Below are 119,320 nucleotides of genomic sequence, written 5' to 3'. Positions count from 1 at the left end.
CAGCTCCCTCTCAGGTGTTGGGATCACAGGGTTTGTTTGTGGTCTCAGCTCTGACTTGGTGCATCCCAGGTGATCAAATCCAGGATGGTTTTCTTTGGCTTTAAGGCAGAGCTGAGACCACAGAGTTTGTGTAGTAGTCTCCAAAAAATCACTTTCAGTGTCCTGGCATGCCTGTGGCATTATCTATCCAGGGATCAGGAGGAATTTCACAAATGCAGCCAGGGCAGGGTTGTGATCTCTGTGTCAACAGGAGAAACTGAGGCAGAGAGGGGACCAGTGACTTACCCAAGGTGCACAGCGAGGCCTTGGCCACCTGGGAAAGGTGTAAGAAGCACCTGAATCCTAAACCTGGTTAGTCCAAGACCTGTTTGCCACCTCTGTCAGCAGCCCCTGCGTTTCCCAGGGCTCCCCAGAGGATCTGATTTAAGGCATGTGGACAACAGCATTACCTAATTCTGCTCTTTTATGCCCAGGCCTCTGTGAGAGTAGGACTAGTCTGGCATGCTTGAGTTTTAATTAATTTTTTAAGCAGAGATTTTAAGATTTAGTATTTCTGGGGTTCAAAGGTGAACAGGCCTGCATGAATAATTTCTGATTCCATTTGCTGCTGCTAGTAGTAAGATTTGCCAAAAGCAGCTTTTAATGGCAAGTCAACCCCATTAGTCTTGAAGGGTCTGTGATATGTCTAGAGATATGAAAATTCCCAGGAAAGGGTATTTCAGGTGCTGTAGTAACCTTCTATAACTTTGACTGTGTTATTTTAATGGAACTTTGCTTGCCTATGCACCATTTCTCTAGGAATGTAAAAATCCAACAACCATCACAAAAGCCATTCACATTAGCAGACTCCTTGTGAATTTTAATTAACAGGAAATGCCACTCATTGAAATTCAACATCCAGAATATCTCTGCTTTACTCCTTTGATGTTCCCCACCAAGTCCCGGACTAACATCCATATGTTCTCCTGAGACACTCGGAAGAAAATAATTTTGGTTTATTTGTAGTAGGAAAGCATTTCATCGCTGTCTTTTATCCCAGAAGCATTTGAGTTGCTTTACAAACTGTTCACATGGAGGAGCTGCTCTGTGGGTCCTTACAGCAGGGAGTGATTCCAAAGCTGTGCTCCTCTGTTTGCACTCAGCAACGATGCTGGAATTTCAGGAGGGGCAGGGAAAGAGTGGTGAAACAAATGAAATTCCAGCATGATAGGGAATTCAGCTATTACAGGTCAGACAGCCTTGGTGCCCTTATCACATTTATCCCTTATAAATATAGGAAATATAGGATTTTCCTATATCTCTACAGTAGTAACCTAAGAAGACATGATCTGGCTCTGTGTTACTGTAAGTTGTTCATTTTCAAGTGATTTTAACAAACAAAGAACCACTCCTAATTAGTTAACCTTTCCCACACCCTCAATTTTTCAAATGGGCAGAATAATATGATCAACAGGTGCTGATGATACTGCCATGAAGAATTATCTTCAGACTTAAATTTCTATTTTAGCCCTTCATTCACCTTCTTCTGCAGCTGTATAGTTCATTTACCTCACCCCCTTCCTGGGGTACAGCATTGCACCCCCTCCCATCCCTGTCACCGTGACAAGGTGACACTGTCACCACAGGTTGAACCTGCAGGTATCTTGGCACAGGCCCACCTCAAACACTGCAGTCTGGACTCAGAACTGAATTTAAACCCCTGTCCTGGTGGGTACAACCTCAGTGCTCATCCTTTATCCAGGTAAAGCCAGGCTCTGGTTCCTGGAAATGATGCCAAAGGAATCCTCTGCTGTCTCACAGTTACAGCAAGCTGCTCACAGGCATGTGGGGCTCAGGTTCCTCCTGTAGTGCTAAAAAGTCAAAATTGGTGATGTTATAAAATTTTAGAGCTTGGCCTCTACAGAAACTGGAGCTCGTCAAGAAAGCAAATTCCTTTTATACCATCTGGAAATGACACAGGGTGGGAAAAGGCACCTTGGAGCATCCCAGGAGGACACATGCTCCTTATCTTAGAACTGTCCCAACCATGGAGTGTTTTTTTGCAGAACGAGAATGAGCCAGACCTCAGGGTCCTTGAGCAGAGTGTGACCACAAGATGTCACAGTTGCTTTGCTGCTATGTGTGGTCCTGCCTTTCCCGTGTCCCAGTCCTGTCCCTTTCCCACTCCCAGTCTTCACCTTCCAGGTATCCCTATGAACACACACACTGGTATTCTGGTATTTGGGGTTTTTTGCTGCTGTGTTTTGTTTGTTGCATTTTTTGGTGGGGTTTTTTTGTTGGTTTTTTTTTTTTGTTTGTTTTGTTTTTGTTTTTGGGGTTTTTTTTTGGTTTTTTTGGCAAAACAAGCTTCTTCATTGTATTCTGGGCAAGGTTAGGCATTTAGGTTTCTATCTCATATACAGGTCATTCATGGTATATAAAATCAAAGTTTCCCCAGATTTATGCCCTTGCTGTAGGTCCAGCTGGCCGACAACAATTTTGAGTGGAGCCAGAGGAAAAAAATCTAAGTATTTCCTTACTTAAAAAGAAACACTTCTTGGTGCTGCCAGTTACTGCTCAGTGTCCCCACAAACCTCAGGTGCCTTTGCCAGATGGTGTAGCAAACTCAGAAAACACCACGATGTTGTGGACTTGAGAGGTTTTTGTTCTTTATAGCCTATTGCTAAATTTATTTCCTTTTCTGCCCCAGAAAGCTGCCTGCATAGCCTGGATGGGGCCCCAGGGGCTGATGCTAATACCAGTTCACTCTGAAGCAGAGCGAGAAAGGAGTTGAGTTGTAGAAGAAGCTGATGAGCCTTGCAGGATCCAGCTATGGGTCTTTTGGGTTAGTCCCTTCTAGTGTGCACATTGAATTAAAGACCTAATTCATGGCCTGAGCAAGCAATTGCTATGGATGCTCCAAACAAACAGCACTTTCTTTCCTGCCCGCCTGGCTGGTGCCTCTGCCCGGCTGGAGCCAGGCAGAGTTTCTCATCTGGCCCCTGTGCTCCAGGGCACCAGGAGGAAAGCTTTGCTCCAGCAGCCACACAGGAAACATGAAACTATAAAGTGGAGCTGTTGAGTGGAGCAGCAAGGGCACAAGGGCAGAGGTTTGCTCTGCCTCCTGTGCTCCTCGTTCCTTGCCCTTCAATTCCTGCCACTGCCGTGGGATCCAGCCACGTCCCCTGGGGAAGGTGCTGCTCTCCCACCTTTCTCTGGAGGGCAGAGCCCCACGTGCTTTGTCCCCAGGGGTGGCTGGGGCAGGGCTGACCTTGAGCCCTTTGCCCTTTCCCACCCAGGGGAGCATGAGAACATCCCGGGGGCCCGGCGGTTCCCAGCTGGCGGGAGGGCTTGGCTTGGGACAGAGGGTCCCCATAGGGGATGGGCTCAGGGGCAGCTGGGTGAGCTCTGTCACCTTGGCCCACAAACGGTGGCTTAGCATGAGAGAGCCTGGCCAAGGGGCAGGGAAGGCTCCTGTAACCCCTGAGCTCATAACTGAGGAGCAAACACTGTGGTTGTTGCTCATCTCCAGGTGAGCAGGTTTGGTGGCTGGAGCTCTGCTGGGCACGTCCTGGGGGCCAGGCAAGTTGGTCCCTTGGGGACTGCACATCCTGGCCTGTACATCTGGGAGCTTCTCAACAGTTTGGGAATCCTGACTGTGGCTGGGTTTTCTCTGCAGTGGGTTTGCTGGCTATCAGGAATTCAGAAAGGTTCAAGATTAAAACTTCCTCTGCTAGGACTGTGAGATGAGCCTTGAAGCCGTTTGTGAACCCCACACACAGTTTCAGCAAGGAGCAGCAGTGTGTCAGAACAGATGAGCAGTTACCAACTGGGTTGCTGGATCCTGCTGTGCCTTTTGTGCCATGACTGATATCTGAAAGAGGAAAAGGTCCCTTCCACCCTGAGAGAGATGCCAGCCCTGCTTGCTGCTTGCTGGTGGGCAGTGTGAGAAGTAGTCATGTGATTTCCCCATATAGAATGATGACACCCCAGGTTCCAGGATCCTTGTTCCATCTTTGCCAGCCCATGTGTCATTGTCTCTTTCTTTTTTTTTTTTAATGTGTCATTAAAATAAGACTTCTCTGCAATAAGGGTAAGACGAGAAAAAGTGTGAAGCCCGAGCAGTGCTGTGCATCCTGGCACTGTTCTGTAGTGCTGTTATTCCCCAGGCTTCACTCACCAGGGTTTGCAGACTTCAGGGATTGCTGATCTGAATTGCCTTAAAACATCCTGGATTTTGACTCCTGGTTCCCTGGTGCTGCCTTGGTTTCCTACCCTGCCTCTCCCAACAGCCACATCAGGATCCTCTCTCAGAGCAGTAAGGCACTGGAACATGGAGAGTTTTCAGGCAAGTCTGGAGCACCTCACTGCCACTGGGTATGTAGAGACAGCTTTATTCCCTCTCTTTCTCTCTGTCTTGATATCTATTGTATGGCTTTTTCACAGAAAACCCCCTTTCCTAGCTAAAATTGTCCCTCAAGGGATAGCTGAGGCTGCTGTCCAGCAGTGGGAGACAGGGATTGCCTGGCTGGGTGTAACCTCAGGATGGGCTCTTCTCCCCTCCAGGTTTTCTGGTTTCTGGAGAGTCACTCCAGATGTGAGGCCTGAGAAATTAAATTCTTACCCAAATGTTTGTTTCCATTAGACTTTTGAATAGCTTTATGGGACATTTCATCCTGTCTGTAGTGGCCAAATTCTTGTCCTTGGAGACTTCCTCTGGCACTGCAGCTTCAGTGTGAAACTGTTTTCTCTGTTTGTCACCTTTAAACATGTAGACTTGTGTTTGGCCTCCTCTTCAGAGGCAGGGAGAGCACCACTCAACTACCTCTTGTCCCTGTCAAACCTTTGAAATACAGAGCTGGTCTAACAATTTCCACAGAAGCCAGAAGCCTCCTCTTTCTCCCTCCAACATCCTCTAAATAAGCATTAAAGCCTCAACCGCTGCAGAATGACCCCTCAGAATGAGTCTATTATGGTTTTTATAGAATAACACAATATTTTCCTGTGCTTGCACTAATAGAGGAACAGTTGCATTGTAATTAGTATTTATTTTTCAATAAACGCCTTGAACTTCCCTATTCTGCTGCTTCCAGGGGAGATCTCAGCCCCAGCTACTCTGGGAAGTTAGCAGGGAAGTAGAGAAGGGTAAGACCAGAGGCACCCAGAGGACGACAGTATAAAACCCCATAAATTACCATCTCAAGAAAGCCCCTTAATCAGTGTTTATGAACTTCCTCTGCTAACACACAGGTACTTGTTTTTCCAGGATGAGAGCCCGTGTTTACTGCGAAGACTTTCTGTTCCCAAAGGTGCACAGAACTATGGCAGAGCTGTGGTGGATTTACTCCAAACCTGTCCCAGCAGACAGCAGAGAGCTATGGACCTTGTTTCTGCAGTGCTCCTGCATTACAGCAGTGATAGGAGGCCTCTTTTACAACTGGATGTTTGCTTCCCTGGAGTACTCCTGGCACCTCTCCATTGCCATGGCCATCCCCTTCAGCCTGCTGCTTCTCCTGACTCTCTTTTTGGTGCATCCTGCCCGCTGTGTCTTCAGCATGATCATGCCCACCTTAGGCACCAAGCAGGGCCGGAAGCTTCTCTTCTCCACCTGCATCATGATTGCAGTGGTGAACATAACACCCAACATCATCAGCAACATTAAAACCATACTGCAGGTTATTCAGTGCATCTGCAAGAGCTCCTCTGACAGCCTTCTGAACTCAACTGCCCTGCTAGAGAAAGTTTCTTGGGAGTTTGGGGATGCAGTCCAAGAAGCCACTCATTCCATTTATAAGCCTATGAATGGACATTTTCGCTTTTCATTGTTGCAGAACAGCTCCTTGATTTACCAAAAAATGCACCTTGCTGGTGAGAAAATTAGCAGAGAGTTCCTGTCTGTTGAGGTACTGGTCAAAGACTCTGTACGAGTAGCCAACAGACTGGCTGCTGGATTCTTCATGCTCTATCTCTGCTTTGAGTCCAGCTGGTATTTGAAAAATTATCTCACCAACCTCAGCTTTGACAATTTTTACATCACCAAGAAGCTGGAATGTTTAGTCATGGACAGAAGAGCAGCTCATCTCCTGGTGGGCTCATCCAAAAAACTCATCAGACCAACAGGCTTGAAGCTGTCCAGGGAAGAAGTGGTGCTGTGCCTCGTGCAGGCCATGCTGGTCACCTGTGGCCCTGATGCTGATGCTGGTGCTGGTGGCCATGGACCACTTTGCCTTCAGCGTGGCAGACACGGCGGTGAGGAAGGCAGCTCAGTTCTCTGCAGTGCCTGTCACTCTCAGCATCAAATACAAGGTGAGCCCTGGGGTGTCCTGCCCTGTGTGGGGACCCCGTGTCCCTCCAGGGAGGTGGTGGTGGGGATTGCAGTCTTTGTACTCTTGTTTACACAATCCTGACTTCCCTCCCCAGCAGCCAGCGGGATGAGGAACAGGCTTTGGGGAAGGAGGCAGTGGCACAACCTCAGCTGCTCCTCCCATTGTGTCAAATAGCAGCAGGCACTCTCTCTCCAAGTTACAGCTCCTTGGGAGCTTGGAGGGGAGCAAATAGTGCCTCATGCTGCAAAGGCACTGCTGGACCAGGCAGTCAGATGTCCCTGTGTCTCCAGACTCCTTCCCTAAGCTGGGTGGAGGAATGGGAGTCCCTTGGGCACTGTTCCCCCACTGCAGAGTGGGTGCCAGTCCAAAAGGAAGGGGGCAGCTGATGAACACTGAGAATGTCTCCTCATCCTATTGCACGGGCTGTTTCTTCAGTAGAAATCCCTGCTTGCTGGCTTTGCCCTTGCCCTCTGCAATCCTTTCCACAAACCTCCCCAGTTTCTAATTCAATATTCTTTGGCTTGGTGTTTTAACTTCCCTCTTCTGCCACACAGCCTGCCTCCTTCCGCAGCCCAGGATCTTTACTGCAGATACCTGCTTGTGATGGATTTACAGGAAAAACAGTCAGGGCTTAGAAAAAGCCTCTAATATTCAGATATTCAGCCACTAATACCATGGTCTGGATGGTGTCTTTCACCATAAATCTCACACATGTTATGATGTCTGTTCCAGTGGATGAAGATGACAGATAGGACTGGCTCTCACCCTGCCCAGTGCTCAGTGCCTGCACATTGCACTGTTACTCAGCCTGAAGTGATCACATGTCACTATAGGGCATGAAACAACATCTCACACACACACACACTGCTGTTCTTAAGGTGAAAAAAGGGAAGTTCATTTTTTGACTCTAACATTTATAGATTTCTAAAAGTGACAGAGGATTGGAAGATGAAAGTGCCACCTCTCCAATGACACTGGACAAACTAACAGTCCATCAAATTTATTTTCTTCTATAAAAGAATGTAAACCAATAAGTTGTTCACAGAAAGTGTGTGAGAAAGTTTGTTCAAGAATGTAAACATCAGAAGGCTTGGAAAAACGTAAAAAATCAGGGCGACAATCGCACCCTTCAGTGTCCTTCTCTAAGTGCTGTAACACTGATTCCACCCCCCCAGATGTTTTTGTAGTAACCAGTTGATTTTGGTTCCTTTGTACCCCAAATGGTTTCTTCATACCAAAATGGATTTACATTTTAACTCTCCCTTTTTCAGGCTGAAATAGGAATCATGCCCTTTCTATACAAACTTTTCTGGCGTCCTTCTGAGGCGCTGCCGCTCAGGGACTTCAACAGGACCTACCACCACCACCTGATCTTCAGCTCTGCCCGCTGCAGGATCAGCCCCCCCAGGCCCCCCAACCCCTCTGTGCTGCTGGTTGTGGGGCTGCTCTTCTGCATCCTCTACGGCTCCGTGTTCCTGGAGCCCTTCGCGCGCCGCCTGTGCCGCGGCATCGCCGCCTCCTTCTTCCAGGGCTGCGAGGAGAAGAGAGTGCTCCACCTGTACAGGAGACTGGCCAGGAGGCACAGCAGGGAGCAAAGCTCTGGCGAGGCTGCCTTGGGAAGTCAGGGGGATGGCTGTGTGGCTGACATCACAGCACAGGCTTCTGCCACGGCATCGCGCCTTTCGTTTCCCAGAGTTTGAGAAGTGTTGGGAGCTTGGGAAAAAATATTAAAAAAACCCCCCAACAAACTCTCAAAAAAATCGCAACCCTAGAAAAGAAAAAAAAAAAGTTGAAATGTCACATTTTTGCATTAAATTGAGAAAAATGGGCTACATTTCCATTTTAATATCTATAAGAAGGTGTGAAGCGAGCTGTTGCATATCTGCAGCACTAGGCAAGGCTAACTGAGAAATAGATGGGAGTTGGGGTCAGGGAGGAGCTCATTTACCTTCTCCACCACATCTGTGCTGGAAGAAGTACATGCTTCCTTTCTTTCTTAAGTTATACCTTCAGGCAACAAAAAGGGAAAGTCATTTGACTTGATACATTTAATTTTCAATGAGTTTTTCTTTAGGTTTTGTGCACAGAAGCCTGGGTAGACCAGATAAATTTTGTAGTTTATTCACCTAAAAAGTGTAATTTCAACCTACTGAAGTAAATTCAAGATCAATATGACCATGAGAGGCTCATCCTGGGCATGGGTGGTGGAAATCAGCACATGAGGGCTTTACAAAAAATCTGTTAAAAATAAAATATAAATAAAATAGCTGCAGAACCTCAGAAGGGAATGAGTACAGTCAATAAAGGTCAATTTGGCTGCCGATCTCTTTTTCCAAGTAAGAAGAGGTAGGATGAGAGGAAACAGCCTCAAGTTGTGCCAGGAGAGGTTTATATTTGATATTGGGAAAAGTTTTTCAAGGTTTACCAAGCACTGGCACAGGCTGCCCAGGGCAGTGGTAGGGTCACCATCCCTGGAGGGATTTAAATGACACAAAGATGTGAAACTGGGGACATGTTTTAATGGTCCCTTGGCAGTGCCATTAAAACTGGTTGGATTTCATTGTTTTAAATGTTGGGTTGTTTCAAGCTCAGAAACTATGTTATTGTATCAAAATTAATAAATGCATCACTTGGGCACAATCTGAAATGTGTTATTTTTGCTAGAGAGGCAGATTGGACACCTCTGTAGGAGCCAGAAGAGAGGGAGATAAATCCCTGCCAGGTTAAAAACTGAGCAACTTCACAGCTTCATTTCTTCGAAGGACATCTATTATTCTCCTCCCTTCTTCCATTAAAGTCTTCATTAAGGTAATTATTTGACATAATGCACCTCACTGAGATTAAATGACAGAAATGAAGTGGTAGCTGCTGCCAGATGCACTGAATTTTCTCATCTTCTGAGGTACTTGAAACAAGTGTGTTTGGATTATATTTTTAAGCATCTATCTTACAAAACCCTGGTGAATTCTTCTCCCCAGGTTTTTTAATGCCCTGTTGTTCTGATGATTAATCCAAGCATCTTTGTGCCTCTACAGCAGCTGGGGGGCTTTGTCATAGTGTTTCTGTAGAAAATGCCCTGTGCTCTATGGTTTGGGTGAAAGCAAAGAGATTTCCACTGAATAGCTTAAATTATCTGGAGCTGGGGTTCAAACAGCTGGGAGGAGAGAAGCCTTCAGACAGCAAACCATCCCAGCAGCATGTTGTCTTCCAACAAGTACAACTTGAAAAGGAGTTTTTCCTCAGGAAGACTTATCTTTGTGACATCAGCCATATTGTCCCTGGTGCTGAATTGGGCTGTATTTAATGTTTTCCCCAGACAGGGGAACTGGCAGGAGGCAGAGCTGCTGGAAATTGCTCTGCTCTCCTGAGAGGCATTGTTCCTCAGCCAGATAAAGGTGTGACAAAACAGAAAACATTGCCATTATAAAGCTGCATTGCCCACTGGAGGGGTGAGCTGCCTTGCTAAGGTTTGCTTGATGATGCAAGAGAGAAATGCTGAGCAGATTAACCAGCAGGAAACGTTAATTTATTCACATATTTTTTTATTAAGTAGAACCAATGTACAAGTCTCATTATTTGCTGGGGGATTTTCATCCCTCAGAGCCCCTCCACTCTCACACCCTCACTCCTGCTCATCAGGGCTCTCATTGCCTTTGTTTTCAAATCCTTGAAGCCCCTGATTCCCTTGGAATTTTGTTGTGTATTTAGTGAAGGAATGGAGGTGAACAGACTCAATTTCCTCAGGTATATTTGGTAAAATATATGTTAAGTTCTTTTTATGGCTGGCTGTAAGGTAAGAATGAATGGCCTTAAAATAATGAGGTGCAAGTGTAAATAATCCAGCTCAGCAGACTCTAGGAAACATCTCATTCATAGCCACAAATCTGTATCTACCACAGCAGAGAGGCAAGCAAACAAAAACCTTTCTCCAGAAGTGTTTTCTGATTTTTAACCAAATTCCATTTTTATTTTGTTTATCCTATCTATGTTATTTGCACTGTAATAGCAATGGAGAAGAGACACTTCTGTGCACCAAATTTTAGAAAAGGAAATATTCCTGGACATTAATAAAAGCAAAAAAGGATTTCATCAGGTGTGCAGAGTGTGCTGTACCAAGTGCTTGTTGTTACAGAATTATGGTGTTGACATTCAGATGTCACAGAATATGAAATAACCCATAATTACAGTCTAATTGTTCTGCCAGAGTTTTTATTCTTTCATAATATCACATGAAGAGCTTTTATTGTGGCTGTTATCCCCCCAGGATGCCCCTCCAGCATTCATCCACCCAGATGAGAGTTCTGGGAGCTGCCAATCTCTGTCCTGACTGCAGGCACATCCTCCCCTGCACGCTGGGATGGGAGATTGGGGTGGGATGTGTCACAGACATGCCCTAAAGCACATCAGAGGATGTGTCATTTTCACAGCACACCTCCAAGCCTTGCTGGTTCTGGCAAAGGCTCAGCTTTGGCTGCCCAAACCACAGTTTCCTCTTACAGACATCAAGACTCCAGAAAGAGTGGAGCTCCCAGTGCTTTGTGCTGCCCTGAAAGCCAACACTTTCACCTGCTTCTCTCTTTTTGCTTATCCAGGCAGATTTCCTGGAGGATTGAGCACACTGGAGCAGGTGGCAGAGTTTATTGGTGACAGCAAGAGTTGTGAGCCCTGACCTGATGCTGTGAGCCCTGACCTGATGCTGTGAGCCCTGACCTGATGCTGTGGCTGATGCCCAGGTCCTGCAGGGCCATGGGGTGTGCAGGTGATGCCATCCCTGGATGTTGGGCTCAGTGGGAGGGGAAGGGACCCTTTGGGCCCATTCTCCTGGGCACTTCCAGGCTCCCACAGCCAGCCCAAGGCAGCACTGCTGGTGACACAGGGTGGGGAATCCCCTGGGATGACAATGTTTGTTTTCACAGGCTTTGTAAAAATACACTGTGTCCCATGCACACTTGTGGTTTGGTTCACTGACTTATCAAATTTTTTTAAATTTTTTAAATTTTTTTACTATTCAGGCTGCTCAGCCCTTCCAGGAGCCACCTGGAGCAGAGTTTGAAGGATGCACTTATTAAAATGCTAGTAGGGACAGCTCACAAATGAACTATACTCAGAAATGGAAGGCTTGTGAATGGCTGGCCTTGGCCAAGCCCCTCATTTACAATATCTGTTTTCATCTGTTTGATAACTCTGGAGCAGTGAGAGGCTTTTTCCTTGAGGTCTCAGGCTGCAAACACAGCAAGGGAGCAGGGGAAGGGTGAAGGGATAATTTTCCTGTTTGTGAAATGGCCTCACTTGACTTTCTTTAAAATCTCAAATTACAGTTATTAGCTGAAGAAAAATCACCAGTTCCTTTGTGTCCTGAAGGCAATTTTAAGACACAGTGCATCACAGATTGAATAGCAACAGATCTTTAAAAGAGATTATCCAAACTAGAGAGGAAGGTACCCAGAAGCCAGGAGGAAACTCTGCCAGTGAGACAGGGAAGAGAGGATCCTGGGACAACCCACAGGGCTGCCTGTGCAGCCTGTGGTAATGAACCCCTGGCCTCATGTGAGCATGGGGAACCATCCTTTCCCTGGGACAGCTCTTCCCCAGGCTCCATGCTACAATGAGAGGTTGGAGCTCCTGGCACCACCAGGTCCATCAGGCACCCACTGCCCCCAGGAAATGCTGCCTGTGCTGGGACCTGAGAGCAGAGCCTGAAGATATTCTCATCTTCAAACCTGGAATGGTTTCACCCACAGAAATCCACACCACTGCCTCCCTCTCGATTGTTTTCCATTCCTTCAGTCTTCAGCATTTTCCATAAAGCTGTTCAATTCCACATTGCTGTGATGCCACCAGGTCTGTGAGCTGCTCCCTCTAGGGCTGTTCACAGAAACCAGTAGAAAACCACCAGGGTTTTGATTTTATTTTATTTTTTTTCACATTTTTGTGTTAATGAATTACAAACCCAGATCAATTTTGCATCTGTTTAATTCCTTGACAGCTGCCTTTTTTGCTTGATCTCTGAGGGCAATAACCCAGAAAACCCCAAGGCAATTTACTTATTGCCTGTGACTTTGAAACAGTGAAGGTGATTTTGACAGAACTTCTCTCTCCTTTGTCTTTCTGATCGAACAATCCCTGCTGCTTTTGTCATTCCCCATCTCCATTGGCACTTGTCAGCCCTCGGGCTGCTCAGCAGAGCCACCAGCACCTTCCTGCCTGGTCCAGCACTTCCCAACCATCACTCACAACTCAAAATTTGGCCACTGCCTAGGGCCCTAAACCCTGTCACCAGTGTCTCAAAACCACTTGTGGTTTCTGTAATTGCACTTCTCCACATTCACTGGCACCACATGGACACTGCCACCTTTGTGCCCCAGCTCCAGCAGCAAAAGTTTTATGGGTTTAATATTTGTAGCAATGAAGCCCAAGGGAACAGAAAGAAGTTTTTCACAGATTTAAGTAGGAGGATCACTTTCTTTTAGCTTTGTTTATTTAATATATCAAGCCTGAGAGTTCTTTTCTGTTCATAGGACTAAGGCAGCTGCCAGTGAGGCTGTGTGAGAGGGATGAGCTGCAAGAAGACTTCATGGACATCCTGAAGGCAGTGCTGAACTGCCTGAGCACCCAGCAGGGGCATGGTGCTGCTCACCTGACCATGGAGATGCACAGACACCCCTTTCCAAAAACAGCCCCAGTGACATGGCCATTCCCATTTGGGGACCTCAGGAAAATGAAGATTTCTCTTTGCTGATGTTTCAGAGAATGGGTGGTGGCAGGTATTCATAAAGGATGCTGGTGCCAGGTGATGCCAGCAGAGAAGGAAATGCTGATGTGTGCTAAAAGAACAAAACATGGAATTTTAGTCAAAAAAAAAAAAAATCAATGTCTTTGGCCATCAAAACGTTTACATTTAAGTCAAGCTGGAAGAAAATATTTTTGTTAGTGTCAAGCTGGGTAGCCTCTTAAATACAAGCCTCAGTTACATCCTGAACATCACAGTTACTGAAGGAATCTGTAAAGGGAATATTAACCAGTCATCACAGCAAGCCTCACAATTTGGACAACAGAACCCCCCAGTGAGTGCAGACACACATTCCCCCAGCCCAGCCCCAGCCTGGGGATGGACACAGAGCAGCTCAGGGACAGGCAGGAGGAGCTGCTGCAGTGGGGGGCTTTTTGTAAATGCTGTTGTTTTCTGCACTAATAACTGCTGGATTGTCTGTGCCACAGAGCAAAGCAGCCAGGGAAATAATTACCTGCAATTATCCTGCACAGTGTTCCAGGTCTGAACCAAAACAAAGCTTTTCCCAGTACTTGTAGGAGTCTGTCTTGATTTTGTTTCCTGATCCCACAAAGCCAATTCCTGGAACGGGTTTGAGGAAGAAAATGAACCCCAACCCCCCTCTCAGGACATTTGAGCCAGATTTGTCCCTTCTCCTCCTCCTCCACACGCAGTTCTATGACACAGTCCACATCCTGAGGATGTGCAACAATACCGTGAGACAGCAGCAGTGGGATGAAATGCTGCAATTGTGTCTGGTTTTGAGTCACTCCAGAGCACCAAAATAGACAAGCCCTTGGCTTGTGTGAGCAAACACTCGTGCCCACACTGCCAGTCCTTCCCACAGAAGGGCAGTGAGGGACAGGGCCTGCCATCCCCCAAACCTGGGGCCATGGAGGGTGTCAGGGGTGTGAGGCTGCTGGGACACAGAGAACCTGGTGCAGGCTGCCAGTGGAGCCCTAAGGAAACCAATTTGAGAGGAAGAGAATAATTGTCCTTTAAAACTGACCTAAATGTGAATGAAATATCGTGGGAAGTAGTGAAAACCTACATGGATTGTTGTCTGCCAAAGAACAGCATAAAGTTTCCCAAAGCAAAGGGGAAAATGCTATTTGCCACAGCAAGTGAAAGTCTGGGGGCAGAGTGCTGCTCCTTGGGCTGAGACAAAAGGCATTTTATCCACCCAGGTTTAGAAATTTGCCTGTGAAATGCTGGACTTGAATCCCTCAGCATCAGAATGATCCTTCACACTTGGGATATGCACCTCAGTGTCTGGGATTAACAGCACACTTCTGCCTTTAATTGAAATTATTTCATAAAAAAGGGAGTTGTCCCCTTGTCCTTTCCTCCACTCCACCGGTTAGGGGCCCCTTAGCACAACTGCTCTTTCAATTTGAAAATGCATTTTCTGACAGATTGCGGAGATGTCAGGAGCAAGCACACAGCTGGCAGCAAATTGTGTCTCCTGCTGACCATGAGGGAGACACTGGATCTCCTAGCCTGACCAGCAGGGAGATACCAGATATCCCAGCCTCATTGCTGGAAAGATTTGGAATCTCCCAGTCCAGGACTGGTTAAGCCTTCTCCCTCAGAGGTGACATTGTGCTTGTTTGGGACTGTGGTGGTGTTTGCAGGGGTCCCAGGACGAGGGAAGAGATGAGAATCTTGACTCCATGATTCAGAAGACTGATTTATTATTTTATGATATTTTTTATATTAAAAGAAAATTATCTATTATAACTATACTAAAAGAATAGAAGAAAGGATTTCATCAGAAGGCTAGCAAGGAGTAGAATGGAATGATAATAAAATCTTGTGACTGACTAGACAGTCCAAGACAGCTGGACTGTGATTGGCCATTAATTAGAAACAACCACATGAGCCCAATCACAGATGCACCTGTTGCATTCCACAGCAGCAGATAATCATTGTTTACATTTCATTTCTGAGGCCTCTCAGCTTCTCAGGAGAAAAATCCCAGTAAAGGGATTTTTCAGAAAATATCATGGCAACATGGGAGAGGGATGGCTACAGGAAAGACAGCACAAGGAGGTCACTACCCCATGTTCAGGGGTGCCATTCCTCTGCCCCAGCTCCAGGCAAACGGGAAAGGCCGTGGATATCACTGGCATCTCTGCCCCATCCTCCTGAGGATGAGAAATAAAGGATTCCTCACCCTCAGCTCCACTTGCCCTGGGGTGTCACAGACACATTTTCTGAAAAATCCTTTCCTTAGGGTTTTTTTGTCCTGAGAAGCTGAGACGCTTCAAGAACAAAATGTAAACAATGGTTATCTGCTGCTGTGGAATGCAGCAGGTGCATCTGTGATTGGTCTCATGGGGTTGTTTCTAATTAATGGCCAATCACAGTCCAGCTAGCTCGGACTCTCTGTCCGAGACACCGAGACACAGGCTTTTGTTATGTTTCTTTCTTTTTCTATTCTTAGCCAGCCTTCTGATGAAATCCTTTCTTCTATTCTTTTAGTATAGTTTTAATATACTATATATCATAAAATAATAAATCAAGCCTTCTGAAACATGGAGTCAACATTCTTGTCTCTTCCCTCGTCCTGGGACCCTTGCGAACACTGGGGGACAGCAAAGCCTCGGCGGGGGACAAAGGCACTCGCAGTCCGGGACCCAATCACTGCTGGGCTGCTTTCAGCCTCTGCTCCTCCCCATCCTGGGCTCTCTCACCTGCGCTCCCATCCCCTGCCCGGGCTCCTTTCCTCCTCCTCCTCCTCCTCCTCCTCCTCCTCCCGCTCCGGGTGCGCTGGGACCCGGCGGGCGCGGGATGCGGGCGGGAGGCGATGCGGGGTCCCGGGCACCGAGGGAGCCCTGGGGGGCTGCGGGCTGTCCTGGGGGAGGGCGGGTTCTTCCCGGGGGTCCCGGCGGCTGAGGGGAGCGCTGGGGAGCCCCGGGGGCCTGGCGGGTCCGGACAGTCCCGGCTGGAGGGTGCCAGGGAGCCGCTCCCTGCCCCTCCGGGAGGGCATTTTGCAGGAGAGGGGGATGCGAGGAGGCTGCAAGACCTGGGGTGAATCGTGGGAAAAAAAAGGGGAGGGAGGAGCCGGGGTGGGCGGGAAGGCGGGGAGGGGGCTCGGGGCAGCCCCGGCTCCCCGCTGCCGCCGCAGGGTGCGCGGGGCTCCGCCGTAGCTGCAGGCGCGATGGAGAACGGCTCGGCCAGCGGCAACCAGAGCCTGGGCAGGATGCCCCGGCAGCCCCTGGAGCTGCAGGTGGTCACCATCCTGCTGGTGCTGCTCATCTGCGGCGTGGGCATCGCGGGCAACGCCATGGTGGTGCTGGTGGTGCTGCGCACCAAGCACATGGTGACCCCCACCAATTGCTACCTGGTGAGCCTGGCCGTGGCCGACCTCATCGTGCTGCTGGCGGCCGGGCTGCCCAACATCTCCGAAGTGGTGGCTTCTTGGGTGTACGGCTACGCCGGCTGCCTCTGCATCACCTACTTGCAGTACCTGGGCATCAACATCTCCGCCTGGTCCATCGCCGCCTTCACGGTGGAGCGGTACATCGCCATCTGCCACGCCATCAAGGCGCAGCTCCTGTGCACCGTGTCCCGCGCCCGCCGCATCATCGCCTCGCTGTGGCTCTTCACCTCCCTCTATTGCCTCATGTGGTTCTTCCTGGTGGACACCACCCAGGTCACCTTCTCGGACGGGGCGCAGGTCATCTGCGGCTACCGGGTCTCCAGAAGCCTTTACATGCCCATTTACTTCTTGGATTTCGCCGTCTTCTATGTCATCCCGCTGGGGCTGGCCACTGTCCTCTACGGCCTCATTGCCCGCATCCTGTTCGTGAGCCCCCTGCCCGGCGCCCCGCAGCAGCAGCAGCAGCAGCAGCGTTCGTTCCTGGGCTCCGTGCCCCAGGGCAGCTCCCTCCGGCTCTCCTGCCGGGGCACCAGGGGCGCCCTGAGCTCCCGCAGGCAGGTAGGGGCTCCCGCTGGCTGGGTGTGCCGGGCTCAGGGCTTTGAGGGGCGTTCTGGCAGGGAGAGAGGTGCCACAGAGCTTTGTTTGCCTTGGGGGAGGGAATGGGGAGGGTTGGTTTGCTGCAAAGGAGCCCCTCAAGCCCAGCTGGGGTCTGGCAGCAGAGATGGGCTCGCCCTGGTTTGGTTGGGCTTGGTAGAGCAGGACAGGGCTTCAGCCGGAGGGGCAGGAGTGCAGGCACTTCTGCTGGCTAATTAATTATGATTGCCTGCCCGAGGAGGAGAGGGCTGGGTCACCTCTCACAGTGTCCTGTGCAGGTGAGCTCAGATTTAAAGGAGTAAAGAGAAGGGAGAACTGTCTTCCCTTGGAGTCCTGGCTGCAGCCCCCCAGCTAGGTGAGACACCTCGGTGTCACAATGGTGTGTTTGCATTTTAGTGATTCCTGTGTCTCTCAGCTGCCTGCTATCTCCCCACGTCCTCTCCTCCCACTTCCTTCTGTCCTCACTGCTCTGTTCACATGGACAATCTCAGCCTTGTGTCCCATCCTTTTGGACAGGTCAGACATGGGACAGTCCCATTCTGAATAGGCAGGGCCCATTCAGCTTTCCTTTTAAAGGAAAGGGTTAAATCTGGGAGTTTTGCTTGAGTCCTTGAAATCACTAGCTCTGTTGTGATTTCCAGATAGCCCAAAGTAGACTTCAACCTCTCCTGTTTCCAGCTCAGTAACTTGTTGCCTGCCTTGCCCAGGAGCCTCCATTCCCCAGGAGAGATGAATCAGGGTCACAGAGGGGAAGCAAACAGCTCAGAGAGCGTGTGTTCCTTCATGAACATCTAAGTCTTTCCAGTCCAGATTTTCTTTCCTTTTTTTTTTTCTGAAAGGTTTAAAGCAAGTGCTGACTTCTTCAAAAGCATTTGCCTGCTCTCCCATGACCACTGGCTGCTGCAGGAGCCTCGGGCAGGGTGTTTGGCAGCAAGGGCTCTCGACTGGTTGATGGATTTCTCCTAGAGCAGCGGCTGGAGGGGCTGTGCTGCTCCCCCTGCAGTGCTGTGCCATGGAGGGGGACAAGTGGCTGCTGAGGCATTCCAGCTCCTGGAAACCTCTTGTGCTCTCTTCAGTGTTACACCAGGAGTTTACTGGAGATTGTCATTACCTCCCAAAATATCCTAGCATGCAAAGACTTCCCCTGAATGGCCTGACATCACAGTGCTGCCATCATAAGGAATAAAGATGGCACTAAGTTTTTTAACTGTAAAGCAGTTTTCCAGGGCTTCCAGTTGGTGTGTGTGTGTAGCTCTGGAGGTGCCTCTGAACAGAGGACAGGCACTCACATCAGCATTTCTCCCCTGGCCTCTCTTTATAGGGGAACTGGCTCTTCCAGGCCCCATGCCCAGAGTTCCCTGGGAAGGGTCCTAAAGGGGCTCTCTCAGAGGTGCCCATTTTCTCCCCTGCCTGGATGGCTGAGGGAGATTTTTTGTGGCTGTGCCCCTACACAGTGCAGCCCTAAAACTGCACTGCTTTTGGGGTATGAAGATGCTGCTGTTCTCTCACTGGGGCTTCAAAAGCACCTAAGCAGGACAACACAAGGTGTGAGCTTTGCTGTATTTATCGCTTCAGCGAACACCTCCAAGTTCGTATTTTTCCTCCCGGAGAGGGACCACTAGAGGGAGTGGGATTCCTAAAAAAAGGATGTACAACTCAGAATGATGGAGCAGGAGCAAGGAGGGAGGATACTGGCTGGGGAGAAGCATCTGTGGCTTCCAGGACAGGGGCAGGTGCTGAACAGAGCTTTGTGAGACACCAGTTGTACTTTCTATCATATCTTTCCCAAAAGGCAACAAACTGTGGCAGCAAACAAGCCTCAGTCTTAGCAACAGCCTCAGCACTCACTGTATCACTCTGAGATCCTCATAGTTCCGTTAAACCACACACAGCAAACCCTTCTATTTCAGCCACAGCTTGGTAACAGTTCCTTTCTTCCAGGATAAGTTTTGTTGCCACAAGCAATAACTCCCAGGTCCTACTCACGGCATAACAGAAAGGCATAGTTTCTTTTGATGAAGTAAAAAAGCACTCCAAGAAAAGCTGAGAGACTCTAAATGTGATCCCAGTGCTTATGTCCATACTAAGAACTGGATTATTGCACAACTTCCCTTCTGACATTTGAAACACCACTGCCTAGATATGCATATGGCATCAGTGTTTAGTCATATTTTCTTCTTTGGGGAATGTGTGTATTTTGTAAGTAATTCATTTGAGGAAGATTGTCACTTAGCAGATTGTTGCAGAAACAGCTGTTGAAATTACTAGGATGACTGGTGTTTCTGTGCAAAACCCCAATTTCCTAAACAAGCTTATGCTGAGCTGAGGGCAGTTATTGCTCACTTCTGAGTTCTCAGTTTCTTTTTGTTCCCAATATGATTATGTAGTACTCCCCCAGTGTGCTGAAAATTAAAGTAACCCATGGTAAGTAGCTAACTAAGCCCTATACCAGCACAAGTAATGTAAGATTCCTAACAGTCTCCTCTGCTTTCAGGGTTGCTCTGTACTAGGAGCCTATTCCCTGGAGCAATATAGGTGGTGTAGGAAACCAGGAAACCCTAGGGATGGAGATGAAGTGTACCCATGGCACCCCTAAAACCAAGGTCCCCACCTTTAGACAAGTATTTTCCCCATTCATTTACTGTTATGTACAAATTTCAAATTTTCTTTCTGGTACAGATATTCCTATGGTTATCCCAGCCTGTTTCCAGGACAGTGAATAATTTTTCTGAAGAGATTTAGAGGCTCTTCAATGGTAGATGAAAACCTATCATTTCTGGGTTTTTTTATGCAAGATTATTCCCTGATTAAAATGGAGAGAAAAAAGTGAGAAATAGGCCGATGGCTTGTGTGTTTCTTTTAAATGCTTAGAGAGAAAAACTAGCTGTCTGCACCAGTGCTCCAGGTGGGAAAGTGCTGCTGGAGGGAAAGTTCCGCTGGAGATTTAGCCCCATCTGGCTGTTTCTCTTTTTGCATGTCCCCCACCAAGGTGACCAAGATGCTGGCTGTGGTGGTGGCCCTCTTTGCCGTGCTGTGGCTGCCCTACCGCACGCTGGTGGTGGTGAACTCCTTCGTGGACCCTCCGTACCTCAACACCTGGTTCCTCCTCTTCTGCCGCCTGTGCATCTACCTGAACAGCGCCATCAACCCCATCATCTACAACCTCATGTCACAGAAGTTCAGGGCTGCCTTTAGGAAGTTCTACAAGTGCCAGGAGAAGAGTGCTGAGCAGCCTGCCCCATGCTCCACCCCGGTGTACTACAGTGCTGTGAAGGATTGTTCTCATGACAGCTCTGAGCACAACCGCACCGAGCAGGAGGATCTGAGCAGGCTCCCTGCACCTGCAAAGAAGAATAAACAAATCCTGTGAGCCTGAAACAATGCAGGCAGTGGGAGCTGTGTGGCTGTATGCACTGTGCTGGGAGAGTGCCAAGAGGAATGGCTTTGGCATTGCAGCAAGCTTCATTCAAGACTTCTTCAGGGCATTTAACAAAACATATTGTTAAAAGCAAATTAATTTGCTTTTCCTTAGCGCTGATTTATTCTTGTTTGGTGAAGTGTTAGGCACGTGTCAATATTTAGCATCTCTAAAGCATCTGTTATTAAATTTAGCAGTGCCACCCCATTTTGTGTTACATGCAAGTGCTGAGCTGGGCCAAAGCATTGAAAGGAATCCCAGGAACAGAAGGGCATTCAAGGAAAAAATACACCTCTTTGTTAGAGTGAGTCTCTCCTGCCCAAACTGACACCCCATGGAAGCTGCTCCTCTGGAGTCCTTCTGAAGTTAATGGGAACAATTAGGCACTTTCATGTGTCTCCTCTCATCTCAAGCTCTCCTGTGAGGAATACACCTCCCTACAGAGGAGATAAATGCCTCCAAGGTATGAGGCCATTGGTTGTAAACGGACTCTCAGGGGGAGACTCCTGCAGTAGGAATAACCAAAGTTGGGTGTCATGAGACTTGTGTCATGTTTCTGGAAACACTGCAGTGCTGGTAGCACAGAAACCAAGGTCCAGACCAGATGGATTTGCTACAATGACCAAACTAATAATGACCAAACTAATAATGAGTGTTCCCTAATGTAACAGAAGTACTTCCAACGCTGTGGTCTGAGTTTCTTTTGGATAACTTTACCTTTCCTGTCCAAATTCCTCTGGTTGTTTCAGCTGGAAACTGTACTGTTGTCCTGTAAGCTCCAGTGTGGTGTAGTCATTACCACAGAGCAGTGCTGCTCTCTACCCCAGCTACAGGTGCATTTCAATGGCAGGTGAAGAAATTCTCTTATTTCCTGGGAAGAGCTTGTGAAGTCCATTAGGTGTTTTGTGATTAGTGACACAAATGTTTATTGCTGCTGTTGTCTTGTAAGCAAAGTAGATATTCATACCCTGCAGCACCCAGGAGACCAATCTAAGGACACTTGCCCCAGACTTGCAAGAGACTATCTGGACTATGAGTAAAATCAAAAAGATTGCACATGAGCCAAACCCTAGGGCTCTTGCCAAATAAAACAAGTGTCTGCCACCAGTAAACCTCAAGTAACTGTGAAGTACTACTTTAACAGCCAGTGCAGCCTCACTAGTCAACACTGGCTTTCACCAAACTATAGTGTTAAAAGAGCCTAAAATTTTGCATCCATTCAGGAAAATATGTGCATGGTATTTTCAAAGGCACAAGATGTTAATTAACCATTCTACATCTACAGGAAATTGCTTCACTGGGTGAGTCAGCACAAGACCTCAAGTCCCCTCAGTGTGTTGGAACTGTCCAGGACCAGGGTTTTTTTGTGTGTAGGGAGGTTTTGCATGTATGATTATTATATTGCATGTTATTAAACCATCTATGTTGCCCCTATTTATTTAGATATAGACTATAGATATTAGATTTAGAATGTAGATATTTATTTTGCCCCTTTCTATTTAGATATAGGATGAGGGAATGATAATTGTCTTTTTGCCATTTTTTAAACCTAGTGCATTTGGAATGTAAGGATTCATGCTATTTTGCACTGTTTTGTGTATATTGTATAATGTGAATTTAGGAACAGAGTTCCTATTTATTGTTGTTAAGAAAGTTTTGCACAGAGATTTGGGATTTACTTCTTGAAGAAAATGGAGTTTCTGCTAACATGAGGATTTGCTTGTGACAATCTTTTTTATAGTACAGACTATTCCCCCCCCTTAGAAGAGATTTTTCCTTAGCAGCTCAGAAGAAGCCATTGACAAAAGCATGTGCAGACAAGCCAGAGCAGTAAGGACCAGGGTAAGGTGGAGCAAGGGGAAGGGGATCCCTGAGTGGCTGCTGGTGCCTCCTTGGGACCTTGAGCACAGGCAGCATCTTCTTGGGGATGGACTGTCCTGTGTCCTTCAGCCCTCCTGTCCCTCCCTGAAGCTGTGAGTGCAGGGAGCTGGATGTGGGAAGAGGATTTACTGCCAGAGCTTGGAAACCCACCTGCATCCTGACCTAAGGCACTTCTCAGGCATGGGCTGTGCACTTTGACAGCCTTGGTCTCTGCAAGCACAAGGAGCAGCTGAATTCTGAAGTGTCTCCAGCAGGATGTTTTCCACCTCCTCATCACATTTCCTATCTTCACTCTCCCCCTTTCTGCATCTCCCCACAGATGGAGACACCCTAAAAGCATTATTTTCTTAATTCAATTTCAGCCTCAGGCCAACAGCTAATTGAAAGTTCTGAAATATTTGTTCAGCATACTTGAGATTCAATTAAAACCTGGTTCTCAGCTCCCTTTTCTGCTCTTAGCTGCCAAGTACTGCATGACCCTTCATTATTTTCTGAGATGTAATTGGCAGATAAATTCTCCTGGAACCACGAGATCTCCAACAAATGCAGCAGAGCATTAAACTCTTAGATGAGGAATGAATTCCTGGTCATTCCCCCTGCATGTATTCTGACACTTTAGGAGGAGCTGAGAGACTTTTGGGTGGAAGTGGAGGCAGAAGGTCACCACTCATCTTGCTAAAGAGATGCTGCTTGAGAGATGCATTCTGCTGGGAAATGAATCACTAGCAGAAAGGAATTAAAATAAATAACTCATCACAGTAACTTCCTTTGGATATTCAGGGTCTGAATAAAAACCTTAATTCCTTATAAGAAAACAGAGAGCTCCCTTGAAGCTTCAGCCTGCATTACCTTGTGCCTTGCAACCTCTGACACTGCTTGTAAAACCTCAAGCTGTATTTTACCCTCAGCATTTATTTGTCTCAACAGCATGAGTGTGGGCTGTGAGTTTATAAACATGCCAGCAAATAAAGAATCTATTGCTCCTAAGTAATTTATTGCATTGAAGTGCAACTCAACATGATCTAACCTGTTACTCTCCTAATTAAAGCTCATTATTTCTAACCCCTGCCCTTTCAGGGGTTGTTAACCTGGTAAAACACCATCTGGTTTCTTCAATTACAAACAAATAAGTCCCTGGCAGGAGAGGAGGGATCTGGCAGTGCTGCAGCACCCTGGGGTGAGGGGAAGAATTTGTGAGCAGTGCAGAGAGGGGGGTGGAGGTGACAGGGGCTTGGGGAAGAGCTGATGGCAGGGTGGTGAGTGAGGTTTCTGTGCCTGAGGAGCCATAGGTTGGCTGCAGCTCCTGGCATTTATTCAGTTTAGGAGACACCACATCCAGCACATTTGCCTGAATTTGGCTGGTGCCAGTGATGGAGGCCAGACAGTGATTGCCTGTATGCAGGGCATGGATGGGACCCCAGCAAGGGTTATTTACCCTGCCAAAACACACCAGCTTAAGTAATTTACCAAAATCTGTTGTTCAAGCTCCTGTCAGGTTGTCTTCCTACTTTGTCTCTAGATTTGGGTGGTGGGAAATTGGGGAAATAGGGCATCTATGCCAGCCTGTGCAGGTGGTTTTTTGGGAGAGCCTCTCACCTATGATGCTGCCCAGCATTCTGAAAGCCAGCCTGCTCTAGGGCCAAATAACAGGGCAACCAACAAAATACCAGCAGTCCCCTAAAAAAAGAGATGTAAAGACCATGGGCATCCAGCACCTCCCTGCAACCAGAACAGGCTTCCACTCTGTGGTACCCCACCATGTTTCTAAGATAAAATTGTGGCACCTTTAAATGAATAATATTCAGGTCACCAAAAAGGATGCTGAGCAATTGCTTACATTTTTAAGAGCCACAAGAAAAGGTGGACCACACATTAGGGAAAGATTTGGATGCAGCCCTTTTTCAATGTGGTCTGGCCCCAGCTGCTTCTTTGAACTAATTAGTTCAAGCAGATCACAACTAAAGAGCTGCTAATAAAACCTGGAGATAGTCCTCCAGCAATATTAATGTAATCACTCACAGTTACTTGTTTATTTTGCAATTCCTGTTTCCCAAGGCTTCTGGAGAGCTCTTGGGCCAGTGCTGCCTCCAGGCTTGCACTCACTTGGGGGTTGCTCCTCAGGACTCTTCAACTCAAGTTCTGAGTTCCAGAACTGCCCTGGGCCACATAGTGGATCAAAGCTGTCCTGTGGGACTGACTTTAATTTACTAAAACACCCTCAGTTTAGAAGTTAGCCAGCCCTACACATTTCTGTCCTGCCAGGGTCTCAATGAAGGCTTCAATGGAAGGGCATTGTCTGTGCCCCAAATCCGGGGTGCTTTCCCAGATACTGCCTGAGGGAGGGAACCTGATGGCAACACCACAGGTCCCTGTGCCATGGGTGACGGGCAGAAGTAATAAGGACAATTTGTGCATTATAACTGATGAATTTTCTTTAATAACAACCCTATGAATAGGGCTCTGAGTGTGCTGTTTCTATAGAGACAGGGGATGCTGTGAGTGCACCAGTGGCTGCTCTGCCAATAGGGAATTAATGCCTGAAAACACAAGCTGTGAAGCCTATACAAACTTTACCCTCTCAAGGAGAAGGCCCTGGGGTGGTCCTGGTACTAACATGGTTTTGAGGTCCTCAGCAAGGGCCCACTGGGCTCCCAAGCTGGCTGATCCTGTCCTTGTGGGCACAGTGTGAGTGGTTGCTCAGAGGAAGTAAATTTAAAGCAACTTTTTCCAGCTGTGCACTGCCAGCATTTCCAACAGGAGAGGAGAGGAGAGGAGAGGAGAGGAGAGAGTTCCACAGGCCCCTTGCTGCCAGCCCCAAGCTGGGCATGGGATGCCCTTGCTGGTGGTGTGTGTTCCCTGATGCATTAGTGCTCCTGGGGCTCAAGCTCCTTCCTCCAGAAGGGTCCTGAAGCAAAGGCAGTGGTGTGGAGCCAGACCCAGTCCTGGCTCCTGGGCCAGAGAGGACCACAGGAACCCTTCTGCACATTCCAGCACCTTCTCAGTGTCAGGGTCACCTTCACCCCAGCTCTGACCCTTCCCTTGTGCAAAGATGAAGACCAAAGGAGAGGGTGGCTCCTGAGAGCCCCCATGCCCCACAAGGATGGTGGAGTGCAGTGTGGCTGTCCCCAGGATGCCTGGGCAGGTCACTGTCAGAGGACACTGAGGCTCAGATTGCACCTTCCCTCCCACCAGTGCAGGGTAAGGCTCCTGCCCTTCGACACAGGATCAGGCCAGTGCCTTTAGCCTGGTTCTCACATATCAGACACCTCCCTGCCTGCCCTTGGGGACACTTGGCTGGGCTCTGTGGGGACATTATCCCTGAAACCAGGAGCTATTGAGGCAGAGAGCCCAGCACTGTCCCCCCTACCCTGGGGAAGCTGCAGACTTTTTGTTCTGCTTTTATTAACACTTTTAAAGCAATGCGTCATTGCTTTAGAAGCAGACCCACCTCCCTCCCTACTCCCTCTGCAACACATGAGCCAAGGACCTGCTCCATTCATCAGCCTGAGATTTATGAGGTGCACAAGGCTCCAGTTACCCTGCTGCCCCTGACTGATGAATGAGATGTAGCTGGTTCCTTCCATACCAGAAGCAAAGCAAGAGCAGAGGAGAGTAAAGCCATCATTTCATCAAACTCAGCTCCTTCAGTCTCTATTAGGGCATGAAATCTTCTGCCATGAGACCCCTCAGACCCACAGAAGCAGCACTCCAACCCATGAAGGCTGAGCCTGTGTCCCCCCAGCCTCTCCACACAGTCTGGCTTTGCTCATGTGAGACGCTCCAGAAATAGAAAAAGGATTGGAGGTTTTGGCTACTCTGGATTCCTCAGGCCCCAGGGCCCTGCTGCCCTGGGCTGGTGCTGGGCTCTGCTCATCCATCCTCCCCCATAAATCACCCAGCTGCCATTTCCCTCTGCCTCGTGCCTGGCTTTCCTCTCACCCGGGCTGTCTCCAGAGGCTGAGTGAGAGGCTGGGGCACAGGCAGTGGGGAATCACCCCTCCCCAAAGCCAGGGGGAGCAGCCAGTGTTGCACAGCTCAGAATGAGCCTGGCAGCAGCCCTGGGGTTGGGAGGCAGCAAAGGGACCGGTCAGCAGCCATCTGCATGGCCTGGGCAGGCTCTGGGCCAGCGAGCTGCCTTCCCTCCTGGCCCTGTGCAAGCCCTGCCAGAGGCCAGCACCATGGGAGCACATGGAGTGTGCTCAGAGAGTTGCAGGCTCCTTAAAGGCTGCCTAAAAGCATTCAGTGAAAACAATTCTCTTTGCTAAGTACCTCCATCAATTAAAAAATGTGAATTTTTGAAACAGATAATTAAGAAAAAGCTAAAAAGCATCCAGATGCCACCAGTGAAATTCTGCATTACTCTCTGCTTTAAAACTAGACTGAATATGTCACCATGGAAAGAAACTTGGAGATTCCCCTACAAAAATCCACATGGATAGAGTGAGCAGATAACTGTTTATTATTGCACATAATCCAGCAGAACAACCGACAGAAAACTCTGGACAGTAGTACACAGATTGTAGTAAACAGCTAGCAAAATCTGTGATGAAGGTATTTTTGTGTGAAGAGTGAAAGGTATCTGCATCTTTGTAAGACCTGAAAAGTATAACACAAAATCCTAGTCAGTTTTGAAAGCATGCAGTTTGAGGTAAATCTGGTATTTTGCATCTAAGAAAATGAAATCCCTAAGGGGCTCTCTCTCTATGTGTATATATCCATATCTCAGTGCAATATGGATACAGTTATACGTCACATAAAAGCAAATCTACCTACTTTTCTCAGAAGGTTACTAGGAGGGAAGCACATTACTGAGTGCATATCACATGCATAAAAAATAGGGGGGGACAAGGAATTACCTTAGCACTGTTGAAAAAGATCCATTTTTGTGCCTAGTGATAAATAAAAGCCCCTCAGGTCTCTCAATGGAAATTGTCTTGGTGGTGAATAAAAGCAGTTGGGATATTGAAACTGCAGAGTTGGCAAGTGAATGCCAGCAAATGGAGACAAAACATTAAAGGCAGCAGAGCCTGGGGTTTGCAATACACTTATATTTAAGGAAAGAAAAAAAAAAGAAAAGAAGCAAACTGCTACTAAACTATGCTCTGTGGAAGTGTAGATGATGCTGCACAGCTTTCTCAGGACTGGTACAGCCACATGGCTTTTAGGAAAGGATCACATTCACTTCTCCCACACTTAATACCACATATTTGCTACTGTGGCAATGTTCCTGAGCTCAATAAGGTTAAAAAATCGACTTGGTTCACAAAGAAAAGTACTGAATTATTCTCACTCTCTTATGCCATAACTAGAGTAGATAAATTAGGTAGGTTTTGCCCCATGTCTCCAATGAGTGCAAACCCCTGTGTGTCTGCCACTCTGTCTCTGAAATCCTTTCAGATTGACCTTTGAAGCAGACTGGGCATCTGTTTTTTTCCTTAACTATCATTTCCCCATTCTTTCCAGTCCAACAAAGTTTTCCCACCCAGTCCTGTGCTGTGGGACTTCAGGATACACAGAGGTGCACAACCAACTATAAATAACATCTCTGATTATCTTAAAAAGGGATAGAAAATACACATTGCTCTTAAAAGAAGGAAAAAACATGTCCAAGCACTCAGCCTCACACTAAACTGTAACTTCATCTGTGCCGACTTTCTAAGCTCGCACTGCTAAGGATCAGAGCAGATCATGGTGGAAAAATCTCCTTCCAAAGGTCATTCACTCCCTGTCACAGCTTTGGGAAAATGGGTGTAAATCGCCCAGGCCTCTCAGCCTTGCACACACGAGCAACAGCTACACTGCCCCACTGTACTCTGCCACTGCTGACAGCCTGGCTGCTGCATATTCCTGAGCCCAACACCCAATTACACTTCAGTCGCTCATATCTCTGCACCTCTTTTCTTTCAGGAATAAGGTAACCTCTTCCACGATAGCCACCCTGCATCCTCTGCTGGAAAGTCTGTTTGTTGGGTGCAATGAGAGGCCAGGACCCCCCCACAGCCTGGCACACCAAGGGGAGGAACCTGCAGGTGTACAGAGGCATTTTCAGCAAGACCCTCCTTTTCATTGTAACTCACAACATTTTCATAGAAAAAAAGGGGTAAAGGGACAAATTCAGCACACCTACTGCCTTTCCCATTACAGTGGGAAGCCACCCACTGCAAGCTGCTTCTGTGCAGAGCATTGGTGGAGGCATGAGAGTGCTTGGATGGTGCCTGGTCCCCGAAGAGGCCCCATCTCCACCCAGAGCACCCCCACAGGCACCAACAGCCTTGGATCCACCAGTCCCTCACCCCCCACCCTGCGGCCCCATCCATGGGCAGGACTCGGGTCACACTTCAACAAGCCCAATTTCAACTTGCTCCCCCTCTCAGTCCTCCATACATGGAAAATGATGCCAGGTGACAGGGGAAAGGAAAGACTTTTTGTTCATCCCTTTGGATGACTTCCAAGCACGGAGAGCAGCGCCGTCCGCCCCGAGCCACGGTGCGGCTCTCATGAGTCATTCTGCTTGCTGGATTGCTTCATCTCCATGCCATGGATGACAATCTTTGGAAAATCTCTGACACTGAGTCAACCAAGGGAGTTACAAAACACATCAGTGTGCACGTATGAGACCTTCTCACTCATTTTCCTACAGCTACAGATAAATCCCTCATCCCTGGCATGGCAGGACAGTTGATGGCTTTGGTGAGAATAATTTAAGGCAACTGCTATTTTATACAAAGAAGAGGAGACCACAGTGCAGAAACCCTGGCTTTTCCTTGGTAGATTGCAGAGGCCAGCCACAGCCTGGGAGCAGGAAACTGAATTGATCTTCAGACACTCTCATTTAAGGTTGATGTTTGCAGTGCAACCTTGGGATCTCAAGTCCTCCTCTTAGGTGTTTCCAGGTGGCTGAGCTTTAATCCCCGCCAAGGTCTGAGGTCTCCACCAGCAGCGACGCCTGTCCCGGACACAGATAAATGGGAAAGTCAGGGGAGAGCAAAACACATAACTAACACATGACTACAGCTGCCTGCAAGGCTTCCAGCTGTGCAGGCTGAGTGAGACCAAAAACATGACAGAAAGCAGTGCCCAGCAGAGCAGATTTGTCCCCCAGGAGGTCCAGGGAAAGCAGCCCAATATCCTCACAGGGGCTTAGAGCTGTCTCTTGTGTTACATTCAGTGAGGCTCAAGGGCCAGGTTCAGCCGTGATGGCAGATTTTGTTTGAAATATTTGAGCACAAGACAAGTCCTGTGCAAGCTCAGACACTTTCCTGTCTGTAGGAGTACCACAGGCATGAGAAACCTCACAAGGTTTTATTGCCACCAAATCCAAATGTAAACCCTTATCCCAATTCAAGTGCAAGACCTGAGCAAGCTCCAATCTTACAGACATCTTGATTCATATTTATCTTTAGTAAAACAATTAATTAACTGCTGCAGAACTAGTACTGGTGCAATTAGAGCTGCAGTTTTCACAGTTTCACATTTTTATGTGTTCTTGCATCTTGCTGGTCTGAGTGCCAATAAATACTGTAATGCACAAGTTACCTGGGAGCAGCCATGTTGAAACAGCAAATTTAAAGTGTTTCTTGAAGCATTTGCAGCATTCGCAGTCAACAAATTTCAAATTTAACATCACACACTCTTGCAATGGAATTCTCACTCCATGAAACATGCTCATGGTACTGGGAAGGCAAAACTCTATGATGGGACTGTATCCCACCCACACAGTATGAATGTATGAAATTATGAAATAATTTCATGCAGTAATTTTATGGCATTTCTGAAAAGTGAATTAACCTTAAAACATCCAGTGACACCTATAAATTGAGGATAAAGTCTCATTCTGCTTCTTACCTTGTTCAAGAGGCTCATCATGTCAAAAAATGTACAAATAGGATGGCCAGACCAATGTTCAGTAAGATGACCATGCAGATCACAATTGTATTAGGTCCCTGAAAGAAAAACCCAAAACAGAGTATTACACACCACAGGTCCAGAAAGACATAGCTTGATTCTGGCTGCTCAAAAATGCCACAATCACCCCCTCCCAATGCACTGAAATCTGGCACTTAACAACCAGCCTGAATTTCAAACTAGTGGAATGTTTATCCTCTCCTATTCCTACTTCTTCCCTGCAAATTCATTTGCAGGATGTTAAATCAGGCTTCTTCTGCAGCTAAATTAAAGGAGACCCTGACCACAGGAACATGAACTCCTGATCCCATGTCAGGCTGCTTCTCCCAACTTCCTTCTGCATCCACATTGCCTGTGTTTGTAAACTTGTCATTTTTAGTATCATAGAATCATAAAATGCTTTGGTTTGGAAGGGGACCTTGAAGATCATCTATTTCCAAACCCCAACAAATGAAACCATGTGAGATTGCTGTAATTTCAGACCAAAGTATTTCCAAGCTGTGCTTTTCTAAAGTCACATCGGAATCATTCATGTCCAAAGGACTGCAAGATGGGACTCAGAGGGCTAATAAAATGTCTGGGTTTCCAGCTGTATTTGCTAAGAGCAAAATTAAGTTTCAGTGCCTATATTTTAAACCTGGGAAATTGGCTGGTGATTCAACACCACAGTTCAGCTCATGAGGTGCCCCTATAGCAAAAAAGTAATGGGTAAAAGAGAAACAACACACTTGAGCTCTTCCTGTTTTTTTTTCCCCCAACTTTCACATCCAAGTTGGTTGGTAATGGGGTGGGAAAAGAAGGTGAGAAAAGTGGACAAAATTATTTGGAAGATGCCTGCTTTTGCACAAATTTTGAAATATGACTTGTCTGAAAGCATATCTGCCCAGGTAAAGAGAGGAGGTCAAAACAGGAAGGTTATGAATGTCAGGGCAAGCATCCAGGCAGGGCAGGCTGGGAAGGTGGCAGGAGATGGGGATGCCAACACTCCTCCAGTGGGCTCTAGGATCCTAAAAAGAGCCTCCAGGCACCACTTGGCACCACTGCAGCCCCAGGCCCTGAAGTGCCACGGGCTGGCTCATGCCCATGCTCGGGTACTCTGGTGTTTCCCCACTCATAGTCAGCTCTAACAGGCCTTGCTGGGTGCTGGGGAGGAAGAGGCAGGCCCGGGAGGGTCTGCATCCCTCTGGATCCTGCCAGACCTCATGGGGAACAGTAAAGGAAAGGCAAAATGGCTCCCAGGAGGCTCCCAGGGATGCCCCACATCACCTCTTCACACTCCTCCGCCTTCTGTGCTGCCACCACTGCCGCCGCCTGGGCCGGGCCGCGCTTGGCCCCTGCCTTGGGCTCCGTCCGGCCCGGTGTCCTCGCCTCAGTCTTCCTGTCGGCCGCGGGCTCGGCCCGGCCCAGGGCCCTGCGCTCAGGGCTGGGGCGCTGCTGCGGCTCCTTGGGCCGAGGCGGCTCCGGCTTGGCCTCCGTCGCAGCCGATGGCTTCTCCTCACGTCCCTGCGGCGGGCCAGGGGTGCCCCCCCGGCGCTGGGGCTCCCCCCGGGGCTCCGGGGAGGGCGGCTCATTCTCGGGGAACTGCTCCTCCTCATAGTCCGTGGCGGGGGTGACCGGCGAGGTCCGCACGGCGTAGCTGTGGTAGCCCTTGAAGAGCTCGACGTCGGGCTCGCGCGCCATGCGCTGCAGCGGCCCGATCTCCATCTGCTCGGCGCCACGGCCGCGGCCCCGCGAGGCCGGCCGGCCCTCGCCCTCGGAGGGTGCTGGGCTGCCATCGCCCACCCGCCCGCCCGCCTCGGCCCAGCTGCCCGGCCGCAGGGCCCCGTCCTGCCGGGGGGCCGCCTTGGCCCGCTTGGCCTCGGGAGGGGTGGCGGCAGGGCTGGGCGCCGGGCTGGTGCGGGGCCGTGGCTCCTCCTGCTCATGGAGCTGGGGGCTCTCAGGCGGCGTGGGGGGCGGTGGGGCGGCCTCGGGCCGTGGCGCCTCCTCCTCCATGTTGACCGCGTGCTCGGCGTTCTCGATGATCTCCTGCAGCAGCTTCCGCTTCTGGTACTCGGGGCCTGTGGAGAGAAGGGCTGGTGTGAGGAGTCACTATGGAACAGGGGCCCAGTGCCATGGCACCATCATGGCCTTGGCAGCTGTGCCCCCAGCAGCAATGGGTTTGGGGACCATGGTGCAAGGGTCTAGGTGGGAGTCTGGGAGAGGAGGAACTCCCAAACCAGATCCTGCTGCCAGAAGGAACTTCCTCTAGGAACTGCCGAAGGCTCCAAGCCTTATTGTGGGCTGTCCCGTTGGGAAGAGCTGAAAGAGCAGGCAGGTGCTGCAGATAAGGTTAAATAAAACAATGAAAATCTGCAGCCCAGCTTCATGTGGTCACACAGATGGCTGGGGCCATGCTGGGGCTAAGCTCTGGATACAGCTCCCATATATGTGCTGATACATCCCAGATGCATGCTGGGGATAAGCTAAACTCACAGCTCCCAATGAACTTTTTTTATTTTTTCATTTAATGGCTGGGAAACTCTTCCATGTGGCTTCCACGGTGTCAAATAGCATGGTAACTTCACAGGGTACACAGCATGATCAGTGTCATCGGGAAAGGCAGGGTCCCCAGATTATCTATGTGCCATCCATCATGATAGGAAAAATATGTTTTTTATATAAGGAACAGGGTTGGAAATTGTACAGCCCTCTTGTCTGCCCTGAGCTCCACAACAGCAGCAAAATTACCTGACACCATCATGAAAGGTGACTCAGGGCTTCAGATTTCATTTTGGCCTCATCTCACGCACTGACTTGTGAGTTCCTAGCAACATTGCCTCACTTCAATTTTTCACCTATCATTAAATCTTTACTTCTTATTAACCCTATTACAAATTGCAGCCCAGCCTGGGCCAGGGGAATTCACACAGAGCCTGACACTGAAGATATCCACCAAAATGCATCACTAAAGAACTGGGAATATCTTGTGGAATAACAACCCTCCACAGTGCTTCACGTGCTGTCATATGCTGGGAGAAGGGTCCCCATACATCACCCTGACACTCATAAGAAGTGAGAACAAGAGCATCATGCTCCTCCTGTGCAGTGTGAGGTTGCAGAGCAGCTTCTTTGAAAGCAAAGCACCTGCTCTGGCCTCATTCTACTGAATCCCAGAGATGTTGACAAGGGCTTGCTCTGTGCTCCTGAACGACACAGATGCTGGAGCCACACTGCCTCTGGATGCCTTAAGGTCCCTCCTCTCATCTCCTCCATCTCCAGGACTGATGCAGACCTGAGTCTGGTTGGGAAATTTGGCTTGGTGCTCCTTTTGCTCTCATAAGTCAGTGGTATGACTTGCACACTGCTACCTCCTGTCCATTCAGGCAATGCCTCCACTCAGAGGGGCAGTGAGGAAAAGGAGGGCACTGAATTCAGCTGCTCTGCTCTGCCTGCACACTCCTGTCAATCAGCAGATGACCCATTCAGGGCCATTTATTTCTGGCTGCAACTGAGTTATTTGGAAGCCATTTCAACAGTTGTTCAGACTCCTCAAAATAGGCTGCCTGCAGCTCCAGGCTCCTTGCTCTCTCCTGCTGCTTTCTTCTCTTCCTGAATAATTTACAACACAAAAACCCTCAACTGCCTGGAGGGCACACACTTAGCTCCCCATCTTCATCTCCAAGCACATTTCAGCAAGGGTTTTGGCCTACATCCTTCTCTAAGTTACGAGGGATGATACCCTGAAATTCAGGGCTCAACAGTTATTAGGGATATGGGGCTTGCTGAGCAGGATTGCCTGTGCCAGACACAGCATGGTCAATCTGCCAGGACAGCAGGGAGAAATACAGCTACCAAACACAGCTGGGCTCTCCAGGCTGTGTGAGCAGCAGCTCTCAGTCCTAGCAAAACCCAAGGCTGGACTACTGTCTGTTTGTTCCTGGATGGTGCAACCATGTGAGAAGAGATATATCCTTGTGCACTTTGGGAATTTAGGGGTTTAAAAGGATCATAGAAGAATAACATGCATCAGGAGCTTAGAAGGCCACTGAGAGAGGCCAGGACCCAAGGGAGGCACTACACAACAGCAGCAAGAGGATCCAGCACCTGAGGAGCCAGGAATGGAGGTCAGGCTGCCCCAAGTGTTTTACAGAGACTGTTTCAATTGTCTCATTCAATTGCCATGGGTGGAAAAAATAATCTAGCTAGATGTCCAAAACCTCCCCATAGGGATTCCAGTTTCCTTTGTTTCTGTTCTATAAATACCCCAGTGTGCAAAGGGTGAATGTAGAGCTGTGAGTGGCAGCTGGGGGGCTTATGTGAGGATCAAGTGACATTTAGCCATTGTTCAATGAAGTGCCATGGGCTGGCTCATGCCCATGCCCGGGTGCTCTGGTGATTCCCCACTCAAAGCCAGCTCCAACAGGCCTTGCTGGGTGCTGGGGAGGAAGAGGCAGCCCTCCAGCACAGCATTTCCCCAGCTCATGATGCAGGACAAGGCAAGAGAATGGCGAATTTAGGAAAATCTGTCAGCATGACTCTCCCCAGCCAGGCACCAGCTCTGAGCTGTTCCCATTTCCCACTGTGTGCCCTGTGCTGGGAGTGGTACAGGAGATGCAGAGACCCCAAAATCAGAGTAGGGGCAGGTGTCAGGTTTTGCTGAGCACGAGTCAACCTTTGGCTTCTACCCCCAGTTTTACCACTGTGATAGTCCCTTGTGATCATGCCTCAGTAACCATGGGACACTCACTCCAGGCAATAAATCCAGATAATAGGAAAGACAGGATGAAAATGTAGGCACTTGGAATTTCATTTTCTGCTCTGTTATTACCTTCCCTCTCTGTAAAGGAAAGTTTTCCAGGAAGAATTTATCTCTAGCTAACTCAGACCAGGGAAGAGTAATGGCATTCACAATGCTGATTCTAATATGACACTTCTCATCTACTAATCCTCAGTGCTTGATCTCACAGAAGGAACCTCCCAAGTGTTTACCCAGCCAAATAATGAGCAGTGATAATAACTAATTAATAGAGAATCAGGACAATAGTATTTTGTATTAGCTGCTTTCTTATAGGATATTACAGCCCCTAATTAGCAGAGTCTGATTGTTCTGAGGCCCCACAGGATGTGGGTTTGTGAGTCAATGTGCAACACTGTTCCAAGAAAAAGCCACAAGGGATGTATCTACAGGAGAGCTGCAGATATCCCTGAGCTTGCTGCCTGTCCTGCCTGATGTTCTGAGGGCTTCAGTGTATGGAAAAACATGAGAAGCTCAGAAACTGTGGGGTTTTCCTCCAGGCTATGGAACCACAGTGAGTAAAACAGTGGTGTCAGGAGAACAGCAAATCACCCAGGACAAGGGGCTGGCTGTAGAGCAAAAGGGTAGACAGGAGAGCATTTTGTGGAGTTATTAAGTGGGTGAAGCACTTGAACAGATTCCCTGTGGAAATTGCAAGGCCCCTCTTGAAAGATGCATCTGATCCTACCTGGCTGGTAGAAGTCTGGGGAGAGCTCCCTGGCCATCATTCTGGCTATGCCTGATTCATTGTTGGCTGCCTGAGCTGCCTGCTCAGACCCTTCAGCCTTGGCTTTGGCATGAGCCGTCCTGCAGAGAGAAGAGAGGAGAACAGTGAGCACCCTCTGAGCCAAGGTCATCCCATCACACAGCAAACCCTGGCTGCCACCACAACTGCATCAGCCCAGCTGGTATAACAGCACTCAGAATTTGCCCACATGACCCAAAATCCTACGCTCAGGGAGAGAAGAGCAGATTTTCAACATGGAAAGGGCCCAGCTGCTCAAGGGTAAGGTGGGAAGGCTGCAGACAGGGAACAGGGCAGGGGTATTTGTAAATGTGAGCATGTTCACATGTTGCAGTGAGGCAGCAGGCACTGCAGAATGGGCTCATTGCTGTGCTGCTCAGAGGAATGACCAAGGCATCACACAGGCATGGTTGGTGGCTGAACTCCTCTGTGCATCACCAGCCCTGAGCTGCTGCACCTCGCCAGAGGCAGTGTGCCCCTGCTCAGCACACAAGTTGGCTTTTCCCAGAAATTTCTCTCTTGTAGCGCTCCAGCAAACAACATGCCTTGTCCAGGGGCTCCTTTACTCACTGCAGCCTGACAGGCTGATCTCACTAGAGCTACTGTCTCCCTCTCAGCTTGGCTCTCTGAGTCCTTTCCACTCCTTCCCAGCACATCTCCTCCTTGCTCCACAGGGCTGCAGGCTCTGGGAGTTATTTTACTGGCCGGCTGTCATATTCCTCACATGCCTCGTGCTCAGGGCCCTGTGATCTTCCTGCTAAAAGCAGGGATGGCTTTACAGCCCAGCTGCTCACAGGCTGGGAAGGAGCTGACTTCAAACAGCAATGTTGCACCTTAAAAATAAGGGTGGGTGAAGAACAGTATATTCAGCTGCTTTGTTGCACTCAGGTCTCACTGAGAGCTGCATTCCCTGTGCTCTCACTGTCAGATTTTCTGAGGCTCCCCTTATTCTCCATTTCATGTGCAAATCCACATATTTTTGTGTGATAAGCAGTTAGCATTCCTCAAACTCCAATTCACCCTAAATTACAACCTTTAATGTGGTCTGGTGAGCCCTTTTCACATGCAGGTTGGTATCTGGTCATGTTTTAGGACAAAAAAGGAGGAAAGATGCAGTTCTCATTCCTGCTGTGAAAATGCTCCAGAGGAATTTTTGGACTGTTAGTCATGAAACGAGGATTGACTCCTTCCCATTAAACTGAGATGCAGTAAGCAGACAAGACAAGCTGAAGTTTGAATACTCAACAGGTGCAATGAAAAGATAATAGAGATGCTGTTCTGAGACCCTTACAAGGGAGAAGATACACACATATGTCATTCTGAATAGCTGGAGGGAAAGAACTGAAAGTAGGGCAGCAATCCCGACTGATACAGGCAACAGTGTGACTTGACAAGGGGCCAAAAACACTTCTCAGGGCCCTGGGATAGAGAAGAGGGTGCAGAGCTGCTGTGGCTCAGCCTGTCCCTCCCTGGGATGACATCCCACTCTGCTGGAGCCATGATTCACCTCCCTGCCCACAATCACATGTTATCTCCCTGCTTTCTCTGCAGGGTGAGCTGCCTGGGATTGCAGTCATTCTTGGTCTTTTTATCCAAAATTATTACAGCTCCTGGAAAACCCAGAGACATGATGAGGCAGAAAACAGCATTTTTAGGCTGCTGCTTGCAAGCAGGGGGTCTGAGCCAGTTCTGGACAGAGAAAGCACCTCCTTTTTTGGTAGCAATATAATCAGCATGATTAATTCCACTATAATCTGGCAGGGGCCAAGGGGAATGTGTGTGTGCTCTCCATGCCTGGGGGATCAGAGTGGGCTGGGTGTGCTGTGCCTGGGGCACACAGCCTGCCTGGCGCCAGCCCCAGGCAAGAGGCTTTCCAAGGGAGGATTCAGCTCTTCATCCTGGCAGGACGTGCTCCAGGCCCTGCCTTTGTCCTGCTGCTCCTGGAGGATGAGATTCGCCATCAAGAGATAAAATTCTCCCTTTCAGTTGCTCTCTGAGCCAGGCAGATGCTATCCTGACCAATTCCCAGCCAGACAATCACCCAGCTGGCCCCAGCAGGCAGCTCCTGGCAAGGGCTTTCCTCAAAGTAGCTCCCAAAGAAGTAATCTGGAAGTGCACTAGATGGGGGTCTGCTCTCACTAGTAAGGGCAGAGCTGGATGTGTCACCAAGTGGGTGCAGGTGGCTCCTGCATGCTCAGCTCTCTCCCAGCACCTGGGGACAGCACAAGAGAACAGGGCTCTCTTGTGGAGGGCTGCGAGCAGCACTGCATCCCCTGGTGCCTGGGGATGCTGGAGGCTGAGGTAGCTCCCAGTTATGCTTTTCTTCTGCTGGAATTTTGCTTTCCTCCAGAGAAGCTGCTGGATGCCATTTGACTGCAATTCCTGCAGAAGGAGAGATGGCAAGACCAAGAAGATCCAGCCTGGGCTGCAGAGGCTGCAGTGAGGATGCTGTGGGTGGTGGGGAGCTGAGCCATTGCCGTGAGACATCACAGCCCCAAGGGTAGCAGAGCTCTACAATGAGGGCTGTGAGGGCAGGGACAGTCTGGGGCAGCTCCTTGCCTGCACACATGCAGTGGTGACAAGAAGCTGAGCAGGACAGCTCTGGCATCCTGCACTGCCCCATGGCAGCTCTCACTCCGTGGGACACAGCTGACCTCTGCTCCTGTCCCCTGCTGGCAAAGTCATCCAGAGGTGTTTGATTTGGGGGGACTACAGTCAACACAGCTGCACTTTCAAATCTGGCAGCTCCAGCAGACCACACGTCAGCCCTGCTGGCATCCCAGGGGAGCACTGCTCTGCCAGCCAGCCTGGCCCCAGCAGGGACACTGATGCCCTGTGCTGGGTCCCTCTGCTGCTGACATCATTTATCTGGCAGTAGCCAGGTGAGGAATGTTTGGCTTTCAGAGACATGGCATGGTATCTGAAGTTCATCTTCCCTGGTTGAGCCACACATGCCCAGGGCACCAAGGGATGCAGTGCTGCTTGCAGGCCTCCAAAAAACCCACACTGAGGGTTTAGTGGCACTGTGACAAAGCCCAGCCTAGAGGAAAGGGTCCAGCCATAACAATTACATCTAGCTGGCCTGGAGTATCCCTGAATTTATTATTTATCTGCGTGGCTGGCAGAGCCTGGGAGCTCAGCACAGAGGAAAACTTGGCCCTGGCAGCAAAGCAGGAGACAAATGCCAGCCCCCCTGGGAGAGCCCAGTGCATGCAGCACAACAGCTTGTCCCATCCCACAGCCTGGGTCTGCCAGGAGCAGGAGCTAAGGAAAGAAAAAGCCCAGGGAAGTTTGAGGGTGTCAGGAAGGTGATTTCAAACCCCAGAAGTGAAATGTGCAAGAAGAAAAATTTCTTCTAAGGTTAAGATCTTCTCAAAGAGCAAAATAAGCTTTCACAAAAAGGAAATACCAGCCTTGATAAATTCGATGCTATTCAGGCACACTTTAATCAGGCCCACACTTTTTTACTTATTGCTGTTGTGTTGTCAGCTCCCAGAAACTCTGCAGTAAACAGCCCCTGCAAAATCCAGCAGAGGAGAAAGTCTGGAGATAGAGGAGCTCAGCGGGAACTGAAACAGAGACCCAGGGGCTTTAGAGCAGCCAGAAGCAGAATCCAAAAGCCCCTTTTCAAGGCAGCACTGGAAAATGAGCCACGAACAATAAACACATCCAGCTGGAGGAAATAAACACAAAGAGGGACCTTTACAAACCCACACCGGTGCTCCCTGTCCCAAAGGCAGCGCTGCCAGGATGAGCACTTCCCAACTGCACCCTGAGCCATCTCCTGGGCAGTGCTCTTAAAAATAGCTCCAGAGAATTCTTTGCAAGGAGGAGCAGCAGCTCGGAGCCGAGCTGAGGGGAGGCATGTGGGCAATGTCTGCAGCCCCTGACCCAGCCCTGCTGCCACTGCCTCCCGGCTGGATCACAGCAGCTGCCAGGCTTCACACCCCGGCAGGACGGGAGGGTTAAATGCATCTGCTGCTTTAGTTGCTCCTCTGGCATGGCTCTAATGCTCTAATCGTTTTTGTACTAGTGCAGGACAGAGCACCACTCCTGTCCTTCCTGGCCACCTCCCAGAAACACTGCCGGAATCATTCCTCCAACTGCTGCTAAAATCCCCCAGGGACACACGAGCCGCAGCTGAGCACCGCGCCAACAGGTGAGGCCCAGCCCCAGCAGCACCCCGGCTCTTTGGACAGTTTATGTGGTTTTGCACATCCACATTGGATTAGACTGCAAATGAAATTGGAATTAGCAGGGAATACTGCAAATACCAGACAGGGCTGGGGTGCCTGAAGATGCAGCAATGACCTTGCAGCTAGAAATAGGGGAAGAGTTCAGCTCTCTGCCCTCACATTTGCTTATTGGGGGAATGTCAGACCTGTCCAGTGCTGTCCTTCCTTCTCCAGGGTCCCCCTTCTCCCATTGATTCAGCAAACCTTGAGCAAGGACCAATTGAACACCCCTCCAGCCCAACTCATTCTATGATTCTATGATTCTTGCCATTCTTGATATTAGGAGCTGTCTATAAGACCATTAAGCAGAAGTAATTCATGAGTCAGTTCTAGGAAGAGAGTCTTCTGCTGAACTCCTTTCTCCTGGAAACTGGCTGTTCCACTCCCAGCCAAATCCCTGCTCCAGCATCCAGCAGGAATCATTTTGTCCTTCTGAAGAAATTTAAAACAATTGTTTGTCTTGGCAGGAATGTTTGCAGCACTCAGAAGGGAAAGCTGAAGAAGTGTTTTTGTTAATGGCAACATGGTCCCTTCTGTGCTCACATCATGAAGGGCAAGAGGACACAGACCTGAGCAGCACACACCTGGGCTGGGGCTGGGACTGGATGATATTTAAAGGTCCCTTCCAGAATTCTATGATTCTACATCCTGACTAGGAGAGAACTTCTTGGCTTCTCCATTTTACACACCATCTTCATATTTGCGTCACCTCTCTAGCTGGAGCATCCCCTTCTTCCTGCTCAGTCCCAACCCATCTCCTTTGTGTCTCTCCCTCTGCCTCCACATGCACACAGATACCAGCAAAACTCTGCTACCCTCAAGTGCCTGTAACCAACCCACAGGACTGAAATTCCCTCTTCAGTCCACCTCTCATGCCACTTTCCCTGCCCTCAGTCAAACCCATCCGTCCCGTCCACGGCTGTCCTGCCCTGACAGACAGCTGTACCATTCATGTTCCTTTTGCTCTTTCTGCTTCATCACTACATCACATGGAGTGCATGTATCCACTCCACTTCCACTCTGACACCCCTGGGGTGCCTGAGCCTTTGCTGCTTTATAATACAGGCTCTGCACCTGCAAGGTGTGATCTAAATTGTGAAATAAGCATAAATCAACACAATTTGCATCCTAAAGGAAACACCTCCATACTACTGAAGCAGAAAGCCAAAAATAGAAACCATCCTGACTTTGCAGAGCAGCTCATGAGGTCCCAGGCTTTTCTCTCTCAGTACCAGCACTTACACAGAAGTGGTAGCACTTTGTACATGCCCAGGCTACTTGGCTGAATAAATCAGACCTTTTCTCCTTTCTTGCACAGAAAAGGCATGACCAGGCCATTCAGCCCAGAGAAAAGCATCCTTTTCTGTGCAGTGCTTTAGGAGCACAGGCCTGGCAGAACTCCCTGCCACCTAATGAGCTCAGCCTTTATGATTACTTGGTGAATTTTTAAAATACCGAAATGTTATCCTCAGCTCTAAATAGCTCTGAGCCACTTGCATCTTTCACTGAGGGATACTTCCCTTTGCAACAGTTAAAGTGATATTAATCTTTCAGCAGACAGATCTGCAGCTGTCTTCAATGAGAGGACAACCTACTCACCCCAGCCCCATGGACAGGAGGATCTGCCCCATCAGTCCCTGCCAGCCTGAGTGTCCCCGGAGCTGAGTGGGACTGGGTGGGCAGCAGTCAACAGGACCTGGCTGTGCCACTCTGTGAGGAGCCCACGGGGCTGGCACAGCCCACAGCTGCTCTCTGTTTCCCCCACAGCCCCAGGATGCAGCCAGCAGCTGCCCAGAGCTGGCTACAAAGGGAGCAGAGCAAGCCAGAGCCTGCCAGCTCAAAGGGCTGCTGACACCAGGATGACACCCTGACCCAGGGACAGTGTACCACGGGCAGGACAGGCAGCTCCTGGCCCTGCTGGAGCCTGTCCTGACAGCACAGCCGGGCTGGGAGCAGCTTGTGAGAGCATCCACAGGAATACTTTTGGGAAAAGGGGGATTTGCAGCTGCCAGCTCGACCCTCTCCTTCTCCCCCTGGTTTTCAGGGCCACTCTGCTGCTCTGGGTGCAGATTGAGTGGGGCCCTGAGGAGCAGGAGCAGGTCCCTCAGAGCAGCACAGCCTTGGGGCTATGCCCAAATGCCAGTGATTTATTCCAGCTTCCAGAACACCATTACCAAAGGGGCTCAGCAAATGCCCTGGGGACCCTGATTGAATTAGGTACTACTGCAAGATGAAAGGAGCTGGGTTATCCCGGTGACTAGTGCATCAAAACATCTTTACAGCACATATGCAATCAGGGTCCTTCAGCCTTTCCATCCATAAGAGGAGTGTGCTTTATCAGATTGCTGGATCCACCAGCATTAAAATGGGTCAGAAAGTCTGTGTTTTCACTTTAAGATTGTTGTTTTTTTTCAACCAAAAGTCTTAGCAACTTCTAAATTAAATGTTTTTCAGATTTAAGTAATCCAAACCAAAAGAGTGAGAAACTTCTGTATCTGTTTTGTGGGGTTTTTTTTCCCAGCCAAAAAAGTGGATTTTTTTTTTAGGAAATAAGGGCGTATATCTTAAAATATTGCATTTGCCCAAAACCACAATTACTTATCAAAATTTAAAGTTCTCCAAGTCCTGTAGGTCTCTTGAGTTGATGTTCACAGATCTGAGGTACAGGAAAAAGAAGAGATGGAGCTGGGAGGGCACCAGCCCACGTCCCAGGCTTCAGTGCCTGCAGCTCCCATGCACCTGTACCCAAGGCTGCTGAGAGCACCCAGGTCCCTGCCAGCCCTCAGTGAAGAATCATCAGGCTTTGCAGGAGCAAAATTAAAAAACTTGGACTGAGAAAGCCAAAGGGCTCTGGCTCAGCACCAGGATAAGCTGAAAAAGATGCCCCTCCTCCAGGAGAAAGGAGGGTTTCTGCATCACAGGCTTTCTATTTAAATTGGACGTGTTACTTAAATATTATTTCTTTTTCAAGATAAGGCTATTTCACATTCCACTGAAATGAGGATAATCTCTGAGCAAAGCATGGCTGAATTCAATGATTTCAAAGCCCAGCTCCCTGCAAGCATTTGGATGGGAGTCAGAGCCCTCTTGTTCCACGCAGCAGCAGATCAATTGAACGAGATGCTATCATTTTCCACAGTCATTTTTGCAGATTAAAGTCACACTTCATTTTTCCCTTTCTGTGTTTGTAAGCTGTTGAGATAAGGATTTCCCACAAGGTCAGAATGAACAGCCCATTAATTCCACTTTCCCTGCCTGGCTGGCTATCTGAACTATACCCATCCCTAGGGCTGACATCCTGCCATCCCATCTCTGCTGCTCTTGAGGGGATCTCTGCAAGACAGAGCCTCCCTTGCCTCAATCCTGATAACCCAGGAAGCCCTGGAGAAAGCTGTGTGCTGTCCAGCAGATGCCTCCTCCTTGGAGCTACTGAAAATGCATGCTCCCTCTTACCCTAATAAGGCATGAAAGTGCCTGAGGAAATTCATGTGAGGTGGGTGCAAAGCAGATAAAGCCATGCTCCCTCCTCTGGAATCAGAGCACATCCCCTGTAAGGAGCACAGTGGGCCAAAAATGTGTCAGTGCTGGAGCTGCAGCCAGCCTGGATGAGGCTGTTCTGGGAGAGGGCTGGAAGAAGGGGGTGAAGGCATCACAGCATCACTCACCCAGTGACACTGAATCCCTCCAGCCCACAAAGCCTCACACACAGCCCCCCTTTGTGGGGGGACACACTGTGGGTGTCCTGCAGCTGGGGTGGGTGTCTGGTCCTGGCTCTGGACCCCAGAGTTCTGGTTTTCTCCACCTGTCCCTGAAGCAACTGGGTTTTGATTAAAAAAAAATCAATCGTGCTCCCTGCTAAAGTTTGGAGAAGAAATGGCCATGAGGAGAGTAAAGTGGGGGTTTCTCCAAGGAGTGGCAAAGGGTTTGGGAATAGGTGTCCTCCTTGCTTATTTCCCTCCTCTGGCTGATAATGAAATAACTGATAACTAAACAGGAATTAAAAGGAGTGAGACAGGACAGCCATGCTGTCCCTATGGCTGCAAGATCAGGAACAGAGAAGAGCTCACTCAAACCCTACAGCCTGCACTGCTCCAGTGGACAGCTGGAACGAGGATTAGGCAGAGGTTTGAAAACAGCAATATTTCTGCAGAGCTGGAGACTGCTGTGCCACACAGAAAGTAGGAGAGTCCCAGCCCTGGGCTTCAGCTAGTGCAGAAATAGATGCCAGCAACTGGGTTTCTATTAAGCAAGGGTGATGAAACAGGATTATCCTCTTTATAAACACACCAAGCTCTGTGAGAAACATCTTCACTGGGACAGCAGGACTGAGGAGAGTCCCCTCAATGCTGTGTCCTGGCACTCAGCTGTAGCAGGGAGCCACGTGGCTGCCCTTGCTTCTCCCTGTCCACTGACTCTCTGAACCCTGTCCATGGAAGTTCCAAGATGCAGATTCCCATTATGGGGGCTGTGAGGCAATCAGAATTCCTGGAGCAGCCAGAATACCCAGCATCAAGGAGATGTGCTCAGCTCAGGCCACTCCACTGCCTCCTGTGGTTGTACCTTGCTAGAAGTGACCCTTCCACTGCAGCCCATGGGGAAGTGAGGGGTGGTCCTTGGTCCCCCTGCAACCTCCATGCACTTGTCATTTAAGCCCCATGAGAGCTCAGGGTGACATTTGTGATCTTTGGTGTCTGCAGAAATGCTGCTCACAACTCATATGTCCCTCCCTGGCAAGCAGCAGCCAGTAACCCACATGGAATTGGGAAAAGCTCTGCCCATCTCCTGCCTGCTGCTGCTTCCTAATTACACAGCCATCCCTCACACGGAGCTGTGGATTCCTGGAGCAGAGATTGTGAGGCTGGGAGAGCACAGGAGGCTCAGCTGCTCCCTCCTGTCCTGGGAGGGCTGTCCTGAGCCATGGCTGCTGCTGCTGCCCACTCTCACAGGGTGGCCATGAGCATCCTGCCCTCCTCTGGCTTTGGACCTAAAGGTCTGGGAATGTGCTGAACTCCTGAGGTGTCTAATGCCTGTGCCTCTAGCTAAAAGCACATTTTTAAAAAATCCTTTTGCTTTTTTAGAGCAAACTGCAAGTCTGATTCAACACACCTAAAATCCCAGGTCTGAAATCTGACCTCAGGGGAAGCTGAGCTGTGCTGTCAGCCCCAGGAGCGCCAAGGCCACTGTGCCCACCAGCCCAGCACTGCACTGGACACACACCACTGCTCACCAAAGAGGTGTCTGGGGAAGATATCCCTTTGGTTGCCCACTTCCCCCACCAGCAGCCTAAACCCCTGAGAGCAGTGGGGACAAGAGCAGAGCTGTGCCAAATAAAGCACCTACAGAGTGGGAGCGCACAGCCCAGCCCCAGCGGCGTGGGCTGCCCCGGCCCCAGCTCTCAGCTGTCACACTCAGGCCACGCTGATAAAGCCCTGCTCTGCCTGCCCTTATTTAGTCAGGAGCCTGTGCTGACTGCAGCGATTTTGGGACGTCATTTGCACCACGTTCCCCAAGGAGACGCTCGCTCTGCCCGGCCACGCAGCCTGGAAATGCTGAGCGCAGGGAGACAGCCCTGCTGGGAGTGCAGCCAGGCACAAGAGCCTTGGAAAGTGATACAGGAGCTGCCAAGGGCTCTTGTTGTTTGAAGGGAGAGCTAAGATGTGCCCCAAAGTCATGGGCATGGATAGAAAACCAACTTAGGCGTCAAAACCAGGCAACAGCTCACACTGAGCAATGCCCATGTGCTGGCAGGGAAGCCACATCAATGTAAAGTTGTGCTTCCACACAGTCCAGGCCCACCCTAATGAGCAAACCCCACTGAATCAGGAATTGATGCCCCACACTTCAGAACAGAATACAGAAATTCCTACAGATATCTACTGATATTACATTAAAACAAAAATAAATCCAAAATGTATTCACTCGTAGTTGTACTCTCCAGGTATAAACCACACAGGGGCTACAGGGCCAGCACATGAGTACAAACTGGTGAAGCACAGCAGCCATTGCAGCCTCGAATATCTTGCTTTCCTACTATCCCATGACATCCAGCAGATGTATCTGAGGTGTTCCTGCCAGGACATGCACTCTTCAAAGGATCTCAGAGCTTGGCCAGACCTGTGCCTTGCAGGACACATGGCCAAGTCCCTCCATTGATTTTGGTCCAAGTCACTGGGAAGCACAAGCATGTGCAGAAGCAGACCATGTCAGATACTGCTGCAATGGGACAGAGGTGGGATTTGCAGTATTTACACTCATTTTGTCCTTAAAAAGCCCCAGAGAGAAGGAAAACCCCTGTAAAAGCTGCCCAGCTACTGAGCACAAAGGTTTCAAAAAATCAAAGGTTTCCCCTGCAGACAGTCCTGCCCTTCCTCTTACTTCATTTTATTTAATTTTATTTTAATCTGTTCTGAAGAGATGAAAGCCAACTATTTCCATTCTTCTTTTCCCTGTAATCTGTGGACCATCCTCCCCACTTGACAGGCAAACACACATTGCTCCCCAGGCACAAGGAGCATCAAGTACCCAGGGTGCAGAGCACCCTATTCTGTACCAGCCCATGTGCCCAGAAAGCTGCAGGGCAGCTGTTTCACACCTCAGCACAGCTTTGAACCAGCTCACTCATGGCCTGGTGGCAGCTGTCCCCTCCTCACAGTCCTCCAGCCAGTTTGTCTACTTCATCTCCTGGGATGTGAAGCCCCAGCTGTGATCCCAGGCTCTCCCTGTGCTTCCCATCCACCCCAAATTATTTTTAAAGGAGTTCCCAGTCAGGATGGAGTGGGGGAAAGGGAAGGGTGTGACACAGCAGGTGCCCTCACCTGGTACTGCAGGAACAGCCAGGCCCCAGCTCTGACAGGAGTCCCTTGGGATGACACAGGACAAATCCTGCAGCACCAGCAGTACAGGGCAGGGCTAATGAACCCTCATGGTGTGTGTTAGGTGTGTTAACCCCACATCCATCCCTGGCTACCCCTGGGCAGGAGTAAAGCCTTGCCTGCCAGCTGCCACAGAGGCTGCACTCCAAGATGACTTTTCTCCTGAGTGAGAATTCACACTCCAGCTTCCATCAACTCCATCCCTCCAGCTGATCCCCAGAGCTGCTGAGGAACATGCCCAGGGTTTATACCCAACATCTGAGCAGCACCAATGGGCTGTGCATGGGGTGAAGCTGGCTGACCTGGATGGGCTGCTCTCTGATGGAAATCATGCCAAATGATTTCCACTGAAATAATGAAAAACAGAGCTATTCTCTCAGCTGACAGTGAGATGATGTCCTCAGCTTCTTGCACAACTGGGAAAGCAGCTGGATTGCCAGCTCAGGAGGATTCAGGAGGCAGCTGAGGAGGCCAGGGGAGCACTGAGAGGGCAGCAGAGGCTGTAGGACAGGCAGTAGCTGGCACTGCCCATGGCCCTGGCTGGAACACTCCTGTTTCACTGGGACAGGAGCTGTGAAGCAGCCTGGTGCCTGCAGAGCACCCTTGGAGCAGGGGAGCTTTGTTGACTGCACTGACCATTGTCCCTGGCTGTCACTGCTCCCCTGCCCAAAGCTCCAGGCAGGGCACCCCTCAGTGCTGCTGCCAGCCCCCAGCCATGCACCCCAGGGCTCAGCACGTGCCTAGGATTCCTGCGGTGCAACTGGCCCGGGCAGCTTCCAGTGCTTGGGCTTGTTTTCCTCAGAATTTCTATCCCTAAAGAGCCTTTTATGGTGCAAAAGGGAGAAATCTGACCTTCCCCTGGCATTTCACCCCTAGACAGCAGGAGGCTGGATGCTACAGCAGTTTAGTTCTGCAAGGGGCTTCCCCGAGTGCTTTCCCACAAGCAAATGAAACTCAAACATCCATGTACAACAGCACAGGTGTGCAGAGGTAGCTGGGAATTCACACAGCCCACCTGCTGTGTCCTGATAATTAGTGTCTAGTAATAAATAAAATGTCATATCTTCCCCAGGAAAGGATGGGTGTAGCCTCAAAGGCATTTTTTTGGGTAAGGGACACACTGCCATCTGAGGAGAAATGCAAATGCTCCATCTAGAAAGCTCCACCTCACAGTTATGAGCCCAGGCAATGCTAATGATAGTGCAGACCTTCTATAAACTGTAATAATCCATTTTCACAATCTGTCTGCAATTATTCTGCCCTGGGTGTGGAAATTGAGGCAAGGTTCAAGGCCAAAGCAAAAGTCGTGGCAGAGCTGGGGTTTAAACTAAGGATTTTCTCCAGGAAAAATGATGTAGATTTACTCTCTACCCCAAATCTTCGGTGAAAGGAGAAGGGAGGAGAGCAGCAGTTGGATTTACAGGTAGAGAGAGCTGCTCTGCCCTGAGCAAGATACACCAGGAATAAACACGGATGGCAATGCTGAGTTACAGTTTACAGGACAGGCAGGCTGAACTCCCCTCTCCTCAGCTGGAAGCTGTGCTGCAGCAACAGGACTGGGGTTCCACACTGCCAGCCAGCACAACAATCCCTTCGCTGCCCAGCAGCCACACTACTGCAGGGTCTGCTGACTGAGGGCTCCCTGGAGGAAACCAGCTTCCTTCCATGTCTTATTTCCTCCAGCTCCAAGGTTTCCTTAATAGGAAATTATTCCCTGGCTGCACTGGGGAGGGATGCAGTCCCTGGCCAGGGCAGCGGGCGCATTCCAGCCCCTGATTGAAAACACTGCAGAGCCGCTTTTGATCCAAAGTGTAAATAGTGTATAATAAAAAGAGGTTTGTGTAAACCAGCCAAGCTCTTGGGGAGCAGTGTTTGCAGCTCCAGCCTCCTTATTCACACCACAGCCACACGCTTTTCCCAGGCACAGCAAAGCTGGTGTTGGGCTGAGCCTGCCCTGCCAGAAGGATCCAGGGCCTCACACCACCCCAGCCTGTTATTTTTATCCTGGCCTGCATGGAGCTTCACTTGCAATCCTGCTGGGTTTTCTCCACCAGTCCCTGAAGCAACTGGGTTTTGATTTAAAAAAATAATCAATTGTGCTCCCGCAAAAGTTTGGAGAAGAAATGTCTGCCAGGAGAGTAAAGTAGGGGTTTCTCCAAGGAGTGGAATGGGGTTTGGGAATAGGTGTCCACCTTGCTTATTTCCCTCCTCTGGTTGATAATGAAGTAACTGATAATTAAACAGGAATTAAAAGGAGTGAGACAGGACGGCCATGGAGTCACAGCCACTGCCCAGCAGCTGAGCAAAGCCTGTGCAGGCTGAGGTTTTCATGGTGAGGTCAGGTGAAACCTCAAGCACTGTTACAACCACATTTCCCAAGGAAGAGGAAAGGAGCAAAGGCTCCCAGATCTCTGTTCTCTGCCAGGTCAGCTCTGAGACTGGCAGGAATGCTGCAGAAGGAGTGTGCTGCCAACACAGCTCGGACACAGGCAGGGATGTGAGCTGGAGGAGGAGAATTTCCCGTGCCCTTTCCAGGCAGACCCTGAAGCCACTCTTATTTCCTCTCTCTTCCATGGAGCAATTACACTCAGCTGCTAAAACTGACAACCTTCATGCATCCCACAAACTTCCCCCAGAGCCACCACACTGGGGGCTCCAGGGCCAAGCTGTGTTCTGCTGCAGCCCCAGTTTGTCTGGCTGCTCATGAGCCTGTTGCATTTGTCACCATCAAACCCTCTGTTTCTCAGGCTGCCCCATCAATGCCCAGTGGTTCTGACAGCAGCATCAAAGAGCAGCCTGGATGCTCCCCACCCTGCTGAGTGCCAGTGCTGGTAACAATCCCTGCTGTCCAGCACCTCCCCTCTGCACCAGGGCTGGAGGGGGACAGGAGAGGGGATGAGAAAAAGAACAACTCCCGAACACATGGGATGGGACCATCCCCACAGGAACCTGCGTGCTGGAGCTCCAAGCACCCACCTGGATGCCGCAATCTCCGACTTCTGCCGGGCAATGGCTGCAGCTCTCTGAGCCCCCTCCACACTCCTGTCCACCTTCTGCCGGATCTTGGTGCTCTTGAGGGGTATCACCCGCTTCTTCATGCCCTTGACCAGGACATTGTGGCGGTACTTGCCCTCCTCCTTCTTGCCATCAGGCAGCGTGGTGCAGCCGTAGCCGTGCCGCAGGTTGTCCAGCCACTCGCCCTCGTACTTGAGCCCGCTGGAGCGCTCGCTGACGCCGAAGCCGGCGCGTTTGTCGTTCTTCCACTCGCCCATGTAGGTCTCCGTGGTGGTGGCGTCGATGTCGGACTCAAAGGGGGTGTACTCCTCGCCCTCGGCGCCCTCGCCCAGGCTGACGGTGGAGGTGGCATCGCTGGCGGCCGAGCTGATGCCGCTCTCGCTCTTGAGGAAGCTGACGCGGCTCTTCTGGCTGGCCAGGGATGACTTGGACTCGGACTTCTTCAGCTTGCCCAGCAAGGAGCCCCTGCGGAAGAGCCCGCCTTTCTTGGCCTTGGCGGCCTCGGCGTCCGCGTAGAGGCTGAGGGCGAAGCCGCCGCGGGTGATGGTGGGCGAGAGGGGCAGGCTCTCGGCGTTGGCGGCGGGCGAGTCCTGCTGGGGCAGGGTGCCGTTGCTGTGCTCGCTGCGCAGGGAGGACAGCGAGGTGCGCAGCGGCGAGCGCACCACGGAGGCCATGCCGTAGGGCACGCTCTGGCGCACGCCGTAGCCGTGCCGCATGCCGTTGGTGAACTGGCCCTGGTACGTGCCTGAGGGAGACAAGACAGCGTGAGAAAGCGCCTCGGGCCTGGCACAGCCAAGGGAGATGAGATGTGGGGCTGTGCTGAGCCCGGCTCCGCTGAAGCTCACTCGCATGCAAAGCATCAGTGCCCAGGGAGCAGAGGACAGCAGCGCAAGAGGCTCTGCTGGCAGGTGGCAGCTGGTTGTACAGGGACTTTGCAGATCCACTTACTGTATGGGATCTGGATTGTCATCCAGAGAAGGGAGCAGGAGGCAGCCCCCAGGGGTGGAGTTTGGGCTGTGCAGAGGGTGGCAGCAGCCCCAGTGGGCATGTGAGCTGCACTGGCACATCTGCCCTTGGCTTGGTGACAGTCCCTTTCAGCCTGTTCTGCAGGCTGTCCCTTGCAGGCTGCCAGGACCACCTCTAGACCCCTGAGTCAGGATCCCACATGTCCACTGACTGCCCTGGTGCCTGAAGCCACATCTCCTTGGTGCTGACTTATGGCTTCTCTGAGTTCCCAAGATCAAGGCTTGTGCCACACTGCACAAAGCAAGAGATGGGCAAAAAAGGGAGGAGAGAGGCAGCTCTGTGTAGGGTTCCTTCAGCTCTACCCCAGAAAGCACCACCCCACCCCATTCCTTCAGACCCAGCTCGAGTGGGCAGATGGTGTCATATGATGGGAGACACTGGAAGGATTGTGTTCACCATGGCCAGGGCTGCACCTTGGGTACAGGACCCAAGGTGGTCCTTGAAGGACTGGGACACTGCTCCTTTCCAGATGCCCTGATCCCAAAGGTGAGCACATTTGCAGGTTCCAGCAGAGTGGAGACCCCCACTCTGACTTTTCTCACTAGGATGTCAAGAGACTTAAATTAGCTGCATCAGAGGCCCCACAAAAAGAACTCCTGGGAAGGGCAGGGGGCTGGTGGGGCAGCCTTCACCCGCAGCACCCACCATGCCAGCACAGGGAAGGTCAGAGCACCCCTGAGCCCAGTGGATTGGGGTGGGATGGGATGGGATGGGATGGGATGGGATGAGCCATCTTCCCAAACTGGCTCTCATCAGTCTATAGATGCTGTTGCCTCAGAAACCAACAAACCACCCAAAACAAAGGCAACATTCCACTCTGCTCCTCGCATTACAGGACCTGGAATGGGCCACCCTAGAGCAGCACCCTGTGGAACAGAGGCTGCCAGCAGCTCCCTCAGCCTGGGGCACAGGCATGGGGTGATGGGGCAGCACAAACGCCTTTGGAAAGGCTACTCTACTCTCCCAGGTGCTGCTTCATGTCAGCGAAGGGTCAGCTGTGCTGGGGGTATTTTCACAGCCATCTATCCTAAACCTGGTTTGCAAAAAGCAGTGACTCACCAGAACACACATGATTTTGGGAGAGCAGGCACTCCCACAGTCCTGGGGAGGCTCAGGCAGGGCTGGGCTGAGATGGAAGGGGGTGACCCATCTTCCAGGCATTAATCTCCCCCCTCAGACACTATTACTGAGCCCAGGGATGACCCTGCTCCCCAAGGAGCAAATCCAGTTCCTTCTTTGGCGATCGTGGGAGTGCATATTTTACAGTCTCCCAGGCCACTTCTGCAGCATAATCTCTCCTCCCAAGCTTCAGGTTTCGTTGAAATCCTCTTTGGACCTGCCTGTGGAGTGTTAACTTACAGTGCTGAGGGCCAGGAAAGACAAGAAGTGCCCAAGTGAGCAGCAGCTGCTGCCCTGGGTGAGCTGCCCCCAGCCAGCCCCTGCCCACCCTGTGACACGGGGGATTATGGGGTTCCTGTAAACAGTTGGTCTCCCCTACAAAAATGTAGGGGTTCAGGTAGTACATGGCATTTGCAGGCTGCAACCAGCCACGGGGAGCCATCTGCCAGAGCAAGGGGCCATTTTCTATTTTCTTGGATGAGTTTGAAGCTCTTCTAGGGAAAAATAAGCGTGGGTTTGGGCATGAGTCAGGAGTCAAGGACCATCACTGAAGATCCCAGGCATCTGGGCATGTTCCTCACCATGCTCCCAAATCCCCCTCCATAAAATGGTGGTGAGTCTTCCTAGTGCAAGCTGAAGTTATAGAGACCCCACAGTGCCCCCATGTCCCTCCCTGGTGAGGTCAGTGCTCCACCCCAGCGGCCCAGCCAGCAAGCAGGGCTGACACACGATCAGGGTGACATTGGAGACCTTCTCCTAGGATGGGAACAACTTCACACGTATCAGGCTGCAGCTGGTAATGCCTCCATGTTAATTCCCTGGAAAAGGAACTCTGGAAAATCTTGCAGGTTAAGGGGGTTCACTCACTCCTCAGGGGTCAGGTCAGAGCAGCTGCTGCCCTCCAGCAAATCCCCCTCTGTCCCCCTCAACAGCACCAGAGCCAGCTGGGTGGGAAAGCCACACGGCACAATGGGTCTCCAGGGAGCAGGGATGGAGTGCCACCCTCAGTGCAGGGTTCAGCTCTGCAGGCTGCTCTCTGCTCCCTGATTTCAGCCTGTACAGCACCAACACTGCCCCTGTGACCAGAGCTGCCAACCCTGCCCGGATGAACGCAGGGCACTGACACAGCGCTGCCCAGCCAAGGCAGGGGCGAGCAGGCACTGCCATGTCCCTGTCATGCTGCCATTCCCTGCCCAGCTGAGGCTCTGTGCCAGGGCAGGGCCATAAAGCAGCCCTGGAGAGGAGCCAGAGGCCGTAGGGAGCGGCTGGAGCGCCGGGCCGTGCGTCAGGGCACGCAGGGTGTGAGCACAGCCAAGCCCTGCCGCGCCAACACGGCCCAGTGCAGGCACCTCGCTGAACACGGGGCTCTGCAAAATGCCCCTGCAGCAGGGCTGCACCTCCCCAGGCCACCACCACACCCCAAATCCAACACTGCCCAGGCAAGGGGGCAGCACACAGAGCTGTCAGCCAGCCTGCCATGGGCTCATGCACGTCTGAGGTTCTGTAAAAATAATTAAAAAGCAATGGATGTGGAACAAATAAATCTCTGTTTAGGATAAAGGAGCTCACTTCCCTGCCTCCCAGCCCTAGTGATTCATCAGGGCAGTGGGACAGACACCTCATCTAATCAGGGTAGGATTAGTGGGGGACAGAGCCCCAAACATGCTTTGTTGGCTGCATTTTTATTTGTCCTGATACAAAAACCACTGGCTCCTCTGCAACCCCCAGGAATACAATTCATCACCTCTGCACAGCCCCAGCCAAAAGCAGGTGATGCTGCCTGGGTAACTTCATAGGTTGGGAAGGATTAAATTCTGGGATCAATAGAAATTACATCCCCGCAGCCTTCACCCCCAAACACTGCCAAGGGGTGGGAGCAGCCCCTGCTTCACCCCAGCAGCAGGATGGGACAGTGCACAGGGACAGTGCACACTGCATCCAATGCAAAAGCTTCAGCTCCCAGTGCCCTCCAGCCCAGCAGCAACATCCCATCACCAGCAGTGACACACTTCCCCTTCCCAGCCTGTCTCAAGGCTCCCATATAATTAGTGATGAATGTAAATAATACAAACAACCATGTAAATAATGCAAACAGCTCAAATCGCTTCCCTGCCCTACAGTCCCCTGCTGTCACCCAGATACTGCGATGACAGGCAGGGTGGAACTCAGTGTCAGTGGCCAGGGACATTTAAATGATGCACAGCACCATGTGCAGGACAGGCCAGCAAAAACAGAGTGCTGCCTTTTGGTGCCAGCAGTTGTGTCTGATGGGTTGTGCTGGAAAAGAAAAGCAAAGAAAACCACATAGAGGGGTAAAAAATTCATATATATATACATATATATAAATTGATTAATAACAATAAATATTATATAATTAATATATAATTCCTATATTAATTAATTAATATGATTATATTAATTCACGGGTCACACTCAGCCAGGCAGGAGCTTTGCTACAGAGGCAGCAGACAAAAGCCAGCACCATGGTGGCTCTCCCAGGCCCCTTTCCTCCTTTCCCAGCCACAATCCCATGGATGCTCCTTCTGTCCTGGTCCAGGCCCCTTTCCACTGCACTTGCCCTGCCACAGGGAAGAGTTGTGCTGCTGCCTATCACTCATTTCATCTCCCCAGTAATGCACTGCTGCATTTCTTTTCTCCTCTTCTGTGGTCTTGCAATCACTGACTGGTCTAATTGTTCCCTCATGGTTAATTGACACCACTGTTTTCCTTAGCACCCTAGAGAACCAATTGCAGTATCAGAAATAAGTTGGTTTTAGGCTGCACTGATTGCAAGTGATGTTTTTTCCTCTCCAAACATATAAGCAGTTATTTGTACAGCAAAGACAGGCTTTGGGTTGGACCATGGGTATGCAGCATGATTCAGTGAGCAGTTTTTCTGCAGTAAGACTTGACTCAGGGTTTTGACTCACAGTCAAATGCACAAAAGCATCCAAAAAATGAGGTCTTCCTCACAGCATGGACAAAACTCACTGGGCAAAGCCAAATAACTACATGTTTACTCATAGCTTATGTTGCAGAACAATGAGTTCCTTTATGCTGTGCCTTCCACAGCCCCACTCACTGCTTCAGCCAGAGCATTCTGCCCCTCTAAAGGGCTCTGAGCTCTGCCCTGGTGACAGCAGCACACAGAGTATATCCAGCTTGGATACACAAAGAGATGTATCAGAATGTCACTGCATCTGCACAGCCACACCAGGAGCTCTGAACCCCTGGCTGATTTCAATCTCTTTAAAGCTATCAGTCTCCCATAGCTCCCACAAAAATGGGCTTTTGGTAGTGGGGAGAAAAGCAAATAACTCACACAGTGCCTGGGCTAAACTGTGCCATGACCCTGGTTCTTATTAGACATCAAAAATCTACATGGGATTTCAGAAAGTTTCACTCCAGATTTGGGCTTTTTTTTTTAATCTTGGCCAGACACAAGATTCAGACACAGACAGCCCTATATCTTAAGTGTTTTTGAAATGTAAATTTTTATGTATGTCTATATATGTATGTATATATAAAAAGTTAAGGTTCTATTTTAAAACATCAGAATCAGCTACATTTCCCTGAAATCTGCAGACAGTCCAACCATGACCCAAAGTTTCTGATGACCTGGCAAGGGCTGCACATTCCCAGAGCCCTTTTCCTTATGTGGCTGGCTTCCAAGGGGCTTGGGAATCGTGTCCCCTACTCCAGGGACAGCAGATATCCAAAGCCTTTCCAGATGTTTATCTTGGCAACCTCAAATTCAAACATTAACAGGTCCCATTAGCAGTCTGGCCACATCTGGATCTTGCAGGTGGTTGCTGTGTGCAGGTGAGGAGACAAATCAGGAAAAGGTCTTGCAGGTCAGTGGGACCATTCCACTCCTGTCCTTCAGATGTGATGCTGGATGGTGATCCCTGGCTTTGACTGCAGATTTCTCCATGTTGCTGTGCCATCAGAGAAGCTCTTGTTGAATGAACAGCTCAGATCAGCCAGGGTGTGATGACCCAGCACATGGAGCAGCCACTGGGCACCCCAGCACACCCCTCATGGGGCTGAGCTCAGTGCCTTGGCAGGGCACATCTCCACGGATCAGGGCTGAACTGCCAGCCTCCAGTGGCACCAGGGATCAAGCAGCTGGCACGTTCTTGGGTGAGGGACAACACCCCGGGGAGCACTGTGCTGACAGAAGCAGGATATCCTATATCCCTGCAGGAGACAGCACTGGCTCATCTCTCCCACTCTTCTGTCCCATATCTAATCAAACCCCTATGTCAAGTCTTACCACTCAAAATTCTCCCCCAGAACATTAACTGGAATTCCAGTAGCCCTTCACCCTTACAAGGATTTGCATTTTAGGAAGCAACTGTGCAAATTCACAGGAGACCTTGACATCTCCAGAATGAAATTCCCAATGGCAGCTGCTGCTGACAGTTACCTGATTGCTGCTCTTTACTCATCAGAGCACACCTCCCATGTCACCTACTCCTCTTATGGCCTCATGTGAAGGTTCTGTGCACACAACCTGCACCCATTAAACCATTCCATGGCCACAATACAGATGGGGGAAAAAATTTAAGGAGCTTGAGGGATGTGTCAGTTCGTGTCTGTACCTACAACATCCAAGGGCACAAGGAAAATGGGTCAATTTCAAGACTGTATTCTCAATCTTAAAGTTAGCCACAAACCCACACAACTCATGGAGAAATATTTATGAAAAACATAGCTCTGAAAGCCAGTCTTGAATTAGTCCATTTTTCTAATATCTATAAATGTGAAGCTTCTCATTCTGAGGATTTATATTAATTTTGCTTTATAAACAAACTCCAATGCCTGTCCTAGATAAATATAGATGCAATTTTGATCCATATTTTGAAGGGTATTTCTTTCAAATCACCCTCTCTATTTAGCTATCCTAAATGTGGCAGCCCGGAACATTACAGTGCTGAAGAGCTACTAAATTACTTGCACAGAAATTCTTGCAATGTTTCTAACCCCAGAATTGCCACTAATGCAAGAACACAATTAGACTGAGCATTTAACAGAGCACAACAAATATCTGACTACATAGTGTAGCTGTATAGTAGCGGAGGTTGAAACCTCCCAAATAACCAAAGGGATTTTGGGGAATATGTGTGGCTACATATTCTAAACAGCTTAGACAGACTCAATCAAAACTCTTTGGCAAAGCAGATGTGCAGGCAGCCCGTCAGAGGCATGCAGGCAGTGTTGATGCATAGGGAAGGCGTGCTGGGATGCTGTGGGTGGCTCATATCCGACAGGAGAACATTCACAACTCGCTGCCATGCTGCACCAGCTGGGGATTTCTGGGTTGGTTCAGCCAGAAGCTGCAATAACCAGTCCCTGTGGAACCAGGAGTCAAAGACTACACACAATCAAGTTGGTAGGTGCTAACTGCCTAAACAGACACTTAAGGGCAGCTTGGGGCAGTGCTCCTGCTGCTCCTCTCTCATGTCCACTGAGAGTGAGCTGCGCATTCTGTGCCCAACTGGGAAAATTGGGGCACGCACACATGGATGAGATGGCTGCAGCCCAAGCTCCCCTTCTTGACTGAAGCGCCCCAATGGCTCATTGTAGGACACTGTGTCTGTCTAGTGGGAACAGGACCAGGTGAGCCCTTCATCAGCCAAGATGCAACCTCTGTTGTCACGGGCTGGGTGTGACACTGTTCATCCCCCTCCCATTCCTCTGGAGCCACCCTTACCTCCGTCAGCGTAGGTCTCGGTGCCGTAGCCATCCTGCAGGCCATTGTTCCATGTACCCTCGTACTTGGCTCCGCTGCTCATGCTCTGCCTGGCGCCGTACCGTCCCTTAAAGCCATGGGTCCACTCTCCTCTGTAAACCCACCGTCCTTTGGTCTCGATTCCCAGCCCGTGCCTCTTGCCTTGGGACCAGTAGCCTTCGTAGGTGTTGCCGCTGGGCCACGTGTATATGCCCACCACCTCGAAGCCGTAGTTCCAGGAGCCCGAGTACTCGCCCTGGCCCTTGGGGCCGGTGCAGATGCCGTGCCCGTGGGCTTTGCCCCCCTCCCAGCCCCCGCAATAGGCGCCTCCATCATCGAAATCAAACCTGCCGCCGCTCATGGTGCCCTCCGGTGCCCCTCAGCCGGGCAGCGTTCCCAGGGGCAGCGCTCCGGGGCTCCTGCATCCCCGGAGGGAACGGGCTGGGCGCCGAGAGCGGCCGCTCCTGCCTCGCCTGGCCCGGCCGAGGGGCTGGGGCACGGGAGGAGAGAGAAATTGGACGAGAGGGAGGGGAGAAGGGCGGGCCGAGCTCCAGCCCCCCCGTAGGGGCAGCCGCTCCGCGCCGCTACCTGCCCCGCGGGCACGGGCATGGGCCGCCCGGGGAGCCGCCCCGCGGCAGGGGCAGGGATGGGGGTCCCGAGCCCCGCGGCAGGGGCAGGGATGGGGGTCCCGAGCCCCGCGGCAGGGGCAGGGATGGGGGTCCCGAGCTCGCCGCTCTCCCCCGCCCGGCCGCCGCCGCCCGCCCCGTCCCGTCCCGCTCTCCTCCCCCGCCGGGAGAAAGGTCAGCGCTGCCCTAACAAGGCCATCGGATCCCAGGAGCTGCTCCCAAAAATAACCCCCCTGGAGCCCGGCCCCCGCCTCGGGGCCCTTTTATGAAGGAGGGGAGAGACACATCCCACCCCCCCCGCCGTCCCCCGCCCCGGGCAGGGATCCAGGCGGAGAAGAGGCTGGGAAAGTAAATGTCTGCTTAAAATAGAGCCTGGGAAGGGGCCGCCGCTCCCCCGGGCCGGCAGCCGCTGTCCCGCTCCGCCGCAGCCCCGCGGGATGCGGGGCCGGAGCACCCGGGGCCGGGTCACTCGCACCGTGTGTAACTGGGCAGAGGTGGGACAGGCAGTGAGAGCACAGCCGTCACCGAGTGCAGCCAACACTCACTCAGCCCCTCTGCTACTCCCAAAGAGACCTTCCAGAGCTGCTTTAGGGGCAGTGAAAGAAGTTCAGCAGTAGTCATTTACCCCTCTGTCCCAAACAACAAAATCCCCAAATTTCCTTAGGTTTAACAGCCAGCAGCATAATTCAGTCTGTGTGTGGAAAAGATGGTAGACAGCTGCAGACACAGGGAGTAGTGACAGGACACCTGGTGTGTAATAATGTCATCAAGTAGATGGCAGAGGACAGGGACTGAAAGACCAGCTAACAGGCTAATCCAAGCCCTCTCTTCTTCCAGCACACCCATCCCACTCCTAAAAACACACTCCCAGAAAGACCTTGCAGAAATCACCATCCCTTACTGACCACCACGCTGAGAAGCTGCAGGGGCTGTGGGGAGTTACCAGCCCTTCCAGGGGACATCCCAAAATCCCACCAAACTGGGGCAAAGCTGCCACAGACAGTGGTGGGTTCAGACTCAGTTTTTCAACTTTCAATCTCCACATTGGCATTTCTAGGAAGAAAAGGTACAGAGGAAGCACACAATATATAACTGTGAGAGAAGCTCTGTGTATGGACAGCACATAAACACAGAACACCTGCAGGCACAGGTGAGAAGGACCAAGTTAGAAAGTTAATTACAAAGGGCTTCACTTTTATTCAGCCACAGGAAGGAATGAGCTCTTTGGTAACGGACTCCAACATGACTCAAAAGTGCCACTTGGCAGAACCAGCCCTCTAAAGCCTTCTTTAAAAATAAGTCAGATTTTGAAATTGGCTCGAGTTAATTTTTTTTGTTGTTTTAAACTAAGTTTTTAGACTGCTTAGGCAAGTTTTCAAGGTTCTGGCTGCATGATTAAAGGCCATAAATTCACATTTTCTCAAAGCAAAACCAGAAGGTTTTGCTTTATGGTTTCTGTGAAGACCAAAACATCTGAAAACAACTTGTGGTAACAGAAGAGAAAGCGTTAAGGCAGCGGTTGCTGCAACTCACGGGCTTCTATTCCACGGTGTTCCAGCACTTACAAACCCAAAGATGTCGTAACTGTCCCAAGAGGATGCCAAGTTCAGGACTATGTAATTATTTACTTAGCAACTTTTCCTAATTGCACAGCACAGTTGTGAACTGATGGCACACTTTGTTTAAACATTAATAACTTATGCAGATTTTGGCATTTAAAGAGCTTTTGTTGACCACCAACAAACCCACACAAACTTCAGAAAGCACTGACAGTCTGTGTGCACAAAGGCACCACACAGAAATAAGAGGCACCAAAGAAATAAGAGCTGCTCTTATTTCTTCATTTTGGCAGAAAAATTCCCATTTTCCCTGAAGACTGAGCCTGCTGCAGCAGCCAGCCCCAGCCTGGGGCTGACCTCTAGTGGCACTGCTCATCCCTTCTCAGTCAGCACCAGCTCACATTTTTCTACTATTTTTACATCTCTGGATTTCAATCCACTTTAACACAGTACTGAGCAGTGGACAGTGCAATCCTAAACCCTGCAGTACAGGTCTGTGGTCACTAATGAATGAAGTGCTAAAAGCAGCGCACTCTTGAAAGGCACTTTCAGCCCCACGACACTGCTGTGGTTGGAATTTGCATTTGAGAGCAGTTAAGAATAATTATTTGAGAAATAAAGTCATTCTGCACTTTGTAGCCCAGTTTTGTAGACAATATTCACCAAAAAATTGCCTTGACTTCAGAACACAGGTGGCAGAAGTGCAGCTATTGCAGAGCACAGGAGGAGATGTGGGACACAGATATGTTTTGCATGGTGCAGGTGACATTTCAGAACTGGCAAAACAGGTAAACTTACATGGCCACTTGTTCTGAGACACCAGGTGCTGCCACAGAAATTGCAAAAAATCCCCAAGAGAAATACTAAATTATTTTGCAGGAAAATGTTTGTCTCCATTCCATCTCCACATCTTACACCTCAGAAAATTGAGGTACCACAAATAGTAAAGACAAACCAAACACAATTCTTCTTACCCTCAACAAATTATAATATTTGATGGGATGCTCCTTTGCTGGACACTCATAAAAGAGACACTGTGCTGATGCACACCATCATGTATAGAGAGCTGCTTGCTTCTGAAGCAGTCAATTCCAGGAGAATGCAAAGCTGGATAGGGCAGCTAAAATGATGATGGTTTAGCAGGACTGGAGTGGAGAGAGTGCTTAAGATTCCCCTAAAACTGACAACTGTTCACTCCAGTCTATGGGTTTTAATGCCTGAAGGAAGGGTAATACTTGGTCCTATAGAGCAGGCTAAAAAAGAAGCTAAAAAAACCCAGAAGTGACAGACAGTGTATGAATTAAGACCACTGAAGTGAGCAAATTCTGGTTTGCTCACCATAACAAATACAGTGAGCAGAGCCCATGCCCTCCCTTTTCCTTTGGTTAACCACAGCAGCAACTTCCCTGAAGAATGCAGGGTGTTTCTCTTGCACACAAGTCTCTAAGGCCTGTTAGAAATTCAGTGAAAGGTTTGCTTTCCACTTTTCCAGTAAAAGTACCTAGGGGAGAGTAGGAGATGGTCACACTCCTTTATGAAATAAAATCAGAGGCACAAGCATCCAAAACCACAAGCCTGAGTCTTACAACCTGAGGTCAAAGTGATTTCAAAGGAGTTGAATGACACCAGGTGTCTCACAAGAAGAGCTCTAATCACTGAGCAATCTAGTGACTCCTCTCCAACAAAGCAAAAAGAGGATTTTGGAACCAAAGTAGAATTAGAGTGTTGGGTCTCTTAAGTATGGGTAGGTACACTCTAACTTCATTTACCACATTATCTATTCCAAGCTTAAATTATAATGCTGAAACTAAACTGTCCAGCTTAAATAATCAACATAAACAATCAACATAAATAATCAACAAAGAAGTGTTTTTATTGCAAGCACAGTGAGCAGGGAGTGGGTTGCATATTCACATGATGTGCCTGAGGGCAGACTTCAACCAGCCACCCTTCTGGTTTTAGTGCTCCTTGCTGTCAGGTGTACATCATCTCTGCCATGTGAGACATTTTCTTTGGAATATACAAGTAATACTCCATGTACCCCGAAAGATCTTCAATTGTCACATCATCCACAAAGGCCCTGGCTTGCTCAGAGCAAGAGCGTGGGGAACTTGAGGGAGTTCTTGATGGCAAGGGCTGGGAGTGATCCTCACAAACCGTTCTATCAGGTGCCAGAGGGAGGGTGTTCTGCAAGCCAGAGAATTTGTACACTTCCATATCTTGCCACAGTTTGCACTGGCAGGCTTTACCTGCACATGCGCACGGCTCACTCGTGGTCAGCTTGGACACAGACTGGAAGTCAGAAAGCTCTGTAGTCTTTAGGCTTGTTTTGGATGCTGGAGAAGCTGCAGCTGGAGAGGTCTCCTGTGTGTTCTCTGATGTCAGCCGTGCAACAGAAACTCCCAAAGGTTCGTCAGCTCCCTTGTGGCCAACGTCCGGAGTGACACTGCAGTGTTCGTGTGCACAAGCTTCCTTTGGGACTGGCACCCCAAACCCACTGCTGTCCTCCTGGGCATCAGCCTGGCTCTTCTGCACCAGCTGGCTGCATGTGGAATGTGATTTTGTGCTGCAGTGGATAAACTTTGGAGGGTGAAGAATTGGAGACTTGGAACGCCTGCGACGCTGGGTTCTCACAACTCCTCTCGAGGGCTTCTTTACAGACCTGCCAGGAAAAGGCACAAAGGGAATGAAGATTCACCAAAATAATTATTGTTGGGTTATAAGTAACACTGGGCAAAATCTCTCCTGTATTTATATTGCATGCAGAAGCTTTAGGTTTGGAGTATTTGCTCAATGTAATCTGCTGTCTTGGAATTTGACTCAGTTCTAGACAAGCAGTTGTATAAAATATAAAAGGAAGATCATGGAAGTGCATCTCAGAGAGTGGGCTTTAAAGGTCAAAAAATGAGTAAAGCTTGTGAGACATGACAAAAGAATCACTAAAAGAAGGACAAAGCACAAGACAAGAGCACAAAACTAATGAATCAAGGGCAAAGGATGGTTTTGCTTCAGATGAGCATGAAGTTCTGTAGAGATACTCTAGAAACCAATTATTTTTTTAATCTAGTTCCCAAGGCACAATGACAGCTTCTGCATTGTCAAACAATGATTGAAAGAGATGCATTCATGATTGTCTGATTCAAAACCAGCAGCTCACATTTGCATTGAGAAATATCTACAACGTTTAGCCACCTACAGGTGACCAGCATTTCCTTTCACTTCACGTAACTGTAAAGAACAGCAGTCATATATGAAGACAAAAAGCTGCCGTATTTTATAAAGTTCTCTGGTAAAGACAATTCAGGTCTCTTGTTTAGAGGGACACCAACTAGAAACTGTCTACTTAGTATTCCTTTTCAATGCAGTATCATTTGAAATAGTCTGATAATCCCAAGCTTCTCTTACCCATGCCAGGTTTCCTTAGAAGCACACACATTCTTAGGTTTGGTTTCATCTGCCACTGTTCTAACTATTGCTCTGGGACTTGTCCCATCACCCACAGAGAGAGAAGTGGTACATCTGTGAGAGACAGAATGAAGAGTTAACAGCCTGCTCTGGTTAGCGTTACGAATATGAAAATAAACCCTTGTCCATCTTTTCTGCCAGAAAATAGTGCTCCAAACCATTTAGAATACATCTTCAAAGACCTGCCCACAAAGACCCACATCAGAAGGATGAGTGCTGAAGGATGAGTGTTGGCACACTCCCATCCCCAAGGTTTGTGTAACAGACCCTTTGACCGAGGGACGCCGTTCAGCACCGCAGAGCCAGCCCCACGTGTCAGTGACAAACACACACAATGGCCAAATCTCAGCTTCCCAGGACAGGGGAAGGCAGGAACACCACCACTGAAGAAACACGGCTCTTTTTCCAGAGACAAATAAGCCATTCTTTCCTAAAAATAAATGTTCTTTGGACATAAATAGACTTTGTTTAGCTGAAGAACACTTAAGCCTCTGTCTAACATAGCCTGTCAACATAAGCTAAAACTCTTCATACTCCTGCAAGTTGAATCATTTGAGCCACAGAGTTGTGTCAGTCCTTCAGTTTCTATTCAAGGCAGGGGCCCTAGCACATTTAGTAAATTTTCTGGTGCTATGAATTCATTCCACATCCCCATTTTGAAGGACTCACAATAATCCCAGAACAATTCTTTCAAGCTGTGACATCACATATTACACTGGAAGTCCCAAGAAAATTATTTTCCAAATCCTATGCTAAATCAGTTTGTAAACAGGACAAATTCCCTGAAAAGGGAAATTAGGTCCCCACACACTGATCTAGGATGGGGTTAAGAGAATCCAAACTATTAATCAAACTAATTTCCATTTGAAGGACAATGAATACAGAACATAAGATCAAAAGGCATCAGTAAAAACTCAAAGTAATCAAATATGCCCAGCTGGACGATGGTATTAGAGATACTGAAGAAATTAGAGGTAATTCATTACTAATGAGTTTAATTACTTAAACAAAAGATAACTTTAGAAGCCCATCTACTCACAATCTCAGTTCTGTGCTAATTCTAGTTACCATGTTGATGCTGCCTTACCTGCCCTTTCATTTCAGTGACAGTGTAATTGCATCACTGACAACAGCTTATGGGATCCCAGATTCTACAGGTAATATACAATGGTGCACATTTGTCAGCAGAAAAAAACATTATATGGAAGCCTTCCTTTAATTAATTTCAGGTAAAAATTATCATTACCAACAGAAGACATGTGGTGCTTGTGTTCTGCCACCTGGGACAGTGAAGGTAAGTGCCACGTGACAGATCTCCACAAACCAAGGCAACACAAAAAGCATTCTTTCCCATTTAGTCATTCTGGTTATTAATAGAAATTTTGTGACAGCAATGAAAATAGTTTGTGTGGGAATCGTGCACTGAATCTAACTATCTCTCCCTTACTGACATGGAAAGAAAGTCTCTCTCCTGGGAAAAGATGTGACTTTACCATGGTTCTGAAGGCCTGTCATGAGAATAATATGCTAACTTCAACAGCAGAGTTCTAGTCCTATGGACTCTAGCACTGGTAACCTCTGGCAGCCAGACTCATGCCAAAATTCACTTCAAGCCCTTTGTGAGCTGATCATGATTGTGAGGTTTCTTTCAAACCTGCTGCAAGCTTACAGCAATCAATTTACAATTCCTTAAGAAGTGCAGTCTGCAGGTAGTGAATTTATTTCAGTCTGTTTAACTACAATGAAAGCTTTCTTTGCCTAACCTTCTGCAATTACCTCATTCCCTCAAATTTCACAGCAAGGGTGTTCCCTTGGAGTCCATTTGTAAGATGTTATGTCTGTCCCTTCCTGTGCTGTTACTCACCCAGCTGTGTCAACCCTCAGCTTTTTGAATGCTGTCTGCAGGCTTTCCTCTTCTCCATCCTTAGCTTCTGATTTCATCATTGGGATGGCCAGGAGGTGATGGAATTACGATGTACTGCTACAATCAGAAAAAAGATACATGAAAATAAGGGCCAAATCCTTGTTAAAAACATTAGTTGCCCAGCAGCACCATAATACGTGAAAATAAACTCAAAATAGCACACTGAGCACACAAAGCTGAGGTCATTCTAGTAGCACATTTTTGAGAGCTGACTCAGAACAAGCTTTATGGTACCCAAGAATGAAATGAACAGTCTCTTGTACAACTGCAGGTGAATTAACAATTCAAAATCAAATTTAGTGTCAACAGCATCTTGCACATACATTACAGCCCAACCAGACTCTTCTTTTGTCTTACAGTGATATCAGAATAATTGCAGAAGAGGTGAAAGTGAGAAGGAACAACACTATTAGAAATAGTCAACCTTCTACAACTCTTCTTTCCAAATTTGGGATTCAGTGTTACTCATACACTTGAAAAAAAACCCAAACCAAGAGATTTTTTTTTTAAAAACAAGATAAGTTTTAAGCCAAACAAAACTTTTTGACCTTATGTCTAGGTCCCAGCAACAGCTACACAGTCCTATCAGAACATGGTATTATGGTTACAAATAGTTGTTAAAATTTACCAGTATCAGCTTGTGAACAAGTACAAATGCAAACAAATGCAAAAAGCAAATTGAAAGCCTTGCTTTAAATTAAAAAAAAAAGGCTGGTTTTTTTTTTAATCTACCCTGGCCATCATTTAGTCTAGCTACAAAGGACCTCAAATCTTTCTAAATTTGATGCTCTTTGGGTTTGCTGGAGGTCAGGCCCAGTGGTGTACCCCAGGGGCAGGACTGTCCAGTCCTTCATTAATGACCTGGGTGCTGTGGCAGGAGAACCTCACCACATCTGCTGATGCCACCAAACTGGGATGAACGGCTGAAACACCAGTGGGACCTCAACAGGAACCTCATGAGCTTCAGCAAAAGGAAGTACAAAGCCCTGCACAAGGGTTTTTTTTTGTAGCAAGGAAAAGAACTCTCTCTTCACTGAGATCTTTTTTGTCAGAAGCTCTGCAGCTCAGTTACTCATGCAGAGGGATGGGGGAAATCTCTGCTCCCTCTCATTGCAGTTGGAGGTGGCAGCTCTCCCTCCCCACTGCTGCTCTGGCTGCTCTCAGTGCTGTGATTCTGCCTGGATTGCACACAGCTATTATGACACACACACACAAGGATAATGCAGCATAACAATTTCAAGGCACATGGTGTCCCATGAGTCAGACAGGGAGTAAACAGGAGAGGAAGAAGCTTAAACACTAACAACATGATGCTCATCTGAACAAGTTACTATTGCATATTTTCTCTTGGCCAAATATTACTGCCCTAGTGAAACAGATAGTCTCTACTTCACTTTTATTCCTTAGCCCCCAAGTCATCCTCAGATGATTCTTTGAAATTAAAAACAATCAGGCTATATAAGTTTGGGTGTTTTTAACAGCAAACTCCTGTATTATAGCCTTAGCAGAAGGATGAAAGTTTTAAAATCACTGTACATTACTCACAATAGAGTACCAGTTTTTAGACTAAATAGTTTATCGTGTTGCCCTTCATCACCAACACGGCAAACCCTCAAAACAATGCAGAATTTATTTAAATAGAAGTCTCACTGAACGATAACAAAGTATGAGCTTAAGTATTTTAAATCCACCAGCAAACGAGCACACACATTAAAAAAAAAATCAATTACTGTGAAAACCAGTCAAACTTTACCGTGTCAAAAAACACACTGAAAACTTACTGTTTTTTACCTCCCAGGAAAACACGCACCTTTCCTTTTCCATTCGATTTTCGGCTGTTTCCCAGTACCACCGCACTACCAGCCCACCGAGCGCAGGGACAAGGCTCGGGCACCTCCATCCCCCGCGAGTAACCACGGGCACGGACGGACACACCCCGGGCCAAGGCCCAGGGGGAGCACACGGGCCGCGGGACAGCAACTTGTGTATGTTTCATTTCTATTTTCTATTTTTTCATTCTGTGTTTTGAACCGCCCGGAGCTCCATCCCCAGCCCTTCCCGCCCGCACTCCGGGGAGCCCCAGCAGCCCCCGCCGCTACCCCCGGGCCGTGACTCAGCACCGGCCCGCGCCCGGCGGGGCTCCCCCGGCGCCCTCCGCCCTCACGAGGGACCGGCGGCGGCGGGAACCGCGCGGGAAGGTCTCGCCGCGGGGACCGGACGGCGCTCACCGGCGCTCAGGGGGAGCAAGGGGGACCCGCGCAGGGGAGTGGGATGAGGACGCGGAGGGGATGAGGATGAAGATGGACACAAGGACGGGAGCGGCACTCACCGCGCTCCGCAGGGCCGGACCCGCCGCCTCCCGCCGCCCCCCGGAACCGCCGCCGCTCGCGCACGCGCTCCCGGCGGGGCGGGCGGGGCCGGGCGCGCCCCCGCGGGCGGTGACGTCACGTCCTGTTGTGCTGCGCGCCCCGGGCAGGCGGCGGTGGGTGAGGGTGAGTGGCGGCCCCGGCCCGGCCGCCCCGCGAGCGGAGCCGAGCCGAGCGGAACGGAGCGGACGGACGGAACGGGGGGGCTGCCGCGGGTCTTCCTGGCGGGGCGGCGAGGGGAGGCCCCGGGGCACGGGGCGGAGCGGGGCCGGCGCTGGGCGGCTGTGGAGGCTCCGGCGGGCACGGGCAGCGCGGGCCTGGCTCGGGCCTGGCGCCGGTCCCGGCCCCTTGCCCGTGCCAGCGGGGCTGTCACGCCGGGCAGTGCCCAGCCGGCCCCGCGCTGCTGGCGGTGAGAAAGGGCTCGGGAGGGATCTCAGCAGAGTGGGAGATGCCTGAAGGGTGGGCACAGAGGGTACAGCCAGGCTTTGCTCGGTGCTGCCTGCGGACCGGACCGGGCACCATGGGCACACGCTGAAACGCTGTCTGAACGTAAGGAAAAGCTTTTCTCTGAGGGTGGCTGAGCACACGCTGTCCAGGGAGCCTCTGGAGTCTTTCTCCTTGGGGTTATTCAAAGGCTACCTGGACATGGTCCTGGGAAACCAGCGTGGGGTGGCCCTGCCTGAGCAAGAGAGCGGGACCTGCAGGGATCCCTGACATCCTAAACCATTCTGTGACTCCTGAAACCTTTCTGAAGCTTTGCTGCAAGTGCCATGCTCACAGCTCAGTTACACAGGTTGCCAGCATCTGTATTCAACCATTGATAAGAAGACTCTTTGATATTTTTAACACAGGCTGTGCTTATTCTGAAAAACTCAGACTTTGGAGTTCCCAGTGTAAAGCCCAGAGTGGGTCTGGTCAGTGACATTGCCCACAGAAGAATGAGCACCCATCACAGTGTCAGTCAGTTTTGTACAGAGCCTCTGTGTTCAGACTTCAGTATCAAATCCCAATATCTGTGTTTCAGTTTATTCTATATGGCACGGTTGGTTACCCACTGAGAGCACATCAATGGACTTGGAAGCTAAAGATGAAGAGGAGGAGAGTCTACAAACAGCATTCAAAAAGCTGAGAGTGGATGCAGCAGGGTAAGTGAGCAACAAAAAAGGCAATGTAATTTGTCAGGTTTTTATTACCTATTTGTATTTTTTTCTATTATTTTACATTTCAAAAAGAAAAAGTCATTTGGTGAAAGGTTCTTTGCTCTCTCTGAACTGCATCCCTTCAGATGAAATACAGTCATTATAACTGTCTAATATGCAAAGCAATAGTTTATTACAGAGTAATTTTGACTAATATCCAACTGAAATCACACAGTGACTGCATGGAAACATGAAAAAACTCACCTAAAGCAGTGAACCCACTTTTAACTGTCGTCACTGTGGTCACCTGGTGTGACACAGAATTTGTTTGTCTGTCCCTGTAAACACTGGTGTCTGCAGCCACATTATAAGCCTTTATTTAGTGCAGAGAATTTTGCTTGGAAAGTGTCTGGACAGCAGCACCAACACCTCAGAGTGTGCTGGGGAGCCCAGTGTCACTGGGAAGGGCCAGGCTAAATATGAACTCTAAGCATTTCTGATTTCAGGGGATTTTGTGGAATCTGCAAACATTCTTACTATAAAAACTTACTCAGTAAGATACTGGGTGTGCTGATAATATGTAGTGTAAGAGCTGATAAAATTATGCTGTCTAACACTCTAAGACAGTTCATTTGAAGTCTTTTAGGAATTTACAAACACAAGAGGAAGTTATGTGTTGACAGTGTTGCCTTGTGAATTCATCCCCACAGCCATCAACACTGTGAATTCAGGACTTCCTCTGCATGGGGAAATATATTTTGCTTTGCTCCTCGTTCCCTCTACTTCAGGGTGTCTTCTGAGCAATGTGGAAAAAAATAGCTGTTCTCTATCAAGGAACTATGGTTATTAATCATAACACTTCTGATGTAGTACCACTGGCAGACTGTGTGGGCTTCTGGTTGATTCCTGATGACATCTTAGGCATAAAAAGATCTTGTTTTGCAGGCATGTGTTGTGAACAGCTCAAATCTTGTGACTAATCCGTTAAGATCAACTTTGGGCAGAGTATTTGGGCTCTTTGCTGAATTTCAGCCTCATTTCTTAAAATTTCCTGTGTTCCAAATCACACCTGCAGCCATCATAATTATAAATAGAGATTCATGTGCTGAGGCATTTATGTTTGTCATCTAGACCTCTAGGGTCAGATGCTTTTTTCATTCCATGCTTATCTCAAAAATTTAATGAGAACTAAATAAATCGGTAATCTGTCCTTGCCTGTTGTACCTCCTCCACTTCTCCAGCAACTCCCCCTCAGCCTGCTGCTCCAGGTGCCTGGCTTTGCATTTCAGAGGAGTAGGAGACTGTCTTTAATGACTATTGTCTGACAAGAATGTTTGGAACCCGAGTTTACATTCCTTTAATGTGTCATTTTGGTACAAATAGGGCATGACATCAACCTCTGGGCATTTTGGCTGCCTTTTATTTCATCTCACCTATCTTTAGGCACTTGACCAGGCCAGTATAGTAAGAGGGCTTGTATAAATCTCTCTAAGGCTCTGTTTCTACGCACTGACTACAGAGGTAGCAAATTTGATGGGCTTAGCTGAGCATCCAAAGCACAGAGGCTGGATGTGGGCCTCTGGAGCCGTGTGTTCAGGCATTTCTGTGATGTGGCATTTCCCTTTTTACCCAGATGTATTGCAGCTCTGTCCGTGGGCGACGGGACCATTCTCAGAACAGTGACAAGAGCAGCCATGGATGGAGCCAAGCAGCAGCCTGTCAGCTCCAAGGAAGCATGGCATGGGTAAAACATGACACATTGAACAGTTACAGGCTGCTTTCACTGCCACTTGTTGTTAATTAGTTGCTTCAAGATATCTTTCCTTTCTATCACAAAATGTTTCCATAACTGATATGTTGTTCTTTGATTTCATCAAAGTCTTTAAAAACAATATTGCATCTTCTCTGAGAGAGGGTTCCTAAAACTTTCTTTCCTGTTGATATCATCAATAATACTTTTCTGCAAGTCTTAAACCTTTGCAACCCCCTCTCACCTCACTCTTGGATTCTTTTATTGCTTTTGAAGTACCTGGAGATTCAGTGTGACTCTGCCAGCAGCTCCAACAAGGTTCTGCACTACAGTTCAATTTGGGATGACAGGGTATCATTTGCTTAAGGCAGAAGACTTGGGGGGAAGCACCTTGAGTAAGGGTTCCTTGTATGTATCTTTCCTTTGGGGGAACCCGAATTTCTTCAGAGTCCTCCACGGTTTGTGTCCGAGATTGTAAGTGTCCAGTCATCTGGTACTTCTAAACGAAAAATAACCTTGTAAAATGTTTTTAATCACATTTTAGAGCTTCCTGAGCTGTAGTGTAGATTCTGGAGTTACCCACTTGCTCACCTGTTGAACCCTGCAGGTGTGTGAGAAAGCCCTCCCGAGGATCAGCGAGGGTCCCGCGGCGCCGGCGCTCCAAGTCTCCGGTCCTGCACCCTCCCAAGTTCACCTATTGCAACATGAAAGCCAACAGCCAGCTGAAACACAAACCCCAGGCAGACACTTCCAAGGGTGTCATCAGCTCAGATGTTTTTGTCCCAGCAGAACATGGTACAAAGGACGGGCAGGATTCTCACCTTGAGGCCAGTAACGACAGAACTGAACCGTTGGAAGCTTTCACCGCCGAAGAGCCTTTGCAACAGCTGGGGGAGAATTGCCCTGCTCTCTCCTCATCCTTTGAGAACAGCTTGCAAACCTCAGATTTCCAGTCCTTATCCATGCTCAGCAAGGGCAGGCAGTGCCCCTGCAGGGACAGGAAGTGCCAGTGCCAGCAGTGGCGCAGCATGCAGGTGTACTCCTTCTCCGGCCTGCGCAGCGTCCTGTCCGAGTGCGAGAGGGCTGTCCTGGGAGTCCATGCCCACTCCCTCCACAACAGATCTCCCTCTGGCACAGCCTCAGCAAGCTCTCCCAGGTCTTGTTCTGAGCAAGCTCGAGCCTTTGTGGATGATGTGACTATTGAAGATCTTTCGGGGTACATGGAGTACTACTTATATATTCCCAAGAAAATGTCTCACATGGCAGAGATGATGTATACTTGACTGTAAGCAATAGAGAATCCTGAAGCAGAGTTTGATACAATGGTTGGGCTAACTGCCTTCTCAGTGCCATGTTTTCACTGTTGTGTGTTTGATTAAATGTTTCTTTGCCTCATACAGTTTAGTTTTCTAATAAAATGAAAAATTAAATATAGTTTCTGAGCTTAGTTCTAAAAAGAATGCACTAAAGTCTCTGAATACCTTAACAAAAGCACTCTAGATCAAATGAGCTCTGGTTTTTGGTTTGTGCTGTGGATATTGAAGCTCTGTATGCTATTTTCACTATGTTTTGGAAAAAAACCAAACAAAACCAAAAAAACTTCTATTTTTTTCTGATATTTTGATGTGTTTGGAATGTTCATTCTTAATGTACCTCCATACTTAGAGAAAAGTTTCACAGCTACAGCTCCATCTTCTTTATCCTGCTCTAGAGAGAAGGATGAGAAGACATTCAGCATTTTGGATAGGATGAATCTCCTTTCCTTGAACACTGGCTGGCTCCTTTTTTAGTTGGATCAAGTTGTGAATGCTTCTTCCTTACAATTTTTTTGGGAGGTCCAGAGCGTGTGTACTTGGACCCTTCCTTAATCTAAATCGCTCACTCTTAAGCAGTTCTATTTTTCTGCAGATAAGTGAAGCTCTTAGAAGTAAAAATATATTTTGTTATTTGTGCTTTACAGATGGAATAATTTAGGGGGGAGTGGAGCAGGCTACCAGGTTTTTTGGGCTGTGCAGTCTCAGAAGTGGAGAGGGTGGAACCGTCTATACAGGATATTTCTGAGCACATCTGATACACAAAGTGGTGTGGAAAGGGGGTGAACAAGATGTGTGTCATCCTGGCTTTGTGCTGTAGAGCTATGACATTCCTGCTGGTTGAAAATAACTGCAATAAAAAATTCTGTTGCCGAGACTCGCATTAATAAATGTTTGTCAAAACCCAGCAACCTAAAGTCTGGATAATTTGGCACATATTCCTCTTCCTTCAAGACCTTTTTAGTTAAAAAAAAAAAACTAACAAAACTCTGGTTTCAGTGTCAGCTGTACATGCTCAACAACCATGTCTGAGTAAAGTACTGTAATTTTTACTTACATGCTGAAAAATAAGTGGTCAGCAAGCCAAGAGACACAAGCAGTTGTGTAAAAATAGATGAAGAGCAGATGTGGACAGTTGGCTTTGTATTCTGTGCTGGAGAAGGCTCAGACATTCTAGATGATAATCACTGTAGATTTTCTTCTCACCATCCCAAAAATTTACAAGTCCAGGAAGCTGAGATTTAAAATCCAAATAAATCAAAAACCATAAGAATACAACTAAAACTCATTTTGCTCTTAGTTTTCATGCATATATTTAGCATGAAGTATTTGCTCTTACTCAAATTAAATGTAACTGATTTCTACATTTCCTCCTGTCACCTCCCTCTTCCAGCTCTATCCTGCAATACCCACACACACTCTGGGTTTTCTCCACTTTCCCTTCTTTCTCCCTACAGAAAATCTGGTATCATATGTACTTTGCTTGTAAACATAAATATTTAGTACCAGCTATCTTTGCTGCTGCTATTTTTTGGAGGGTGTTTCTGCTTCAGCAGTGGGTATCTGCTCCTATTTTTATTCATGTTTTGGTTCTGTGCCCTCTTTAACACCATGGGAATTGTTGCTAGACAGAGGGTTGTTTCACCTGATCCAGAGTCTATGTGTGTGAAGCTGAGGCACAGCTCTTCCACGTGCACAAAAATTCTTATTTAAGCCTGGTATTGGTTGTCCCCACTCCTTTCTGCATCTGGAGCCTAATGAAGGGGCATAGCAAGGCCCTTCTGTAGAAATGTGGAGTGGCAGCCTGCTCAAGGTCACCTTGGGGCAGTTTTGAATAAAGTGTGCAGAACCCTGGGAAGTGTCTGGGCTGGTGTTACATAAACCCAGTATGGATGAGCAGCGTTGGAGGGCACGTTTTCAGCTGTGGAGCAGAACAATGTGCCACACACCTGCTGTGTCCAGGGAGAGAGGAGGAATTGGGGAAATCGTGGAGGTTAAACTAGTCCAAGATATAACCTGAAATTGAGGGATGAGAAATGAATTTCAGTTGCCAGAACACCAGGTGGGAGGGAACAGCCTGAGAGCAGGTTCTGAGGGCACAGTGTCCTGTGGAGGACTGGAAGAACTGCTAGTGAAGGAGGAAGGAAAAGGGAAAAAAGACAGTAACTCAGTCATTTTGTTTTCTTCCTGAACCCCTGTTTTTGCCAGTGTTTAAGCACATCTAGTGCTGCCTGTGGCAGAGCAAGGGCAGATATTTTGGTTCTTGACTGCAATTGTAAGGTTTGCAGCAAATGTACTGGAACATTGCTGGTGACATTTGCACAGCACAGACCAACCCCTGGGGGTGAATGATGGGCCCTAAGAGGGGCCCAAACTTACTGTTTCCATCAAAACCTTCTCAGTTCAGCTCATCCATGTCACTCTGATAACGCAGTGACTTATTTTTGCTGCCTGCCTGAAACCTCAGGATTTATTGGAAAACTGCATCTTCTCTGGGAATGCCTGCACAGCACCTTTAGTTTGATTGATGGGTAGAGATGCTCTGGTACAGACAGTGCTGAATGCAGCCCTATTGCTCCCAGCTGCTGCTCTACCTGCCCCAACAAGCCTGGGGGATTTTTTCTGTGTGTGGATGCTCTAGATCTGTTCCCAGTCAATCTACAGAATATGTCTGAAATATTCTGAGAAAGCACCAGTGGACTTGCAGTGCTCCCAGGACTTTCCTGTTGCCAGATCCCAGCTGTCTGCTTCCTATCTCAGCAGAGCCAGCCTGGGTGTTTTCCAGCAGCACAAGTCCCTGTCCCTCTGCTTTCAGGACCAGTTAAACCAAAGCAGGAAGCAGAAGGGTACCCTGCATCAATGACATTTCTTTCTTGCCTTACAGAAGCCAAATCGAATCCAAACTGAGCTTTACATTGGCAGACACTTAATCAGGCCACTGGGGGGAAAAAAAAATCAATGGAGCCTTTTCTGGAGCCTCTTTTCCACCCTCTCCTTCTAAAACAGGGAGGGTTCTTCTGTGCCTGCAAAGTCCCGTGACCGACTCCATCCTCCTGTTCTCTCATCTCTGTAATCTTTGCATCAGCTCTGAAATTCCTCCCCTGGATTCAGTATTCCCAAACTGCCAGCAGCACAACCCTGCTCCCGTGGCACCTTCTGCCAGGGCTGTGCACAGATCCCATGGGGCAGCCCCACACCAGCCCCTCTGGCAGTCAGGAAGGCTCTGTTGAATGCTGGGGATGATCTCAAGGTCACACAAGGTCAGGGGGGCTGGCACCCCTCGTGCCCTTCAAGCCTTGCTCAGTTTAGCAAGCCAAAACCCAGCTAAATACATAGTCCCCTACAGAGGCTCCGTGTACCGGCAGGACCCAGAGGGATGCAGTAAAACCTGCCGTGTTTTGCTCCCCACACTAACTCATCACAAGCTGTACCACTAGATGGGGCCTTCTGGACAGCGATCCAGGGAGAGCAGCTGCTGCCTGGCCAACCTGCTCCCTGCCTTTCCTGCACCCACCGTGTCCCCTTCCCGTGCAAGGAGCCCCCAAAAATGCCTGCAACGAGGGGAGGCTGTGGAGCAAAGGGCAGGATGGTGCTGCATGGGGTGCCAGTTCTTCAAAGCTCAGTTTTCCCTTGTTTTTGCAGCCCCAAAGCAGAGGCCAAGCAAGAGCCTGTTCCTGTGGGTGACCCTGAGGCCAGTTCAGGGACTTGGGAGAGAGGTTGTTATTGGGGGCTGTTGCTTATGGGGGGACAGGGAGGAGCCAGGGCAGTGCACAGCATTTCCCAACCTCACCCCTCTCATCACCTTCTGCACACCCTGAGGAGCACAACATCACAACAACCAAATAATTCATTTCATCCCCCAGTCTCTAGAAAACTGCTCCTTGCACTATATTCATGCAGCTGGGTACCAGTTTAGCCCTGCTCCCTGCTAGTGCTCCTGGGTGATGAAGCGTGCCTCAGTTTCCCCACTCAAACCAGCTCTTCCAAACTATCCTGTTTCTCTCCTCACCAGCCCCAGTGGTGCACAGTGAGAGCCCTCACACAGCCCTGAGACACAGGCTGGCTCCCTGTGCCTGCAGGGCCTGTCCCCATCCTCACCAGAACCTGCCCCTACAACACCCCTAACGAGACTGGCTTTATCCCCTGGCACTGGCAATAGCTCCAAGGATGGGAAAATATCTCCAGGCTCCCAGATTGCTGGAGATGGGGCACGACAAAGCCAGGTGTCCAAAGCACAGGTCCAGATGTCCAGGTCACTGTGTCCAGCTGCCTACACACCTGTGCCTGCAAACCCCTGTGTGATGCTCACAGGGCTTGGAGAGCAGCAGCAGCTGCAGAAGCCCCAGGTGCCCTCTGAGTCTCCTGGCCAGTTTGGAACTGTGACACACCTTGCTAATTCTGGAAGTGACCCCCAGCTGTGCCTACTTTGTCCAGTTTGGGATCTGGCACACAGCAAAGGCTCCTGGGCTCTGCCCCTCTATGGGCTACATAACACCCAATAGGCAGAAATTAATTTGTGGTCTCCAAAAATAATTGAATACCTTTAAAGAGCCATTGCTGCTTCATTCCATGAAGGCTGCAACGGCACCTTCTAGGCGTTTTGAAGCCAGTGTCCATCACTGTGGCTATTTATTACACATCCGCCATATCTAAAGCACTCAAAAAAAAAAAAATCATCTTAATCTCTGCTGAAAAATGTTCTTAGGAAGCCGCAGGCGTTGGAGCTGCCCCGGATTGCCGAGCTGGCAGGCGGGAGCCTCCTCTGCTGACTCCTCTCTTGAAGCGATGCCTGCACGTTTCCGTGGGAGCCCCGCCACGAGCGGGGACGGGCAGCGCCGGCGGCACCGGGAGCGGCGGCACCGGCACCGGCACCGGCCCGAGCCGTGACCCGCGCCCACCGCCCGCGGAGCCGGGGCTGCCCCGGGGATGGGCTGGCAGGAGCCCATGTGATGCTGGGCTGGCGCCGCTCTCCCCGTCCCTCTCCCGCTCGCTCGCTGCTGTCATGGCGACTCCCAATAATGTTACTCCCACCAACTGCAGCTGGTGGCCGATCTCGGCGCTGGAGAACAGCGCGGGGAAATCCACGGAAGGGGAGGAAAATCACGACCCGACAGACCCCGCTCTCAAATCCCAGGACAGATTGGTTTTGTACCACTGGACCCAGTCTTTCAGCTCACAAAAGGTAAAGAGAACGATCGCTCGGCCGGGCTCTCGGGCGAGAATCACCTCCAGGTGCCAGGGCATCGCTTTGCTCGGGAGGATGGATGGATGGACGGACGGACGGATGGATGGATGGATGGATGGATGCACTCGGGGGTGAGCGAGGGGCTCAGCCCCGTGGCTGGCCGGGGCAGCAACGTGCGGCCAGGCAGATCTTTGTACCTTTTACAGCATCTGCCTGGGGAGGGGATGGGGATGAGGATGGGGCGGGGGGGGGGGGGCTCAGCCAAATCTTGCCTTTGCTTTGGTCTCACGGCTTGCACCGGGAGCCGCCTCGGCTTTTGTGCTCGCTGCCAGCCCCACACTGGCGTGGCCGGGAGCGCAGACAAAGGCAGAGCCCGGCCGGGACCACCCTGCTGCTGCTGCTGTGCTGTGCTGCGGGAGGAGAGGCAGCCCGAGCCAGGCTGGTACCCGGGAGAGGATCCCGGAGCCCGGCACGCAGCGATGATTCACCCCTCACACTGCAGCAGTGCCCTGGAAATTCTATTCCCGGATTGCCCCGGCAAGAAATCCCTTTTTTCCAGACAATAGTAAATGCTCATTTCGCAGCACGGCAGCTGTGTAGCAAACCCAGCCTCGTCCCCCGGCCCCGAACCCCCCATCATTCCCAAGCCATGAGCACCATATGGAGAATGGGCTGTTCGGAGGGGTGGGTGTTGGAACACCAAGTTCCCGGTGCCAGGGCCTCCCCGAGCTGCACAGCCCGGCGGGAAGGCCGGGCAGAGGTGCCCGTTCCTGCCAGCAGACACAAAGGAGGGAGGATGCCCAATGCAGCAGGGTGGCTGCACATGGTCGGGGCTGCCGCGATCGGGATCCGCACTGCCGGGGATGCTCGTGCCCGGCTCCCCGCGCAATTCCCCGGGAATGTTTTGTCACCCCAGCCTGGGATCCCCTTTGGGGTGCTGGCAGGGACCCCGGGCTGCCTCCTGCCAGGCCTTCAGCTCCTGAAAGCAGCACAGGGAGCCTGGGGCTGGATAGCCCGGGTGGTACTGGCTGAGGTTTATTTATCAGCTGGGAGAAAAAGGCCAGGAGCGAGTTACAATTGAGGAACCCAGGCTTTCTCTTGTTTGACTTTAAAAGAAAAAATTAACTTGCCAGTCCTGTGAATAATTAGTGACTAATTCCCCAGGAACTCTGAAGTACTCACAGAAAGGCTTATATATGTTAAATTGTATTTTTAGCTGCTGCTAGCTGGATGAAAACAAGTACTTTTGCCTCATTCAGTGGTTCTGTAAATCATGGCTTTCTCACATCCCCCGTGGGCTTTTTTTTTTCCGTGTTTGACATACTTAGTTCATAATAGTCAGGTTTTATAACCCAGAAGCCCAAAATGCCATCCCTGAGTGCATATTCAGCACAGTCTCATGCACAGAGCAGAGCAGCAGGATCAGTCCTGAGAGCTGGTGATTGGGGTGGGGATGGTGATGGTGTCCACATCCAGCCCCACTCCTGCCTCCTCCTGCCCCTCTGCAAGGCTGGACTCACCTTTCCCACCCCTGAGATGTGTGGGTGCCATCCCTGCCGTGCTGGGCAGGCCCAGGGATGGAGGAAGGCAGGGGAAGGGGAAGGGAGAGGCAGCAGGTTTGACACAAGAGGTGTGAAGGTGCTGGGTGATGCCCTCAAGCTAATGTCAGCATGGAGGAAGAGGAGAAGGAAAGCTGTTGCAGGGTCACAGGGGCTGCCTGGAACTTCCCACAGAACAGAGCCTTCACCTGGTAAAGGCAGAGTCCACTCCTGAGAGTGGGACATACCTGAGTCAGCATCCAGGTCTCCTTCAGCCAGACAGCAGCACTCACTGGGTGCACGTGTAAGGCATAACATTGCTGCAGCCCTGCTTCCTCCTCTTCCTCCTCCTTTTCTTCCTCAGGTATGTGCTGGGCCATGCTGGGATCCACAGCAGCATCACTCCCCCAGCTGAGAGCTCCTGCCTCCCTCCACCCACTGCTGAGGGATTGGCTCTCCTCTGCCTGTCACACAGGCCACCAGGACCAGGGAGGACGGTCCATGATTCTGAGAAGACAGGATGGGTTTGGGTATCCCCTCTTTGCCAGGAAAATTAATTCTTTCCTGTCTGCCTGGATTTTGCAGCTGTCCCATGGGAACAGCTGCCTGGCTTCTTGCAGGTCAAGCCCGTGATCCTGGCATGTCAGGATTAAGTTTAAGTTAACTTAAACCTGTGTTTAAGTTTCAGGGAAGGGTCTGAGGGCGTAATGGGGTAGGGGGGACTGGAGACCAGCTCAGAGTGTTGGGCTGAGCCCTTTCTCCCCGCTTCCTGCCCCAGGTGAGGCTGGTGATCGCAGAGAAGGGGCTGCCCTGCGAGGAGAGGGACGTCAGCATGCCCCTGATGGAGCACAAGGAGCCCTGGTTCATGCGGCTCAACCTGGGCGAGGAGGTGCCCGTCATCATCCACAGGGACAACATCATCAGCGACTACAACCAGATCATCGACTACATGGAGAAGAACTTCACGGGAGGTAAGGCAAGGCTGGGCTCTGCCTCAGAGGAAATTCGTGTCTAGTTCACATTCTGTTTGCTAAACTAATCTACTTTTTTCCTTTAAAGTTTTATCTTCACCCCAGAAAATCAGCAAGCCACCAGCCCTCTCCAGAATTGTATGTTTTCCCATGAAAGTGAAGAATTTCCAGCAGAAATCCTCTGCTGGAGGGCTCTGAGGGGTGTGGTAGCTAACTTCTCCTTTTTCTGTCCTGGAAGTCACGCTTCCAAACCAGACAATTTCTCTCAGTCCCCATGCTGCATGGTGGCATTTCACCAGAGTCCCTGCTGGGGCACAGCCCATGGGAACACTTCTGACTTCAGCTGTATCTGTGCTTTGGCCCTGGCTAATTGTATAAAGGGGCAAAAGGGCCTCTGCTGACAGAAGGTGGGTGTAAGCTGTGTGCTGCTGCTCCTCTTCCCTCTTCCTCCAGGATTCCTGGGCCATTCCATGGGCAGAGGACCCTGCTGTCCCTGCCGCTGCTGTGCCTCAGAGAAAACAGCCTCTTTAAAGTCAAAACCAGCCAGCGGTGCTGAGGACCATGGGAGGATGATGTGACACAAACCCAGAGGAAGGAACAGCCAGGAGAGGGAAGCTCATATTCCCCTGGAGCAGGGCTGCAGGCCTGCTGAGCCTGGCACACCGGGGTGCTGAGACAGAGCTCAAAGCCACCTTTGCTCAGCAGCTGCACTGAGCAGCCTCTCCCTGGCATCTCACACCCCTTCACCCTCATCCCCCCAGTCCTGGGACACCCACCAGGCAGGCTTCAAAGCCGAGCAGGGATCTCAGGCTTTGCCATCATGATGTTCAGCCCAGCATCCATCCCCTTGCAACAGAGACATCAAAAACATCCCAAAATAGCTCCCGGAGCCAGGGCTCCTTGCCAGCTCAGCTGCTGTCCTCTCCTGGCCCCTCCACTGCGCCGCTGCTCCACAGAGGCACAGAGCTCCCTCCCAGTGGGGCAGCAGGGATGGCTCCATCAGGAGAATCCCACACCAGCAGCGTGTCCTAGGGAATGGCAGCTGCTTTCCTGCCTGGCAGCAGCCCCAGCACCAGGGGACGTCAGGGGGTGTCAGTCCCTGCACCACTTCAGTTGGTCTCTGCGAAGGGCAGGTGGTCTGACATATGTGACAACAGGCTGTCCCCAGCAGGAGGGGCACACAGAGCTGTCCGAGTGCTGGGAAACTCCTGTTGTTGAGATTTCCCAGCCAGGTGCAGTTTCTTACCTTTTTGCTGGGAAATGGAGAGGGGAAGCTCCAGGAAAGAGGACCCAGAGCATCACTCCGTGCTCCATCCCATCACCCAGCAGTGCAGCTGCCAAAAGCATTACCAGGATGTGGCAATGCTGATCTGAGGGGGAATCAGCCACCTTGCAGAAATGTGTACAGTTTGAAAAGGCTTTTACAAGGTATTTTTACTGAGCTGTGTTTTCCCCTGGGCTAAGGGCATGGCCTTTATCAGCTGCTTACACACACTGGGGTCCAGCTATCAGTAAAGTGTAGTGTGTGGAGAAATGTTTTCATTTTCCCCAAAATAGTAGTGACTAGTGCCAATAAGCCACGTTTGAGGATGCTTCTCACTAGGACACTGCCCAGCAGTGCCCAGAAACCCAGAAAATGATCAGGGCAATATTTCTTCTTCTGGGCAAGAGTGTCCTCCAAGGTCTGCACCCCCTTGCACAGCCACAGAGTGCAACAGCAGCCTCTATGTGCAGGTTGCTGTGGCATGTAAAGGCAAGTCAGGCCATCCCAATGAAAAACCTCCCTGGAACGTGCTGAAGGGCGTGGGCTGGTGGCCAGCACGCTGCTATTTCATTGTGGTTGCTCCATCTTCCTGCGGGATGGAGCAGTCCCTCTGCATGTGCTGTTCCCAGCCTCAGCCCCAGCCCTTTGGCTGCTGGCCAGGAGCCCTGTGGAAGGAGCACACAAGCTATAGGTCAGTTGTTGTTTCACTCATCTGGTCACTTTTCTCGGGTGGAAAATCCCCACTTGGAGGGCTGGAGCCCAGGCAGTGCAGGCAGCAAGCAGCCCATGGCAGGGAGGAGCCACCAAAACCTCCCTTGGCTCAGGGGACAGTGACACTGATGCCTATCAGTGGAACAACTCTGTGGAGCCTTCCAGCAGGGACAGTCTGGGTCAGAGCCATGAGATTTCAGGAGGTACCAAAATTTCCTGGTTCTTGTCCAGCCGTGGGCACCAGCAGGCATCATAAAGGCAAGGCCAGCTCCTGCCACCAGCTCCTGTCACTTCAGGCCCTGAAACAAGGGGCTGCCCTGCTCACATCTGCTAAAATCCTGCCAAAATGACCTAACTCAGGTGGGGACACTGGCATGTGGAGAGCCCAGTGCTGCAGACAGGATGTGGGCAAGAGTCAGAGTCCTGGTGGTGGATTTACTCACTACCTCTAAACACTATAAACATTTATGATCCCTTAAAAAACTGGGAGAGTTAAAATCTTGGGGGAGACAAGAGCAATGTTTTGCTTCTTCTGGTGTCACCTGCCATGTATTTTGAGCTGACAGTGTCATAAAAGGCACAATGCAAACCACTATCCATGGAAAGTGAATAAAACCCAACAAGGCAGGGAGGAGCAGAGCCAGCCAGGGCAAGGGATGTTCCTGCAGCTGAGACACTGGCTGAGCATGGAGGGAAGATGCACTGGGCTTCTTTGGTCACCTACTCTGATTGCCATTTTAGGGGTTTTCAAGGAAGCCCAAGAGAATGAGGTACCTCACTGCCACTGGAGTAAAGAACATGTAACTCAGGAGATCCTAAACTCAAATCCCCATCTTTTAGCTCTTTTCTGCAGACCAGGAAAGTTTTTCTCCCATTCTAAGAGACGTGAAATTAGCGTGTGGAGACTCAGGGCTGGCTGCACTGACCCCAGGGAACACAAGGGCTGTGGGGCTGGCTAATGCCATCCCTACACTCCCTGTGATCCTGTGGGTTTGCCCATCTCGGGGCACGGGCTGGCTGCACTCTGGCCGGGATGGGCAGCAGGGAGGGCAGGGCAGAGCTGACAGATTTGAGTGAAAGCTCTGCCCCAGGCAGCCCCGCTGTCTCAGCAGGATTGCTCCCTGCTGTCCCAGCAGGCTGAGGAGCCCCTAAGGAGCGCTTGAGCCCTCCCAGGTGCCGCTGATTTGTGGAAGCAAAACAAACTCCACAACTTTTGTGAAAGTTGTGAAGCCGGTATGTTTATTACAGAGCTGTGTTTATTACAGAGCTGGATGCATGTGGGGACTGCTCCCTTCGAAATATATGTGTACCTCTGGGAACTCTAGATCCCTTTTTATCTCTCCCTCAAATACATATGCATGCAATTTCACAATAGGTTCATACATATTCATTCTACTGTTTTCGTGTGACATTTGCCACTAATTCTTCTTTATCAGAAAGAATTCCTGGGCCAGGCTGCCCCCTCTCTAACAGTCTCTCTGTCTGCCCCCCTTATCTCTGTCCTTTGGCTGAAGCAATTTCTCCGAGCCTAGGCTTTCTACAAGAACAGGCAGTCACACTAAACAGCTGTGTTTTCAAGCTAAGACTCAAAGATATGTGGGAACCCATAAATCAGAAAGTTTTGGGAAAGCTGCAAGAGGCAGGCCTCAGAGACAGCAGAACTGTGATTAGAGCTAAGCAGTAGCCATGAGATAGATCAGCAGAAAAATTATGTAAAAAGTAGAAAAGCAAGGATAAATAGAACAGTGGTCTGTGTATTAACGCTTGTCTAGAATAACTCCCTAAGCTACAGAAAACTTTATCTAGCAAGATATTAGGAAGTTTTAAGCTTAATAATGGAGCTCTGTGCATTGTGTTTTAAGACTCCTGCCTGGATGAAATATTGCCTGAATATTATTGTATTCAAAATAAGCAAGCATTGTTTTAACCAAAGGTATGTGTGCTTAGAGTGGTTGGATGGAACTACTGTCAGTATGCTTTTGTTTTGTGTGATTGGTCAAAGAACTTATAATAAGTTGTAACATTAAGTTCTTGGTCTGCTGCCTGGGATGTGAACTGATGGCATCTTCCCATTGTCATAACCATGTAATGAGAGTGATGCTGGAAAATCAAACAGCTCAAGGCACGTTCCCAGCAGTCCCATCCCGTTTGTGATTTGTACAGCGATACATGTGCATTTCACCTAAATCCAAACTGATTTCTGCTCTGGAGAATTTCCACTGTGTCTCGCTGCTAACACCCTTTCCTTGGCCCTGCAGAGAACGTGCCCCAGCTGATCCCCGAGCCGGGCAGCCCGCTGCACTCGCGGGTGCTGCAGTACCGGGAGCTGCTGGACTCGCTGCCCATGGACGCCTACACCCACGGCTGCATCCTGCACCCCGAGCTCACCACCGACTCCATGATCCCAAAGTACGCCACCACTGAGATCCGCAGTAAGTCAGTCGCCTTCCCAGGGGGCCTCCCCAGCTCCTCTAGGCTCCACAGCCCACCGTGCTCCTGCTCATCTCCCCTTCCTGCCAAAGGACGGCTGGGAAATGGCAAAGCACACAGAAGCACCCACAAGGTCCCACCACACCCAAGAAGCTCTGCCTGCAGCACTCGCACAAGTGCAATTCCCTGATCTGGGAATTGCAGGCATCCTAGAGAGACTTCCTAACTCAGGGCGTGTCCGGGCTCCCATGCTTCTCCTCAGCTCTTTCTGGGGCACAGGAATTTGCCCCTCTCCCTCCAATAACTCTAAGGGCAAAGGCAGGAGGGAGCAGCCAGAGTGAGTTGCAGGCGGTGGATGAATCGGCATAAGTCTGTGTACCTGACCTTCAAGTGCTCATGAAACATTGACGATGCTTAATATAACTCAATGGCAGGGATTGCTCCTGGAGAGAATTCCTGGCCAGAAAAGTGACCTTGTCAGGAGGGTGTTGGCATGTCCCAGGTCTCTCCCTTCCTTTAGGCTCCAGCCCCAAGCTGAGCCCATAGAAAGCACTGTTCCCACCCCCATCCCTTCGGTTGCCTGGGTCCCAGATGGCCCTGCTGAGGTGGGATGCACTTGAGCACAGAGAGAAACAGGCAGCTCCTGAGGTGTAGCCTGTGGTCTGCCCTGCCTCTGCTGACACCCGTCACAGACAGCTTTCCCAGTGTCACCAAGTGTCACCTCCACCCCCAGACCTCAGGCCGACATAGGCCAGAGCCCCTCCCTTCCCCAAAAGGTGTGGCTGTGATGGCTTCAGCCCCCATCTGCCTCACATCACCTCCCCAGCACTCTGCCGAGGTCTCTGAACACAACTCCTTATCCAAACCTGGACAAGGTGGCATTTTTCCCAAGCCACAGAAGGGGTACAAGCAGGTCCATGGGCAGATGGTGTCCTCCTCCCCAGCTCATCTCCTGCCCTCAGGCAATGGCTCAGCTCCCCTGTTGCAGTGGGTGCTGAGGGGAATTGATGTCGAGGTGTCCCAAGGAGCCTGAACCCAGGTTCCAGGCTCTCCCAAGGGCAATGAAATCAGGATGATGTCCAGGTTTCCATCTGAGCTGCAGCCCCAGGAGAGCTGGTTGGCAGCCTTAGCAAGCACAAGCTCGTGGCAGAAATGGGAATTTCAGCATCTTATAGCGGTGCACAGCCTGCTGCTGGCTCCCACCCCAGCTGGCCCTGGCACCTCCTGCACCAGCACACTGGCAGAGCCAAGGTCTCCCTTGTTGGAGGGAGCAAGGAGGGAAAGACAGATGGTCCCTGGCTGGAAGACATTAGCCCAACTCTGGTAATTTATGCTGTCCCTTAGGGCATTACTCTTCCTCTAGGATTCCTTTCTTCATTTCACTCTGCCCCTTTCCCTCCTTTAGCTCCCTTGCCCAAAGCCCTTCCCATCCTCCCTGTGCCCAGAGAGGCAGAAGGGTGAGCATCTCTCCATGCTCATGATGGGCTCCACACCATGGAATTGAGGGACAGCTTCACCCAGGAGGGAGCACTCCCTCCCTGCCCCACTGCTCTGAATGTACACCTGAGTGTGGGCAGCCAGCTCAGGCATCCCAAAGGCTCAGCCTGCTGGGGATGGAGCTGCAGGAGCCTGGTCATGGGCAAGCCCAGGGCTGTGCTTAACCAGCAAGAAACAGACAGAACTTCCAGCAGCTCTACCATGAGCCCAGCAGGGGAAATTAAGAGCAGAAACTTCCCCTGAAACTCCCAGGCTGGGACTCACCACAGGGAGGGGGATTGGCCATACCTTGGGGCCAGCCCTGCCCTGTGAGATCCCTGTGTGCAGGGACAGCTGATGGAGCCACAGGCCCTGAGATGTGGGAGCACAGCAGCAGCAAGCCATGAATTTGGCCCATTTTAGCTCTCTGGGATGTTTTCCCTTGGTGCTACAGCCATATTTTGGCTGCAGGATGAGGTGATTTGCTATCACACACACTGGTCATCCCAGCCTCTCTGTCTGTGCCCCCCCAGGACATTTAGCTAATGCCACCACGGATCTGATGAAGCTGGACCATGAAGAGGAGCCACAGCTCTCTGAGCCTTACCTCTCCAAGCAGAAGAAGCTCATGGTGAGTGGGTCAAAGCCACACACATCCCTGGTGCTGGGGGAACACAGACCTGCCATGGGCACCTGATGCTTTGTGTCCCTGCAACCACTTATTCCACATTCTAACCCTGCTCTCCACCCAGGCCAAGATCCTGGAGCACGATAATGTGAACTACTTGAAGAAGATCCTTGGAGAACTTGGGATGGTGCTAGACCAGATTGAGGCTGAGCTGGAGAAAAGGAAATTGGAGTACCAAGGTAGGCACTGGGCTGTGCTTATGGGGTGTTTTTCCACAGGAGGCTGAGGTGGAACACCAGAAACAGCCAAAAGCTTTGCACCTGATGAACAATTCTCATGGAGCAACCACTGCTGGGTCTGGGGCTGCCTCTGGGCTCTCCTGGTTTTGGGTGCACTGATGTTACTGCAGCCAAACCAGCCCTGCACCCCTTGCCACAGGGAATAGCAGGAGCCCTGTCCTCATGGGTGCTCTTTGGGAGCCCCAAAGGGATCTCAGGGTGATGGCAGGTGCCCTCTACCCCAGCAAGGGACTGACACTGATGCTCTGCTGGTTTAGGAAGCAGCAGGCTGGCCCCAGCACCACCAGGAGCACTGGCTGCTGAAAGTGCAGAGATGGGGACATGTGCCACAGCCACACCCTCACATCACCAGGCTGTGGCACATCCCAGAGGAGCACAGGCAGGGAAACCCAGGAATCTGAGGGGCCCTGGAGGGGAGAGCCTTTACAGAGCCTGCATCCCATGCCAGCAGGTGGGAGAGAGGGACACCAGCCATCCCTGACAGGCAGCAATGGTGCTGGGAGCCTGCCCAGAGCAGCCCTGGCAGTCAGGGGTGCCTGGGCACAGCTGGGCAGCACTTGTCCTGCCATCACCCCTGGGTGATGCCAGCCTTCCTCCTCTCTGCCTCACTGCTGGCAGGGCTCAGGGCCCTGGCAGGGCTGCCAGCACCGGGTGCCAGCTGCAGAGCAGAGCCCAGGCACAGGTAATGAGGGGATGAACAATTCTGGTCCCACAGCTGGCCCTGCCCTGGGGAGCCCTGCGTCACTCAGGGCCACCCTGGAGAGCCCTCGGAGGTGCCAAGGTCGGGCCCTGCAGGGCATGGGGCTGGGGATTTACCAGGAGCCCTGATGGGCTCACTGTGGCGTCCTGCCTTGCCCTAATTTCCTCAAACACCCTCATTAACCGGTGTGAGGGCTGGGACAGCAGAGTTCAGCCTAATGAGGTGCCCTGGGAGGACATCCCAGGTGCCTGGAGCAGAGGCATCGCTGCTGCTGCTGCTGCTGCTGCCAGCACCCAGGTGCTCCAATGCCTTCAGTCCTTGGGTGCTGCTCCCGCCCTCAGCTCCAGACCCCCAAACTCCCACCCCGTGGCCATGGTCAGGATCTCAGCAGTGGGCAGGATCACCACTTTGGCAAGCTCCCAGGAGCTGCAGTGCAGCAGCTCTGCTCCCACGCAGCCCAGGCTGCAGCAGGAGCAGGGTGGGAAGTGCTGCAGCAGCACCAGGAGACCCCGGCCACGGGCACCCCCTTCAGCTGGGACAGGCTGAGCCCAGCTGGGGCTGCTGGGCATGCAGAGGGAAGAGGAGTCTGTGCTTCCACCCCCTGGGCGCTGGGCAGGGCTGCAGGGGGCTCCAGACCCCAGCAGAGGTGCAAGCCCAGAGGCAGGAGGGACAGAGGGACAGGGCTGGATCACAGCTCTCTCCCAAAGCCACCATCCCCACATGTGCTTCCTCCTTCACCTGCAGCAGCTCCTGGAGTGAGGCAGCTGCCTCAGCCCTGCTCCCCTCACGCTGAGCAGCAGCACCCACAAGGTCCCCAGCACACCCGGGAAGCTCTGGCTGCAGCACCCGCACAAGTCATTAGTCACTGAAAATATTTATTGATTAATTAGGCACAGGCAATCTGTCCACTTGGGCAGTGCCTCCAGCAGGATCTGGCAGGCTGCCGAGCAGCTACAAATGAGGGTTGCTAATTACCCATAATTGCCCCAGGCTGGTCCTGCAGGCAGCCCTGCAGCAGCTGCAGTGCCTGCCCTGGGGGGCTCTACTGGGGCCTCTCCTCTCTTTCCTGGTACAATAGCCACAGCACAATGAAGGGCCCCAGAATCAGGAATCTGGAGCAAAGCTGACTGAGGGTGGATTTTTGTGTCCCTTCTGAGGTTCTTTACCTGCACCTTCTTTCATCTCCCTCAGCTCCATCCCAGCCCAGCTCCTCGGTATTGAAAGGGCACTGAGGGAGTGCCTAACAATATCCTGGCCTGAAACTGCTTTTTCCAGCCTAACAGCAGCTTGGTTTATTTTTGGATGTCTCTCTGGTGGGGTTATTTCTGGGATCACCCATTATCAGGGGTTCTCAACCCTTCAGTGTCTTTCTTCATGTCCTGCACTCACCCTGAGCTCTGTCTCCCCAAAATCCTGGCTCTTGGCACAGAGGTGCTGCCAGTTTTGGTGTCCTGGAGCAGGGTCCCTGGTACAGGAGAGAGAACAAAGGCAGAACCTCCCCAGCAGCACACATGGGAGAGCAGCCAGGCCATCCAGCAAATGGTTTTGATTCCTGAGGATTTCTCACATCCCTAAAATAGGCCATGTTGACGTGACACTCCTGAAACAGCTCCTGGTGCTGCCAAGGGCTGACACTGCTGCTCTCCCTGAGCACTGACACAGCTGAAGGGGTCACTGCACAGCATCTTCCTTCAACGGGGGCAAAGGGCTCTTCTCCAGGCACCTCCTGGGTACAGGAGGATGCCATCTCCTGCTGCTCTTGACTTGAGGGAGAGGCAGCAGAGCTGCTTTGCAGCCAGTAATTTGTATATTCACACAGGCTATAAATCATCATCTCCTATTCCCAGCTTTTGGCACCCCCGTACTCTCCATCACAGTAGATGGGCTCTGAGCTCCTGGCCCATCAAAGAGCTGGGAAAAAACACCCCAGATCTACGAATGCTCCTGCCTATGTGGACCTTTTGAGCAATATTTTAGGTACCCCCCCAAGGGACTCTTACCTCTGCTCTGTCTCTTCTCTCTCCAGGGCAGAAGTGTGAACTTTGGCTCTGCGGATGCGTCTTTACTTTGGCCGATGTCTTGTTAGGAGCCACCTTGCACCGCCTCAAGTTTCTGGGACTCTCTAAGAAATACTGGGAAGATGGCAGCAGACCTAACCTACAGTCCTTCTTTGACAGGATACAGAAACGCTTCGCCTTCAGGAAAGTTTTGGGAGACATCCACACCACGCTCCTCTCTGCAGTGGTACCCAACGCCTTCAGGCTGGTCAAGCGGAAACCTCCCTCCTTCCTTGGAGCCTCCTTCCTGATGGGATCTCTGGGGGGAATGGGATATTTTGCTTATTGGTACTTAAAGAAAAAATACATCTAGTGCTGACTGCTTGGTGTTTAGTTTGGTGTCTCTGTGCTGTGTGAAATTATGATGAAGCCTCAGTAACTGTAATGAAATTTGAAGCAAGGTAATGAATAATTATATTGTTTAATGTAACATTCCATAGTCTAGAAGTAGAAACCTATACTGCAAGGAAATAAGACAACAACAACAACAACAACAACAGCGTCAACTTGTAAATGCCTTTTTTAGGTTTAGGTATTCAACTCCAGCCAGAGGCTCAAGGGTTCATGGGCTCAGCCCTGCCCACCGGGAAGTGGCACTGCCTCCAGCACCACCAGCTCCAGGGGGACAGACAGAATCCCAGGAGGCTTCCCAACACTCAAGTTGACTACTGGGACTTGGATACTTGGTCCTGTGCGTTTGTGTTTCCAAATTGTTCACTGGCCACATTTCACACATGCAGGTAGTGGGGACTTTCTTCTTCTAGAAGGCGTTGTGTTGTCGTGCTCGGAGCAGGGTGCAGTAGCTGGTCACAGTCAAGGTGGATTTCTGTTCTTCAAGTATTCCATTTTAAAAATTATTTTCATTAAAAGGAATATTTTTTATTGAGCTGCTCTTAGAATGTATCCACTTTCTACGTCTGGTTTTGGTGGGCTTTTTTTTAAAGAATTTAATGTCTGTCTTTAACTGCCGCACTTTTTTCTTGAGATAAATCATTTTGACTTTCATCCTGAATTCTGGCACATGAAGGAGATTATTGTTTTAAGCCTTTTGGCTCTGTCTCTTGAGTTTTCTTTCACGGATTTGCAAAGCATCTTTCACCAACTGAGCATATTTGGACTCTGAAAAAGTACAACCATTTTCAGAACTTTTCAGCACTTTCCTGAAGGCGCTTTGGCTTTCTTCCATCGGGGGCTCTTTTCTGTCATTTCCTCGCTGTGTGTTTTCTTAGGGACACTTTGCACAGAATCACATTGATGACTTTCTTGTGCCTTTTGCATGCTGGAAAGAATAACAGGCCTCACTGCTACTCATGCTTTGGAAACTGAGATCCTCAATAAACCATATGGGAGGAGTAATGGCTTTGCATCTCTAAATGTGTTCCACATCCTTCTGGTCCCAGTGCAAGGCATGCCCCAGGGCATGTGGTTTGTGCTTTGCCTCATGTACTGCACTGGTATAAAACTTGCATGGAAATTATATGTATTCCTCTTCTAACCATTAATTTCTATCAGCACTCAGCCTGCTGGCTTTCCAGGCACTCCAGTGATCCCTGGGAGCCATGCTGTATCTCAGGGCTTGGGAATGAATGCCAAGTGCGGCTGAAATAACAGGAATTGCATTTGCCTCTGATTCAAAGGTTATCTTTATGCATTTGAAAGCAGCAAGCTTTCCCAGGACCTTTTGATACAACCTGGCAGCCACAGAATTGGGAATATTTAGCAGGAATTACAGGGGATGAGCAGATATGGAGAGTGCAAAACACACATTTATATGGTGCTTGTCACAAGGCTGATCTGACAGGCTTCTGGAATACAACAGGCTGTGTAGCTGCAGAGGCTCTGTGTTATCCCTGTTACCACGCTGTGGTTGGGTAAGCACTTAAAATTGGTGTGTGAGAACCTAAATCCACCTGGCTCCTGCAGCTGAGGCTGCTGAGTGAAACCTTGCAGACACACCTTCTCCCAAATACATTCAGTATTTGCTTCATGGAGTCAGTGACTTCAGAAGAAATAGTTATTTTCCTTATTTTTGAAGAGGGAGGCAGGAGGGTGCCCTGAGCTCCTCCCTTTTGCTGAATCTGCAAGGTGTAAGATGATGAACTAGGGGTCATCTCTCTTTGGTCGATTAGCTGGTGATAAACCCCCTAGAAAGATTTATAAAGGTACACCAACATAAAACCCTTACCAGGATTTCACCCTTTTCCCTTTGTTTGTTGTTCTACATGCACATTCCCTGGTGATCTCCAAAAGCTGATGAAATGCACACACCAGGTGGAGAAAGGAATATTAATGAATTACAAGGCCAGGAAACACAGAGGGAAGGAGAACAAAAACTTCCTCCATTGCTAGGATTTCAGCCCAAGAATGAGGCAGAAGGAAGCTGCTTTGCAAGACTGCTGCTGGTTACTTTGCTCCTTAATTTCATTTATTTTTGTATTTTAAACCACAGAAATGTGAAGTCATGGAGCAAATCAGATCTCTAAACAGTGGAGAAAATAGGTGTGTGTTTTGTTTGGAGCACACTGTTAAAATGCAGCTGCTATGAGGAAGCCAGGCAGATCCAGCAGCTGGAACAAGGCTTGGACAGGAGCTGTCACCAGTGCTGCACTCTGGGCTGCTGGGAAGCCACTGATGCTGTAGTGGTGGATTTTGTACAGGTTCTCAGCTAGAAATAGTTAATAATAAGCCTATGTTCTGGACTAAATAAAAATCACATATATATATATATATAAAATTGGTGCCACTCCCTGTCACTAAGCCTTGTTTTCCTGTCCTGGTAATGAAAAAGTACCAGGACTTTGCTCCAGGGAAAAGCAATTGGTGAGAGTGATAAAAGACAATTACTGTGGCAGGCAGAGGTTGGATTGATGTGTGAGATCCCTGGATGAATGTCAGAGCCCTGATCAATCCCCTCAGCCTGTGTCCATGAGCAGCCCTGGGGTGATTACAGGCTGTCATCTTAGAAAGTTGCTCTTGCTCTGACTGATCTCAGCCTGATCAGACCTTTCTGCTCCAGTTCCACTGCAAAGGGGAGCCCACTGCATGACCTGCCCATGAGCCAGGCACTGGCCTGTTTGCTGCCCAGGGCATGTTCTGTACACAGAAACATGAAAATGATGGCAAAACTCTGGTTTCCCACTCCAGGACTCTGTGCTTTGCTCTCAGCAAGGTGTGGGGCAACAGCAGTGCCCAAGGGGAAAGGCTGGAAGGTGAGGCACCTCAGAGGTGCTATTTTCTATTTTAGACAAGAGGGAATGGCTCCTGCTGCATCCTGCACCCAACACTCCTGTGTGCCTGACCCAACCCCAGCCAGGGTCCTTCTTTACTCCAGATGAACTTATTTACCCAAGCAAATTTTTATCTATTAAAATCCCTGTGTTTTAGAGACAAATGTACTTTGAGGCACCTCAGTGCTTTAAAATCTGTGTCTGTGCTGAGGTGTGGAACTTCTAATTATCAGAGGGATGAAAATCAGGGGCTTTCTATCAAGTCCAAGCACCCCTGAGATGCAGCTTCATGACACAGAGCCTTTCCCTGCTGCCTCCCAAGCCTCTTGTTTAACAGGCTCCCAGTGTCACATTTGCAGAGCTGCAGCTTCTGAAATCTTTTTACTCTGACAGGACTTGCTCAAAAGACTCGATTATAAAAATTGAAAATGTACATGTCAGCCTTACTGCTGGCTGGCAGCATTCTTTGCTTGGCAAAGGATGGAGAGGACTTCTCTATGCAGAATAAAGGATTTCAACACCAAGCTGGCCAGAGGACAGGGAACACACCACAGAGCCTCTCACAACTTGCCAAATAAACCAAGAGCTGCCTAAGAATGTCTAGTGACCATTTAGTGGCCCTGTCAGAAATTATTTGCCAAGTGCTCCTCTGTTTTCAAATGAAAAAAACCATCCTTACCCTCCAACTGCAATTTCAGAATCCAGGCTACAGAGGCAAGAGGGATGGTGTAAGAGCTGCCCCTTCCTTCCTTTCTGCTGTGAAAGTAAATGAAGGATTTCCCCACATACCACCAAAACATTAAAGCTTGTGAAGATATTTAACATCAGGTTGTGTTTGGTGGCATTCACTGCCATCATTAGGATCAAAGCCAAAACCACCCAGACTGGATCCACAATGCAGGCAATGACAGCAACTAAATCCCTCAGGCTACTGAAAGCTATATGGGATCGAAATAATGGAGGATAATATGAATATAGTATTTTGAGATGGCTAGGGATAATATAAAATATGATGAAATGAGGTTAAAAACTAAAAACCTAAAGAAACAGGAAATAATGTACAACCTAAGAGCTAACTATTGTAATTCCAAATTTGCAATTACCTGAGGCATAGTTGAGGATAAAAGGGCAATTCCTACTCACAGCAAAGCTGCTCTTGCTACACAAGTCTGTAGAAAAGCTCCTTCTGCCATGGTGGGACAGAATAAAGCCCCCAGTTCAGCAGCAGTGCCCAGGGAAAAGTTCAACCCCACAGGTGTGAATTAAAATTGAAAACATCTCTGCATGTAGTGAACAGGAACAGATTTTATATGCCTGAAAGATTTCTCAAAGCATGGCCTCAGTAGCCAAACTGCAGATGTTTCAGACCCAGCCATTTCTACTGAATCTAAAGTTACAAGCAGTAATAAAAACACACAGGAACTTGGATTCTCTGATAAAGCACATTCATGACAAATACATTTCCTGGTTTTCCCCTGGTGCTGATCCTCAAATGTGCCCAAAGGACATTTCACTGTCATTTTCTTTCATTCTCCTTTTAACTGGCTTTCCTCTGGAGGATTAAACAGAGAGCAAACAGCCTGCACTGAGCAGCTCTCAGTGGAAGAAGGAATAGCAGCTCTGCCATAAATCATGAGGATGAGGAATTGCTGTGTCAGAACACAGGTGCCCATCACTGCAGCAGTACCTGTGTGTTCTGGCCAGGCTCTACCTGCAGAGGGGAGATCATTTCCATTTCCATGTCACTTTGGTGCTGGAAGGAGCTTCAATAAGCAAAATGTCAACCTCCACCCACTTCTCAGGAGCTCACAGGATTTTTTCTTCCTTTTTGTTCCCTCTGCACAATGATCTACTTTCAGCCCCTTTTTTTCTTCACCCCTCTCTGCTATCCTACCCCTTTGCTCTCTCCTGGGCTCTCTGGTGTCACACTCCTGTCACAGACAGCAGGCCATGTGTGACCATCCCCCAGAGACATTCCTGTTATCAGGAGTCCCTGGGCTCTCAGGTTCTGCATCACCTCCCCTTCCCCCTGTCTGAGGAAGAGCTGCTGAGAGAGGAAGGAGATGGAATCCTGCTAAAAACCTCTTAACAAACAGCACAGATCAATCATTTCTAAAACATTCCTTTAAAAATAACACCATCCATCCCCCTGCTTGCACTGCCTCCTTTCTCAGCCCTTTCCTACCAGCACCTCATCTCTCCTGCGACCTAAATCCTTTTTAGCTCCAGGAGAGTTATCCAAATAAAGCTACTTTGCAATGAGAACAGTGGAACCAGGTTTGAGGGTGCTGTGTAATGCTGCAGGCAGTTCTTGACACAGAACCAAGTATCCTGCATAGTTAAGTGCAGTTTTGCACACGCTCTTTACATCACAAGGTCATGGCACTCCACCACCAGCCTCCTGAACACTTCTATTTTTGCTTACCAGAAGCAATTTCTTTCCATTCTGTGCCCTTGGATTCAAGCACTACACAACAGCAAGAGGTTTTTCTTCCTTTGGTCACAAGAAAAAAACCCAAACAAAATCTCTGAAAACAACAAAGAAAAATCCCCAGCAAACAAAATAAACCAAAACCAATTTTTTTATCCTAACTTCCAAACTATGACAATCAAGACAAAAAATACCTATATTCTTAAAAACCTCAACCCTCTATCACTCCCATTCTTCTAAAAATGGAATCAGGTCAGGCTATGAGAAAGCTGAAACACCAGAGCTGTGGTCCACACCAGGTCCATGCCTGCTGCCATCACCTGCAAAACCTGCAGCAGGCAGGCCCAGGGTGCCATTCCCAACAGCACAATCCTGTAGGTGTGGGAACAACAATTCACACATTTGGGTAAGGCCAACAGGCTCTGTGGGCTGGGCACCATCCTTATTTCCCCCCCTTTTCCATGGCTTTCCCCCCGCAGTCGGCTGTTCTGAGCTCAGCCTGCTCAGCTGAATTCTCCTCGGTGGTGAGTGACGGTGCTCAGGCTGTCACCAACACGGCCACACCACGTGTGACCTCCCAGCACAGAACCCATGAGATGGGAAGGCTCTGCAGACAGGGCAGGATCCAGGGAAGGCATTTCAGAAGAGCTGGCACTGACACTGAGGATGTGCCCAGTTCCTGCTCTGGTATCAACCAGGACTGAGGAAATGCACAAAACTAACCCGGACTGGGCATGGGAAAAGGCTTCAGAGAGGTGAGGAAAAAAGTAATTGTTTGCATTTATTCTTGTTGAACATTTTCCTTTCTTCAGCCTTCACCTCCAGGGAGATCCTCAGCTCTGCCACAGATCTCCTGCCACGGCACACATTGTCAGGAAGAGCACAACAGGGAAAGGGCATTTTTCCAAGTGCTGCTTTCCCATGATATCCAACTCTCCTGGAAGACTGTAAAGCTCTTCCCCTACTGTTAATTTTCTTTTAGTCCCAACGCTTTACAGAGGAGTAATTTGGCTTGTTACAAGCACATGGCACTGGCTTTTGTGATGGACAGAGGGTAGTTTAAAAATAAATAACCTTTCAGACTAAATACAATTATATAATTGCCTTAGATTTCATGGACTGCAGTCAATCTTGTTAGCCATTCCCATCTCTGCTTTTTCAGCTTTTAAACTTTATGCTCTCATTCTGTACTTTATTTAAGCACTAAGGGACTCTTCCCATATCCAAATTAATGATTTCCTGCTGAGCACCTGGATGAAAGTACTCTCCACTGAAGTGAACACTCGGGCCCCAAGAGAAGGACAAAGGTAACTCTCCTAATGCATCAAGCTCTGCTGTCACATCACCTTTTTCCTTCCCTGAGCTCAAGCACATCAGGTGCAGTTCTGCTAAAATGAATAAACCATTTGCTTTTCTCCAGGTTTTCCACCAGTACAGCGACAGAGCAGCTCTGTTTAACAACAGTTAAAAATCAGTTCAGAGTCACAACAGCCTTTGTGTGTCTATTAATTACTTTCATCTTAAGCTTTGCAAAATACCTCAAAGAAGGGAAGGCAAAATATTAAGAGAGCACACATCCAGCAGAGGTGGAGAGCATTTATTACTAATCTGTGCTCCAGGAGGAGAGATGAAGCTATGAAAAGAAATAATCCCAGGAAACAGGTTTCTGAGCAAAAGGAGATAACACAAGGTGATCAAAGAGCTGGAGAAGGCCAATTGCAGAGAAGCTGCAGGGAGCTACTTTGAGTGTCCTGGTTTGAGGAACACTAAGCCACAGTGGAAAAATCAGTTACTATTTCATGAAGTGACCATTGACTTGTGTTCACAACTAAAGACTGATTTCCCAAAATATTTAACATATCACAGCAGTTTCTTCCATTTAAGTGCACTCCAGGGCATAACTGGGTGTTTCTCACTTTGTCACCAATTGCCACACACCAAAACAGAAAACAGGATTTTTTTTTGCAGCCACCCACAACCCAGGTTTCAGCACACACAAATAAATTGGGAAACCACGAATATCATTTAGCACCAGGGAAGCATTCATGGATGACGTTTGTTTTAACAAACTTGGAGGAAAAATCAAACCCTGGGTTCAGGCATGTTTAAAGTCTGAGCTGCTCACATGGCTCTTATGAAAGACCTCAACTTTCCTGTTTGCCTGAGCTCACCTGCAGTGACACCAACATTTGAAAGAGTCCCAGGTAAGTGAAGAGTGAAATGAATCCTAAGGCAGTTTCTCTTCCCACTGTGCTCTACCTGTTCCCAGCAGAGGAAAATGTTTAAGTCACCAAGAGCTGCCTTGGCCACACAGGCAGGCCAAAAGCTGCTCCTGTGAAAGAACTGTGAAACAGGGCCCACACAACAGCCCAAACACAGGCAATGAAAGATCAACGGACAGATGTTGAAGTATGTTAGTGAGATGTTGGAGACAAAAGTTCCCTAGGTAATTCTGCAGACAGAAAGCTCAGTGAGAACAACAGGAATACTTTAATGCAGAAAAATAAAAAAAAAATAATCCATCCCAACACTTGAAAGAAACCAGTAATACCTGTTGACAGCTGATTTGTGCCTTTGGCACAGGATACCAAATCCAGCTGCTCCCAGCACTGTTTCTCTTTGGCTGCAGATCTGTTGTGGAGTGGCTGCAATTTTTATTTTAATGATAAAATTTGGGAGAGAAAGGAAGTCAGATAAATGTGATGGCAAATATGTGAACAAGAAATTTGCAACCTTAAGTTTCCAGATGGAGCACAAGGCAGCAGATTCCTGCTCTGGAGTAGAGCCAAAAAGCACAAATAAGGTTCTGGAGCACAAGGGAACCTTCTGAGCCAAGAGCTGGCCCATGGTGTCTGGGCACTGAGAAAGACCCCAGGATTTCCAAACTCACAAGGAGTATTCCAGCCCATGGGAGTTTCCCCATACATTTCAATGGATTAGGCTTTCCCTCTGCTACAACAAACCATGCTTACAAAATGAACTGCTTGGTGTAATAGGCACACATTGGGAAACTTGCTTTAGTTAGCCATGGCTTTTGTTTGGTTTTGTTTCTTTTTAAAACCCTGCACTCCTGAGAACCCATCCTCTGTTAACCCTTTAAAACAGTGCAGAATTTTCAGTGCCAGTTTGATCAGACATCTCAGTAGTCACACAAACTCTGAGGGACTGGGTCATCTAGGGATGTGGAGAGTAACAACAGCATCTTTACAGATAGCAGAAACAGATTCTCAAAGACACAAACACTGATAAAGTTTTCAAATGTTTTTCTTTCATTGTTTAAATAAGAGAATAACCATATCCTACATTATTTCCATTTAAAAAAATAATCTGCATGACACTGGTTAAAGTGGACAGAAATATCCACAGTGATTGCACAAAACATTTGTGAAAATGAACATAATTTCAGCAAGTCAGTTGGTTTAAGTAAACAGCATTTCCTGTTCCAAGGGCTTCTCTATACAGCAAAGTTACATAAAGATAACCTAAAATAGAAACTTAATGAAATTAATCATAAAACCTTCTGGGTATATAATCCTTTTTCATGGTGAATGTGGCTTGCAGTCTAGCTTAGCTCTACTGGGAGTAGGCTTAAATTACATCAAAAGAGTGTCTGCAAATATATTTGCATTGTTTAAACAAATTTAGTTAAACCCAATATGAGTTAATCAGTGCAATTTTCAAAGAGTCAGCTTAAAAGGCAATTTAATACAAAACCAAGAGGAGTTTGACAGAAAAGACATAACCCCGTGGACAGCTTCCTTCTGAGAGGTGAATTGCTCTTTCTAAGGACACACAACTCCCACCTGCCACCAAATTCAGTGGGAATTCCAGTGAATTTAGCTCTCCTCAGAAGCAGACCACAGCATGGAACTAACACTACTGGAGGAATTGCAAATGCTTCCACTCTCTTGCTGAAGAGAGAGGCTGAGCTGGCAAAACGTGCCAAGATTACCTGATGGAGCATCACACCCTGTAGCCAGAAAAAGTCACTCTGCAGTCTGTGGGGTCAGTGGAGGTGACCCACAGCCTTGCCTACAGCCCTTCCTGGCTGTCCTGTCATCACTGCCAAACACACTTCATGCAACTGCACCATGAATGAGCCTCTATGGAATAATTAAAAGCTTTTAGAGATAAAAACTATGCTAAACATCTGACTGATAAGATGAGCAAACCCACCTCACCCTTATTCATTATCTAATAGCAGGGTTTTGTTCAGTAGTGGGTTTACAGCCACATCAAAAGTGGCCACAGCTTTATGTGCAATCAAAATTAAATAGCTTATTGGTATTGCAAGGATAAATATTGCTCCAAGCACACTCTGCTTTGCAGCTCCCAGGATAAACAGTGCATTTCACTCATTACCAAGCAGACTATTTGGGAAATAGCAGGATAAGCTAGCTCGTTCAGAAGACCAGAATTCCACAGTTGTTCTAGAAGAAAAAACAAACCCAAGGAATTTGTTGTTGCAAAGTGTGTAGTGGATTAGATTTTTAAAAACTTAAAACCCCAATCCTCATACTAGACTTTTTAGCAAAACAGAAAGGAGTTTGGGTTTTTTAGTGTCTAGAATAAAATGACAAAATATTATTACGTCTACCTCACCTAAAGAGAAAGTTAAGGCTTGTTTTTCCAAGAGTTTCCTTTTAGGACATGGCATGAATTGATAGTCACAGTCTGCTTCAGACAATGCACCTCAGATTTACTCTCTGTTGCAGAAGCAGCTATGAGGCATTTCTGGCAAGTTAGTGTTTTTAACACTTGAGAACATGAGATGTTCCAGTTTCACAACAGAACTGCTTTCCACAAGAATTGATATTTTTGCAATGCTTAGCAGCACTGTGATTATTAGAGCTTTCCCATAAGGCAATACAAATAGGAACATTAAAAAAAGCCTGAGGTTTGGATCATCCACAATATCTTGACATAATTCAAAAAGGAAGAGGGAGAATTAACTGAGATAAATCACACTCCTAAAGATCAAAGGCCTCTTTTAGCCTTAGGTCTGCTACTCCATTTATTAGCAAGAGAAACAGATTCAGCTCCTGATTTCTTTGCTGACAATCCCAGCTGGCAGCTCCTAAACAAGAGCAGACCTCTTCCAATCGTGATTTTTTTTCTTCTCCCAGGGAAGAAGCTCATTACCACCTGCCAGCCAATGGCTAGTAGAGATTAAGTTTCCTCCAACCCATGACCTTGTTCCTTACAGTGGAAATACAGTAACCATTCCTACATTCAACTACTCCAGTACTGAAAGCAAAATCCAAAACATTTCAAACCTTATTTTATCTGCTATAGCTGTATTTCTTTGAACTCAAAGGTATATTTGGAAGAGGTAGTCCAGGTGAAAAGGGCTTTAAATACCAAAACCTGTATGTCCCATACCAAGCTGCCAGACCTATCAGCACACCGAGAAGCTTTTGGCTGAAGTCATGGAAATACAGGGCAGTACAGAGGAACATGAACACCCAGATCATGGTGAGGGAACACAGGGAAACCAGCAGCACGTTGATCACCACCCGCAGCTTGGAGCTGTGCTCTATGGCCAGCGCTTCCAGCACAGCCAGCTCCTCCAGGATCATCATGGCACAGTAGGAGAGCAGGAAGCAGTGGCCCGAGATGTCGAAGCCGCTCCAGACGCCGCTGTCCCGCTGGCACTCGCGCTTGGAGCCGTAGAGCCGGGGCGGCTGGCCTGGCTGGCTGGGTTTGCCCTGCAGGGAGCACTCCCCTGTGAGGTTCTCTATGTAGATGAAGAGCTCAGTGCACAGGTACCACACAGCTGTGCCCACCAGCAGGGCCCCCAGGCGCCGCAGCACCAGCAGCGCGCTCCGGGTGCGGCCGTACAGGAGCTTGCTCCGGCCCAGCTCGTATGTGGTGAGGGTGATGAAGGGCAGCAGCAGCCACAGAGTCCAAGCCCAGGCCACCTTCACGAAGTATCTGCCAGAGGAAAGGCAAAGGAGACACCAGCATGGGTGAAGTGCCACAAGCAGTGGGGTAAGTGGTGGAATAAGTGCTCGAGGTCAGTGTTCAGAACCGTCTAAATTACAGATTTGTGCCTATTGTATTTGCAGGGAGTGTCCTGACAAAGGCAGGAATGATGCATCTGACTCCATGTTCTCAAAAGGCTAATTTATTACTTTATAATTTATTACTTTACAGTACTATGATATATATAAGAATACTATACTATACTATACTAAAGAATACAGAAAAGATACCTAATGCTAAAAAGATAATAATGAAAACTTGTGACTGTTTCCAGAGTCCCGACACAGCTTGGCCCTGATTGGCCAATGAGTCAAAACAACTCACACCAGAATCCAATAAAACAATCACCTGTGGGTAAACAATCTCCAAATACAGTCCATGTGAGCAAAACAGAGGAGAAGCAAATGAGTAAAGGATTGTTTTCCTTTTCTCTGAGGCTTCTCAGCTTCCCAGGAGAAAAATCCTGGGTGAAGGGATTTTTTCAGAAAATGTGAATGCCACACTTGTGCCCTCCTCCCAAACTACAGCTTAGCCACAATCTTAACCCTCTCCCCAGTACTTCCCTCAAGCCCAAAACCTGAATACTTCCTCAGGCAGGTACTTGTTCCCAAGGCAGTGTTGCCTTGGGCCCAGAGCCCTCATTCATTGCAGCAGACCTGCAGTTCAGTTTTGCAATCACTTTGACCCTACAAAGCAGCTCAACTCTGCCCTACTCAAAATGCAGCTGCAAAGAATGTATTTTTAGCTTGCCACCCTGACCACAGTAACCCCTTCTCTGACTCTTCCACCACCTCAATTATCCTTGCTTACAAAGCCTTTCACAACCTCAGCCTCTTAAGACAGCTAGAAGCGCTGGCTCTTTCCCCTCATCAGCCTGTAAAGCTTTTTCTCTCTCATGTCCTTCTAAATAAATGAAGCAGCTCAATGTTGTTCCTTTATTGTCCTTTCAATCAATGAGAGCCTTCTTTTAGCATACACAAATCCTTCCATCTCTAAATTCACTCTCTGCCCTGAAAACTTTTGCTGTGATGCCCATAAAATCCTGAAATCCAGCTGACAATGTGTTGATATCCTAACAGAAGAGAGTACTGTGTTAACTCAATCTCTTTTCAAATCTTAAACTGGAGCACGTGTAAGTGAATTTATTAATGAGTTAAGGAGGCCACAGTCCAGGATCTTGCTTCTCCCATCAGCACTTTCCAAGGTGCTTGCTTCCTCTCAGCTGGTTGAGAGGGAATTGTGCAGCCCCTTTGTTACCCAGAGCCCAGTTTGAAAACAGAGACAGCTGAACTCTGCTCTGTGGCTGAGCTATGGACAGACACACAGAATCATCATTTAATCCTCACCTGAGCATCAAAGGCAAAGCCAAATCAGTCTGGAGTTCTCCTTATGACCCTAACAAACCTGTCAGGGCCTTGTCCAGGATTTTGAGGAGTACCTGATTCACTCTTTAATTTTACAGGAGAAGTGATGCCTGTGTGGCAACTGCAGCTGCTACCATGAAACAGTAAATTGAATCATTGAAAATAAACCCCCCATTTTATTTAAAAGCAAGAAAGGCTGCCAAGGTTACTGCTGACATGCCAGGAGGCAAGTAATTTGCAGAGAAAAAATACTTGATTCAGGAACTGTCAGTACAGATCACCTTCCTCTATTTGATAAGGAGAACTGAACTGAAATATGCTTTTATTGTAAGATCAATTTCTCTCTAAGTGTTTCCTGTCAATGCTCTTTCAATCACACTGAAAACAGCTCTTCTCTTACGTCACCAAATGACAGATTTGAATCAGTAAAGTCCAAAGCTCCCCAAGTCACGGAGGAAAACAGCAATTTAGTTTTACTTTGAGACCTGTAGCAGGACAGCACATGTGCTCCAGCCCAGCTCATTGCTTCCTTCAAAATGCTCAAACTAATTTCACAGAATGACTAAGCCAGTTAGATCATCACCCAAGTGCCAAGAAAAGGATGGCAGCCACTCTGCTTTTAGGAAAGATGCTAAAAGACCTATTCCTTCAGCTGGGTTTTAGATCAGCTCAGTCACTATCAAAGAACCACAGAATCTGCTGAGTTGGAAGGGACCCACAAGGGGTCATGGAGTCCAACTCCTGGCCCTGCACAGGACAGTGCAAGAGTCACAGCACGTGCCTGAGAGCATTGTCAAAATGCTGTGAAAATGTCCAAACGCTGAGCTCTGCCAGCCCTGGTGCTGTTACCGCTGCCCTGGGGAGCCTGGTCCAGTGTTCAGCTATGATCCCGATGAAGAACCCTTTCCTAACACCCAGCCTAGCCCTCTGACACAGCTTCAGGCCCTGCCCTCGGCTCCTGCCACTGCCTGCTAAAGAAAGTGAAATCACTTTATTCAAATACGAGGAATTATCTGCGAGATTAAGAAGGAAAAAAAAAAAAGCTCCTTTCCCCCCGTTCCAATAAAGACTGAGCCACAAACTCCCGGTATTCCGAAACCTTTCAGTCAGGAACAGGAAATCTCATCACCGAAGCACCAACCCCGACCCAGCGCGGCACTCGCGGCCAGCACCGACCCCCGGCCCTCAGCCCCCTCCGGGCACCCCGGCCCGCTCAGTCCGCCCTGCCCGGACCCTCCCGCTCGCACCGGCCGCGACCCCGGGCCCCTCCTCACACGTTGAGCGGGTTGCGCTTGTTCTGCAGCGGCGTGTCGGGCACCAGGTCGCTGTCCTTGAGCGCGGAGCCGAGCACGGCGATGGCGAGCAGCAGCGCGGGGAGGCGGCGGCGCAGCGGCCCGCGGGCCAGCGCGGCCCGCAGCCAGCGCCCGCTCCGCTCCAGCCGCTCCATGGCCGCCCCACAGCGCCCGCACCGCCCGGCCCCGCCCCCGGAGCGCCCCCGCGCGGCCACCGCCGGCGCCGCCGCACGGCGCCGCCACACAGCGCCCTCTGCTGGCAGCTCGCGGGAGCGCGCCCGGAGCGCCGGGAGCCGTGAGCGCGGATCGGCCCACAGGGATCCGTTCACAGGGATCTGTTCACAGAAATCTGTTCACAGGGATCGGCCCACAGGGATCTGTTCACAGGGATCGGCCCACAGGGATCGGCCCGCAGGGATCCGTTCACAGGGATCTGTTCACAGAAATCTGTCACAGGGATCGGCCCACAGGGATCGGCCCGCAGGGATCTGTTCACAGAAATCTGTCACAGGGATCGGCCCACAGGGATCCGTTCACAGGGATCTGTTCACAGGGATCTGTTCACAGGGATCTGTTCACAGAAATCTGTTCACAGGGATCGGCCCACAGGGATCTGTTCACAGAAATCTGTTCACAGAAATCTGTTCACAGGGATCGGCCCGCAGGGATCTGTTCACAGAAATCTGTCACAGGGATCGGCCCACAGGGATCCGTTCACAGGGATCTGTTCACAGAAATCTGTCACAGGGATCGGCCCACAAGGATCCGTTCACAGGGATCCGTTCACAGGGATCTGTTCACAGAAATCTGTTCACAGGGATCGGCCCACAGGGATCGGCCCGCAGGGATCTGTTCACAGAAATCTATTCACAGGGATCGACCCACAGGGATCCGTTCACAGGGATCTGTTCACAGAAATCTGTTCACAGGGATCGACCCACAGGGATCCGTTCACAGGGATCTGTTCACAGAAATCTGTTCACAGGGATCGGCCCACAAGGATCCGTTCACAGGGATCTGTTCACAGGGATCTGTCCACAGGGATCCATTCAAAGGAATCCATTTAAAGGGATCTGTTCACAGGGTTCTGTCCACAGGGATCAGTTCAAAGGGCTCTGTTCACAGGGATCCATCCTCAGGGATCCATTCACAGGGATTCATTCAAAGGGGTCTGTTCACAGGGATCGGCCCACAGGGATCTGTCCACAGGGATCGGTTCACAGGGATCAGTTCACAGGGATCCATCCTCAGGGATCCGTTCAAAGGGATCTGTTCACAGGGAACCACCCACAGGGATCCACCCTCAGGGATGCATTCACAGGGATCCATCCACATGGATCTATCTGCATAGTTCTATCCAGAGGGAGCCGTCCACAGGGATCTGCAAGGATCCATCATCCACACGGATACATATGGATCCATCCATGCAGACCCATCCACACGGATCCATCCATGCAGACCCATCCACATGGATCCACACAGACGCCTCCCCACAGACCCATCCACAAAGCCATGTCCCCAAGTGCCACATCTGCACGTCTTTTAAATCCCTCCCGGGACTGTGACCCCTCCACTTTCTTGGGCACCCTCTGCTAGTGCTCTTAACACTTTTGGTGAAAAAATTTTCCCCAATCTCCAATCTAAATCTCCCCTGGTGCAACGTGAGGCTGTTTTCTCTTGTCCCATAAAAGAGCAAGCACTACTTTTAACTAGGTTACCAGTACATCTGAAAAGAGGGTCTTACCATGATATTCATGAGAAAATCTGAGAATGTTCTCAATCAGAAGAATTATTTTAATTTTTCCTAGGTCTTAAGAGGAAGGGAGAAAGTATTTCTGGAGCTGTTAAGGCTCTCATGCCTTTTCACTCTCCATGTCTATGGCTGAAAGTGGTGTCCAAACACTGGCCATTGCTGTGGTATTTGAGACCTATTTCATCTATTAAACAGCTGCCGCTGTCATTTCAGCTTAGTTTTTAAAATATAAAAAAATCATCAGCAAGAAAAGAAATGGCTGAATGAACAAAGAGTCTTTATTCATCCCAATGGCCTCAGTAAGAAAAATGTGAGTGTGGTGGGGGGGGAGAAGCAGATCCCATCTGAGACAGGATGGGAAAGTATTTCTTGCCAGAGTATTTCAAAGCTGTTTCGCCGTCATCGTCAGCAAATTTATGACAACATCTGGGCTGAGAGAGCAGATCAACACATCAAAGCAGCCCCAGCAGATATGGAGGGTTTGGGCTAAGAGGGTTACCCAGGGTAAATGGCATTTGGCAATTTATTAGCTGTTGTTTTTAACAAGACTGCCACGGCCATGTCTAGCACCCCGAATTAGAAACGACAGGCAGCTGCGCTCACTCAAACGAGTGAGGATGAGCAGGGCTTGGGAGCAGGTTTCACAGAGTCCCTCATTGTCTGCCTAAATCCCCTGTGCCTTTGAAACCTTGCCTCCTGTGCTTCCCAGGTTTGGGTCTGTGCTGTGCAGACTGTTTGCAGTGGAGGTGGGAGCTGCTGGGCTGGCTGCTAATGAAGCGTGCTGTGCTGTCTGCCACACGCAGGGGGATTTCGTAAGCCTGGCACCTGCTCCAGATGAATGCAGCTGATGGCATGGGCTGCAAATGTTCTCTATCCTCAGCCCAGCTTGAAATGTCTGAGGATTAGCTCTGTAAATCACGGATTCTCGCAAGAGCAGTGAGCAAAGCTCTCTGGGTCCAGGTGTTCTGCAGATTTAGAGACAATCTCTACTTTCAGGCCTGGTATTTGCTGCCATGAGCACCAAGCCAAGGCCAGTGGACCTTCTGAAGAGCCGACTGCCATACCTCTGTAAAGAATCAGAGTAGTGGAATTTAGGTCTTTCAAAACAGCAGATAAAGCTTTCATTCACGAACAAGGACTAAAGTTTGTTCTAAGGGAATTGCAGAAGGCTCCTAAAAAGCTCTCACGGATAATTGGTCAAGGTGTGACATGTATAAAACACACTAATCGGAGTTAATTTGTCAGGTACAGCAGATCTGGCTTTTTTTAACTTCTTCCTTAACCTCATCAAATCCCTGCCTGGTTGAAACTGAAATTTTTCAGACTATTTGATTTTAAAAACTGGATTGGGAGTAATTTCTTTTTCTGGTTTAATTTGAACCAAGGCCTCCAACAAACTGCTTCTCTTTGAGTAATCCCATTTTGCCTCTAAAATCCTCAGGGACAGATTCATTAGGAGCTGTAGAACAATTTCCAGAGCTGAAGAGTGGCTGGTAAGCCTTGTCCCTTCATGCCCAGTCACCAGAGCTTAGGACACTTAATTGGACAGGTAATGGGGAGATCCCAGCTCCCTGAGCAGAGATTTGAAATAGGATCCAACAGAGCTGAAAAAAGCATCCTCATGACCTGCAGCAGGCTGGAGGGAAATCTTTCCTGTTCATAGAGTTCACGTGGTATCAACTATTAATTAGAGAAGGAATAACGACACTAGGAGTTGTTAATTGTTTTAAATAAGTAAGTTGCTTAGAAATTTTATTTGTCTTGTTTTGGTGATTCTGTTAATTATCTGCTAATCATTTTGAGTGCAAAGAAGTCTGCCTTGTTGATGTGAGACTACAGTGTGGATACCCTCTGAGAGCTGAGGCTCCTCATCTTGAAGCAGACACCTCTTTCAACATAGTCAGTGGAAAGACAGCCTCAGCAGCCCTTTCCAGGAGCCCAGGGCCGCTGCTCACCTAATTTGCACACTTAAATTTAGCTGTGGAGAAATTCAGACCTTGCAAGACAGTGGCACTTTGCTCAGGTGCTGCGTTTGTGATCTGCTGTCACCTCAATGCTGAGAAAATGATGCTGCAGTGGGGTCACAGCCTCACTCCTCCGTGCCACCACCTGAGACTCCTGCTCACAAGTTCTTCCTGCAGATCACTTAAAAATATTACAGGCTAGAAAGTGGCAAGATTGTTACTGAAAGCTGATTATGCCTTAAAGCCATCACAGGATGAGTTACTGGAGTTTAATTCTTCAGTTCTGCAGGATGTCCAGCTGTCTTGAGTGTCCTGACACTTAAAAATAAATTGGCAAAGGCTGGGAGGTTTGCTGTGGAATAGGACCAAGACATTTGAATTGAAATCTCAGCCCAAACAGCCAAACTAAACCTCTTGACTGTGCTAAATAGGAATAATTTTATTTTATGAGATTTCTGGGTTCACTGCTCTGTGTTGTGGCCAAGGGGGGATGCTGTGAGAAGGAGAGAAAATTACACTCTTTTTTTTTTTTTACCAAACTCAGGCAATGGTTCTTCTCTGACCCACGTTTGGGGTGAGGTGGGTTTTTTGGGAAGGTGTGCTCCAGGGGCACCAGGAGCAGCTGGCGGGTGCCCATCCAAGCATCCAGGCTGGCAGAGCCATCAGCCTGTGTCCACACACTCGGGGGGGATGAGTTACCCCAGTGCTAACAACCCCTTGGGATCTGGGAGATCTTCTGTCCTCCCAGCTCATCCTCCCCCCTCCCAGCAATTCCCACAGCCTGCCAGCACCTGCTGACCCATCCCTGCCTGCCCGGGGCCCTTCCCTGGGGGAGCCAGGTGCTCATTCCTGCCCAGCCTCCCCTGCTCTCTGTTTTCCTTGGTGAGCACTGCTCACATCTCCATGACTGATTGTGTTTGAGTTTGATCCTGGAGTGTCCTGGGATGTTTGCATGAGAGGTGCTACATAAGCGTAATTTGGGCTGTATTTTCTTTGCCTAATGGGAGCTTAAGCTTGAAGTTAAGATAGTTTTGGCCCTTTGCTGAGACACTTCCATCAGCCTCAGTGCTTTGAGCTCTGCAGCCTTCTCTATTCACTGCTGGCTTAGGAACAGAGATCAAAAAATAATATTGGGCTTTGTTCCCTTGTGTCAGTGATGCCTTTGAAATGCAGCCCAGGGTGGAGGCACAGCAGCCTTTCTCTCAAGCTGGCCTGGATCTTTGCTGCCCATCTCTGATGGGAAGGGATGCTCTTCCTACCAGCCCCAGCCTTGCCATGGGCCCAGGCAGAACCAAGGCTGATCTGAGAGGGGATATGTGTTATTTAAAATGGAGATGCTGAGCAGGGAAACAGAAGGGACATGTTGGTAACTCATCACCTGTGTGGCTGCCCAAATAAATGGGAAAGGTCTTTCCCTGTCCTGAAACACCAGGAATTTCAGAAAAAGATGTGGAAATTACTCCAGGAAATTTAGACAGACCCAGCCTGAAAACCTCTGCAGGTCACACATTTTCCCCCCAGCTCTCCTCAAGTGAATAGAAAGGGTATGATCTGAGCTGTAGGGAATTTGCAGTGTTTGGTGGTTACATCCAAAGATCAAAATATTTTGGTATATGGGGCAAAGCATAAGAAAGAACCAATTCAGTTTTCAGTGGTGCAAACTTTATTAATGCTAAAAATTAATACCTCTTGCTACAAAATATTTACATTTCTTGTTTGGCACAGCTAGATCACAGCAGAGCAGACTAATGACAGGGTTTGATTTACAGGAGAGAATGGTCTTGTGAGAAACATGAGTTTAATTTGTGGCTCTGACAAACTCCCTCCCCAGCCACAGACCCTTAGGCTCTGTATCCCCACACCCAGAGCAGAGTATGGGAGAGATTCTTTTCTTCTCACTCCTAAATGGCTTTCAGAGAAAATGGTGAGGCTGCAGAGGGCTGCAATGATGGTCTGAAGAGCTTAAAAATAAGCAGAGTTCACAAAGATGTAAAATAGCTACTCTGCATAGAATACAGATTAAGGAGCCCATTAGCAGATGAAGTGGGGATGAGATTACATGTGAAAAAATATATAATTCCTGTGATTAAGGGTACATGTACTTGGGCATAAAATGATCTTAATTACTCATGTTTATCTCTAATTGCCTGACTTCCTTGAGCAGCTGTGGTGGCTGCACTTGCAGCTCCTTGATGAAATACTCCCCTTTTTTCCCTCAACACATAATTCACACCTTCCGTGTTTGCCAGAGAACCTCCTCATCCCCACACCTGTGCATTTGAATTAATCTGATTCTCGATGTGTTTTCTTTCAGGGGTAGCTGCTGAGAAGTTTTTCCCTGTAGGCTGAGTGGGCAGTGCTCTCCCAGCAGCGTTATGGGGAATTAACTCCTGCCCAGACCAATTAACCTTCCTGTTAGCCATGCACTAAAAGCATTATTTATTGTTCCCTTTTATTCCCATTCTATAAGGATTATCAAGCACAGATTAGAGATCACACAAAACTCAATGACAACTTCCACAAAACCATTTGCTGGGTGGCCCTCAAGGTACTCTACCAAAACATTGCTTTTTTTTATTTTTAGATTAAGAAACTACTTTTTATTGCAACTGATCAAACATGGGAAGGAAACTGTGCTTATTAATTCAAATTCAGAAATATGGACTTTTTAAACTTCACTGTTGCATTTTTAGCTCATATATTTGCAGGAAAGAATCAGAGTGTAAAATTTGGAAGTGACTTTGTGTTGATTAGCTGCAGGACCACAGTTCACAGTCATGGTTTCTTGACTGGATACCAGGTACAGCCAGCCACAAAACATAAGCTATTTCAGTCCAAGGTATAATTATAAATATTTAAGTATAAATCTAAAATATAGGTATACATAATATTTAATCTGAGCTTTACTGGCTTGGATAATGATAAAAGTGTTGGCTGGAAATGTGATTTGGATTTTTCCTGACCACAATGACCATTGAAATGCTCTGCAGACAAAAAAATAATAATTACAAAGATGTTCAAAGGGTATGCCAAAGAGCCAGTGCACTCAATTCTGTCACAGGCTTAATTTGGATGCCCAGTATTATAAATTATTATTTTTAAGAGTTATTTGTTTGGTTTTTTTACCTATGCATTCCCTGTGTTCAGTGAGCTCAATATCTCTGCTAACCTTGCCATGCTTTCACCACCAGGCTGCCCCATATTTCAACCTCTGGCAGAAGAAACCAGGATGCCCCAGGCAATGGAATTTATTTATATAAATAAATAAATTTATTTTATGGGTGGCATGGGTGGCACCTGACAGACAAGAGGGGCAGGAAGGCACCAAGGTGAGAGGATGTGTCAGCGTGAGGTGCTGAGCAATGCCCAGCTCAGCCATCCCCAGGGTGAGGGGAGGGAAGGAATACATTTACCTCAAATAGAAGCTCAGACCTGTTCTGGTGCCTGGGCTCCAGTTTTTCCCACTTTTTCCCATCCAGGACCCTTCTCTTTATCATCTGCAGGAGTTTTGGAGCCCCATGAACAGAACTGCCAGTAGGCTTAAATGCTCCCAAACATCTCAAGCAGATTGAGCCTGAAGTGAAAGTTCTTGAGCTCCTGAACCTTCTTCAAGGCATCTCCTGGCATTTCACTGTCAGGCTCGAGGGGCTGGCAGGACCATGACTGGTTCATTACAGTCTGGCCCAAATTTGCAGTGTGAGGTGGCCCAGCCTGGCTGCTCTTGGCTTTCACCAAGGAAGCACATCCCAGCCTGCCAGGCACACAGCATCTCCCAAAACACAGCAACCCAGCCTGACCCTTGCCAAGTGGAAGGAAGGTGTGGAGGATGGTCAACAGTGCACAGAGACCAGCCCCTGTCACCAGCAGCCCAAGGAGGAGGTGGTAGGTGATGGGTGTTGTGCTCCTCCTGCTTAGACTCTACCTGTTCTGAGAATAAACAACTTTTTTTTTTCCTCGTCTAGTTTTAATTCTGGTGAAAAATAAAATTAAAGCCAAATCCTAATGCTTTAACTAAATCAGAGCATTTACCAACTTCACTTAAAGAAACAGGATTCTTTTCACAAGTGTTTATTTGTACAGTTCAAACAAGATATTTTTTTTTTTAAATATAAGCCCACCACATATGTGCAACTCAGCCCAATCTCTGTTGACACCACTCAGAAGTTAGGAACAAAAATACAGGTGTAACATGTTCTGCCTCTGCTGGAACAAGGCCTTTCTTTGGGCTGATTATTCAATGTAGGCCCCAAACAACTGGCAAAGCAGATCTTGCTCTGGAGTGGGAAGATGAGCAGGACCCTGTGAGATGATGGAAAATGCCAGGATTGCACCTGGTGCCCGAGGAGGAGGATGGGGGATGCATTTGCCTCCTCTCAGAGGAGAGGTTTTGCATGCTGGGGTGAGCTCCATCCTCCCAGGACGTCAGCATTGCTGGGGCTTTGAACTGCACTTCAAAGCTGGGGCTGGAGCGAGGTTTCTGCAAACCAGAGAAACAGGTAAATATTTGTCAGAGTCAATTAACCCCCCTCATCACCTCAGCAGTCACTGGTGTGAGACGGCTGGAGGGGTTTCAGCAGGCACAGAGGGGAGCCTTGTTGATTTACTGAGCCACTTCAGGAGCTGGGCAGACACAAAACACTGCCAGGAGACCTGGAGGCCTCCCCTCAGCACGGTCCATGAACTCCTGCACTCACCTCATCCTTTCCATCACTGGAGCAGGCAGAGGGGAAAATCCTTTTCTTGTCTGGGGAGAAGACCAGTCCTGCTCCCAGCACTGCTGCTGCAGCTTTATAACAACTTCACTGATGCCAGATGGGCATCAGATGGGCATCAGCTGCTCAGAGAGCACTTTGTATGTCCCACCTGCTGCTGCAGGTTCAACCATGGACACTGTGAGTCACCTATTCCAGGAGACACAACACCATGGAACACACATGAATTTATCAAGTTCTGGCTTCTGACATCCCACCAACCCACTGCAGGGGGACTCAGGGTGTTTGTTTGGGAAAGAGGGCTCTGTCCATGATGTCTGTACTGCAGCAGCTGCTGGAGGGGGAAACTCAGACACACTCAGCCACCCCCAGGATTCCTCTTGCTTATCAGCACAGCATGAAAATGCAGCTTCAATAAAAAAAAAAGGGAAGGGAAAAAGTAGAAACAGCTGAGCACCAGGTGAGATGAATGCAAATGGATGGAGCTGGGCTAATTCCTCACCCCCTTTCCAAACCTAACCCTGCACCTTCACTGCTCCAACATGGTGCCTGGGGCAATACCACCCTCCCTTTCTCTAGCCAGAAACCCTCAGCTGGATGTTAAAAACACAACAGGAAGTGCAAGGGCTGTAACAGGGTCCAGCTGGGTCTATGCAAAGCCCCTGAGGGTGTCTTTGAGGGACACGGGCTGGGAAATGCTGGGGGAGGCTCTGGGGGTGCTCCCTCCCCGTGCTTGGGGCACTGTACTCTCACCTCCCCTGGTTTCAGGGCAGGGCAAGCACAGGAGGGGCATCAAGACAGCATGAACCTCATCAGCCCTGGTCCTCATGGGCCCCCACAAGCTCAGGCACCTGAAAACCTCTGGAGGTCACACATTTTCCCCCCAGCTCTACTCAAGTGTGAATAGGAAGGGTATGATCTGAGCTGTAGGGAATTTGCAGCATGTTTGGTGGTTACATCCAAAGATCAAAATATTTTTATACATCAAAAAATATTTTTGATCAAAATATTTTTATATATCAAATAAGTATTAGGCACACCTCCTGGCACTGGGGTGTCCCCAGCTCTGCTGCTCTTTCCTCCCCATTGCTCGTGGCTCACAGGCAAGGTCACATCAACGTGGGTGTGTCAGCACAAGCCACTGTCAGGCCTCTGTGTCACGGTGTGGACACAGCCTGAGCGATGGACAGAGATGCCAGTGAGCTGCAGGAATGCCCCATTCCACTCCTTCTATCACAGTGGAGCTGCCAGCACTCACGCCAGCCTCAGAGCACTCATCTTCAGAGGAGGTGTCCTACTTCCAGGATTTTCTGGGACTCACATGTCAGCATGTCCTCTAGTCAGGGAGGAAAGGCCCTGAGAAGTGTGTGTCCCTTCTGAGAGAGATGTAGACATAATCTCTCCCATTTTACAGAACATCCCAAGAGTCTCAATTGCTGCTTTCCCAAATTTTTTCCAGCTTTGAGCAAAGTGGTTCTTGCAAACTTCTGAGCCTCCATGGCTGTACCTGAGAAATTTCATGTCTAGGCAGAGAGAAATCTGCTGGCTTGGATGCAGCCATCTGGATGTGGGAAAGCTTGGAAGTCCCATGAGAAAAAGGAGATTTCTTGGTAAAGACTCACAATACATCTGGGAGATACATGGGAGAGTGGAGGGGAAATACAAAATGTCCATCAAACTTCTCACTTTCTGTAGGCAGAAGTCAGGAAGGCCCAAGATGTGCAGGTACAGCAAGAGATTTTAAAAGTGAAGAAAAATATCATAGGCTCCTTTCAGCTTCTATGCCAGGAACTGGCAGATAATGCAGAAATCCTGCACAGTCCTGTCCTGCTCACCTGGAAGGGCTGGACTGGCTCTGATGCAGGACAGATCACAGGAACCCCTCAGAGCCCTCTGGTAGGTGAGATCAATCAAGATGGGAGAGTATGGGCAGAGAATTATGTATGGAAAGTGATTTGCTCAGTGTCACTCTGGAGATGGAAAGCTTCTGGATTTCATCCCTGTGTCACCTGTGAGTTGCTCGCTCTGCTTCAGCACTGCTGGGGAGAGCTGAACTGCTGCTGGTTCCCAGCCTTGTGCAGAAATGTGAACACACCCAAAGCCCCTGAATCACCTCTGGATGTCCCTGAGAGTTCCTGTGCTCTGCCTTTCCTTCTGCACCACCTTCCTGCACTCACCAGAGCCTGCTTTTAAATCCCCCCAAGCTTTGGATGATCATCACCCACCTAAGCTGCATCTCCCCCTCCCTGCCCCGGGCAGACCCCAGGGAGAATTTACACCCATCCTAACATCCCACGGCATGAAAAAACACTGCAAACATCGCCCTCTTCCTTCAGAGGCAGGGAGGAAAAGCAGAATCTCTCTTAGCCCCGGTCATTTAATCTGAGCCAAACAAACAAACACTGCAGCGTTTTTCTACAGTGAAAACCTTTTTTCAGCTGGAGACAAGGAACCTTGCAGTGGTGGGATGGTCAGAGGGTGTTTGCTGGTGCTCCAGTGGAGTTATGGGCATGTGAGCAGTGAGGCCACCCCAAGAAGAGGAGCAATGGGAACAAGACCTCCCTGTGCAGCCACGAAAAACCTGTCTGTGAACCAGTGCCAGGTGCTCAGTTTCTATCTTAATTTTGGTCTTGGAAAATAAGGGAATGGAGTGAATACACAGGGGCTGCAGTCAAGCTGTGGCACACCCCCGTCCAAGCAAGAAAATTACACGGTGAGGCTGCCAGGGTGTCCTGACTTCACTTCCCTGGGTCTGGGCCTTCGGGGCTGGGATGCACTAGCCCCCATCCAGCAGCTGATCCAGCCCTTTGCTGGACCACTCCCAACCACTACACAGTGGTTGTGTCAGTTCATGAGGAAAGACATGATCTCAGCTCACCCCAGATGATGAATTTTGTGCAGGCTGGTGAGGTGGGAAATTCCCAGCAGGACTCCTGGGTGTGAGCGATGGGTTTCCCACCACTGAGCCTGGAAAACAATCATGCACAAATCTGGCAGCAGCGCGGTGAAAACCCCACCAGCGCCGTGTTTCCAGGGCTGTTGGTTCTGGCACGGGCCCGTGGGCACAGCTGGATGTGGGCTGCACCTGCTGGGGCAGCTGTGGGCGTGCAGTGGGGATGGAGGGTGGGCACAGCACTGCTCTGGGGCAGGGGGTCTCAGGACCCAGCCTGGTTGCAGCTGCTGAGGAGCTCACAGCTGATGTTCAGCTCCAAGGTTTGGATCTGTCTTGGTCTCAGCTGACTCGGGGTGTGATGGGTCTCTCTTCCCACTGAGCTGAGAGTTTCTTCTCCCCTTGGTAGTGTGCAGTGAGACCATCACAAACCCACAGCACTGGGCTAAAGAACCATTTGTTAGCAAGCAGCAAATTAACTATCTTCCAAATTGTGCTGAGAGGAGCTTCCGTGTTATTTAAGTGAATTTCTAAACTTAGCCCAGTTACTGTAAAAAAATACCTTTGCGAGCAACTACTGTCCACAGAGCTTGACTTCAGAGATGTTTATTTCTAGAGCTAGTGGAAAAATTTCTCACCTTTCAAAGGTTCCAAATATATCTTGGTGCTGGCTGGAGCCATCAGAGTTTCCTCACAGGCTGATGGTGGAGCCACAGCTCTGACAGTGCCACAGGGGAGAGGTGGGGGCCTGAGACCCACCTGTTCACAAAGGGGCTCATGGAGGATCATGCCAGCCTTGAGGGACACCTTAGTTAATACCCCAAAACAAGTGGTTTTTACTTCAGGACTCAAAAGCATTAGTCCTGGCCAGCTGCACCACTAAAAGGAGCCAATTGCAGAGCCCACATCCCTTTTGGAGAGGGGTCAGGAGCCAGACTGAGGGCAAGGCTGCTCTGTGCCTGGGTGGTCAGACCCACACGTGCAGGCTCCTGCCCACACTCTCACCTGATGCCTCTCTACGACATCACTATATACAAAATGGGAAAGGTTTTTCTCCACCTTAGCAAATACAGAAGCAGGAACTGTGGGTTATAAGAGGACATTACACCTGAAGCAGAGGGATGTGCTGGGCATTGTATGAAAGGCTCCAGAAGAGCTCCTGTCCCTGTTGATGGTCACCTCTTCAGTGTGAGGTCTGACAGTAGCCAAACCTCTAAGGTTCAGCTTAGCTCAGTAAGGGATTCAGCATTTACAAAGACTAAATAGGAAGAAGAATGACTTTGGAGCTCTCAGACTTCAGGACTGATCTCAGTTTTGTTACACCTCAGTGGGTGTTTCACTCCTGGAAGATCACAAAAGAACATACAGGAGCCCAGCCTGGGCTTATTCAAGTCACAAGATGTGGAGATCAAATCTTCCAAGCTCCAAGTCAGAAGGAAGATCTCCCTTCATGATGTGTCAGGAGGAACCAAGCTCTGGATATGCTGGACCTCTACAGGACTCCATAAATAAAAACATCCACCAAAAGCCCCACTTTCCTTCCCTGCCAGGGTGGGCACCAAGGCATCTGGTGCTCTTGATGTTTGGGGTGGGACTGGGGGAAAGGAACATCTTTCAGCAAAGATGGAAAATGAGCCTTTCTGTCAGTTCATAGGAGGGGAATATTTTACTCGAGCAACAGAGCTTGTGCATTGCCTGGGGAAAGTTTTGTTCAGACAGGACCCTGGTTTCATTGTGTTTTACCCCAAAATGAGAAGTCTCCTGCTATGGAAATCCACATAAACCTGCTCCGGGCATCAGGAGGCTCAGGGAGCACAGCAGATCCTGGCGTCAGCAAAGGGCAAAGCCCTGCTCAGTCCTGTATGGGCTCATGTCACCGTCTGCCACCTTGGAATGTGGGTGATGGGTGATGCCCAAAGCCAACAGATGGGAGACATAAACATGACAGAGAAATCCTGCAAGTCCCATTATGTCTTATTCTGGAGCAAGCTGCTGTCTGTTGGTCATAAAAGCATCAGAGGGTGTCTCTGCCAAGAGAGTGCTTGAACGCAGTGATTTATCTTTTTTGTTCCCCCTGATGCTCATTAGAAAGGGAATTTGCCTGCTGTGGCTGTATCCAGCTGAATGCATGTGCTTCTTGGCTCCAGCGAGGTCCTCGCTGCAGATACCGTGTGCTTTGGCAGCCGGGCCAGTCTGGGCTGCAGGATATTACGCCTGGCAGGGACACAAACCCCTTCCAGTTCCTGGAATTTGGATTGTCTCGTGGAGTGCTGATTAAGCAGTGCTTTCAATCTGCACCCAAGACAAAACCCTCGCCCTGCCTCTGCGCAGAGGCTCAGCTGCTGCGTGGCACAGGGAGCTGCGGTGGGTTCAATCTCCCTGAGCTCCCAGGAGACAAAAACTCAAAAAAACCCCCCCAAATTAAAAGCTTTGCAGTTCACAGTGTTGGATGAGCATTTGCTGCTCAGGGCTCTGTCTTCTGTGAAATAATAGATCATTAAAAACCATCCTCTCCCCAACACAGCCCCAGAGTCTTTACCTCAGTGTGCACTTGGCAGCAGCTCCACCTCCCAGTCTGCCCAGTTAAGATCACTGCTGCATGTCCCCATCTGCCTTTTTAATCTGCTGGGAATGAAACTGCCTTTACCAGCCTCGCTAATGAGAGATTTGATATCCAGGTTTGAGTGGAGGGAGGCAGCACCAGTGCCTGCCCCCCTGGTGCAGCACAAAGCACTGTCCTGCTGCTGGTCCCTGGAGCTGACAGACCTGTCTCCATAGATGAACGTGAAACAGAGGTGTCTGCAGAGCTGGCAAACTGGGGATGGCACTTTGCCCAGCACCTGTGGAGAGGTGGCTGGTGTTTTGGGGTGACCTGGTGCTGGAAGGTGAGGCTGAGCTGGTTAGACCCTACAACAGGCAGGAAACTCAGAGGGCTATGGGAGCCACCCTGACACCCTGGCATTCCCAGTGCCATCCACAGCACAGCCCAGCTCCCCACAGGATACCCAGCCCTGGTTCATGGGGTGCTGCTGCTCTCTGCACTGAGGGATCCCCTCCTGCAGTGCTGCACTGGGGCCAGAGATGCCCCAGCTGCTTTTTCCCTGTCTCCTCACTGGCACAACCATCATCCCACCTGCTGGATGGGGAATGGATGGAAATACCCCTCTGGCACATGTCTCAGCAGCTCCCCAGGGCCCACAGCACCTTGAATTGCTTTATGAGAGAGACAATGCCAGGAAAAATGAACAAAGGGGTCTCTTTTGCTGGAGGCTCCCAGTAGGGTGAGGCTGTACTGATACAGCACATCAGCTCAGCACCTGGGCATTATTCCTGCTCCATGCTCAGGTCTGCGCCTCCCTGAGCTCCTGGGCAGCTTCTGCTGCACATCAGGTCTCTGGGGCAGCTGGGTGCAGCCAGCCAGGCTCTGGGACATGCTGTCAGTCCCTGCACAGGCAGGAGTTATGGGGCTGGGATCCTCAGTTCTTGTCAGTCAGAGCTGTGGGCATGAGAAGCAGTGACCCGCTGCTGCTATGGAACTGCCTTCTCCTCCCTGCACTCCATCTCTGTGCCCCTTGACAGCTGAGGAGTGGGAGTTTGGCCTTGGTGCTCCTCTTGATGCAACTGAAGAGCCAGATCCTGGCTCCAAAGCTGCCTGTGGTGAACCCAAAGCTGGTGAGGCACAGGGGGACCAGCACCTTGCTCACCTGGGGCACTGTAGCATGGGGGGGATGGCAGCAGCGAGCAGGTCACACATGGCCACCTGTGCTGGCTCTGAGCACGGTGGGAGGAAGATGTGACAGGCATTGCAAGAAGCCTCCAGCTGGCCAGGTGTCTCTGGGACCTGCAATAACTCAGTTGTCCCCTGGCATCGTGACTGTGTAGGGATGTTGTAGGGAAACATACTTGATGCTGCAGGATATGGCTTTCAGATGCTACAGCCATTTCCGCTCCCTGGGGACAGACACATGGACACCGTGGAGGGAGCACAGCTTTCCCCTGAGATAACCCTGGCTGGGCACTGCCAGCTCAGGTCAGTAGTGGGGCCATGGGCAGAGTCCCTGTGGCTGTGACAAGTCCCAGCCCTTGGGTTACACACAGGCGGCGACGCCCAGCCCAGAAAGTGGCTTCACCTCTAACGGGGAGAGCTGCTGGCCCAGGGACGTGTGTGGCCACCAGGGACATCTCTGCCATCTGCTAAGCTTGCACCAAAGAGGGGTGACCCCGGGGCTCCTGCTGCTTCCTTACCGGGGCAAAACCCCCTGTGCATCCCTCACCGACCTGGGTTCGCTTCCCTGCCCGCTGCTTCCAGCAAGATCCCAGCTAGGGGACGAGCAGCAAAGAGATGACTTTGGGAACCTGTTCCTGTGGGTAGCCTGAACAAACCCGCAGGCAGCAGCGAGGAGCAGCCCCTCCGCCCGCCGAGGCATCCATCGAGCCGTGCTCTGCCCGCTCCCCCCGGCGCCGTGCGGGGCTCCTGTGCCTGCGTGAGCCTGTGTGCGCCGAGGCACTCACCAGCCTATAAAT

General features: G+C 49.5%; 7 protein-coding genes across 10 annotated transcripts; 4 read left to right on the top strand and 3 right to left on the bottom strand.

Annotated features, from left to right (window-relative positions):
• The first annotated feature begins 4,312 nt into the window (after window positions 1–4,312).
• On the top strand, window positions 4,313–8,005 carry OCSTAMP (osteoclast stimulatory transmembrane protein). Its single transcript, XM_036395869.1, is given in 4 exon segments — window positions 4,313–4,356; window positions 5,246–6,158; window positions 6,160–6,285; window positions 7,577–8,005. Coding segments are annotated over 4 exon segments (1,512 nt in total).
• Window positions 8,006–16,235: 8,230 nt separating this feature from the next.
• Window positions 16,236–20,423, top strand: LOC118694685 (thyrotropin-releasing hormone receptor-like). Its single transcript, XM_036395868.1, has 2 exons — window positions 16,236–17,017; window positions 20,043–20,423. Exons 1-2 carry the CDS (start codon window positions 16,238–16,240, stop codon window positions 20,421–20,423), a joined length of 1,161 nt encoding a protein of 386 aa, XP_036251761.1. The 5' UTR covers window positions 16,236–16,237.
• Window positions 20,424–29,006: 8,583 nt separating this feature from the next.
• JPH2 (junctophilin 2) lies at window positions 29,007–58,193 on the bottom strand. The gene is made up of 6 exons (XM_036396024.2): window positions 57,760–58,193; window positions 49,860–50,643; window positions 35,720–35,838; window positions 31,524–32,314; window positions 30,198–30,295; window positions 29,007–29,298 (listed from the first exon to the last, which is right to left on the bottom strand). The coding sequence occupies exons 1-5, from the start codon at window positions 58,136–58,138 to the stop codon at window positions 30,215–30,217; spliced, it is 2,154 nt and encodes a 717-aa protein (XP_036251917.1). The 5' UTR covers window positions 58,139–58,193; the 3' UTR covers window positions 29,007–29,298; window positions 30,198–30,214.
• A 3,617-nt stretch (window positions 58,194–61,810) lies between these two features.
• LOC118694778 (oxidative stress-responsive serine-rich protein 1-like) lies at window positions 61,811–67,550 on the bottom strand. 2 transcript variants are annotated; one of them, XM_036396012.2, is made up of 4 exons: window positions 67,162–67,550; window positions 65,292–65,408; window positions 63,368–63,481; window positions 61,811–62,624 (listed from the first exon to the last, which is right to left on the bottom strand). In XM_036396012.2, exons 2-4 carry the CDS (start codon window positions 65,369–65,371, stop codon window positions 61,937–61,939), a joined length of 882 nt encoding a protein of 293 aa, XP_036251905.1. In that variant the 5' UTR covers window positions 65,372–65,408; window positions 67,162–67,550; the 3' UTR covers window positions 61,811–61,936. The 2 variants fall into 2 exon arrangements, with proteins under 2 accessions (XP_036251905.1, XP_054372686.1); XM_054516711.1 differs by lacking the exon at window positions 67,162–67,550 and having other exon boundaries at window positions 65,292–65,826.
• A 245-nt stretch (window positions 67,551–67,795) lies between these two features.
• LOC118694614 (oxidative stress-responsive serine-rich protein 1-like) lies at window positions 67,796–72,826 on the top strand. Of its 3 annotated transcripts, none has more exons than XM_036395769.1 (4): window positions 67,796–67,843; window positions 68,742–68,862; window positions 70,490–70,600; window positions 71,214–72,826. In XM_036395769.1, exons 2-4 carry the CDS (start codon window positions 68,786–68,788, stop codon window positions 71,887–71,889), a joined length of 864 nt encoding a protein of 287 aa, XP_036251662.1. In that variant the 5' UTR covers window positions 67,796–67,843; window positions 68,742–68,785; the 3' UTR covers window positions 71,890–72,826. The 3 variants fall into 3 exon arrangements, with proteins under 3 accessions (XP_036251662.1, XP_036251663.1, XP_054372651.1); XM_036395770.2 differs by lacking the exon at window positions 67,796–67,843 and adding an exon at window positions 67,994–68,126; XM_054516676.1 differs by lacking the exon at window positions 67,796–67,843 and having other exon boundaries at window positions 68,158–68,862.
• A 3,893-nt stretch (window positions 72,827–76,719) lies between these two features.
• GDAP1L1 (ganglioside induced differentiation associated protein 1 like 1) lies at window positions 76,720–90,534 on the top strand. The gene is made up of 6 exons (XM_036395806.1): window positions 76,720–77,101; window positions 79,421–79,613; window positions 83,847–84,020; window positions 86,028–86,125; window positions 86,247–86,361; window positions 89,148–90,534. Exons 1-6 carry the CDS (start codon window positions 76,922–76,924, stop codon window positions 89,489–89,491), a joined length of 1,104 nt encoding a protein of 367 aa, XP_036251699.1. The 5' UTR covers window positions 76,720–76,921; the 3' UTR covers window positions 89,492–90,534.
• Window positions 90,535–98,082: 7,548 nt separating this feature from the next.
• FITM2 (fat storage inducing transmembrane protein 2) lies at window positions 98,083–103,632 on the bottom strand. Its single transcript, XM_036395860.2, has 2 exons — window positions 103,460–103,632; window positions 98,083–100,770 (listed from the first exon to the last, which is right to left on the bottom strand). Exons 1-2 carry the CDS (start codon window positions 103,630–103,632, stop codon window positions 100,119–100,121), a joined length of 825 nt encoding a protein of 274 aa, XP_036251753.1. The 3' UTR covers window positions 98,083–100,118.
• Window positions 103,633–119,320: the final 15,688 nt, after the last annotated feature.

This window comes from Molothrus ater, chromosome 17 (genome assembly GCF_012460135.2).
Source record: "Molothrus ater isolate BHLD 08-10-18 breed brown headed cowbird chromosome 17, BPBGC_Mater_1.1, whole genome shotgun sequence".
NCBI classification, from domain to species: Eukaryota; Metazoa; Chordata; class Aves; order Passeriformes; family Icteridae; genus Molothrus; species Molothrus ater.
Note: the sequence above shows the minus strand (reverse complement) of the source record. Positions and strands in the feature narration are given on the sequence as shown.

What these genes read in the sequence shown, in the direction of transcription:
- JPH2 (XM_036396024.2), bottom strand. Translation starts at nt 58,138, where the DNA reads ATGAGCGGCGGCAGGTTTGATTTCGATGATGGAGGCGCCTATTGCGGG. An exon ending in CGAGACCTACGCTGACGGAG is followed by an intron (nt 50,644 to 57,759) that starts GTAAGGGTGGCT and finishes TGTCTCCCTCAG; the next exon opens with GCACGTACCAGGGCCAGTTC. An exon ending in CCCAGACTTCTACCAGCCAG is followed by an intron (nt 32,315 to 35,719) that starts GTAGGATCAGAT and finishes TTCTCTCCACAG; the next exon opens with GCCCCGAGTACCAGAAGCGG.
- LOC118694778 (XM_036396012.2), bottom strand. Translation starts at nt 65,371, where the DNA reads ATGATGAAATCAGAAGCTAAGGATGGAGAAGAGGAAAGCCTGCAGACA. An exon ending in CTGAGGGTTGACACAGCTGG is followed by an intron (nt 63,482 to 65,291) that starts GTGAGTAACAGC and finishes TGTCTCTCACAG; the next exon opens with ATGTACCACTTCTCTCTCTG. An exon ending in TCTAAGGAAACCTGGCATGG is followed by an intron (nt 62,625 to 63,367) that starts GTAAGAGAAGCT and finishes TTTTCCTGGCAG; the next exon opens with GTCTGTAAAGAAGCCCTCGA.
- LOC118694614 (XM_036395769.1), top strand. Translation starts at nt 68,786, where the DNA reads ATGGACTTGGAAGCTAAAGATGAAGAGGAGGAGAGTCTACAAACAGCA. An exon ending in CTGAGAGTGGATGCAGCAGG is followed by an intron (nt 68,863 to 70,489) that starts GTAAGTGAGCAA and finishes CTTTTTACCCAG; the next exon opens with ATGTATTGCAGCTCTGTCCG. An exon ending in TCCAAGGAAGCATGGCATGG is followed by an intron (nt 70,601 to 71,213) that starts GTAAAACATGAC and finishes TGAACCCTGCAG; the next exon opens with GTGTGTGAGAAAGCCCTCCC.
- GDAP1L1 (XM_036395806.1), top strand. Translation starts at nt 76,922, where the DNA reads ATGGCGACTCCCAATAATGTTACTCCCACCAACTGCAGCTGGTGGCCG. An exon ending in AGTCTTTCAGCTCACAAAAG is followed by an intron (nt 77,102 to 79,420) that starts GTAAAGAGAACG and finishes TTCCTGCCCCAG; the next exon opens with GTGAGGCTGGTGATCGCAGA. An exon ending in CCAAGCAGAAGAAGCTCATG is followed by an intron (nt 86,126 to 86,246) that starts GTGAGTGGGTCA and finishes CTCTCCACCCAG; the next exon opens with GCCAAGATCCTGGAGCACGA.
- FITM2 (XM_036395860.2), bottom strand. Translation starts at nt 103,632, where the DNA reads ATGGAGCGGCTGGAGCGGAGCGGGCGCTGGCTGCGGGCCGCGCTGGCC. An exon ending in AAGCGCAACCCGCTCAACGT is followed by an intron (nt 100,771 to 103,459) that starts GTGAGGAGGGGC and finishes TTCCTCTGGCAG; the next exon opens with ATACTTCGTGAAGGTGGCCT.
- LOC118694685 (XM_036395868.1), top strand. Translation starts at nt 16,238, where the DNA reads ATGGAGAACGGCTCGGCCAGCGGCAACCAGAGCCTGGGCAGGATGCCC. An exon ending in CCCTGAGCTCCCGCAGGCAG is followed by an intron (nt 17,018 to 20,042) that starts GTAGGGGCTCCC and finishes TCCCCCACCAAG; the next exon opens with GTGACCAAGATGCTGGCTGT.